This window comes from Geotrypetes seraphini, chromosome 18 (assembly GCF_902459505.1).
Source record: "Geotrypetes seraphini chromosome 18, aGeoSer1.1, whole genome shotgun sequence".
NCBI lineage: Eukaryota > Metazoa > Chordata > Amphibia > Gymnophiona > Dermophiidae > Geotrypetes > Geotrypetes seraphini.
The window spans coordinates 21,910,899-22,019,867 of NC_047101.1; the positions used below are offsets into that span (position 1 = coordinate 21,910,899).

Here is a 108,969-nt window from a genome sequence, read left to right on the forward strand (position 1 = left end):
TTTGAAGAACCAGCCACCATTTTCAGCTGTTAATAAAAATATAAATCGAGGATCGGAGTGGATTTTTAAAATGTTCTTTGGGTGACAAAAGGGGCTGTAGAGGTGTTATGGTCCCATGATCAACCTTTGCCAACTCTTTTAATGTTAGGTTGAGAGTCTGAGTACGTCACAATATTAATTTAATAATTGATAAAGTGTATGAACCTGTTATTTTTGGAAAAAGTTTATTGTGCTTAGTCAGTGGCTGCTTCCAAAGGATTAGCATGGCTACTGCAAAGGAAGAGCTGACACTGGTATGAGCAGCAGGTTGGGGTTGCTGCTTGCACCCTGAAAGTGAGAAAGGTATGGGGAAAGAGGGTAGGGGAGGGGGAGCACCTCTCAACCTCACTAAGCCACTGTGACTAATGCTGGCACATTTTACCTCGCCGGCCTGCAGTAGAAACCTTTACCGCAGCTTTGCAAAAGGAGCCCTAAGATATTAGCAACTATGGATTTTTTAGAGTTGATCATTTGCCTTTCCAAGTTCAAGCTCAGGGTGAATTGCACATGGATACAGTAGGTGTTTGCAGATGCATAGAAAGAGAGGTCATGAACTGAAACTGAGAGGAAGCAGGCCCAGGACAAATCTCAGGAAGTTCTGTTTCACACAGTGAGTGGTGGACACTTGGAATGCTCTCTCTGAAGAGGTTGTGACGGAGACCACCATTCTGGGATTCAAGGGCAAGTTGGATGCACACCTTATTGCAACTCACATTGAGGGATACGGGTTAACAAGGTCTCCATCAGGGAACACCTAGCTTAGCCTCCGTGTGTGCGGGTCGCCGGACTAGATGGACCTAGGGTCTGATCCGGTGAAGGCATTTCTTATGTTCTTATGAAATGTATAAGATTTGGGTTTATTGCATTTGGAATTTTGCATTGCTACTTGTCAATAGTGAACAGAAAATATTGCAACCGTCAAATCTAGTTTCCACCTGAGTATTATTTAAAGATGTAAATTTTGGCATTTGGAGGGCAGCTAGGGTGACCTCCCCATCTTATAAATAAACAGTAAATTTTGGATGACCTGGGAACCTTATATACAGCAATTATCAGTCAGAGCAGGCAGTTTTGTAGTGAACTCGTTACATTTGTAATCAGAAAGTGAAGCACTATTCATTAGTAATATTTGGAAATGGGAAGGGAGGAGGGAGTGTTGGGAGGTACTTTATTGTGTTTGTATTGTGATGATGATTGATTGTTGATTTCTTCAAATTTATATATCTACACTGTATTAACTGAGTTGAGATGATTCTTTGTAAGATTTTTGTTATGTATATTTCATTTCTAAAACTCAATAAAAATTATTGAACATTAAAGATGTAAATATTTAAATGTGTAAACTGAAATTTACATAGTCAACTGTTACAATGATAAGGGAAGGGGACCATATTGCCAGCAGGAAGGCACAGTGATGTCAGATGACTTCAGCTCAAGGCTTCAAATGAGTAAACAGGAAACCCGACTCGCTCCTAAACTGCCTCGAGCAGGTAGTGCGAGATTTTAGTAGTTCAATGGAAACTGAACTGTAAAACCTAAAGTTCTCTAATACTGCTCCACCCAGCCTGTCGTGTGTCTAATGTAACCTGTCTCTTGAACAAAGCAATGTTCAGTTAACAGAGAAGCAAGAATAATTTATTTATTTTAAAATTTTTTAGGCTGCCTATCAACTAAGCCGATTACGAGTTCGCATGCAGGTTGAAAAGGTGACGGCGTAAGCTAGAAGGATGCTAGGTTGCATAGGGAGAGGCTATGGCCAGTAGGAAAAAGGAGGTATTTATGCCCCTGTATAAGACTCTGGTGAGACCTCATTTAGAATATTGTGTACAATTCTGGAGATATAAAAAGGATGGAGTCGGTCCAGAGGAAGGCTACTAAAATGGTATGTGGTCTTCATCATAAGGCAAATGGGGACAGACTTAAAGATCTCAATCTGTATACTTTGGAGGAAAGGCGGGAGAGGGGAGATATGATAGAGACGTTGAAATCCGGTTCATAGACAATGGCGCGAAAGACAAAGGCGCGCCCGGACAATTGAGCGCAGCACGGAGGCGTGCGCCGCTCAAAATTACTGTTTTTACGGGCTCCGACGGGGGTTTTTGTTGGGGAACCCCCCCCCACTTTACTTAATAGACATCGTGCTGGCGTTATGGGGGGTTTGGGGGGTTGTAACCAATGTTCCCTCTAAGGATTGATGAGGTGTGTGCAAAAAAAAATATGCATGAGCGACAAGTTACATACTCCACAAATTTATGAGCAGGCGCGGAGGATGCATTTTTAAATAAATGTAGTTTATCCTTGTACTCCTTATGTATTTTTAATCATCCATGGATATGTTTGTATGTTTATTGTTCAAATGGTTTTATTTATTTCCCCAAATTTATTTTTGTTATACGCATTGAAAATATTTGATATTGCGTTTAAATCAAAATTTCAATAAACTTGAAACGAGTGCCCATGAGATTGTGGGAGGGTTAAATACTCAAAACTTAGAAGAATAACAATTTACTTAAAGTTTTTGCTTCACCAGCTTTCTGGTATCTTTACATACAGTGCCATACCTAGCATATGTAACACCCGGGCCCATCATTTTTTTGCACCCCCCCCCCCCCAATCTGTATGAAAAACATGATTTTTAGTAACAAGCCACACGTCATACATGAGTACCTAGGAAAAGGCAGCATCTTACATATTGCAGTGAGCAATACAATCAATACAGCGATTGGCTGGCCCGAACTTCCTCTCCGACTGCAGCCTTAGGGCGGTGCACAGCCGGGGCGGACCCCCCCCCACCCTTGGAGGACACTGAAGACGTGGCAGCGGCTCCTCTCACGAATCCCCACCCGTCGGGAAGTCCGATGCAGTCGGGGATCTTGAGAGGAGCCGCCGCTGCATCTTTTAACTTTAAACTACAGGCCGCCGCCGCTTCCTCTCACCTCTGCCCTCGAGTGAGCGACAGGGGAAAGCGTATGAGCGACGCCACTGAAAATAGTGAGCGATCGCTCATGCGCTCACCTTAGAGGGAACACTGGTTGTAACCCTCCACATTTTACTGTAAACTTAACTTTTTCCCTAAAAACAGGGAAAAAGTGAAGTTTTCAGTAAAATGTGGGGGGTTACAACCCCCCACACACCCCACAACCCCCTACAACGCGGCGCGGTGTCTATTAAGTAAAGTGGAGGGGTTCCCCCCACACACACACCCCCGTCAGAGCCCTAAAAACAGTAATTTTGAGCGGCGCGCGCCTCCGCGCTGCGCTCAATTGTCTGAGTGCGCCTTTGTCCCGGCGCGCTTTTGACCTGACACCTGAAATCCAAATGATTCCAAAAAAATGTCACTCACCAGCAGTGGGCTACTTCTCTAAGATCCAACATTGAAATTCAAAAACAGGTGGAGAAAAAGCCTCAAAAACGTTTTGAATATGTAGCCATCATTGATGATTCACAGCTGCCATTCTTTTCTTATCATAGGCAAAAAAAACTCACACCTGCAGCACAATGTAAAAAGATCTAAAAGGGAAAACCCCTCTACTGTGCACAGTATATATTTTTTAAAAAACTTTTTATGAATAAATATATGAAACATACAGTTCTAAATGCAACATTGCTGAACAAGGAAGCAAAATACTTAGCTCTGGCACCAGAGGACAGAACAGAAGGAACTCCACCAGTATGAATTGCTACTTCTTTTTTCAATGGCAGGCAAAAACGCCCACAGCACACAGTCGAGTCCGATCAAGCCCACAGCAGAGCCACGTTTAAAAACCTACATAATGTAAATGCGCATGAGTCGAGTCTCTTTCATTTGAAAGGAAAGTCTGCAATGAGAGGGCATAAGATGAAGCCAAGAGGTGCAGCTCGCGCACCTTAGTATCTTTCTGTACCCCTTTAAGTAGCAAAAAAATGTTTAGAAGGCAGCTGTAACCCACTGTCTCCCTCTCCATTCCAAATGCAAGCAGTGTCTCACTTCCGGCTCACCACACAATTGTTTCCCACGTACTCACCTTTATAGGACCCCCAGTGACCCCTGAAGAAGACTTTTTGTCGAAACGCGGACCATGTTGGGTCCTGTATCCCTAGCGGACTAGGTCCTTTAAGGCTTTTATGTGGATGGAATTATTTTATGTGGAACTTTGGAACTTTGACACTTTCAAATACAGTCCATTTAGGAACATCGTCACTCCACAGAGATTTTTTGGTTTTCTCTGAATTTTCTTCTTTGTGGATATTTTGGGGACCCCTAAAGAAGACTTTTTGTCGAAACGTGGACCATGTTGGGTGCTGTATCCCTAGCGGACTAGGTCCTTTAAGGCTCTTATGTGGATGATTTACTTTTATGTGGATGGAATTATTTTATGTGGATGATTTCAGTGTACCTTTGGAACTTTGACACTTTCAAATAAAGTCCATTTAGGAACATCGTCACTCCACAGAGATTTTTTGGTTTTCTTTGGATTTTCTTCTTTGTGGATATTTTGGGGTCAATTCCTTTTGTTTTTTGCTTGTTGCTTTTTATTAAAAGCCCTTTCTATTGCAAATGCAAGCAGTGTCTCACTTCCGGCTCACCACACAATTGTTTCCCACGTACTCACCTTTATAGGACCCCCAGGGACCCCTGAAGAAGACTTTTTGTCGAAACACGGACCGTGTTGGGTCCTGTATCCCTAGCGGACTAGGTCCTTTAAGGCTCTTATGTGGATGTTTTACTTTTATGTGGATGGAATTATTTTATGTGGATGATTTCAGTGTACCTTTGGAACTTTGACACTTTCAAATAAAGTCCATTTAGGAACATCGTCACTCCACAGAGATTTTTTGGTTTTCTTTGGATTTTCTTCTTTGTGGATATTTTGGGGTCAATTCCTTTTGCTTTTTGCTTGTTGCTTTTTATTAAAAGCCCTTTCTATTGCAAATGCAAGCAGTGTCTCACTTCCGGCTCACCACACAATTGTTTCCCACGTACTCACCTTTATAGGACCTCCAGGGACCCCTGAAGAAGACTTTATGTCGAAACGCGGACCGTGTTGGGTCCTGTATCCCTAGCGGACTAGGTCCTTTAAGGCTTTTATGTGGATGGAATTATTTTATGTGGATGATTTATTTTATGTGGAACTTTGGAACTTTGACACTTTCAAATAAAGTCCATTTAGGAACATCGTCACTCCACAGAGTTTGTTTTTTTGTTTTGTTTTGTTTTCTTTAGAAGGCAGCTGTAACTCACTGTCTCCCTCTCTGTGGAACGCCCTTCCATTAGATCTCCAATTAGAAAACTCTAGAAAAATTTAAAACTAAACTTAAGACTTTTCTTTTCAAAGACGCCCAGACTCTTTAATCCCAGCTTTCATATAGAATTCACTTATACTCCTTGAAGTACCTTGGAAAATCAAATGCTTCTCTTGAAGCGAGTCCTATCCTAATGTATTTCCCTTTACTTTTATTTTATCTCGCTGTATTTACAAACTTACCCTCCCCCACTGCCCTCTCGTCTCATGTACGTCAGTGTGAGTATGCCCCTGTACTTTTTAGCTTTGATACGATATGGCGACGTACAAATAAATTATTATTATTTAGCATTTTGGGCTCCTTTTACAAAGCCACGTTAACGGCTTTATCGCGTGTGACTTTTAATCACACGCTAACCCCTCGCACTAGCCGGAAAACTACTGCCTGCTCAAGAGGAGGCGGTAGCGGCTAACGCAGCTGGCAGTTTAGCACGCGCTATTATGCATGTTAAACCGTTAACACGCCTTCGTAAAAGGAGCCTTTTATTTTTAACCTGTTTGATAAAACGATATATCAAAAATAAAGGAAACGTCTCATTTGTCAACTTCTTTTGCTGCTCACCATTCTCGTTTTCTCTTCCCTCACAAACCGCAGGCGCTGCCAACAAAGGAGCCCCTCGCGTGGTTGCGGATGCCAACCAACTGGCCTGGATTCTTTTCCACTAACCCCTAGGAACCAGCTATCTACCCAACATTAGGGGCAAGATTCTGATCAAAACCTTTTCACCCATAACATTACATTACATTACATTAGTGACTTCTATTCCGCCTGTACCTTGCAGTTCTAAGCGGATTACAGTATAAGATAGCTGGACATTTCCAGGAAGTTACAATTTGGGGGACGCTTACACAGTAGATGCAGGGGAATTACAATTTGGGGGACGCTTACACAGTAGATGCAGGGGAATTGCAATTAGGAGGACGCTTACACAGTAGATGCAGGGGAATTACAATTTATGGGACGGTTACACAGTAGATGCAGGGGAATTACAATTTGGGGGACGCTTACACAGTAGATGCAGGGGAATTGCAATTAGGAGGACGCTTACACAGTAGATGCAGGGGAATTACAATTTATGGGACGGTTACACAGTAGATGCAGGGGAATTACAATTTGGGGGACGCTTACACAGTAGATGCAGGGGAATTACAATTTGGGGGACGCTTACACAGTAGATGCAGGGGAATTGCAATTAGGAGGACGCTTACACAGTAGATGCAGGGGAATTACAATTTATGGGACGGTTACACAGTAGATGCAGGGGAATTACAATTTGGGGGACGCTTACACAGTAGATGCAGGGGAATTGCAATTAGGAGGACGCTTACACAGTAGATGCAGGGGAATTACAATTTATGGGACGGTTACACAGTAGATGCAGGGGAATTACAATTTGGGGGACGCTTACACAGTAGATGCAGGGGAATTACAATTTGGGGGACGCTTACACAGTAGATGCAGGGGAATTATAATTTAGGGGACGCTTACACAGTAGATGCAGGGGAATTACAATTTGGGGGACGCTTACACAATAGATGCAGGGGAATTACAATTTTGGAGACGCTTACACAGTAGATGCAGGGGAATTACAATTTGGGGGACGCTTACACAGTAGATGCAGGGGAATTACAATTTGGGGGACGCTTACACAGTAGATGCAGGGGAATTGCAATTTGGGGGACGCTTACACAGTAGATGCAGGGGAATTACAATTTGGGGGACGCTTACACAGTAGATGCAGGGGAATTGCAATTTGGGGGACGCTTACACAGTAGATGCAGGGGAATTACAATTTGGGGGACGCTTACACAGTAGATGCAGGGGAATTGCAATTTGGGGGACGCTTACACAGTAGATGCAGGGGAATTACAATTTGGGGGACGCTTACACAGTAGATGCAGGGGAATTACAATTTGGGGGATGCTTACACAGTAGATGCAGGGGGATTACAATTTAGGGGACGCTTACACAGTAGATGCAGGGGATTACAATTTACGGGCCTTAAATAGAGGAGGCAGAGGGGAGAAATTGAGGAAGGGAGGAGAATTGAGGAATACTAGTAGGGAAGATGAAGTTTAGGGTTGGTTACTTGTTAGGGTCGTTGGGAAGGTCTGCTGGTAGTTTGCATGCATGGAGGGGGGAGGATGCGAGGGGGGGATAGAAGGCTGTATAGTTTTTTTGAATAGCAAGTCTTTAAATCCAAGGCGGGTTCTTCTCAATTCAGCAGAGCAGTTTACCCAGCAAGAAGAGGGAGGGAGTAAATAAGAGGAGGGCCAGCATTCCTCAGAAACTACTTTCTCATCATATGAATGTTTTCGCATTGGTTGTGGCCCGTCCCATCCCATTGGCTGCCCACCTACCACTGCCTTCTGCTACTCAGCACTTTCAGCGGAACAAGGAGAATGTGTGTGTAAATATTTTTCTCATAACTGTTTTCAAGCACGTGGCATCAATGGCACATTTTTGCAAGGGATTTTACACTAATATGGATTAGCAGTGGTTAGGGGCAGAGCTGGCCCGCGAATATTAAAAAAACACGAATAATATTTGGGCCGGTTCTGGCCCTAACCCCCGCTTCCCCCAGCTATTTTAAGCCCTGAAAGCCCTCCCTTACCTGGTGGTCTAGCGGGTTTTCGGGGCAGGAGCGATCTTACCATGCTCCTGCCCCGTGCAGATCGCTCACAGGAAATGGCTGCCTTGACCTCCCATAGACTCTCGAGCTATTTCCTGTGAGAGATCTGCACGGGGCAGGAGCGTGGGGAGATTGCTCCTTCCCCAGAAAACCTGCTAGACCACCAGGTAAGGCTTAAGGGGGGTGCTTACAGGGCTTAAAATAGCCCAAAAAAAGAAAAAGGAATTTTAGGTTTAAAATCGCGAATAAGTGAATCCGTAGATATGGAAACCGCAAATACAGAGGGGGAAGTATATTAACATTTGAAAACTGACCTCCCCCCTCCCAGTTACAGTAGAAGTCAGGGAACATTAATACTTTTCTTCCTTTTGATTTCAAGAAGTAACGACTTCATTGGTTGTCATTTGAAGCAAGAATTTTGTTTAAATTTGGCTGCATCTACTTTAAAGCTCCAGGATACCTATCCTCCCAATTTAAGTTATTTAAGTCAAATAGAAATACCCAAAATAATTGTTTGTGCATGTATCCATCTTTAAAAGCTTGTCGTTATAAGAGATTTTTAGATCAGACTTTTGCATTTCAGTTAGGAAAAATGAATTCCCGGTTAAGTATTCTGATTCCACAAGCACAATCATATTATGCTTTTAGAAAGTTATTAAAAATGTATCTGTTTGATAAGTTTGTAACTTGATTATTGTGGTATCTCTGTTTATAAGTATGTTTCACTGACTGTACGGTCTTTCTTTGTTGCAAACCGCCTGGAACATATGGTTGGGCAGTTTACAAGAATAAAGATTATTATTATTATTGTACCCTTATTAGCTCCTGAAAAAGTAGCTTGTGCCACAAAACGTGTATGTGTGTGGGGGGGGGTGAGGGGGGATTGCATTGTTTATTTATAAAAATTCTATTCCACTTAAAACCTAAGCGGATTACAATTTACATACAAAGAAAAAAACCCAATACCTTAACAAAGAGGTGAGCTTTCAGAGATTGTTTAAAGCTCTTCAGATCTTGACACAGCCCCCAATGACCCATTTAAATCATTCCATAATCGAGGACCAGCTACTGAGATTACTTCCATCCATGGTTATGCCCCATCCTTAACCTCCTAGCAGATTCTGACCTCAAAGAACGAGATGGCAGGTATTTTCTTAGAGCTTGCATCAGGTACCAGGTGCCTTTCCATATATTACTTTATGTAGAATCGTCAAGAGTGTGGCGCAGTGGTTAAAAGCTACAGCCTCAGCACCCTGAGGTTGGGGGTTCAAACCCATGCTTCTCCTTGTGACCCTGGGCAAGTCACTGAATCCCCCCATTGCCCCAGGTACATTAGATGGATTGTGAGCCCACCGGGACAGACAGGGAAAAAGGCTGAATAAATTAATGTAAAAGATGCTAAGATGCTGATCTCCCCTGGAAGAACAGTATAGAAAATTGAATAAATAAATAGTGTGAAAAGTTTCAGCCTCTGATAACCAGAGCTGGTATTGTGATGTCATAATGCTTCATTCCACCAATGCCTAAGAGCCAACCTCATCAGTGATGTCACAATGACTTGACTATCCTATTCTTGGCTCACTTTTGCTACATGTTGATTTCTAGAGAAGCGCAGTGGTTAAAGCTACACAAATAATACATAAAACAATCATTTTCTCCCATCCTCCTCCCAATTATTAATACAATAAGACATATGATGTGATTACAATATTATAATTAAGTAATTTAAATCCTCAAAATACATTTCCCTCCACCCACCCTGGATGTGTAAAGAGGAAATCTAAGAAAAGGAGAGATACATGCCCATTATTGTGAAGTAACAAATGTAGTCAAACGGCTCCACACTAGAGAGTTGCGCGGGGACAAAAATCCCATCTGTCCCCACCAGGATCCTCTCCATCCCCACCCGTTCACGCCAGGATCCTCTCCGTCCCCACTCGTCCCCGCCAGGATCCTCTCCGTCCCCACCCGATCCCGCCAGGATCCTCTCCGTCCCCACCTGATCCCGCCAGGATCCTCTCCATCCCCACCGTCCACGCCAGGATCCTCTCCGTCCCCACCCGTCCACGCCAGGATCCTCTCCGTCCCCACCCGTCCACGCCAGGATCCTCTCCGTCCCCACCCGATCCCGCCAGGATCCTCTCCGTCCCCACCCGATCCCGCCAGAATCCTCTCCGCCCCACCCGTCCCCGCCCGTCCCCGCCCGTCCCCGCCCGTCCCTGTCAGGATCCTCTCCGTCCCCACCCATCCCCGCAAGGAATTACCTCCATCCCCACCCGTCCCCATAAAAAGCAGCAATTACTTCTAACAGGATCATCAATTCCACAGTTTCTTTTGTGTTTGCGCTGCTGTTTTCCTTGTGGAATCTCTTTGGTGGAACCCTTTTTTTGTTTTCTGTTCAGGTAAATCACTTATAAACCCCCTCTTTTACTAAGGCTGACGTGTCCATTATATTATATGGACGAACCCTGCTTCCAAAGCCTTCCATCCCTGTGGGAGTCCCGTTAGGTAGAAGGGGGTCCCCGTGGGAGTCCTGTGGGCTAGAGGGGGGGTCCCTGTGGGAGTCCCGTGGGTTAGGGGGGATTCCCACGGGACCCCCGCAGGATTCCCGCAATCCCCGTTCCCGTGCAGACCTCTACTCCACACTTTATTAAATGAACTGCTGAACCCCAAACATTCCGCATTCATTCTCTTGGGTTTTGATCCGATAGGAAGGTTTTGAGTTGTGGTTTTTTTTTTTTTTTTTTTTAACTAGTCGAGGGATTCTTCCAGGCAGAGCATTCCAGGGGCTGTAGCAGAAAAGATGGTGTTGGGTGTATAGAAAAGTTCCTCGATTTGGGAGGGGGGGGGGGAGGGGAACAGAGAGCAAATTCTGGTGCTATGGAAATGAATGAGAATTTGGCTCAGGACAGAAGAGAGCGCTGGAGGACCAGCACTAGGGCTGCGGCATGTGACATCACTCCAGGGAAGAAGGGCAACAGCTGCAGCGCCCGGAGCTCTGCCTCTTTGTCCTCCTTGCAGCCGGGCGAGAAGGAGAAGCTCTTCGCCTCCGCACCCCTGCTCTATCGGCAAGCCCAGCTCGCTCGGGTAAGTACATCTGGAGCTCCTTTTTGACGAAAGCACAGCGCGGGCAAGACTCGTTAAGCTCCTTTTTGGATCTAAAACCGCACGTCCTTAAAAATCTGAGGTTCCTCCCCTCCCCCCCCCCCTTAGAATGTAGGGGCGGGAGGTGAACCCCCTTTCTCAATCAGTGGTGGGAAGGTTCAGGGTCCGGGTAAAATTCACTTCCGCAGTCGGACTAGTGGGGCTGCAGATGCGCGGCTTTTGGATGACTATTTTGAAAAACAAAATCTTGCGCGTCCTGGCGCAGATCTTAGAGCAAATGGGGGGCTAGATTTAACTCTTTCCCTTCAGAGAGCTTGGGTGTGTCTCTCCGGACAGTTATCAGTCTTGCAGCTGGCGGGGGCTTCTTTAACGTCACTGTCAGCATATAGGCAGGCCCCCCCCCCACCCACCCCATTTTGTAGCGGTTTGAAAAGGTAAACGGAAAGACCCTAATTCCTTCCATATTATCTTTCATACGAACCTCCAAGAGGTGATCATAGGCTCTTTTAAGGCGATCTTGCCTGCTCTCTTGCAGTGTGGATATAAGCTGTCTTTTTTTAAATCATTTGCCACCTTCTTTCTCGTCAAATATGTAACATACTCCATATTGGAGGGGAGGGAACCAGAGGCTGTGAGACTGCCAACATCACAGCCTCAGAAAACAGATGGCCGTTTCTCGGAGAAAGCATGGAGGGAACAGGAGGGGCTATTTTTAAACCCAGATCCCTGCCAGGGTTGATCAGCCTTGTGCCCAGTATTCCGTGCAAATGTCAAAGGCCCGATCCCATTAAAGAGACAAAACCCCACCAAAGAAACTGGCAGATATTCAGCGGAGAGGTCCGTGCTTTAGGAAGCATTTGGCATTCTGAAATAGAGACATAAAAACCATGCCTCCCGCATGGGTGGGCCAGTAGAGTGGGCAGACTTGATGGGCTATCGCTCTTTTCTGCCGTCATCTTTCTATGTTTCTAACCTAATCCTAAAAACCAATAGTTTAGTCCACTTGCTTTCATCATTTCCTTAATTTTCTGGACTGTTCTCCCCAGAGAGCTCAGAATGGTTTACATGAATTTATTCAGGGACTCAAGCATTTTTCCATGTCTGTCCCACAGTCTACCTAATGTGCCTGGGGCAACGGGGGGATTCAGTGACTTGTCCAAGGTCACAAGGAGCGGCCTGGGTTTGAACCCACAACCTCAGGGTGCTGAGGCTGTAGCTTTAACCACTGCGCCACTCTAGAAATCAAAACGTAGTAAAAGTGAGCTAAGTATAGGACAAGCAAGTCATTGTGACATCACTGATGAGGTTGGCTCTTAGGCATTGGTGGAATGAGGCATTATGGTGTCACAATACCAGCTCTCAGAGCCTGAAGCTTTTCACACTATTTATTTATTCAGTTTTCCAAACCATTCTCCCAGGGAAGCTCAGAATGGTTCAGGGGTCTCAAAGTCCCTCCTTGAGGGCCGCAATCCAGTCAGGTTTTCAGGATTTCCCCAATGAATGTGCATGAGATCTATGTGCATGCACTGCTTTCAATGCATATTCATTGGGAAATCCTGAAAACCCGACTGGATTGCGGCCCTCAAGGAGGGACTTTGAGATCCCTGGTTTACATGGATTTATTTTGGCAGTCAAGCATTTTTCTCTGTCCTGGTGGGCACACAGTCTATCTAATGTACCTGGGGTAATGGGAGGATTTAAGCGATTTGCCCAGGGCCAGAAGGGACAGCGTGGGCTTGAACCCACAATCTCAGGGTGTTGAGGCTGTAGCTTTAACCACTGCACCACGCCTCCTGGAACTGAAATAGGCATTCAAGTGAGAGATGCATCGAAATAGTTATGAGTAGTAGCACAGTCTGACCTGTTTGAGCTGCCTCGCTGAATGGGAAAGCTGAAAATACGTCTTAACTCCCGAAAACAAAATTGGCTGTCAGATTCCATCCCCCCCCCCTTTATAAGTTACGAGACTTTAACAGTGGTTATTTCATTTGAGTTCACACCCTTTTATTCGTGGTCCAAAAGTAAATTAATCAAAAAATAGGTCGCACAAGCAGGTTTTCGTTTACATCAGGGGTGTCCAACCTGTGGCCCGAGGGCCGCATGTGGCCCTGTGAAGTATTTTGTGCGGCCCCGGTCGAGGGCGATGCAGTGTTTTCCACTGCTGCCCCTGGGTGTTTACCGTCTTGCTGGCTCCCTCCTCTGTCTTGCTGCAGTGTTTGCGCGGCCGCAGAAACATTTTTTTGGGCCAATGCGGCCCAGGGAAGCCAAAAGGTTGGACACCCCTAGTTTACATGTAGCAAATTGCCTATGCAATTAAATAAATAAGAGAGAGGAATCCCTTAAAAATGAGGAGGGAAAAAAAATGTCTGTTCAGCCCTGCAGAGACCTGGCTGTGGCACTCAAGATGGTGCAGTCTGTCCTCGGGGATGGGTGTTGCAGTGGTGGTTCCTGGTGGTCCTCCAGGGGTGCGAGTTCGGGAGAGCTTTCTGCTTCTAGCCCTCAAGGACTGCAATCGAGAAGGCAGAACAATTGAGAGCAAATGGGGAAAGAAAACATCTGAATCCCCTCCCCCCAAAAAAAGAACAGATAAGGGCATCTACAAATAGGTTTTACATATCCTAGTACTGGGGGGCTCAAATTTGCATTTATTGAAAATAATGCAATTCTTTGAGCCAACAGAAGAAACTTAGGGATTCTTTGACAACGTTGCGGTAGCCACTGTGCTGATGTTTTAATCGCTCCAATGCTCATAGAGATTTAATGGGCTTTGAAAAAAAGGGGGGCTAGTGATTACCCCCCCGCCCCTCGCTCCCCCCCCATTTTTTTTTACAAAGCGGCTGCCTCATGGGCATATACTTCACCCGTCGTTAAATCCCTACATCCTTCGGATCAATTAATGTAGCAGAAGCCACTACCAGGCTTTGTAAAAAAGAGCCCTAAATGAATTTTTTCTATTTTTCTTGAGACTGTTTTTATTGCATGTGAAGCAGGTTTGAACATTAAATATTTAGATTGATTTTAAACGGCTCTTAAACCATGTATGGGGGGGGGGAGATTAAATGCCTGAATAGAACAGAAGAGGGAAAAAGAAACTGTTTCATGAATTTGGAGGCCAAAATGTTTCAGAAATGAAGCATTACAGTTTCTCAGACCATCCAAATCAGTGGTTCTTAACCTTGTTGGAGGTTCTGAACCCCACCAGTTTCATATGCGTGTTCACCGAACCCTTCTTTATTGGAAAAATAAAATATGATTTTTACAAATTCAAAACATAGGTATACAGTGAGAGAAAAAAATAATATCAATTTTGAAAACAAAAAAGTTCTCCTATATTTCGAATAATAATGCAGTTAGGACGCTGACTCCCATCACGTTCCGACCACTTTCGTATTTTGCTCGACATAGTTAGTAAGGGATTAAAATATTAAGATAGGTATCACACGAGGTACCATCACAACAGTTACAATTCGACTATTGTGCGCATCAAATCCCCTGCAGCACAGATAGGCCAAGCGATGTTGCGTGATCACCTGCAGCCAATTATGGACAAGCGGGGGCGTATCATCACGAATCATAAGCGCTTCGGTCACGTTCAATCATCTATCAGTTAAATCACAAATTTTGATCAGGAATTGATTGATGTATACAAGGCGTTAGTTACAGATTGATAGATTAAATCTTGATCAAAATCACTGAATAACTGATAGATGATTGAACGTGACCGAAGCGCTTTATGAGTCGGAGGTGACTGACTCACCGAACCCCTGGGGTTCGGTTGAACCCAGGTTAAGAACCACTGATCCAAACGGTGTGCAACATTCAAATAATAATATAGAGAAAAGAAAGCTAGAAATGGAAATACAATCAGTCCAGGAAACAGTCCTGCTGCCGCTGCGTCTGTGCTGCAAATCCTACGCGCTGAAGAGAGGATGCAAAGAGAAGGCACTGAAAAACCTCAAATTCTATAAAGGCTGCTCAAATATCCACCCCCAAATCCGGGCAAGATCCCCAGAAGTGCAATTAATGAGTCAATTAACATCAACAATTGGATGTATTCTAGAAGCCTGGGGGCCCAAATCCCATAGTATGCAACCCAGAAGGGGGCGGGGCCAGGGGCGGGGCATCGGCGGGTCAAGGGCATTTTCCCCCCCCCAAAATGCACACAGTGTTACAGAATTCCAGGAATCCGCGCTCACTTTGCACACCGGGATATACGCCAGGTTTCAGGGTTCAAGCTGCAGCAGTGGCGCAGCGAGGGGGGTGTAGACCGCCCTGGGCACTTTCCCCCTCCTCTCCGCCCACCCACCTGCTTCTTCGAATGATTGCCGGCTGCAAGCAGCTTCGGGAAGTGATGTCAGAGGGAGAGTTGAGGCATGAGCAGCAGGTTATAGGCGACGCTCGCTGCCTGCAATCATCTGAAGAGGTATGCTGGGGTGGGGGAGCGCACAGAGGTGAAGGGATGCAGGGGCTGGCTGTGGCAGGGAAGAGTGCAGGGGGGGGGATGCATGGCATGGTGATGCCAAGCACCAGCACCCCGGGCGCCTCCTGGAGCATCCTTTGTAGAAGAGCTGAATTTACTGAATCCAACCCAAAGAATGCAGACTATACACTATTCCCTTAATAAAACCACTTCCTTTCACTGAAGACCTGTATATCACAGCAATGTATGTTTAAATGATTTTTATTATTCCAGCAGTAAGAAGCAAATACAAACAGTAGTACCAGTCAGGAAATAACATTTTCAACAATATAATCAGTTCCCCTCCCATCCCCCCTCCCCTCTATCACAGCAATGTAAATACATTTTCCATTCCCTCTTTCCAGTTTGACCCACAGTCAGTGTTCCCGCTAAGCTGCGCTGGCGTGCGCTGGCGCACAAAATATTACATCGCAGCGCACAAGTTTCACGTCACAGCGCACACTCGAGCGGAGGTGAGAGGAAGCGGCGGCGGTCTGCCCTGATCGCCTAAGATGCAGCAGCGGCGGCTCCTTTCATGATCCCCGTAAATTACGGGGATGCCGCCGCTGCTGCATCTTAGGCGATCAGGGCAGACCGCCGCCGCTTCCTCTCACCTCCGCTCGAGTGTGCGCTGTGACGTGAAACTTGTGCGCTGCGATGTAATATTTTGTGCGCCAGCGCACGCCAGCGCAGCTTAGCGGGAACACTGCCCACAGTGCCTCTTCCATACCCTGCAGATCCTGCAATTGTGTGGCTTTAATATGATCTTTAGCATATAACGCCAACCCTCCCCCTCCTTTTCATCTTACCCTGTCTTTCCTGGTTCAATATCGCAGTCATGAACCACATCTCTGTGATTGCCACTAAATCCAACTCTGCCTCTTCCATCACAGCCTCTAGATCCAGAACCTTGCTTCCCATACTTCTAGCATTAGTAGACTGCTTTCCAGACATTGCCCCCTTTTCCCCATTTGTGTAGAGGAATTTAGTGATTCACTTACTTGGGGGCTTTGATCACCCTGACCCAATGCTTCTAGTTCAAAGTCTTCAGTAGATCAGCCAACCCTTCTGCCGAAGAGACTTCTTTCCCTTCTTTGATAGATGCACACCATCCCTGCTCAGCAGCCCTTGGAAAATCGTCCCATGGTCCAGGAAGCCGAAACACTCTCGACGACACCATCCACACAGCTACACATTCATCTCCAGGATGTGAGCTTCGCTGCCCTGGCCTTTACCCTCGACAGGGAGGATCGAAGAGAATACCACCTGCACATCTGACTGCATCACTTTCTCTCCTAGAGCCACAGTCACTTTTGATATGTTCGGAGGGGTACCTAGCAGTATCAGCGCCAACATGGAGGAGCAGCTTCCATGTTGGTTTGGTGAGTCTCGGCAACCTCTCTGTAACATCTTGGATTTTGGCATCAGGCAGACAGCGTACCTCCCATGTCTTATCGGCAGAAGGATGCCTCTGTACCCCTCAGAAGGGAATTACCAACCACCACCACCATCACCTTTCTCCTCCTAGTGGTCCAGCAACTCTGGAGATTTCGAGCTTTGGTCCTTCCTCTCCCTGGAATGCTCTCATCTCCTCCACTTCCAGGGCTGCATACCGGTTCTTCAGTTCAAGGGCAGGTGGAGTCACAGTATCATACACATTAAAACAATAAATTTATCATTGACAGACATCAGACATACTCGTAGTCATTAAACATACAAAAAACCCCAAACATTGTCCATCACCTCTATCTTGCTTCAGTCTTATCACTTTTAAATTCAAAAGTTACCCAAACTTGTGCTTTGAGATTCTGAAATAGCACATTTCCCCCATATAACTGGTGCAGTCAAAAATTTCTGACATACATTTAAAGATGTTACCCAGGTCCAGGCTAGCCACTCCTGGTTTTGAACTTATGACCTGAGTGAAATGGTGTGGTGGCTGTAATATATATAGAAATAAAATAAAGGAAATAAGTTAATACCTGTTTTATTGGATTAACAGTGCATTTATGATTAGCTTCTGAAGATAACCCCTTCTTCTTCAGATCAGAAATAAGCAAATGTTGAGAAATATCAGTATATATAAGAGAACTTATATCCCAAAGCACTGTGGGATTTGTAGTGCCTGATCCTGCACAGTGCTGTGAGTCCCATAATGCTCAATGATAGGGTGATCAGAAATCCAGGACTGTCCCAAAATCTCCAGTCTTAGACTGGGTACATTGTTATCGCCAAGGGTGGACCTGTGTTGAAACTACATGACTGTGGCCCTGGTTCTGTTGCTCCAGTTCCCTTGAAACTCTGCTAAGCAGATAAAGAGAGATATACTCTAGAGCAGTGGTTCCCAACCCTGTCCTGGAGGAACACCAGGCCAATCGGGTTTTCAGGCTAGCCCTAATGAATATGCATGAAGCAAATTTGCATGCCTATCACTTCCATCATATGCAAATCTCTCTCATGCATATTCATTAGGGCTAGCCTGAAAACCCGATTGGCCTGGTGTTCCTCCAGGACAGGGTTGGGAATCACTGCTCTAGAGCAGTGGTTCCCAACCCTGTCCTGGAGGACCACTAGGCCAGTCGGGTTTTTGGGATAGCCCTAATGAATATGCATGGAGCAGATTTGCATGCCTGTCACCTCCATTATATGCAAATCTCTCTCATGCATATTCATTAGGGCAATCCCAAAAACCCGACTGGCCTGGTGGTCCTCCAGGACAGGGTTGGAAACCTCTGCTCTAGAGTACAGTTGTCAAAGTCCCTCCTCGAGGGCCACAATCCAGTCAGGTTTTCAGGATTTCCCCAATGAATATGCATGAGATCTATTTGCATGAACTGCTTTCATTGTATGCTAATAGATCTCATGCATATTCATTGGAGAAATCCTAAAAGCCTGACTGGATTGCAGCCCTCGAGGAGGGACTTTAACACCCCTGCTCTAGAGACCATCCTGAGCTATGCAGCAGGGCAGTAGAATTATGGTAATGCACAGGAGACCTTTTTCGGCCAGTTCTGGATTGCTGCCAACCTCATCCTGGTGCATTATGGGACCTGTAGCACTGATTTGAATGGACAGAATCATGGACTACAAATACCACACTGCTTTGGGATATAAGTTTAAAACCAGGAGCGCCCAAAAAAGTCTCCCTCCTGGGATGGATGACGTGGCAGCTCTGTCTGTCAATGCTTCATTGAATAGCATTATATGTGATGTGAATTGGTCTTGAAAATATGTCATCTGAATTGTGTATCTGACTCTTCTTGAATAAGGAAAATAATAATTCAACTTCAGTCAACTATATAAACTCTTGATTAAAAGAGGGGTATGCCAGTGGTTCCCAACCCTGTCCTGGAGGACTACCAGGCCAATCGGGTTTTCAGGATAGCCCTAATGAATATGCATGGAGCAAATTTGCATGCCTTTCACTTCCATTCTATGCAAATCTCTCTCATGCATATTCATTAGGGCTAGCCTGAAAACCCGATTGGCCTGGTAGTCCTCCAGGACAGGGTTGGGAACCACTGGAGTATGCTATATGATCCAAAATGAAGGTATTTGAAGAGAAGCAAGCCAGTACCATGGGTATATTGATGAGAGTAGGATTTTGAATCCCTATCCTCAGGATAGATGGTAAGGGCATAGCAGGAATTAGTACATCTTTCCTCTAAGGTGGCCTTTGAACACAAAGCACCAATCTACTTCTTTCATGTCATTATTTCTCTTCTCCCTTCCCCCATCATGCCTTTTATCTTCGGCACAGACCTCTAAGAACTGTGCAGATCTGTGATAATGTGCAGAAGAGGCACGGGCTCTGGGCAAAATAAGGAACTTGCTTCTAGCAGCTGCCAGGACGGCCCAAAGAATGTCCTGCTAAGAGCAGAGGAAGAGAGAGAGAAGGCAGAGCAGGAAACTACTGCCACCATCTTGATGATTTTTTTTTGTGAGAAAATGGAGGGTCACTGCAACATGCCCCAGCCTCTGCTGACCTGCACTGCAGGAGCTGCATCTGCAAATTCAAGCTAAGACCTGGGCCTTGCTGTCAGGGCCGCCGAGAGAAAATCCGGGCCCCGGTACAAAGAAGGTGTGTGGGACCTTATACAAAACTCTACACACATGTACGTGTGTATATTATTATTTATTTCTAACAATCGTGATGTTTCTTGGGCTTCATTGGGCCCCCTTGAGCTTCATAGGCCCTGGAGCGATGTACCTCCTGCACCCCCCTCTCCTCGGGCCTGATTGCTGTAGTAGGACTGAAAAAAAACTAATGAACCTTGTTCAGCTTTTCTCTCCGTATGTGGATGGCTCAGTGATTTCACATTCCTGTCTTATCTTACAGCTGGCTCGCTACTCGGAGTTTAATGAGAGCTTTTGGGTTGATCTGTGCGCTTTGGGAGCTTTGCCACAGCTGAATTTTCCACCAACGTGTGAAATGAAAAATCAGACTCCATAAAAGGGAATTTTAGCTGAGGAAGAGGGGGTGGGGGATTGCTGGGAGTTAAGGTATAATGTAAACCAGAATGGATTCATTCATTTGAAACACTCTGACTAAACCATGTGGCTCATTTTTATGTTTCTGCTTCTTGTTCTCTATCCTCTTCTCTTTTTTCAGTTTCCCTCTTCTTTGTCTTGCTAGGCTATTTTTTTTTTTAATTTGGGCCAAAAGAACATCCTTCAAAGAATGGAAAAAGGATCGCAATGAAGAACATAAAATGCAACTTAAGCACTGACACGTTAGCAGCAAAGCATTGACAGCGAAGGCTAAAAGATAATATGAAGAGAAATTTGCCACATTGGCAAAAACTTACAGTAATAACTTTTTCAGGTACATCAGAAGCAGAAAGCCTGTGAAGGAATCTGTTGGACCGTTAGATCAGTGATTCCCAACCCTGTCCTGGAGGAACACCAGGCCAATCGGGTTTTCAGGCTAGCACTAATGAATATGCATGAGAGAGATTTGCATATGATGGACGTGATAGGCATGCAAATTTGCTTCATGCATATTCATTAGGGCTAGCCTGAAAACCCGATTGGCCTGGTGTTCCTCCAGGACAGGGTTGGGAACCACTGGTCTAAGCCAGTGATTCCCAACCCTGTCCTGGAGGAACACCAGGCCAATCGGGTTTTCAGGCTAGCCCTAATGAATATGCATGAGAGAGATTTGCATATGATGGAAGTGATAGGCATGCAAATTTGCTTCATGCATATTCATTAGGGCTAGCCTGAAAACCCAATTGGCCTGATGTTCCTCCAGGACAGGGTTGGGAACCACTGCGTTAGATCATGAAGAAGCAAAAGGGGCACTGAGGGAGAACATTGTCATAGTGGAGAGACTGAATTACCGTATTTTCGCGGATATAACGCGCACCCGTGTAAAACGCGCACACGGGTATAGCGCGCAGAAATCACGATGATATGCACAAAAACTTTTGTATACCGCGCTCAGGCATATAACGCGCGAGGGGTATGCGCGGTAGGTAAAAACGCGTATAACGCGCACGTTATATCCGCGAAAATACGGTAATTCTTTACTTTGGTCTTTACATAAGATGTAAGAGATCTACCTGAACCAGAAATGGTTTTCAAGGGTGATGATGTGGAGGAACTGAAAGAAATCTTGGTGAACATGAAAGACGTACTAAGCCAAACTGACAAGTTAAAAAGTGGTGAATCACCTGGTAGAGATGTTATACACTATGAGAGAATGACACGGGGACAAATTTTTTCCCATCCCCGCAAGGAACTCAATTTCTCCGTCCCATCCTTGTGAGTCCCTATCCCTGCCCCTGCCCCATTCCTGTAAGACAGGGAAGCCCAAGTCCGGTCCTCGAGATCTACTGGCAGGCCAGGTTTTCAGGATATCCACAATGAATATGCATGAGATAGAGATTTGCATACCAAGAAGGCAGTGCAGGCAAATCTCTCTCATGCATATTCATTGTGGATATCCTGAAAATCTGGCCTGCCAGTAAATCTCAAGGACCGGACTTTTGCCCTGCTGTAAGCTCTGCCTTAACCACACAAGCCTCGAACATTTATGATTTTAAAGTGTTTGAGGCTTGTGCAGATGAGGATGGAGCTTAGGCATTGATGGAATGAGGCATTATGACATCACAATCTGAGCTCTAGAATGTTGCTACTTATGATATGAAAGTGTTTGAGGCTTGTGCAGATGAGGACGGAGCTCAGGCATTGGTGGAATGAGGCATTATGACATCACAGTCTGAGCTCTAGAATGTTGCTGCTTATGATTTTAAAGTGTTTGAGGCTTGTGCAGATGAGGACGGAGCTCAGGCATTGGTGGAATGAGGCATTATGATATCACAGTCTGAGCTCTAGAATGTTGCTACTTATGATTTTAAAGTACTTGTGGCTTGTGCAGAAGAGGATAGAACTTACAGGAATGGGGCAGGGACAGGAAAAGAACTCGACGGGAAAATGAGTTCCTGCGGGGATGAGGAAAAATTTGTCCCCGTGTCTTTCTCTAGTATACAGTACACCCCAGGTTATTGAAAGAACTCAAACATAAAATTGCTTACCTTCTGTAAGTGATCTGTAGCCTGTTGTTAAAATCATCCATAGTACCTGAAAATTGGAGGGTAGTCAATGTAATGCCAATCTTTTAAAAGGGTTCTAGGGTGTCAGGTCAAAAGCGCGCCGGGACAAAGGCGCGCCCAGACAATTGAGCGCAGCGGAGGCGCGCACCGCTGAAAAGTACTGTTTTTACGGCTCTGATGGGGGGGCGGGGGGGAACCCCCCCACTTTACTTAATAGAGATCGCGCCGCGTTGTGGGGTGTGTGGGGGGTTGTAACCCCCCACATTTTACTGAAAACTTCACTTTTTCCCTGTTTTTAGGGAAAAAGTTAAGTTTACAGTAAAATGTGGAGGGTTACAACCCCCCAAAACCCCCACAACGCCGGCGCGATCTCTATTAAGTAAACTGGGGGGGCTCCCCAACAAAAACCCCCGTCGGAGCCCCTAAAAACTGTAATTTTCTTCGGCGCAGGCCTCCATCTTACGCTCAGTTGTTGGCGCGCACCTTTGTCTTTCGCGGGGTTGTCTATGAACCGGGTTCTAGAGGTAATCCGGGAAATTACTGATCAGTAAAACTGGCTTCAGTTCTGGGCAAGATAATATAAACTATTATAAAGAATAAAATTACGGAATACTTAGACAAACATGGCTTAATGGATCAGAGAATTAAGTGACTTGCCCAGGGTCACAGGGAGCAATGTAGGATTTGAACCCACAACTTCGGTGCTGAAGCTGTAACTAACCACTGCTCCACACTCTCCTGTATGCTGAGCTGTACACATGTTTGTATGCACATGTGTAAATGTCGGTGCCCAGGTTAATGAATTGTCCCTAACTACCCCACCACCTCACTAACAGCCCTACCTCAAAATCTAACCCTGAATGCCCCACTCCAAATACTATCACAACATAAATGTCCCCAACCAGAAAATACCACCTGCAGCTGCCCAAAATTAAGACCCCCCCCCCACAACTGCTCTACCACCCACAAACTGCCCCACCCACAAAAACTACCATCCTGCACATTTTCCCATCCCTAATAACTACCTCACCAACTGTTCCTCCACTCTACACATCCCAGAAAATACTCCCTTGATTACTTCCCCCTATTGCCAAAAATTACTCCCACAAAATTTCCATAGCTCTGCCACTGCCCTAGCTTCAAACTGCATCCTGAATAACTACCCCACAACTGCCTCACAATCTCGCAGACTTCCCCTCCCTCCACAAATAGCCTCGGCAACTGCCCCACCACCCTATAAACTGCCTCCACCCAAAAAAATACCCCTGCAAACTGTACCACCGCCCTCAGCTACCTATCACAGACCACAACGCATATAGTGCATGCAGAACACACAACAGAGAGATACACACATGTAGAAGGGTTGGAAAGAATATTATAAACAAAGCTCCACATGCTTTGCCCTCTTGTTTTCCTTATTCGACAGATATATCACCTAAACAGAATCTTCACCGAACAGTTGAATAAAGAACTTTTTTCTTTTTTTTTTTTTCTCGTTCCAAATATGCCCCCTCTAAATCCTAACCAAATCGTATTTTGTAATTCAGGACCTGTCTTCTAATATGTCCCCACTGAAAATCCTTAACGAACTATATACTGTAATTTTCACTGTATATTGTAATTTTCACTGTATATTTTGTATTTTTCACTGTATATTGTAATTACGCTGTAGATTGAAATTTTCGCTGTATTTTTCTGTAATTCGCGACCTTTTCCTAACAGGTCCTCTCGGAAATTTCCTAGCAAACTGTATATTTTATATATTAACTGTATAGCTTACATTTCTGCTTTCTTAAAGTTTCTCTACTCTATATTTCCTCTGACTATCTGCATATTGTAACTCGCTGAATGTCCAGCTCTCTTGAATGTAAACCGCCTAGAAGTCGCAAGATTGTGGCGGTATAGAAGAATAAAGTTATGATTATTATTATTATTTAAACACAAACAATTTTCCATCTCCTTGAACTCCAATTTTATCTGATTGCAAGTAGATTAAAGCCATGGCAAAAGTTAGAGGATACTTGAGGGAATATGGAAAGGAATCACAGAAAGATCCAGGGAAGCTGGATATTGGGGAGTCCCTGGACATCGTGTACCTGGACTTTAGCAAAGCATTCGATAGCGTACCACACCGCAGGTTACTGAGCAAGATGAGTTCTATAGGATTAGGTAACACATTGACGAAATGGGTTGGGAGCTGGCTTGGAGGTAGGCTCCAAAGGGTGGTGGTGAACGGCACCCCCTCCGAAATGACGGAGGTGATTAGTGGAGTACCACAGGGCTCAGTCTTGGGCCCAATCCTATTCAACATCTTTATAAGAGACTTGGCAGAAGGGCTTCGAGGTAAAATAACATTATTCGCCGATGACGCCAAACTGAGTAATGTAGTGGGCAAATGCACAACAGACGAAGATTCAATGCCCGACAACATGATGCACGACCTACTCCTACTGGAGCGATGGTCTAGGACATGGCAACTCAACTTCAATGCCAAAAAATGCAAAGTTATGCACCTGGGCAGCCAGAATCCATGCAAGTCTTATACCCTTAATGGCGAGATCCTAGCAAAAACGGTAGCAGAACGAGACTTGGGGGTAATCGTCAGTGAGGACATGAAGTCTGCCAATCAAGTGGAGCAGGCTTCGTCCAAGGCAAGACAAATCATGGGCTGCATACGAAGGGGTTTCGTCAGTCGTAAGGCGGAAGTCATTATGCCATTGTATAGATCCATGGTGAGGCCCCACCTGGAATACTGTGTGCAATTCTGGAGGCCGCATTATCGCAAGGATGTGCTGAGACTGGAGTCGGTGCAAAGAATGGCCACCCGGATGGTCTCGGGACTCAAGGATCTACCATACGAAAAACGGCTTGACAAATTACAGCTATACTCGCTCGAGGAGCGCAGAGAGAGGGGAGACATGATTGAGACGTTCAAGTATCTTACGGGCCGCATCGAGGCGGAGGAAGATATCTTCTTTTTCAAGGGTCCCACGACAACAAGAGGGCATCCGTTGAAAATCAGGGGCGGGAAACTACGAGGTGACACCAGGAAATTCTTTTTCACTGAAAGAGTGGTTGATCGTTGGAATAGTCTTCCACTACAGGTGATTGAGGCCAGCAGCGTGCCTGATTTTAAGGCCAAATGGGATCGGCACATGGGATCTATTCACAGGGCAAAGGTAGGGGAGGGACATTAAAGTGGGCAGACTAGATGGGCCGTGGGCCCTTATCTGCCGTCTATTTCTATGTTTCTATGTTTCAGTGCATCTGTATAAGTCTCTGGTGAGGACTCAGTTTGAATACCGTGTTCGGTTTCAGGTTTTTATCAATCCCCCTTTTACAAAGTCACAGTAGCGGCTGCAGCTGAGGTAATCGCTCCAGCGTCCATAGGGAATTAATGGACGTCAGCAGTGGCATAGGGTCGGGGCGGTCCACCCCAGACGTGGTCTTCCTAAGCGTGCGGCAGCCTCCTCCTCTCCACCCCCTTCATCTCCTTGCCACGTGTCCCTTGCCTTCCCCTGTCCCTTTTTTACTTCCCCATCACAAGATTGCCGCCCGCGTCGGCATCGGCGTTCCCTCTGATGTCACTTCCGGGACCTGCGTCTAGGAAGTGATATCAGAGGGCAAGCTGACATTGACATGGGCATACAGCCATGCCAGAAAAGTTAAAAAGGTACGGAGAAAGGGAAGGGGGTGCTTGCATGGGGGGGGGGGCAGGTGAGGAGCATCACTGCCCCTGGGTTCCGCTCATGCAAACCGCTCTGAATCGACTCCCCAGTCATTAGTAGCGGTATAGAAGCTCACAATAAACAATCATTAAAATAAAATCTCTTGAAAACTTACCCACCAACCCCAATTAAAAACCAAAAAAATAAAAAAAGTCATACTCTCCTTTTGCCTATCGCTGGGCAAAACAACGCTGAAACAAGGCCATTTTCAGCCCTTTTATGAACTGTAACAGTGTGGGAACATTGTGGGAAGCATGTGGGAAAGCGTAAATCCCTTTGCTGTCAAAAATGAAAACTAATGAATGCTTTCTTTTTTCTTTTGCAGCTGTCTTCTCTCTGCCTGTGGATCCAGATAAAGTAGCAGCATGGCGCCCAAGGTACTGGAACCAACTGAGATGATTATGGTAGAACAGATGGTCTAATGACAAGTCCTCAGAGCACACCCGGCCAGACTGGTTTTCAAGATATTCTTAGCGAATATGCATGACAGAAATTTGCATGCATTGCCTCCGTTGTATGCAAATCTATCTCATGGATATTCATTGTAAGTTTCCTGAATATCTGATTGCCTGGGTGTCCTGAGGGCTGGGTTGAGTACCCCTGCTGTAGAAACATGACAGGGAGAGGGGTGAGGAGTAGAGAATGACATGGTTGCAAAATTCATCACCGTTCCCGTCGGGAAACCATCTCCATGTCATTCTTTAAGGAGAGAGGGAAGAATCAGAGTATGAATGAGCCCAACCACTGACCCTCAAGCCTTGCATTGAAGAATGCTGGTGTAGAAGGATTGAAGTTGAGAAAGACACTAAAGAATGACTGTCTCTGGTATCCAGAGCAGATATTGTGATGTCATAATGCCTCATTCCACCAGTGCCTATGAGCCAATCACATCAGTGATGTCACAATGGCTTCATTAGCCTATACTTGGATCAAATAAGACTCAAAGTCTGAATGTGCACAGCAACTGACCCTCAAGCCTTGCATTGAAGAATGCTGGTGTAGAAGGACTTAGGTTGAGATAGACACGAAAAAATGACATGAGATTGTTTCCCGCGGTTATCCGTGGGGACGGGAATGGTGATTAATTTTGTCATTGTATCATTCTCTAGTGAGGAGGACTAAGCATGGACATGGAAAGGGCTTGACTTGTGTCAGGCAGTTTGATGTAATTGCTAGCACCCACTAACCTAATTTTTCATTGAGTGGTTTGCATCGGGGTATAAATCACTCTATTGATTGGGTAAGCCAAATAAACAAATCTCCAACCTGCCCTAAATCTCTCTAACTGCTGATACCGTTTGGGACAAGAGCTGGTCAAGCCAAACGCCTGGTGGCCTATCCTGTCTGCTGCTTGTGGTTTCCATTGGTCTGTATAATTATCCTAAAGTGCACCTAGATCAAAATTTGGCATGTCTGGGCTGCACCGTGTCCTTTTTATTGATCAGTTAATGAAATACATCAGGGACTATTTTTAATGCTTTCTAGTCTGCCATGGAAGAGACATGAAGACTTGTGTGTATAAAGCATTATTGCGTGTGATGATGTATGTGTCTAAGGAAAGGCTGGGTATAGATCTTATTTGTCAATGTTCTAACTTTTGGTTTTGTGGTCAGTAAACGTTGGCCATTTCATTTTACTTTTTTCAAGTAAAGAAAGAGGAACAGTAAAAAATAAAAAAAAAAAAGCAGTGTGAAAGACATAGAAACATAGAAATAGACGGCAGATAAGGGCCACGGCCCATCAAGTCTGCCCACTCCAGTGACCCTCCCTATCTATCTTTGTGGATAGATCCCACATGTCTATCCCATCTGGCCTTAAAATCTGGCACACTTCTGGCCTCAATAACCTGAAGACGAATCAAAAATAATTGAAAGGGAATGTTTGTTAATTAAAACGTGCTATACTGCCTGTACTGAAAGGACATATCTAGGTGGAATAAGAGGGTTAAGGGACTAGCCACAGATGATCAAAGAGAGTAAGGGTGAAGAAATAAGGGCACTGCAAGGAGAAAAGAGGTGAAAAATTAAAAAGAAAAGGAAGAATAGATATAGAATATTTCTTTCAATCAGCTGCCATCTGGCCATCTCTTTACATTTCTTAATAATGGTCAGGAATATACAAAAACGTAAACTGTCTTTTCCTTCCCTTAAAGGTATTGTTTCTAGTGGTAAACTAGGGAAATCCTATTCATTTAAACTAACAGAAATATGGAACAATATTCCCCTAAGCTTAAGAGAATTAGGTTCACTTCAATCCTTTCGCAAAAACTTAAAAACTTGGCTGTTTTCAAACTCGTAAGTTCTGTTTATTTCTTTAACTTTTTAATTTGCTGTAAACCGAGTTGAGCTTTATTATATGAAGATGACCCGGACTATAAATTCAAGTTTTAGTTTAGTTTAATTGTTCCAAAGATGAATCATTGGTAGCGTAAACCCAGGGTAGGTGAAAGATCCACCTCCTCTCACTCATTGAAAATCCGAGTCTCCAGACACCTGTTTGTGTTGCAACTGTGCAAACTACAAAGTCCTCTATGCAGGGCTGAGGGTACAAATAGACAGACTAAAGCAAATAGAGGGCATTTCTATAACATGGCTCCTATATTTTTCCTATATTTAGGCACATAGAAACATAGAAAAAAGCAGCAGAAAAGGGCTATAGCCCACCAAGTCTGCCCATTCCAAGTATCCCCTCCCCTGAATTTACTCCCTAGAGACCACCTGTCCAGTGTCTTTTATATAAAGGTGCCTGGTTTCCTTTATAGAATACTAGCATATCGGCTAAAAAAAGTACATATCATTTAGGTGTGATACCCTAAGCACAGCCCAACAATGGTGCCCCTTGGCCCTTCCTATATAATTTATTGTATGAAGCAAAACATCGTATATATTTATAATGATTAGAAAAATATTGAAATTTATTTTGGATTATGGGTATGTCAGATGGCAGTGAAAGGGGTAAGGGTATGATTGCTAGGGGAAAAAGCTCCAAGGTGCCCTAGGCATGTGCTATTTTGCTTAATGGTTAATCCAGAATGTTGCAATTGTGGACATTTGCACTACCTTAAAGGTAGGTGTAAATGTTCAGGTCCAGGTTATGTAAATATGCATAAAACAATGTATATTATGTTTGTGTTTATTAAAACATGATGTATTGTGCATACCACATATATGGATCTGTGTGATGTACAATTAAAAAAAAACCCCAAAATAGAAATAGAAATGAATTCCATTAAATGCACAGGACAGGTAAACATTCAGCCAAGAACATACTAGTACACCAGAGTAAAGTGTTCCAGAGCGTGTGCCCCGAGTCAACACCCTACAGAAAGAGACTAAAAAGCCAATTGAAAATAAAATGTTTTCAATAAATATTTAAATTTAGGAAAAGATGCTTCTCTATGAATATGAGCTGGAAGATAACTCCAAAGTTTAGGTGGCTTGTCATGTAGATTCATAGTGAGTCTGTCTGGGGCCTGGAAGAACTTACTGATTGGCATCGAGTGAATGGAGGATGCATGATGGTGTATAGGGAATGGTTAGAGCTGAAAGATGCAGACCATAAGGGGGTGCTCCTTCTGGTAGTGGCAGCGGCAGTCTCAACCTTTACAACTTTGCCTGCATCATGCCTACCTTTCTGCCGGGTCCTGCCTGCACAGAAGCAGGAAGTAGGTGGGACCTGACAGAAAGGAAGGCTTGATTCAGGCAAAGCAGTGAATTGTGAAGGCTGCTGACAATGAGAGAAGCAGAGTTATCCATTGGGTGGAGGGTAGAGAAATGCTGCACTGTGCACCCAATTGGAGGGAGGGGTAAGGAAGAAAGCCATCCAATTGGGAGAGTAAGGGAGAAGGAATGGAAGGATGGAAGGGAGAGGAGAGAATGATGTCAGACCATGGGGAAGGGAGGGAGGGACAGGAAAGAAAGGAAATGCCATAGTATGGAGATGGAGGGAGAGATGGATAGAAGGAGAGAAGAAAGATGCCAAGGCATGGGGGGAGGGAAGGGAGGGAGACAGATGCCAGATCATCGGGAAGGGAAGGAAGGAGTGAAAGGAAGGAGAGGAGATGCCAGAGCATGGAGTGATGGGAGATATGAAAGGGAAGGAGAGGAGAGAGATGCCAGGGCATGGTGGGAGGGGACTGGGAAGGAGACTGAGATGCCAGACCATTGGGAAGGAAGAAAGGGAGAGAAAGGAAGGTAAGGAAATGCCAGAGCATGGAGGAAGAGGGAGCGATGGAAGGAGGACAGAGATCCCAGGGCATGGGGAAAGGGAAGCAGATGCCATACCATGGTGTGAGTTTGGGTGGGAAGGAGGGAAGGAAAGGAGAAGAGAGAGATACCAGAACATGGGGGAAGGAGTGGAGACAGAAAGAGAAAAATGGAAGGGATAGAGAAAGAGGGCGGATGCTGGATGGAATGGAGAGTGAAGAGAAGATGAGGAAAGCAGAAACCAGAGATGACAAAAGGTAGAAAAATGATATTTTTTGTTGCTTTAGAATAAAGTAGTATTGTAGCTGTATTGCTAAACATTTAAAAATAGAAAATGGAAATAAGGTAATCTTATATTGGATAAATTTGAATGCATTTTTTTACAACTTTTGGAAACCAAAATCCCCTTCCTTAGGTAGTGGTGAATCCAAGGAGGGGGGGTTCCACCTTGGGTGCAGCTTCTAGGGGGTGCTCCTCAAATCCTTTTTTATATGGGGGGGTTAAAAAATAATTGGTCCTAGATGTCACATAGCCTAGGTACGCTACTGGTGACCCGTCCTTGCCCTCAGCATTAAATTCACAAAGGTTCCAGGTCATTAACCTAGCATGACCTGGCAGAAAGATGCCATGGGTAAAACTCCTGGTGTATAGCCAGAATGTTGAAGGTTTTCCACTGCTACAGGAAATACAGAACCTCAAAAAGATTCCTCTCAATTCAATGCAAAGAAAGTTGAAGTCCAATATAGTAGCATTCCATCCTGGGCCTTTCTTAATAATGGATAACTCAGCTATAATATAGCCCTCTAGTTTTAAACTCATGAATGGAAATATTTTATGCAGCATCCTCTTATAACCCGTTCAGTTACAAGTTATAATATAATCCAAATCGATGATCTTATGAAGAGGCAGCCCCAATCCATATATCAGATTTTTCATACTATGTATAGAAATTGCCCTACTACTGAAAGAAGACTGTGCCCTTATTGTTAAAATTGCCTTATCTTCATTTAAAGTCCTTACACCAGCCATCTTATAACTAACTCACAATAATAACATAATAACATAACATAATACCAAATTTCTAAACCGCATAACCAAAAAGTTCTATGCAGTTTACAAAATGTTATCAAAAAGATGCAATAAAAAATATTAGATCAGAAGTTTTAGCAAGAAGAAAATTTTCAGCTGCGTTCTGAATTATTCGTAAAAAATTCTGAAAAAAGAAAAATTTTCAGTTGTGTTCTAAATTGTTCATTGTTCATTATTAAATGCCGAAAATCTTTGTCATGATGTGCTGCCTGATAGGCCAGCGTTTGGGCAAGATATTTCTTACTTTTTGCATCCTTTAACTGGTGGAAAAACGAACAGAGCGTGTGACTTTCTACTATTCTTGTAAGGCGCTATAAGGAATATGCCAGCTAGGAGCCAGTGCAGCTCACAATAAAGTGTATTTCTTCAGACTATAAATTAGTTTGACCGCAGTATTCTGTATCGGTTTGAGTCTGGCCATATTTTTCTTGGTGCTTGACAAATACAATATGTATGGCATGTCTTATCCTTATCTGAAGTCCCTACTCCACTATGTTATTACAAACCTATATTATGTATATAGTATAACGTGTAACCAGTTCTGGGCTCTTTTGGGAAGACGGCCTAAAAAAATTGAATAAATAAATAAACCTCAGTGACTTGGTCCCTTTTATATGCTATACTCCTGGGGAATTATGTGCAACGCAGCGCAGAATTCCCCACCCACACAGGATGTGCAGAATTCTTCCAAACAGCCATCATCAGGTCTGTCCTAGACCTCTCTCTCCTCCCCTGCAAAGATTGCATGGCAGGAGGAGGAAGAAATGAACCGCTGCATGTTGAGCCACTTCCTTCCTCCTCTGCTGGCTTACACCTGACTGATTGTGTGAACTGCAAGGGGGCCTCCCTACAGCCATTTACGGTAGGTCGCCTAAACAGTCAGATCTAAGCTGGCAGAGGAGGAGGAAGTGATCTGATGTGCAGCAATTCACTTGCTTCTCTTTCTGCTATGCAATCTCTGAGGAAGGGGGGGAGAGCAATTGATGCTGAGTATGCCATGAGAAGAAAGGGAGGTGACAGACAGTGCAAGGTGAATATGCCATGGGGGGAGGGCAGAGAGAGTATGTGTGCAAGGCTATGGGACTAGAACAGGTGAGTGTGCTATGAAAGTTGGGGGGGGCAGAACAAATGAGTATGGAGGAAGACAACATTGTGGTAAGGGGGAGTGGGCAGAACCAGATGACAATGTGTCACGGGGATGATGGAAGAGGGGCAGAGCAAGTCGAGTGTGTTATGGGAGGCCGGAGCCTGAGGAGGGAAAAAGGCAGGAGGGAATTTCAGGCCTTGGGATGGTGACATTTCCTGAAGAATTTTTAAATATGTAGAATTTTCTAAAATATTTTGCTGAATTTTCAAATCGTTTTGCACAGAATTCTCCGAGGAGTAATAATATTACCATGGTAACACAAACAAATCGATGTGCCAATAAAGTTTCTTGAATCTGAATCATGGAAAGCGGCAGAAACAGAAAGAAAATGAGAGGGAGAAGATGAAAAGAGAACAATGAAATGAGGAGAGAGAAGCCATGGTTTGTTTCCTATATAAGATGTAGGGTAGCTGTAGTGAAGCATTTTGATTCATTCTGGTTCAGGAATGGAATAGGCAAAATAAGAAACCAGAGAAATGTGTAGCGCTAATCTCGAGGTTAGCAACACATGAAGAGGAGAAAAAAAAAGCTATGCAGAGAATTTATTGCCACTCAGTCTGGGTTATTTATATCTCCAGGGCTTAAGCTAAATCCTTAGAGACACAAGTATAAATCAGTGAGGGGGAGGGGAATGGAAGGTCTTCAGCTAATCAACTGATTACACCGACATTGCGATGAGAAAGGCCAACAGTGAAGATGTCAGCACGGGAAAGGTTTTTTAAACAAAATGAATAGATTCAAAACAAACCCTTTCCAGGACTGATTGCCAAGAAGAGAGCAACAACAGTATTCCTTTGTTCTGCTCAGCCAGCTTCAAAGCATAAAAGAGTTTGGAAGATCAGAATGCACCTATCTCTTGGTTTTTGTAGTTTACCTAAGTAATGCATGTGAAAGCCCATTTTAAATGGGTCATTTAAGGACTCTCTTACCTAGGGTTACCAGGTTTTACTATTGTAAAATCTGGACCCATGTTCCGTCCAAGTCACGCCCTGTTCCACCTCAGCCCTGCCCCTAACTTCTCATGCTTGGAGCCGCGTTTGGAGGTCATCTGCACTTGCGCAGATGTGACGTAATGATGTCGCATGCATGCATGGAAGCTTTTCAAAACCTGTTTAAGGTTGGTTTGTAGGATTTTATACCAACTATAAATGTAGGTTTATACACCAATTATAAATGCAAACACATTTTGTGTCACTTGCAGTAGGATTCTATAAAGAAGAGTGGGCCATGAGAGGACAGACTCGGAACTAAATAACCAGAGGCAATACTTTATGGAAAGGGTGGCGAATCTGTGGAATGGCCTCCTGGCGAAGGCGGTGGAGATAAAGAATGTATCTGAACTCAAAAAAGCTTGGGACAAGTACATAGGGTAAATCTACCTGAGTAAATCTCCTCATATGTACAGTGTTTTCCCCGCAAATTTGCGGTTCGTGGACTCAATCATTTGCAGTCTGCTCGACCGCTTCTTCCTGTAGTAAAGTTGGGCTACACCAATCAGGAGCTGCGTGTCAAAGCAGTTCTTGATTGGTGTAGCTCAACTTTACTACAGGAAGAGGCGGTCGGAGCAGACCGCGAGTGATTTTCTTTACCCGCCGGCATTCCAGTTGCCCTCTCCTGCCTCTCCAGCTGCCCTCTCCTGCTTCCCCTGCCTTTTGACAGGCAAAAAAACGTATTCGCGGGGGTTCCTGGAACAGAACCCCCGCGAATTTCAGGGGAGTACTGTATTGTTTATTAACAGAGCACTAGATTAGTACTGGAGCACCTTGAGAGCTGGATTTTGGTCAGATCATATGTGAAAATAGGTGGGAAGTGGCTAGGGACTATGGGAGCCCAATTCTAAGATTTGCTAAGAGACCCAGGAAAATCTGTGTCCACCTTTAGCACTGGCATCCGTTTAGCCTCTCTCTGTTGTTTGTTCAGGTCTCTGTCCCTCTGGTTCTTTCTCAGGCGAGAGAGAAAAAGTGAGTAAGGGAGGGGACACAGGGACCAAAGAGGCCAGGTTATAGACAGCGATGTGAAGAGAAACAGTACATTATTCTAAACTGTGCACTCCAGGAACATGAGATCCTTCAGAGCTTGGCCAGGCTGCTGTAGACAATAACCGGATGGAGGATGGAAAATGTGAGCTGTATAAACAAATTACAGCTCTTGCTTATGTGATGTGCAAAATAGTAAATCTGAGAGGGAAGCTGAGACACAGAGGCTGTAGTATTTGGTGTATCCAGAGCTTTACTAAGGGCTGTGTGAGTGGTGCAGCTGCACAGGGGAGGAGATGGAGGTGCCACAATTGCTCCCCATTCCTACTCTTGGCTGTGGCGCGGTGGACGGTATGGCAGCTTGATTCTAGCTCAGTACAGTTCCGACTGTGTCTGTCCTTCCTCTTACCCTCAGGGTTAGGTTAGAGTTAATGGGTGAATCCTCTTTTTTTTTTTTTTTTTTTACAGGAAGGACTCTTTATCTCCTCTAGAAATTACCAGATAGCTTCTTCTTGTAATACGTTTTCTGTAATTCTTTTGTAATCCGCCTTGAACCGCAAGGCAATGGCAGAATAGAATCTCTAATGTAATGTAAGAACCATTTCTACTACAAACTGAGGGTTTGAAAGTGAGATATTTATGTATATGTAGGGTCATGAAATGATTAACTGTTGTTTAAAATATTGCTCTGGCCTACATAGCTGAAAACAGTGTACAATCTACTGACCTCATCTGCCTAAAATGTATGTCCCTGCCTTACCACATTGTAAGCTAAATAGATAAGAGTTTGAGCCATGATGTACCCTGCCCTTCTGTACATGTAACATTTAGATCTGTAAGATTTAGATAAGCAGAGAAATGAGCTAGTTTCCTATAGGACTATAAGTTGTATCCCTGAACCTATCATAAGTGCTGGCTTAGGACCAATAATAATTGTAGAAAGTTATAGAAGTAACAAATGAAAATTGTAGTTTTTGCATATATTAAATTTGCATATGTTTAGTGAAAAGGGCATAAAAGTCCATGCATTTCCTGATTCTAACACTCTAGTAGGCAGGCTGTTAACTGCACTAGAGTCCGGCATGCTGTAATAAACCTCTTGTACTTTCTTCACGCCTCTGACTTTGTGTGTCCAAGTGACCTTTCATATATATTAATAACAGGAACTTTTATGGCCCAGTGGTCACAAGATGGCTTCCCTTGCATTCAAAATTTTTATTGTGAAAGTAAAATTAAACATATTTAAAAAATTATACACATTCTTTTCCTCAATGTAATGAACTCAGGCCCAGTTTTACAGATTATTTTCTTTTGATGCACCTTATCAAAATTTCTCCTTTGTACTGTAAGGACCAATGAAAAAGACCCACACAAAAAAAACCAGGCCTGTTCTTTTAGGGCCCTTTTCTTAGAAAACACTGGTGACAGATTGTAAACATGTTAACAGGAGTATTGAATGCTGATGACAGATTATTATCAGGAATACAGTATTTTTGTTTGCCTACTGTCCTTTCTGCTGTTACAGGGTGGAAGATACAGGGGGTCTGTGAAGGATTTCCCTGACTTTGACGCAAGCAAAGATGCAGAGGCACTCCACAAGGCAATGAAGGGCTTTGGTAGGTGAAATCATCCAATTTCATCCACAGAATCTACTAGAGATACGCATAAGCGTGTGCAAAATCGATTTTGCACATGTAAAGTCAGCTTCCACACTTCAAAAAAATTTCTAACGTGTTAAAAATAACTTTATTAAAACATATTTTCTGACAAATAATAAACATCCAGAAAATATGACTTGAATAATTTGTACCTGCACATTCTAGAATGTTCAGAAGTTTGGCACAACACATAAGCTGACAAGAGTATATGTAACTTCCTGAATTCTATAGGTTACAAGCGTAAGTGTGGGCCTGCCCAAGTGTATACCCCTTGCATTTTCATGCTATGCCTCTCACATATGCCCTTACAGAACAGTGGACGTTGAAGCTGTAGTAATAGGTTTCTCACAACCTAGATGACAGAGGGCTCAATGAAGTTACAGGGAAAGACTTTTAAAACCAGTAGGAGGAAATTTTTTTTCACTCAGAGAATAATTAAGCTCTGGAACATGTTGCCAAAGGTTGTGGTAAGAGCGGATAACGTAGCTGGTTTTAAGAAGGGTTTGGACAATTTCCTAGAAGAAAAGTCCATAGTCTGTTATTGAGAAAGAAATGGGGGATGTCACTGCTTGCCCTGGATCGGTAGCATGGAATGTTACTACGCTTTGTGGTTCTAGAATCTGCGATTCCAAAATCTTACTATTCTTTGAGATTCTGAATGGAATGTTGCTACTCCTTGGGTTTTGGCCAGGTACTAGGGACCTGGATTGGCCACCATGAGAATGGGCTACTGAGCTTGATGGACCATTGGTCTGACCCAGCATGGCTGTTTTTATGTTCTTATGGGCTCCTTTTACAAAGTTGCAGTAGTGACTGCTGCGGTAATTGCCCCAACACCCATAGGGATTTAATGGGTGTCGGAGCAGTTACCACGGCTTTGTAAAAGGGGGAGGGGGATGTGAGTTTCACACTTCCTTTTCCTTTTCTCTGTTTCTCTGATTCTTTTAACATCCTTCCCTCTTTCTCTCCCCTTCCCTGTAGGCAGTAACAAAGAAGCCATCCTTGATCTGATCACCTCCCGAAGCAACCGCCAGCGCCAGCAAATCAGCCAGTCGTTCATATCAATCTATGGAAAGGTAATTATGGAAAACTGAGTCTCACAATGAGGCTGAAGGAACAAGACCAGCTGTAGATTTTCTGGTTCAAAAGAGAGAGGGTGAAGGAGCAATGCGTTAAATATGGGATAGGAGAGGGTGAAAGGGAGGTAGGAAGGGTGAAGGTTAAACCAGCTGATGCTGTTGCTCTTCACATATGAATATCGTGGTTTATCACTGTACCTAGCTCTGTTTAGTGCTTATTCTTCCCCTCGATACAGGTACATCTGTTCGCTTTCAGGTGGGTTGACGATTTATCTTGCCACATTGTCAGCAGCAGCTACAGGTCTGCCAATTTACTCCATACCTGATTCTAGTAAGGACATTTTAGACCTGGCCCAGTTTTTATCTTCCTTTGCCGGTGCAGTGTGGTGTTTGTAGCCTCTGATTGTACACACTGAGATGAGGGCTTCTGATCTCATAATGCGTCAGGATAGCTTCGTCAGAAATCCAGGAGTGGCCCAAAATGTGCCATCTGGATCTGTGTAAATTGGCAGATTTGCAACTCCTGCTGAGGTGACCACTCTTCAGTTAGTGTGGTCGTAGACGCATTGGAAGATAAGAACATAAGCAGTGCCTCCGCCGGGTCAGACCATAGGTCCATCCTGCCCAGCAGTCCGCTCCCGCGGCGGCCCAAACAGTTCACGACCTGTCTAAATCACCAGAAGGGGCCCCCATGCCTCCTTGGTTTCCTAATTGAGTCCTATCTTCCTATCAAAGTCCTAGCCCTCCGATCTTGCACCTGCACGACCTGGTTGGGTTTCTACATTTATTTTCTGGTTAGCTTTCTCAGTATCCCACGATCCCTTTATCCCTCAGGAATCCATCCAGTCTCTGTTTGAATCCCTGTACCGTACTCTGCCTGATCACTTCCTCCGGTAGCGCATTCTGATATTTCTGTAATTTCTTGGAATATATGTTTTAATACATTACGATTTATTCTTTTGTGCTTTTTATCATTCTTCGTGGTCAATGTTTTGTGATCTTTCTTTTGCTTTCAGTCAGGGTAAGAGAACATATACCCTTTTTATTATAGCAAATTATGTTGCTTGCTTTTGATGTGTTATTGTAAATCTTCTAAGATTTGAATTTGATGACTCGTCTTACCATATCTATATTTAAGGCAAATTACAGTTCAGGAACAGTTGGTAAGTCCCTTCCCCAAAAGACCTCGATATAAGTTGGTACCTGAAGCAATTAAGAGTTAAGGGGTCGTTTCTATAACTGAGCATCTCCTTTTAAGCGACGAAATGTTCTGCTGTGAGATCCCAATCTGAAATGTCTAGATTCTGTTATCAAATATTAGCGTAACCCATATCAGTGCTCTTAACCAGTGTCTCTGAAACTATGTGCCAAGGTACGGTGATGTGCCCCGAAGAGATTCTGGGTGTGCCATGAGAGATTCCAGAATTTTACTTTATTTTTAAAATTTTCTTTCATAAGTATACACTGTCAATGTTCTTTGTGAGTAAGGATACAAACGCCCAGGCAAGCATCATTCTTTGACGCGATTGGTCTAATCTAATCTAATCTAAACCTTAGGTTTGTATACCGCATCATCTCTACATTCGTAAAGCTCGACACGGTTAACAAGAGTTAGGGTAGAAAGGAACTCCAGTGGAGGAAAGAGGCAAAATGAAGAGAAAATTTAGAGGACTAGAATAACCAGAGAGGGAGGAGGAGTTACATTTTTGAGAATAACCAGGTTTTCAGATGTTTACGGAAGAGTTGGAGGGAGCTCAGATTCCTAAGAGGGGAGGTAAGGTTGTTCCAGAGCTGAGTGATTCTGAAAGGAAGGGAAGAACCTAGTTTTCCTACAAGTGAAACACCTTTTAGAGAGGGAAAGGAAAGTTTCAATTTTGGGGTGGATCTGGCAGAATTGGGGTTAGAGGAGTTCCAAGAAAGAGGAATGAAGGGAGGGAGAATACTTGAAAACTAACGACAAGTACTTTTAGTTTTATTTTTTATGCAGTAGTTATTCTGCCTTGAGCAACAAAGCAATCAGGGCTTTGCTACCATTTGGATCTTTGCGAACTTGGATTTTCAGCTCTGACAGAAATTAAATAATAATAAAAAAAAGAGAACGACTGCAGATGGTGGATGATGAAATGCGTGTTTGCTTGTCAACTATTGAGCAATGTTTTGAGTTAATTTGCACTCAAAACCAAGCACATCCATCGCATGGATTAGCAATTCTTTTTATATCTACTTTAGTTTCACCATTGTTACAGTTACCCATACACAGCTTAAAGAACTTTAAATAAATAACTAAAATTTAATTTTTTTTGTTGGTTTTGCAATTTTATAATTTCAATTATAATGTGCTGTGAAAAACATTTGCTCCGTTTAGTGTATTAGAGCTAAAAAAAAGTTTAAGAGACACTGATCTTAACAATTATGCACCCGTAGTTGCAAAAGCCATAGACCTAGTGTAATTTTGAACACATAAAGCTGATAAGAGTACATGTAACTTCCTGAATTCTATAGGTTACAAGCGTAAGTGTGGGCCTGCCCAAGTGTATACCCCTTGCATTTTCATGCTATGCCTCTCACAGAACACTGCTTAGGCATAATGCTAGCACTTAAGTGCCTAACGGGGGAATTCTATAAATGGTGCTCAAAAATTATGCCAATTTAACAATTGAAAAGGAGCTGTGGCCATCTGAGGGGCATGGGCAGGTCTGGGGCATTCACTAAAGATGCACTAAGTATAGAATTCAGGGAATCCACGTCTAATTTAGGCACGGGGGTTTATGCCAGAGTTCAGTTGATGTAAATCCTCGTGCCTAAAAGTTGGGCACAGATCCCACGCTACTTCCTATTTTATAAATGGTGTACAACTCGAAGCATGATTTATATAGAATAGTGTTCAGCCTGAATTTTTTGCACCCAAATATGGGCAACATTTCCTGAATTTAGTGGTACAGAAGTTATGCATTGAATTGGTTCCCTTCTTTTGGTGCACTAAGGGGGTATGTTAGGGGCATTTGTTTTGTTTTGGAGCCACCGCACAAATGTCCTTGATGAAAATGGCTACGGTTTATTGATAACTTAATATACCACCTTTCAGTTGGGAAAATCAAAGTAGCTTATAATAAATCTCAAGGAAATGAAAAAGAAACTTCAATCAATGGACAGAAAAGCAGGAATTTAGGGGGGAGGAGTTATCAGCCTGCTGCTGGCTCTTTATCTGGACCCCCAACCAGGGAAGGAGTCTTTTAGAGCCATAGACAATTTCTGAGAGGAGAGTTCCTCTTGGAGGGAGGAAGGAAACCAAAGAGAGGCACCATATAATAAAAGGCCGAGTGTTGAGTAGACTCCAGGCGAGAAGGGAGAGAGAAATGGTGGGCGGTGGAATATCGCAGGGTTGGGGGGACGGACGTCTGGGAAATCAAAGAAGAGGGATAAGATGTAAACATTTTAAAAATATCTTCGTTTCTATTTCAATTTAAGCCAGTGTTATAAGCACGGAAAAGGGCATAAAGGGCAACAAATTTGGAGGGAAGGAGTAGCCTAATGTGAACTGGGTTTGGTTTCCGCTGTTGCTCCATATAAACTTGTGCTCCTAGATGTACACAGCGCTGTACAGAGCCACGAAGGAGACAGTCCCTGCTTGAAAGAGCTTCCAGTCTAGACAAACAAGATGCCAGGATGGGGGATACAGTTAGGGGGGGATGGTTAACCTGCTGTCTAGGGTGTTGAGCAGTGGATATTGGGAAGTAGGGTTATGGACTGAAGGCTATATCAAAAAGGCGGGTTTTCAGTCTGCTAAGTGTACACTTGCACATGAACGAGCTAATATTCAGTAAATTTATGTTCACAAGTGATGTGTAGGATAGGGTAACATATAAAGGAACAAAACCTACTTCAAACGTCTTTTATCATACAGTGGTGCTCAGATTCCAAGATGGAAGGTTAAAGAACTCAGAAAGGGCAACAGCCCTAAAGAGACTTAAATGGTATCAATCATTGCACCGGGTTGTAAAAGATGTTATGAAGTACTGAATAGGTGGTTTATAAAGTTCATACATCCAAAGATTGCAAAAGGTTTTTAGTCCAATTTTTAAGCAACTTTATATGGTTAAAGCTTCAATGAAGTAAATAACTTAGCTGAGAAATAGAGAATGCATAGGTGTAACTGGGTCCTGACGCGTTTCGCCGCTATGGCTTCTTCAGAGAACCCACTCGCAATCAATATATTCACTGCTTGTTATGCTTGGTTTCAATATAAGTTTGTTGATTCTGTAATCTTTCAGTTTCCTGTGACAGATGTGTTACAGAATTGCCCTTAAAGTGACTTGTCCAAGGTCACTGAGAAAAGCAGTTTGAACTCTGACCTCTCTGGTTTTCATCCCCCTGCTCTAAGCACTAGGTCACTTCTCCAAGGACAGATAACAGAGAAGAACATATCTAGAGAATATCTCTGACCCTCAGCCTTATTTCAACATCTCTTGTTCAATTTTATATAACTTGATGTTGGACATAGGAGGTCCATCTGTCACCATATCACTGAAAGAGCCTTTCTGTTTATCTTTCTTGCTTAGGACCTCATTGATAACCTAAAGTCGGAACTAACAGGGAAATTTGAAAGACTGATTGTTGGTCTCATGAGGCCACTGGCTTACTTTGATGCCAAAGAAATTAAAGACGCTATCCAGGTAAGGCATCCTCCAGGGGTTCAAGACAAGGTTAGACAAGTTCCTGTTGAACCAGGGCACTGGTCTTTGACCTAAGGGCCGCCGTGTGAGCGGATTTCTGGGCACGATTGGCCACTGGTCTGACCCAGCAGCGGCAATTCTTATGCTCTTATGACCTTCATTAACTCACATTCTTTGTGATGCATCTAAACACCCTTGGCATAAATGTACTGGTATAATTTTATTAGTATGAAAATGCCTTGTTTAAATTCTCCATAAAGAGATATGTATTAGCCCCTATTCTTTGGGGGGATACATTTGTTTAAATTTATGCCTGGATGGCAGTACAGCAAGAGAAGCAGTGATGCACGTTGGACTTTTTTCCCCCCAAATGGCTATAGCAGTGTCTCGCAAATTTTTTGACACCGTGGCACATTAAAGTTGGTGCTGCGGCCCAGAGCCTATTTCCACGCCAGATGGAGGAGAGGTACAGGGAGAGGAGGAGAGACGCTGGTGAGGAGGTGAGGTGCTGGCGCCGGCCGACAGCATGAGAGGCATGTCCTGTGAGCGTCTCACGGCCCATCTGGATTCTGCCGCAGCAGCACAGTTTGCAATACACTGGGCTATAAAACAGAAGACCTAAAAGAAGTTTCATTCATGCGATAATTTACGGAATGAGTGCATTTTCCAAGATTAGTGCAGAAGCAATTGTTTTGTTTCTAAACAGGGTGCTGGAACAGACGAGAAGAGTTTAATTGAGATCCTGGCATCGCGGACGAACCAAGAGATACATGCCCTCATTGCGGCATACAAGGATGGTGAGAGTTGGAGAAAGTCTAACCTAAACTCGCAGAGAGCAGGGAAAGTTCTGCCGTACTCATGGTGCTGTATAGATTGGGCTTGGAATAATAATAATAATAATAATAATTTATTTTGGATACCGCCATACCCAGGGAGTTCTAGGCGGTTCACAACAGTCAGATGAAAATACATACAGTGCGATTGGAATTGGAGAACATAGCAACGCAATCAAAGAGGCAAATTAGTCTTACGTTAACAATTTAGGTGAGGGAAGGGCTATATACAGTGCATGCAGTAAGAGAATACATTGAATAAGAGAAGGGAAAGAATGCATAAAAAGTTAAATGGAGGGAGCAACCATCTTAGAGGAGTGGGAAGGGAAGAGGGGAATACGTTACGGAAGAGGTGGGAACCGTCAAAGAGGTGGGGTGCGTTAAGGATTTGGTCTGTTGAAAAGTAGAGTTTTGATCTGTTTTCTAAGGGAGCAGGAGCATCACTAAGCTGGTATAAACTTCATACGCTTGTCTCTCTGTTTCTTTGTTTTATTTCCTAATGGCACGAAGCCTATGGCAAGGAGCTGGAGGGTGAAGTCACTGGAGACACATCAGGCCATTTCAAAAAAATGCTTGTTGTGTTACTTCAGGTAAGTTTTCCTTTTTGTCCTTATAGGACTCATCAGGTTGTCTTTTGCTAAGGTAAGAGTCCATGTCCAGTAAAAGATTATCACACTGGGGTTGTGTCTCCTCTTCTTTCAGGGTACGCGGGAGGAAGATGATGTTGTGAGTGAAGATCTGGTAGAACAGGATGCTAAGGTATAAAACATTAAAGGGCTCGTTTTTCAAAAAAAACGTAAACATCCAAAAAGGCATAAACTGGCACTTGGCTATCTTAATTGCCAAGTCATCCAAGTGCTGATTTTTGAAACCGACTTTCTGGACGTCTTGCTAGGTTTCCTATCTGCTGTGCATCCAAAATTCAAGAAAGGCTTGTTATGGGCGGGCTTTGGACATGCTTAGACTTTGATGTCTTGTGGCAACAATCGAACCTTTCCCTTTTGGAACTTAGATTCCCAGAGCTAGACCTGTTTTAAAAGCATCTAAGTGCCAAAAAACGAACCCAAACAGACCAGATGACCACTGGAGGGATTAGACAGTGACTCTCCACACACACTCCCAGTTGTCACTGACCCCCTCCTATCCCCCCCCCGATCTGAATAAAATAGTCCATACATGTCTCTAGAACAGCAACGCCTGGTATAGGAAATCCTAGTAGAGCATCTCACAGGTGTCTTAAGTAGCCTGGTGGAAGGTTAGGTATCATAAGATTGGACGTCCTGACAGCCAAGACGTCTAAGAAGGAGATTTTTGAAAAATATATGTGGATGGTTAGGATTTTGGAATTAGGATTTTGGATGTTCTTCTCAGGGCATCCAAAGTCAAATATGAACGCATTATCGAAAATGCCCCTCTGAGAATTGTAGCTACCCAGCCAAGACATTGCATACAAAAGTGACCATCACAAAGATGACCAAAACAAAGGAAGCAAATGCAAATACGAGACTCTGAGCCTATTCAATAGAAGACTGCAGAATCAAAACAGGTCTTAGAAAAACTGTTGCATAAAGGTAGAGAAACCTTCAGAAGTCAGGAGCTCACAGTGTCTGCCTATTAGCTGCAATGAAATGCTCTGTGTCCTCCATCACTCCAAAATGTGTCTATAAAGTAAAGCTCGTATCAAATTGCAATTACTTGGCAAAATATCCAAATACTGTGTTCAAAAAGTCAAATCATTCAAAAATATATACTGTAGAATAACTGCATTCACTTATCTTATGTGTATGGCGGTATACAAAAATAAAGTTATTATTATTATTATTATTAGATATACAGTAGTTGTATACAGTTTAATTGGATCCACAGAGCAAGGTGGTATTTCAACGTCTTTTGAATGATTTTAGTGTAAATGTTGGACCCGCCCATGTCCCCTCCCAGGCTCCTCCCCTGTGAATACCCCCTTGCATTTACACGCTAAGGTAGTTGTGTACTTCAGTTATAGAATACTGCTGAGCACACGACTAACACACCATATAACAATCAGGCTAGAGTTCTATAATTTATGTGCGTAGTTAGTCCCTAACTTTAGGCAACCTGTTAAAAAAATGAGGGGATTTATGGTTTGTTTGTTTTTTCATATAAGTTGAACAAGGATGACAAAAAAACATGGACTCCATGTCACTATTTCCTTTTAAGCTGAGCAGGAGTCCTCCAACTACAGTCCTGCCAGTGGTGGGTGCTGTTTTACTACTCCTTTTTCAATAGTGAGGAGCAGGCAAGTTCTGGAGAGTGAACCTTGCTTGACCCTAGCAATTGAAAATATTATATTGAAGCAGCGCCACCTACTGGCAGCAATACAGTTAGAGGACTTCTGCTCAGCTTAGATGTGCCATTGGGACTATGAAATCATTTTATAACCGTGAAGTACAGTTGAATTCAGCTTAATTTTTAGAAGTTCTTAGGCATTCTTATTGGATCATAGCTAATATGAGATGCATAAGCATAATCACCAATTGATTTAAAATATTTGAAAAATCAGATTTAAACAATTGAAAGCATATAAGTAGCATTATTATTATAGTCAATAGGAAGATATATTGCTATCATGAAAGATTTGGGAAACTGGCATTCGAACACGTTCAGGAACTACTGCTTTGAGTATGTAAGTTCACAATAGCAACTCTTGGTTTAATTAGGACTTGTGTGTTTCATGTAGAGAATGACACTGGGACAAATTTTCCCCCGTCCCTTTAGGAACTCATTTTCTCACCCTGTCCCCGTGAGTTCTTTTCCTGTCCCTGCTCCGTCCCTGCAAGCTCCGTCCTCATCTGCATAAGCCTCAAACACTTCAAAATCATATGTGTTTTGAGGCTTCTGCAGTTAAGGCAGAGCTGGCAGGAACGGGGCAGGGACGGTGGCAAAACATATGGGGATGGGGACATTGAGTTCCTGTGGGGATGGAGATAATTTGTCCCTCTTTGGTGAAGTCTGCTAGAACCAGTCACTCAATTTGGGCAATATAACTCAATTGCTTAGATCAGGGGTGTCAAACGCCCTCCTCGAGGGCCGCAATCCAGTCGGGTTTTCAGGATTTCCCCAATGAATATACATGAGATCTATTAACATACAATGAAAGCAGTGCATGCAAATAGATCTCATGCATAATTATTGAAAAAAATCCTGACTGGATTGCGGCCCTCAAGGAGGGATTTTGACACCCCTGGCTTAGATGGTAGTGGTAATTTTAATATCAAAATGGTGCTGCCCACAGTGTTGATTGTGTGCCTCTGAGTTGACCACCTACCCAGGGCTGTGATGTTTCAAGGCAGAGTATATTTGCCATTGCCTTCTCCCATGTAGTGTGTGGCTCCACTATGGTGCTGCTTCCCAACATGGGGCCCTTTTAGCCTATAGTGCAAGAGTGGGCCTACTCAGGGCAGCCAGGCCGTAGGCCACAGTATTGGTTAGGGTGATTAAAATCGTGTTTCTTATTGATGAGGGTTGCATACATTGACAATGTGGACAGTGCCAGTAGTACAGGTGACGATGTTAATGATGAGGTGACTATGTTGATGGTTGCTTTCATGATGTATTGCTGATGGGTCCTTCTTGCATCCTCTCCAGGACCTCTACGAGGCTGGAGAACAGAAATGGGGCACAGATGAGGCCCAGTTCATCTATATTCTTGGAAGCAGAAGCAAGCAGCATCTCAAACTAGGTTAGTATAATTCTTTTGTAGACATAGACTATCTTCAAAACGATTTAATCGGTCTGGAGGGGCTCGTGCCTGGTTCAATCATGCTGAGCGAGTCAAGAGGGAATATTCAGAGGCACTGGAAGAGGCAGTACCACTGAATATGTTTATCTTTATGGGGGGGGGGGGGTTTAAAACATTTTATATGCCGCTTAGCTAAAATTAAAAAGATCAAAGCTGTTTACACATAAAGTCTAAACAAGAAAAATGAAAATTGAAAAAGAACTCCATTAAAATAGGAAAGGTCCTCTCATGTTACACAAGAAGATAGAACCATTCACACATGTGTAGTAAGGGGGAGGTGGGTACTGTCTCGGTGGGGGGTGCCAGTACCTCTCCTCCTCTCCGCCTCCCCTGCTCCTTCCCACTTCTCCCCCCGCCATGCACCCGCCTTCATTTCACCCCCACCATGCCTCTAGCCCTTCACCGGCGTGAGCAGCAGGTCCAACCTGCTCCTCATGCCGGAACTCAGTGCTCCCCTCTGATGTCACTTCTGGGTCCCATAACTAGGAAGTGACGTCAGAAGGAGAGCCGACACTGGCGTGGGCAGCAAGTTAGAGATGCTGTTCATGCTGGGGAACCTAAACAGGTGTAGGAGAAGGGAAGGGGAGTGTGCGTGTTGGGGGGGGGGGGGTTGTGGAGAATAGGACGATGGGGGGGGGGGCCACTGCCTTGATATACTACAGTAAACATTGACTGCAGTCCACTGGTGCCTGCATAGCCAACCAAGCAAGTAGAACCACTTAAGTAGCATACCTGTCTTTGCCTGATTAGCCATGCTGATATGGCATTGCATATCCATCGAACCCAAATAATTTCTGGGTACTGCTGCTGACACCCAGATATGTAGTCCCAATGCCCCGATATGGCCCGACACTGAAAATCCAGGTGTAAGTTAGCCAGCGGTCATCACTACTACTACTATTCATTATTTCTAAAGCGCTGAAAGGTGTACACAGTGCTGTACATTTTAACATACAATCCCTGCTCAGAAGAGCTTACAATCTAATTTAGAAAGGACATTTCGGGGTAGAGGAAATGATACAGTGGGTCTAGGTATCTGACAGCAGTGAGTAGGAGTTAGGAGTTGAAAACAGATTCAACAAAGTGAGCTTATAGCTTGGATTTGAATGCTCCGGTAATCGGTAAACATCTGCCCTAAATCTAGGCTCCATGACCTGTTTACCTTCATGTGTCACCGTTTCCAGAAGACTGTATTTTCAAAAACGACATCTAAGAGTCAACTGGTAGATTGAGAGGACTTTTGAAATGCACCACCGTGAATAAATCTCTTCTTAAAGGTGGAAATAGAATCCATTTGTGTTCTGGTAGATAAGCGCCCAGAGACAGAGGTGATCCTGCACGGTTTCCTTGCTCTCATTCTTTTTTGACACAGGGGTTGTGGTTCTTGGCTTAGGTTGTTTGCTGGGGTCTGATTAGACAGAGCACTGATTAAAACTGCTAGGCAAAAGATCCAAAGAGGATTCCTAGCCCTGATTTGGGCTCCTCAGCCGAGTTTTGCATGGAACCTATGGAAAAAGTTGCATGAATCCAAGAGTTAAAATTCTGAGGAGGATCTTGTGGTATTAGAAGAATTAACCATGAGGCAAACCTGAGAAGTCTCCCACATAGAGCTTCTGGATGTTGCTTGCCCACTGGCAAACAGCAACCTTGTTTATCGTCTGGTTATTTTCAATATTTTTTGTAAGTGGTATTGTGAAAACACTATCAGGAAAGGTTTGCCTCTTTTGCAATAGTTTAGACATCCTGGAGGGTACAAATAACATCAGAAGGGGTGCCTTGAAATGCATTTTGTTGCAATGGCTTGAAGCCGATGCTCCGGACTATTCCCTTTGGCGTTGTAGGATGATTACTCTCCTGATGTGGGAAAGGAGGGATGTGACGGACCTTTCTTCTCTCTCAGGCCGCATCTTTCAGCGCACTTGGGAACCGTTTTGGACAACCATGACTCCACTGGCTCGCAGTCATTTGCTTAGTTGTTGAATCTTTGTTTCTATTCCATTTTGTTGCACTTGGCATTCCTGTCTAATTTTGTGTTTTTCCTTGGTAATATTATGCTTGGAAGGAGGACCCGGGGGAAAATGGGTTGTTTTTGTGGGGTTTTTTTGGAAGGTTGGTTTGGGGATGGGGGGGTTCTTGGGTTTTGTAATTTGAAAATGTTGAGCTTGTCTGCACTTTGATTGTTATCCTGTTGGTGTTTTTGTTAGCTCAATAAAATACATTTGACTATAACATCAGAAGGGGTTAGTATAGGATTGGTGGAATGGAGCAGTTCTTTTTGGCAGGGGTCTCTAATTAACCTTCTTTGCTATCTTATTTGTTGGTGACCCGTCAAAAGCGCGCAAGACATTGGCGTGCCGACAATCCCGCCCTGAAAGTTGCGTGCAGGACAAATGCGTGCTGTCCTATTTCTTTCCCTATTGCCTTCTGGTTTGCGCTCTGAGGGGGGGCTTGGGGGGAACCCCCAATACACTTCCGCTCTCTTTGAGGGGTGTGTGAAGAGGAACCCCCCCCCACTACAATTAGAACTCACGCTTTCCTCGTGCAAACTCTAAACTTTCCATTTTACACTCTGAGGAGGGGTGTGGGGAGGAGCCCCCCCCCCACTACAATAAGGGGGACACACACAATTGCTGCAAACACCCCCCCAATCTACTTACTATTTTGCCATGAACGGAAGGCAATATGGCGGCACACATTTGTCCTACGCTCAACTGTTGGGGCAGGATTGTCAGCGCACCAATGTCCTGCCCACAATTGAAGGCGTATCTATTTATTTGACTGGCCCACCCTCATAAGGGTTGGAAAGAAGGGATTGGAGGTCTGGGGGATGAGGTTTTGGTTGAGGGAGGGGGAGGGGGAGGGGGAGGTTCATATAAATTGAACTTGTTATGTCTTGGTTTGAATAGACTTTGTTCAGCTTCTGCTGTTCTGTTCTTTAATAAAAAGATTTGAACATAAGGAAGGCCAATCATAGAGAAAAAAAACTTTGCTTCTCTGTTCCTCAGTGTTTGATGAATACAAGAAGATTTCGGGGAAACAGATTGAAGAAAGCATCAAAGGAGAACTATCCGGAGATTTTGAGAAACTAATGTTAGCCGTAGGTATGTTTCTTATAGTTCTCACAACCTGAGCTAATCAGTCTCAGGCCCCTCCCCAAATGCATCGGGAAGGCTCTGATTGGCCCAGATACCCCAAAGGAGGAGCCTTATAACACAGAGTAACTTCCTGAACTGTAAATAACTCTTAATCTGTTGTAATTCAACTGAAAGCCCATTCCATAATCTTGCACCCTCTGTATAGACGATTCTTGTCCTCATCCAGTTTAATCTTGTCTCATCCAGTTTAATCTGTTTAAAAGAGGAGATATGTAGCAATATTTTATTAGCAGATCTTAATGGCCAAGGATGACAATATATTCTCAATGGAAAAGGTACTTCACCATTCACAGCTCTATATATCAAAATCAGTACCTTAAAGTGTATCCGTCACTTTACAGGAAGCCAATGTAATTTTTGCAATTTGGGGATGTGTTCAACCTTGAAAATACCTGATTTAATCCAAACAGCTGCATTTTGAGCCATGTTTTCCTGTTTCTCTTTTGCAGTGAAGTGCATTAGGAGTACCACAGAATATTTTGCAACCAGACTCTACAAGTCCATGAAGGTGAATAGATGTTCTCCTAGTCTTTAAACCTGAACTTCTCTATCCCTCTGATTCTGCAAGGAACATTTTAATGCAGCACCCACAAGATGACAACCATTGTATTCAGCTACCTACTGGCTCCATTGGGACTTTCTGGAGTAACTACAGCCAGTCATGTTTCACAGTTATATACAGGGTGTCCCAAAAGTCACTACATACTTTTAATAAATTCTTAAAAATTACACAAGAAACTGGGTTCATTCATATTCTTAGCATCAACAAAAGAGTCATTGCAGTTTTACTTGCTAGGCATGCCATCACGTTCCAACATCTCGAAGACTCCATTTTCGATAACTTTCAACCCCCTTCGGACGCAAGCCTCTCCGACATTTTGCAGCATCTGTTCCCTGACCTCGCTGCAGGCCATGCGTATTCTTTCTTCAAGCTGTGACAGGTTACAGGGCTTATTCTTTTGCTGATGGCCTCAAGTCTCTGCGAATGATACCTGGAACGAAATAGAAAAAAAAATGTGTACAGTAGTGACTTTTGGGACGCCTTGTATGTCCTGAACACTGAAAAAAAATTATAATAGATTAGCATTGATCCTACAGAGGCTTAATAAACCTGCCTATAAAGGACAATTACAGTGGGAGTTAATTTTCTAAAGCTTTTTCCGTATGTAAGCATGCTTTACATATGGAGAAGGGCTTTTATAAAATTGTGCATGGATATACATTAGCAAAATGTAAGAAACATAGAAAGATTGCTCCTACATAATCAAGCGACATTACAACAGTAAATAACTCATATCAACCTACAGTTATACATTGATATAAATCATACCTAAAATTCTATAACCTGTAATCAGTAGAAAGATTGTTTTTTTCAGCAAAACGCTTCCATAAGTAAAGTTGATTTTAAGATCTTCTTAAATTTCTGACTATCAGAAAGCAATCTAAGTGAACTAGTCAGTGTGTACTTGCAATATATGTGCACATTTTGTAAAATGCACAAGGACACACAAAGTACACATGTACTCGGTTAAACCCCGCTGAGTGAGCGGCGCTTAACTGGTTAGTACTGGACATCTCCTAACTGGACAGTTTGGGGGCAGGCTGGGGACGGAGTTAGGGCAGTGGATAGCAGTGATTTTTGGTCCGCTTTGATTAACTTGGTGAGCTGAATTAACTGAGCACCGATCTGAATATCGGCCACCTTGTCCAAATTTCCGGACTGGTGGTCATAACCTGATTTTCAATGTTGAGAGCGGTGCGTGCCCTGTCATTGAATATCTAGAGTTAATTCATCCCAGGCTGGATATCAATCCCTACATTAATTGTCATGGTTTATTTCAACTTCATCTCTTTGATGATTTTATAGGTTCTGGGTGCCCATGGTATAAAGCAGGAGTGTCAAAGTCCCTCCTCGAGGGCCGCAATCCAGTCGGGTTTTCAGGATTTCCCCAATGAATATGCATGAGATCTATTTGCATGCACTGCTTTCATTGTCTGCTAATAGATCTCATGCATATTCATTGAGGAAATCCTGAAAACCCGACTGGATTGCGGCCCTTGAAGATGGACTTTGACACCCCTGGTATAAAGCGAATCAGTTGTGGTATTGAACCCTGTCCATTACTGACCTTCTTGAACCTCTGTCCATTTCTCTTCAGTGGATGACATCATCAATATTTATCACACCTGCTCTTTTTACCAAGGAGAAGGTCCACCAAATGAATTTTTCATTCTTAACCCCTTTTATCAGCCAGTCTGTTGGAGAGAGGATCTCTGCTTTGAAACTGGAGTGGAATCTTCCACTCTATGGATCAGTCAGAGATGATGTCGAGGCAGAGCTCACAGCTCCTAGATTGGGGAAAGGAGAGGTGGTCATTTAACACCTAGTGGCTGAATTCAGGATCCATAGTTGGAAAGAGCTCTGATGAAGGACCAGCTTGCAAGACCAGACTAGGGGTGTTAAGAGAGAGGGATATAAAATAGGAGACGCATCCCTGAGTAGTTGTACCAGGATCTCAACTCTTTTTTTTGATTGAGCTGAAAATGAAAAGCAGTAAGAGAAATGAAAGACTCCAGATGCAAAATCCTCTTTAGCGTCTTCATAGTTACAACATTGCAGTATTTGTGGGAAATAATTTATATTAGGAGTCTCATATTTCAGTGTCTCTTATAGGGAATGGGGACAGCTGATAACACGCTGATTAGGATTATGGTCTCCCGCAGTGAAATTGATATGATGGATATCCGAGAGGCCTTTAGGACCAAGTATGAGAAGTCGCTGTACTCCATGATCAAGGTAAACATAACCCATAATACAATCCGTGTGCATGTTGTTTTTGAGATTGAGCATTGTGTGAGAAAACATGTTTTCTTTTTGTCTTAAGTGAGGATACCCTTAAAATATCTTTCTTTCAGAAAATGGCCTATATATTATCTACAACAAACTGCCACACTTGACAAGATGAATAGAATTGTTGCAGTTGTCCAGGTCTTGATGCGTCTAAGTAGGTAGAACCGACATTTCAACCACATGCTGTGGATTTCTTCAGAAAGCCACAGCATGATGGCTGAAACGTCAGCTCTACCTACTCAGATGCGGCGAGACCCAGACAACTGCAACAATCATGATGCCAACCATGGAAGCCTAAGAGAACAAGATGAATAGAAGCCCTGTTGAGAGCTACCAAGTCATAGGTCAGGTGGTGGGTGATTTAATAACAGATACAACAATAAGGCAGAAATAGTCAAAAAGGTTCACAAAGGGGGCGCTCAGGATCAAAACTGTGCACACCACGCAAACTGCGTGAAAACTAACGAGATAAACTCAGATTTTTTTAAGGGTGCTCTCTGTGAACAAGCAGCAACAGGAGACAAGCTCCGACACTTCGTAACTCAGGTAGAGGTAATATACCCCCACTACCCTCTACCTGAGTTACGAAGTGTCGGAGCTTGTCTCCTGTTGCTGCTTGTTCACACTGAGAGCACCCTTAAAAATTTGAGTTTATCTCGTTAGTTTTCACGCAGTTTGCGTGGTGTGCACAGTTTTGATCCTGAGCGCCCCCTTTGTGAACCTTTTTGACTATTTCTGCCCTATTGTTGTATCTAGTTTAGGTTGTGGCAGTAGTTTTGGGAGTGTGAGTTGTGTTGATTTAATAACAGGGCACATAAACCATAAACATAAACCACAATGCACACAGATATTTTGCCATCTGGTTAACTCTTGGGCCCAGATTCTCAAAACAGCGCCAGAATCAGCCAGCGCCTGAAAAAAATGGCACATCACTCAGACTACGGCGCCGTAGTTGAGAATCGTGGTCTGTGTCGAAGAGAGGCACCAGAAATGTAGGCCAGGGTCTTACAGGCCTACCTTTCTGGTGCCTGTTTCCGACGTAGGGTCACGCTTAGCGGTGCTGGTCAACCCTGTCCATAACCACACCTCTTTTGACATTCAGCGCCAATAAGCTCCTCTGTAGATGCGATTCAGGCATCTTATTTTTTTTTTTTGTAGGTGCCTTGCAGCGCTTAATTATTTTTTCCTAATTTATTTATTCCTAATTGCCAGTTAAAACACTTAACGTAGGCGCCATTTGGGTGCCTACCGGTGCCTTCCGAATGGCGCCATTTTAAAACCCCAGGCCTTAGTTCTTTTGAACTGAGAGAGAAACCTTGATAGTGAACTAATTTAATAAATTTCTTCCCTAACATTCCCTCCCAGTACTGTTATTGTTAGTTGAATGTCAATATATCTCCTTATGTTATTTTTTTGTTTTAATAATCCATTGCTGTTTCAAACTGTATCGCATATAATTAACACCAGCCTCAAAGGTGGAACAGAGATCTGTGTTCCAAAATTTCCGTACAGTCAGGTGTTATTAAACCCACTTGATGCAATTTCTAAAAAGATAATGTTACATTAATTACCGGTACTTATTTTTGTCTTCATAATATTATTTACAAAATTGCTCGCACAATATTTTAAGTGAGTGTACAGATTGGTGCTTAAAATCACAGTTAAGTCATTCAAAGAAAATTTGCAGAGACAATCGCCTCTCTTCCCATGTGGGGAAAAGGGGTGGCACCAGGCACGAGGTTAAAGCAGGCTGGGTGAAGTACATAAGTACATAAGTACATAAGTAGTCGCCTCCGCCGGGGCAGACCAGAGGTCCATCCAGCCCAGCGGTCCGCTCACGCGGCGGCCCATCAGGCATATTGCCTGGTCAGCGGTCCCTGACTAATTTTATTGCCTACCTCTACAGTTATCTCTAAACCTTCCACTGCTCTTATCTGTACCCCTCAATCCCTTTGTCTTCCAGGAACCTATCCAGGTCTTCCTTGAAACCCTGTACTGTGCTATTTCCTATCACGGCCTCCGGAAGGGTGTTCCATGTGTCCACCACCCTCTGTGTGAAAAAGTACTTCCTTGCGTTTGTTTTAAACCTGTCCCCCTTCAATTTCATCGAGTGACCCCTTGTTCTTGTGGTTTCTTTCAAATTGAAAAATCTGTCTTTGTCAACCTTTTCAATGCCCCTCAGGATCTTGAAGGTCTCTATCATATCTCCTCTGAGTCTCCGCTTTTCCAGGGAGAACAACCCCAGCTTCTTCAGTCTGTCAGTGTATGTAAGGTTTTCCATACCCTTAATCAGTTTAGTTGCTCTTCTCTGGACTCCCTCAAGCATTGCCATGTCCTTTTTGAGGTACGGTGACCAGTACTGTACACAGTATTCCAGATGCGGGCGCACCATAGCCCGGTACAGTGGCAGGATGACTTCCTTCGTTCTGGTCGAGATACCCTTCTTAATGATACCTAACATTTGGTTTGCTTTCCTCGAGGCTGTGGCGCATTGTGCCGACGCCTTCAATGTCGTGTCTACCATCACTCCCAAGTCTCTTTCCAGATTACTGACCCCTAGCATTGATCCCCCCATTTTGTAAGTGAACATCGGGTTCCTTCTCCCTATATGCATGACCTTGCATTTCCCAACATTGAAGCTCATTTGCCACTTTTTCGCCCATTCTTCCAATGTCGTAAGATCCCTTTGGAGATTCTCGCAGTCAACCGTGGTTTCAACCTTGCTGAATAGTTTGGTGTCATCTGCAAATTTGATGACCTCGCATTTTGTTCCCTCCTCCAGGTCGTCAATGAATATGTTAAACAGGAGCGGTCCCAGCACCGATCCTTGAGGAACCCCGCTCGTGACCCCTTGCCAGTCCGAGTAATGGCCCTTTACACCAACCCTCTGCTTCCTGTCTGCCAGCCAGTTTTTGATCCATCGGTGGACCTCCCCGTGCACCCCATGGTTCCATAGCTTCCTGAGCAACCGCTCATGTGGTACCTTATCGAAGGCTTTTTGGAAGTCTAGGTAAATTATGTCTATGGGTTCTCCTTTGTCCACCTGGTTGTTTACCCCCTCAAAGAAGTACAACAAGTTTGTGAGGCACGACCTACCCTTGCAGAACCCATGCTGGCTCGACCTTAGCTGTCCATTTTTTTCGATATGGTCACAGATGCTGTCCTTAATCAGTGCCTCCATCATCTTTCCCGGGACCGATGTGAGGCTTACCGGCCTATAGTTTCCCGGGTCGCCCCTCGAACCCTTCTTGAAGATGGGCGTGACATTAGCTATTTTCCAGTCCTCCGGGATCTCTCCAGTTTTTAGGGATAGGTTGCATATTTGCTGAAGTGTCTCTGCTATTTCATTTCTTAATTCCTTGAGCACCCTTGGGTGAATGCTATCCGGACCTGGCGACTTGTCGCTCTTTAGCTTGTCTATCTGCCTGAGGACATCCTCCTGGCTCACCTCTAATTTGACCAGCTTGTTATCTTGATCTCCATTTTCTATTTCCTCTGGTTCCGGAATGTTGGATGTGTCCTCCCTCGTGAAGACCGACGTAAAGAAGTCATTTAACTTGTCAGCTATTTCTTTTTCCTCCCTCACTACTCCCTTTCTATCCCCATCATCCAAGGGCCCCACTTCCTCCCTCGCTGGTTGCTTCCCCTTTACGTACCTGAAGAATGATTTGAAATTTTTTGCCTCTCCCGCTAGTCTCTCTTCATATTCCCTCTTTGCTCTCCTAACCACTCGGTGGCACTCCTTCTGGCTTTCCTTGTGTTCCTTTTGGTTGGCCTGCGTTTGATCCTGTTTCCATTTTTTGAACGATGCTTTCTTGTTACTGATCGCCTTTTTTACAGCTGCCGTTATCCATGCTGGGTTCTTTATTCGATTTTTCTTGCACTCTTTTCTGAACCTGGGGACGTACAGGTTCTGTGCTTCGTGCACCGTACGCTTGAGCAGGGTCCAGGCGCTTTCTACGGACTCTACCTTCCTTGTGCTGCCGTTGAGTTTCTTCCCCACCATTTTCCTCATTGCATCATAATTCCCTTTTCTGAAGTTGAGCGCTGTTGTTGTGGTTCTTTTCACCCTGGATGATCCCAGTTCTAGTCTGCACTGGATCATGTTGTGATCGCTGTTTCCCAGTGGGTCTAATACCGCTACTTCCTTTGCAGGTCCCCCCAGTCCACTGAAGATTAGATCAAGAGTAGCTTCTCCTCGTGTAGGTTCCATGACCAGCTGTTCCAGGAAGCAGTCCCTCGTGGCTTCCAGGAATTTGGTCTCTCTCTCGCAACTTGAGTGCCCGATACTCCAGTCTATCCCAGGGTAGTTGAAGTCTCCCATCACCACCACACTTCCATTTTTGCATACCTGCCGCAGTTCCGTCTCCAGGTCCCGGTCGATTTCTTCCGATTGGCCAGGCGGACGATAGTATAGACCCAATTTGATGTCTGCTCCAGATCCTCCTGGTAGCTTAACCCATATTGATTCCAAGCCTTCCGACCTTACTGCTGTTTCCATTTTGGTTGAGGGTATGGAGTCTTTTATGTATAGCGCTATTCCTCCACCCTTCTTGTGTGTCCTGTCTCTCCTGTAAAGTTTGTACCCTGGTATGACCACATCCCATTTATTATCCTCAGCCCACCACGTTTCTGTGATTCCAATTATGTCCAGGGCTTTTTGACTGGCTATAATTTCCAGCTCTCCCATTTTGGCCCTGAGGCTCCTCGCATTTGTGTAGAGGCAATATAGGTCCTGATTTGTCGCCCGCCCTGCTATTTTCTTTGCATGGCTCGGCGCTCCCACCTGGCTCGCCTTTACTCGGTCATCCACCTCCCGTGGCGTGTCCGTTTTGCCCCCTTCCAGTATCTCCTGTTTTGGATGGTCCTCTTGCTCCCATTGTTCTCTTTCAACCATGCCTGTTAGGCTCGTTTGTGCACTGGGCCCCTGCATTGCATCTGTGGGCCTTTTTTCTGAAGATTTCCACTCAGCCCTTTTGTTTAAAAGTTCCCTCCCAGTCCCTTTGTCCAAAAAGTCCCTCTCAGCCCCTTTGTCCAAGAGTTCCCACTCGGTCCCTTTGTCCAAAAGTGTCTCCTCAGTCCCTTTGTACAAAAAGTCCCTCTCAGCCCCTTTGTCCAAGAGTTCCCACTCGGTCCCTTTGCCCAAAAGCGTCCCCTCAGTCCCTTTATCCAAGAAGCCTCTCATAGTCCCTTTGCCCAAGAATTTTCTCTCAGTCCCTTTGTCCAAAAGATCCCACTCGGTCCCAAGCTCTCTTTTGCAATGTCCTTGTTCTGTATCATTTTTTGATACCAATGTCCGGTGTGTCGAGGCCAGATCGACTTCCGGCTTTCCCCTTCTCTTCAGTTTAAAGCTAGGTCTATGGCGTTTTGGATGTTTCTTGCCAGCTGCCTCGTCCCAGCTGTGCTCAGGTGCAGTCCATCTCTCCTGTAGAGCTTGTTCTTCCCCAAGAAGGTCGTCCAGTTTCGAACAAAGTGGAATCCCTCCTCCTCGCACCATCTCCTCAGCCATCCGTTCATTTCTTGTAGTTCGCTCTGTCTTCTTGCGTCTGCTCTCGGTACTGGTAGGATCTCCGAGAAGGCTATCCTATTTGATCTCAGCTTCAGTTTCCGCCCCAGGATCCTGAACTGCTCAGTCAGTGTAGTCCGGTTGAAATTTTTCCTGCTGACGTCGTTGGTTCCAATGTGGATTACAACTGCCGTCTCCTCTGTCTCGGCTCCCTCCAGGATTCTATCAATTCTGCTGATGACGTCCGTTGTTCTTGCCCCCGGGAGACATGTCACTAGTCGGTCCTCCCTTCCTCCGGCAATGTGACTGTCCACTTCTCGCAGGATTGAGTCTCCTACTACAACAGCAGATTTCCCCTTCCTCAGATGTCTCTCTGGTCTCAGGTCCGTGTCCTCCGGGCTCTGCTGGATCTCCGCTGGTCCTTCCGCCAGGTCCTGTTGGGTACCATCATCTGCATTTTCAGACCCTACGCTAGGTCCCACTCCCATGGTGTTTGTTGGTTCCTGACCTCCTACTGCCGGTTCCCGTCTGATACGCTGGTGGTCCTGTGCCTCTGCCATCTGCCAGGCCTCCTCTATGTACTTCTCGAGCTCTCTGACTTGTTCTGAGATGTGGCTCTCTCTGGTAGTCTCCTCCGTTTCCCCACACTGTTCCTCTATTGAGCAGAGTCCCTCCAGCTCCTGGACTCTAACCTGCAGCCTTCCGACCTCCCTCTTCAGGCTATCCAGTTCCTGGCATCGATTGCATATGTATGCCCGCCTCCCAAAGGGGAGGTAGTCATACATATGACATGCGATGCAGTATACTGGGTAGCCCTGCTGGATTCCTGCAGCCTCCATTTCTCTGTTTTCTTTCCTGTGTTCTGTAAGAGAAGAGAGGGAAAGAGAATGAGAATGAATCGCGAGTAAATTAGAGAAAATGTACCTCAGGAATTTCTCTACTGGGCTGCCTGTGCTCCTGGCTCCTTCTCAAGGCTCCTCCGCAAAGGCGCTCCCGCTAAGGCGAGCGCCTTTGCCGCTCGCCTTCGCCGCGCGCCGAACGGCTGCACGCCGTTGGCTCCCTGCCTTTTAAGGGGGAGCCCGCTGGCTGAAGCCGCTGACGCGATGCGGGTGGGCGGAGCTAACTCTCGCCCGCCCCTGGCTCACCGCGTCCCCCTCGCCTCTCTGCCTTCCTGCTCGCTGCCGCTGGAATCGGCAACGAGCCCTGCCTGCTCTCCTGTCCCAGCCGCGGCTCCCCGCCTTTTAAGGGGGAGCCCGCTGGCTGAAGCCGCTGACGCGATGCGGGTGGGCGGAGCTAACTCTCGCCCGCCCCTGGCTCACCGCGTCCCCCTCGCCTCTCTGCCTTCCTGCTCGCTGCCGCTGGAATCGGCAACGAGCCCTGCCTGCTCGTACACACACTTTTCATTTGGAAATCCCCGTGTTTACTTTTCCCACTAACTGAACCTACAGAATACGCAGGATAAAGAACCCCTGACAGGAAAAGCAGAAAAAAGAGTCCACCAAAATAGTTCCACAAGAACAAACCGCAAAGCAAAAACGGAAAAGGAAGTGGAACTTGTATCTTGTTCGTACAATTTATTTCCAAAAAATGGTGCACAGGTGACACAATAAAATATACTATGACACAAATATCACAGTATAATGGTGGCATAGACCGAACACAGTTTTTGTATTGCTCTTACATTTTTAAGTTTGTGGCTCATAGCAAGACCGGACCCCAGAAGAAGGTCGTTGTCACAACCGAAACACGACCCGTGTCAGGTCTATGCCACATTATACTGTGATATTCGTGTCATTGTATATTTTATTATGTTATCTGTGCACCATTTTTTTTTTTTTAAATAAATTTTACGAACAAGATACAAGTTCCATTTCCTTTTCCATTTTTGCTTTGCGGATAAAGAATCCCTTCCAGCGCTGGCTGCCGCTGGATTTTCAAAGGGAAATTATGGCATTTCCCTGAGATTGACCTGCCGGCCTGCAGGTACAAAACAGCCACCACAAACGAGCAGATGTTGAAACCAGTTTAAAAGCTGTCTGCTTTACAGAAAAGAAATTGGTTGGTTTTTTTGCACTTTTAATGACCTGTTTTGCCATGCGAATAGGCTTCTTGTAGGTTTATGTAGCATGTTTCACTCTGTTTTCAGCCCTAAGCTTCTAGTATAGAAACATATTTCTCTGCATTGCACTGCTTTGTAGAAGAAGAAAAAAGCACAACCCCACATATGGAAATACAGTGGTCCCCCGGTCATTCGCGGTATTCTCTGACCGGGACTTCCTGTGCTAAAGTCGGGCTTCACCAATCAGGAGCTGCATGTCAAAACAGCTCCTGATTGGTGAAGCCTGACTTTAGTGCAAGAAGAGGCGGTCAGAGCATACCGCGAGTGATTTCCTTCACTCGCCGGCACTCCAGCTGCCCTGTCCTGCCTCCCCAGGCGAAAAACCGTATTTGTGGTTTCTCGATATTCGCGGGGATTCCTGGAACGGAACCCCCGCGAATATCGGGGGAATACTGTACAATGCAAAAAAAGCGGGGAAGGGACGCCACAGTTTATTACAAGCATATAAACAATAAAACCATATGAAATGGGCCAAGCACAAAAAGAACTCTCTGCGAAGCTTGCCTTATGTTTTATTTTTAGCCATTTAATTGTATATGGTTTTATTGTTTATATGCTTGTAATAAATTAATTGTTTCTGCGGCTGACGTATGGCGTCCCTTCCCTGCTTTTTCTGCTTTGTTCTGCTTTCTAGAGGACCTACCCTTCCGAAGTATATTGCATAGAGAGTTCTCAGCTGACTTAAAATAATCAGCTTTGCGCATTACGCATGAAGGGAGTTGCAGACTAAGTATTCTTTAAAGACGTAACAGGGCTGTAAAGGAACTTTCTTGTCTGCTGGCTTTTTTTTTCCAGAATGACACATCAGGAGACTACAAGCACGCCCTTCTCAATCTCTGTGGAGGGGACGATGAGTAAGTTTCCATCTTTAATTCACCTTTTAAGGGTTTCTTCTGGTGATCCACAGTGGCATTGTGAGATGATCAGTCCAGGTAAACAGGCAGAGGGCGTGAGAAAGCCGCGATGTGGCCTGTGCTGCCGACGATGCGGTTTGTTATAAGGTACTGTATTTCCGTCTCGCAGTCGGGGTTCAGATGGGTGGGAGAGAAGGAGGGGTCGCAGGGGGAGCGCTGCTGCCGCCAGCGACTAGGGCTTATTTTCGGGGTAGGTCTTATTTTCGGGGAAACACGGTAATATAAGCTACTTGGAAAAACAACCCTATCTGTCCAGTAAGGCTCAGAATCTAACTAAAGCACCTGAATAAACAATTGCGTCCTTACTAATAAAATAAAAGAAGACCAAATAAATTCAATAAGTAAAAGATTACTAATAAAGAAAAACAAATGAAAGAAACAAAAGAATACTAAATAAAGCCTATAAAATAATACTAGGGGTTCCTTTTACGAAGGTGCGCTAGCAGTTTTAGCGTGCGCGCTACACGTTAATACCTCCATAGAGCTTGCGGTAGTATTTTCCGTGTAGCGCAGGGGTTAGCGTGCGCTAATCTTCAGCGCGCGCTAAAAACGCTAGCGCACCTTTGTAAAAGGAGCCCTAAGGCATCCTTAAAACAAAAAGAAAAATTCAAAACTAAACCTGTCCACGACGAGCTAGAATTCCAACGGCCTGATCCCCAAAAGATGTAGGATTCTATCACAAAATGCGGCTATTCTCACTTGCACTCTGAATGTACCGTACAGTAGCATGCAATTTTCAAAGTGTTCACACGTCAACAATATATCTAGACATTTGCACAGCTTGTTAGTGGAACGGAGGCACACATTTTAAAATGCAATCTACCTGTGGCATTTTCTTCCCCTAACCTCCCAGAAGAGCCACAGCTTCGTGCGGGTAAAAGCAGGCGCATTGGGGAGCAGCTTGTAACTGCATTGAGGGAGAACAGTTTGATTGCCAATCTATTTTATTTATCTATTTATTTGAATAAAAATGTTTTTCTCACAATCTCAAGTTCTAAGGAAATCACAAAACAATTTTTTTTTTTTTTAAATCTTTATTTAGTTTTCAAAAAGTGCAATACAATATACATAGAAATAATAATAATCAAATAAGCACTTATAATCAATCAGTATCAATAGAAAAATAAAACCCCTCTCCCGTCCAACATTTTGCAAACAAAAGATATATTCCCCACCCTCCCCTTACCTCCTCTTTTACTAAGGTGCTCTTACCGATTAGCGTGCACTAACGCGTCCATAGAATAACATACACGTGTTAGCGTTAGCACGCGCTAATCGGTTAACGCACCTTAGTAAAAGAGGGCCTCGATTGTTTTAAATTTTTTTTTTAAATTAGCTTCATTTGCATGGTCAATTACCATGCCAATTAAACCAATTTAGGTTGCATGCGGTTTTCAGTTAGGCCTCGCTAGGCATTCACGTTTAGGGCCCTTAGCGGCACCTAACCTAGGGCGCAATTTATAGAATCAGGCCCTAAGGACTTACATTCTAATTGTGTGCTAATCAATTATCATGCCCCCTTAATTTTGTAATTTTACTGATATGTTCATTGCTTAGAATTTTGAATAAGCGATCAATCAAATTTATAATAAATTTGAAACTTGAAATGTGGCTACACTAATTGATTAGCGCAGACACGCCCACTCTCCACCCACAGACACTCCCCCTTGGGAAAAAAAATCAACGTTTTAGCATGTGGGTAAGCATGTACACATGTGTACTTTACTGGGGGACACAGCCCACGCCACAGCCATTTTAAGCTGCAGTAAGCGTATGTTAGGACTCCCAGATGCCTTGGAAAAAACCTTGGTAAAAGGGCCCCTAAAGGTATGTTATTAATTGCTTTCTGCACAAGAAGAACAGTGGATAAAAGTGTGTAGTACCTGGATGAGCACAGAAAAGGCAAAAAAAAAAAAATCAAACAAAAGTAAAGGAAAAAAAACTCTAACAATAAAAATTTGAGGCACAAAAGCAATATTAACAAAGAGAACCCGTTACGGTCCGTGTTTCTGCACTATCCCCCTCCCCCACCCCACCCACTCCCGTTTTACTAACATGCGCTAAGTGTTTTAGCGGGCGTTTAGTGCATGCTAAATCTACGCGCACGCTAACCGCTAATGCGCCCATAGACTAACATGCACGCGTTAGCTTTTAGCGCGTGGTTAGCACGCGCTAAAAAGCATAGCCTTAGTAAAAGGAGCCCTATGCCTTCCACAGGAGTCCGTGTAACTCGGAAATTGTAAAAAGATGGAGGACAATTGTAACAGACCATGTCATCCAGGTATTACACACTTTAATCCACTGTTCTACTTGTGCTTTAATTTAGTGGATTGTTTTTCCTTTTTGTTGCTGGCCGATTTAAAATTGCTTTCTGAACATCATCAATGAGTCCATTTTCTTTAGTTCTAAAGGTAAGCTATTGTGCAAATTTGGACCAGCCACTTAGAAGACAGTAGAGTGAAGTTCTAGGAGACTAATTGTTCAGAAGGTTGGAAAATCTGAAGGGTTTGGAGGTTTTTTTCTAGACTTCTTAAAGATCACGCTAGTTTATAAACTTTGAAGGTAGAGGACAATTCTGAAGGAGCTGCTTTATTCAAAGCTTTCAAAATTAACTCCCATCCCCTTTTTTTATGAAGCCATATTAAGGGTTTTTTTTAAATTGCAGGCCGCAGTGGTAAAAGCTCCAACACTCATAGAATTCCTATGAGCATCAGAGCTTTTACCACGTGGCCTGTAATTTTAAAAAAAACTACCTCACTCGGCTTCATAAAAGAAAGGGGGTAGGGGTGTCATTGTTAGGACTGAATTCAATTCTAGATGAAACTGGAAGCCAATGAAGAAATGCTAGAACTGGTGTAAATGCTTTGTAAATTCCCCTGAGAAGATCCCATTCTTTAATTCTGCCTAGAGTCAATTCGGAAACTCATATCAGTATTTCCCGTGACCCCCTGACTGAAGAGTCATTAGGTTCAGCAGCTGTCCTTTGTCCGGTGAGGTTAGGTTTTCAACATTCAGGCTGAAAGGGGCTAAGATCGGGTGCAGGTCAAGCTTGGTGCAAGAACAAAGGCCGAGCGAGGATCTGATATTCTGAGTGAGAACAGAATTCTCAATAATTAATGATGCTTCAGAAGGGGCTGTTGACATCTACAGAGGTAAATGATTTGGTTTGAAGGTTGTGACCCTCGCAATATGGAAGGCGTGGAATGGGTAGATGTGAATCACTCGTTTACCATCTCCAAAACTACAAGGACAAACTACAAGGACAAACTGAAGGGACAAATTAGAATATACATTAAAACCCTGGATTGCAAGTAATAATAATAACTTTATTCTTCTATACCGCCACAATCTTGCGATTTCTAGGCGGTTTACAATCAAGAGAGCTGGACATTCAGCGAGTTACAATGTGCAGATAGTCAGAGGAAATACAGAGTGCAGAAACAACTAATTAAAAAACAACTTCGTTCACTGGAGCGAAAATGGAGGAAAGACAAAAACCAATTAAATCTTTCAAAATTTAAAGACCATGCAAATCATTATAGAAACAAAATAAATCAGGCTAAATCAAAATATTACTCTAAACAAATCATACAGGCTAAAAACACATCAGTTCTATATAATATTTTAAAATCAATTAATCATCAATCAAAAAATTTTCCACATGATATTAAATCTCAGCCAACCGCGCAAGAATTAGCAGATAGTTTCATGGATAAGATTAAAAAAATAAGAAATAGCTTTTCATCACAACAACAATCTATAATATCATTAGATCATGAACCTAATTTATCACTTACCTCCAAATGTTCCCAGTTCAAAGTTCCCAGTCTCAAGGAACTAGAATTAATCATCAAAACCATCAATCATAAAGGAACATTCAATGAATCAATTTCCCCCATCATTCTCAAGAAATACTTTTCAATATTTGGCCCCCATATACACACTTTAATCAAATGTAGTTTACAACAAAGCAAAGTGCCCTCAGAATGGAAAAAATCTACGATACGACCAGTTATTAAAGATCAAAAAATAGGATCAGAAATAAAAACTAATTACAGACCAATTGCTAATCTTCCATTCTTAGCTAAAACAATTGAAAAAATTATATTTAACCAATTAACAGAATACATCGAAAAAACCAATATACTGCATCCAAACCAAACAGGATTTAGACAAAATCATTCTACGGAACACTCACTAATTGGTATGACTACGTCTCTAATTTATCACTTAGATCACCATACTTCTGTAATTTTGATTTCCCTTGACTTATCATCTGCATTTGACACTATTGATCATTGTCTTTTAATAAATAGACTTAAGTCAATCGGTTTAACTGACCAAGTTTTGCTCTGGTTTCAATCTTATTTCAATAACCGTTCATCAACTGTCTTTTTCAATGATTCAACATCAGAAAGTTATTCACTTCCTTATGGAATCCCACAAGGATCAATATTATCGCCTATCCTATTTAATATTTTCTTAGCTCCTCTGATGACATTATGTCAGTCCATAGGATTTACAGTATTTGCGTATGCAGATGATATACAACTATTACATCCAATTCATACCAAAAATTTAAGTGAAATAGTAACAATTAACAACAAACTGGATCAAATCCAAAATTGGCTTGAAAGTAATAAACTATCCTTAAACATTCAGAAAACTAACACTTTGTTCTTTCCGTGGAAAGAAGACGAAACACTTTCTTTTCCTATTTCTATTAAGGGTATTTCTTTGCAAATGGCCAAAAACATTAGGATCTTAGGAGTAATATTTGACAACAAATTATCTTTTCATGATCATATAAGTCAAGTGGTCAAGTCAACCTTTTACAGACTCCGTCAGATTCGATCTATATCAAAATTTCTATGTACACAATCTCTGAATATCCTACTTCATTCTCTCGTAATCTCTAAACTTGACTATTGTAATTCCCTTTTCATTGGTTTGCCTCAAAAAGAGCTTAGACGATTACAGTTAATACAGAACGCCTCCATTAAAATTATATATAATGCCAAAAAGTTTGACCATGTGTCACCTCTACTCAGGAAGGCTCATTGGCTCCCGGTCGCACACCGTATCATTTACAAACAATGTTTACTTACACATAAAACTTTAGAATCTAAAACTCCAGCCTTTATCTATAGAGTATTAATACCATATACCTCTTCTAGATCTCTCAGATCACAGGATCAACATCTCTTAGCTATCCCCTCATTGAAAGTCATTAACACAAGACGTACCACAATATTCTCTATAACAGCCCCTCAGTCCTGGAATAACCTCCCACTTTACTTAAGACTAGAAAAAAATTTAGGGAAATTTAAAGCTCATCTTAAAAGTTTCTTATTTACAGATGCATTTAATGATTAGATATATTAATGACTAATTCTTTCTGCGTTATCAACTTAATTCTACCAATTTACTGTTTACCCCTCCTAATGTATTTCCCTTGAATTTTTTTTTTTTTTTTAACATAATAACTGTATGTAACTTTCGAATTAAATAACTTTCCTTATGTTTGAGTATTGTCAGTTAAATCCCACCTAAGGTTTAATTTTCTTTATTGTTTGTTTTTATTGTAAATGATATATTAATTAACTTTTTGAACATATTGTACATCGCCTAGAAATGTGAATAGGCGATAAATCAAGACATTTAATAAACTTGGAAACTTGGAAGAAGCAAAATTATAGATATACAGTTTGCTGAGCGAGAGTATAAGGTATACAGATTGGAAGAAATTTCCAAGTGGGCCTGTTAGGAGAAGGCCGTGCAATTTTGAAAGTACAGCGAAAATTACAATCTAATATAATAAAATGCTAGGCCGCGCATGCGCACTAAAAAAAACGTGTTCCCTGATCCGTCCCGAAAACACGAGTGCGCATGCGCACGTTTTACGTCATCACCTACTCTCCACCTCGCGCCACCTATCACTGTCATCACCTGCTCTCCACCGATCACTGTTCCTCCTGCACCATGCCACGCCAGGCATGTCCGCAGCCGGCCTCAAGCTCCTGGGGGCCGGCGGCGCTGTGCTGAGGTCCCGCCTCCCGCTTCCGCACTACATGGCGCCGCCAGACCCGGCCCTACAATGAGATCCGCGATCGGGTTGCCATGGAAACCCCGCCGCAGCCTCGCAGCTAGGTAGGGGGACAACAATCGCGCTTATGTTCAAGCCACCGCCACGACTCCCCTCTCGAACCGCACCAGGATCGAGAGAGGAGTTGCGGCGGGGGCTTGAGCATAAGCGCCATTGTTGTCCCCCTACCTAGCCGCGAGGCTGCGGCGGCCTTCCTCACCCGGCTCACATTGAATCCAAGTAAAAAACCGGGGCTGCCTAAAGAAACAAAGTTTCACGGTGCTTGGCCCGCAAAACAATTCCTGCCGTTGCCGAAATTTGGCCCACCGTTCCTTCCCTTCCTCCATCAGGTACAGTTCAGCTCCGCCTATGTTAAAAGGAGCTGCTTTGAAATTGGAGCCCTGCCGCCACCGTAACACGTTCCCTCTGCCGCGGTCCCATATGTCAGAGAAGGGGCGGGACCAAGGCAGAGGGGAACGTGCTACAGCAGTGGCAGGCCTCCGATTTCGACGCGGCTCCTTTTAACATTGGTGGATTCACTGCACCTGATGGAGGGAGGGAAGGAAAGGTGGTTGGGCGCTGTTGAGCCCCTCTTTGCCCTCAGACCCTGTCCTAACTGCTCCCTCCTGTCTCAGACCACTGGGGGGAGGTGCCTGTCTTCAGCTGCAGGGATGGAGGGAGGGAAGAAGAAAGAAGGGGCCCTGGCAAGCGAGTTATGAAAAGCCAACCATAGCCTGGGACCCCTACATGATATGAATAATGACCAGACAACAAAAGGTAAGAAAAATAATTTTATTTTCTGTTTTGTGATTACAATATGTCAGATTTGAAATGTGTCTTGAGGGAGGCTTACGCCGCGGCTTTGGACAGAGGGGTACCATTTTCGTGGGAGCCGGCCTTCGGAGAGGCTTGGGACGCGGGGACGGATGCGGGAGGGGCTGCCGCTGCGAAGGGCTTTGGTGGGGGAGCCAGCCAGACCACAAGTGTGGGGACGTTGTAAGCGCGGATTGGTCAAGGAGCCGCCGCTGCTGAAGCTTTGAAATTGCTCTCCCACCGTCACTCCCTCCCGCCACGGCTCTGCCTCTGCCCCTGCCCAGGTTCAAAAGCAGGAGACATCTAGCACCCGTTAATCTAACGGGCTTAAACACTAGTATGATAATAATAACAATTTGTATATATCACAGAATGCGGACTTAAGAGGGGAGAGAGGAAAAGGGTAAGAGGTCGGGAGGACTGATATTGAGGAGAGAGGGAAGAGTAGGTCAGTTGTTCAGGTATTTCAGGAACAGGTGTCTTACAATACAATGTCTTGCAATAAAAGTACATACAGTATACACACGTCACAGCATCACAACTGAGCCGATGGTTCTTCTCTCTCTGACACTTCAAGAGTGTAGTGACTGTTATAAACAAGCAAACACTTGAAAAATGAGTACATACAGTATACACACGTCACATCATCACAACTGAGCCGATGGTTCTTCTCTCTCTCTGATACTGCAGGAGTGTAGTGACTGTTCTAAATGAGCGAGGTCTTGCAATACAAGTACATATAGTATTATGTATTAAAGTTTTGGGGTTTTGGAATGAATCGTCTGAGTTTCCATTATTTCCTAGGGGGAAATTCACTTTGATATACAAGTGCTTTGGATTACAAGCATGCTTCTGGAACAAATTATGCTCGCAAACCAAGGTTTTACTGTATATATACTGTATATATATATATATATATATATATATATATATATATATATATATATATATATATATATATATATACATATATGCCTCTGCTTTCGTCTCCTTTTACCTGTGTTTTCTCAGTGGGGGAGCTCCAAAGACTTGGGAAGTGTAGGTACAGTCGATTAGTTTTTGTCAGCTGAAGCTTTACTCGGTTTTACACAGCATTTGCTGTGGCACCACGGTAGTGAACCGGGCATTAGCTGGTGCCACTTCCCCCAACCTTTACAGTAATTTCTTAAGGGGTCCTTTTGCTAAGGCACGCTAACTGTTAAGGCGGTTAGTGCGCCTTGGTAAAAGGACCCCTAAATCTCCAAGTACAGGATGTCCAGGCCCAGTCTGTGTGCTCGGTAAGTTTATTTTTTTTTTTGTCTTGGTTTTGGAGCACTGATTGTCCTTGTGTCCTCTTGACTACCCTTCCAGTGCTGCAGGCGAGTTCTTTCCTGAAGCTGCCCAGGCGGCCTATCAGATGTGGGAACGCAGTGCAGTGGCTCAATTGGAGGTTTGAACAGATTGCCTGCCCTGCCTTTTCTGCTACCTGCTTCCTTGCGTTTGACTTTTAGGACCACTTGATTTTTTTTGCTTCTTTCCCACGTGCCTTACAGCTCTGCAACTGACCCCCCCCCCCCCAAGCTTTTCTTTCAAGTTCTGCATGTGTAACTGACCCAGCTAATCTGATAACCACGATTTGGTACATTAAAGGGTATTCCACACCGTGGTCACAGTGCAGGAACAGCAACCAGTTGGAGGTTTGTGGATTTTGTGTCCGCCCCCAGTTTTGGTTACTGTTCCTTCTTTTCATCTGGAGTGGCTGCAAAACTGACAAATGAAACTTGTTCTCGGTGTCGGAAACGCTGGTATGGAATAGCCGTTAATGCGTGGGTTTTCATGTTTGAGCGAGCAGCATTGCTCTAACAGAGACTTGATGCGCTTACAGTTCTGTAGAAATACCCCCCCCCCCCCACCCACAATATTTTTACTAACTTGGTATTTGCTGATAAATTGCAACATGCCCAGTTTTAGAGATCCTGCTGTCTCTGACCCCTTATTAACCTGTAGATCAGTAGTTCTGCTGGTGATAGAGTTTACTGCAAAATTAGGGTACTGGTGAGTTACATCAGGTACAGTAATTAGTTTCCTGGCCTTAGAACAGGGTTTCTCTACCCAGTCCTTGGGGCACACCAAGTTCCATTGGGTTTTCAGGATATCTACAATGAATATGCATGAGGTAGATGCACGTCCTCTTTGGCGTGCAAATCTATCTCATGCATATTCATTGTAGACATCCAGAAAACCTGATGGGATTCGGAGTGCCCTGATGACTGAATTGAAAAGGTCTGCCTTAGAGGATATACAATCTAAATTTGCACCTGAGACAGTGGAGGATTAAACAATTTCTCCAAGATCACACGGATTGGCATTCTGGATTAAAAATTTTATGTCAGATGTCTTCAAGTAACGCCCCAGGGTTGAATTGTGCACTAAATCTGAAAAGAAAGTGGCATAAGTGCACTTGTGTTATCCGCAGTGCAATTAATGTGCAGGAAGGCCTGAATTCTCTATACGGTGCCGGCCAGCAATTACATATCAAACACTTGATGGCGCCCTAGAGAGAATCGCGCCTCTGGGACAGATAGGTGCCAGAAATGTGGGCCAAGGTTTTCTAAGCCTACGTTTCCCCCGCCTATCTATACCGTGAATCGTACTTATGTAGGCGCGATTGTGTAGGCAGACACTTTCATTGTACCATTTTTCACCATTTTAAATGGCATTTCTCAATTAACTACTAGCACCTAAGATTTGGCACCGTTTATAGAATATCCCCCCCCAAAGTGTTTTGTCTCAGTGTTATTAGTATAAGGCTAGCACAGAGCCTTTGCAGTTATCAGCACCTAATTTTTGCCATTAGTATTCAATACAGTAATTGCAAAATTGAATACACTTGAGTAAAAGGAGCCCTAGCTAGAGAGATGAGTGCTCTAAGACAGTGTTTCTCAGGCGGTCCTGGAATAGCCCCCTTGCCAGTCAGGGTTTCAGTATATCCACACCTCTCAATGGTTTAGATCCTAGAATCTCCAGGGTCCACTTTAAATGTGCCTGTCTAGCTTTCAAGATCCTACACGGTATCCTCCCTCCCTTTATCCCTCTTACTTGGAATTTTTCTAACCCTAATACCCACCACACCTCTCCACAAATTGATACTTTCCTTCCCCTCGCTAAAAGGCATCTCCCGTTCAGGAAGGCTAGGATCCTCCCTCCCCTTCAAAATCACTGAGCTCTGGAACAACCTTACCTCCCCTCTTCGGAGCTTGAGCTCTCTCCAAGTTTTCCGCAAACACCTGAAAACCTGGCTTTTCTCAAAAATGTAAGCCTCTCTCCAACTCTGGAGCCTCTCCCCTCTTCAGAGCTTGAGCTCTCTCCAAGTTTTCTGCAAACATCTGAAAACCTGGCTTTTCTCAAAAATTGTAAGCCTCTCTCCAACTTTGATAGTCCTCAAAATCTCTTCATATTTGGCTTCCCTAGTTCTCTAATTATTCTTCAGTCTTCAACCTCTAACCCTTTATTGTAGTTCCTTCCTATTACATCTCCTGTAAACCGTGCCGAGCTCTACGAACGTGGAGAAGATGCGGTATACAAACCTAAGGATTAGATTAGATTAGATATATTTTATGTGGATTATCAAATTGCACTTTTGTAAATAAAGCCTGCATCTTGAACATCACCATCTCCACAGAGTCTTCGTTTTCGCTGGATTTTGCATTTCCTGTGGGATTAAGGGTCAATCTTGTTTGTTTTCCTGTTATTTTATTCTTACAAAATTTTGCTATACTTAATTACGGCGTTCCCCCGGTTGTTCGCGGTCCCGATCCTGATTGGATAAGGCCCGGCTTCGTGCAGGAAGAGGCGGTCGGAACAAACCACGAGTGATTTCCTGCGCTCGCGTCGCTCCAGCTGCTCTCCTGCTGCCCTCTCCCGCTGCCCTCTTCAGGCTCCCCCATGAAAAACCATATTTGTGGTTTTTCGAGATTCGCAAGGGTTCCTGGAATGGAACCCCCGTGAATCTCGGGGGAGCACTGTATTATTCTGCTCTGATGGAACTTGCTTGGACTGAACTCTGCTTCAAGGAAGGCAGTATATAACAGTTGTGCCTATTTTATTTTTGGCACTGCCAGTGGCGTAGCGAGGGTGAGAGGTGCCTGGGATGGTGGCGCCCCTCCCCTGCTCCTTCCCCTCCCCTCCCCCCAAGCGTACCCCTTCCATATGCCATATCTCTTTTAACTTCCCTGGCGTGAGCAGCATCACCAGCTTGCTGCCCGCGTTGACGTTGGCGCTTCCTCTGACATCACTTCCTAGGCACGGGACCTGGAAGTGACATCAGAGGGAGAGCTGATGCTGGCATGAACAGCAGGTTGGAGTTGCTGCTTGCGCCGGTGAAGAGACAGAGGTATGGTGGGTGGGGGTGGGGGTGGGGGAAAGAAGTGGAAAGGAGTGGGAAGACGGAGAGGAGGAAGGATGCCAGTACACTCGCCAAGATGGCATCCGGGGCAGACCGCTCCCCCCCTTATTATGCCACTGCGCACTGCTTTGGGTGACTTGTCCAGTTCAAGGAAGGGGTTTGCAAAGTTTCATAAATAAGTTAGATTTGCATTTTAACAGAGAGATCTATTGCTCCACTTTTGCTAAAACTTCATTGGCTCCCAATTATTTTGGTGATGGGACAAAAGCGCGTGAGACTTCAGTGCACCGACATTGCAGCGCAGACAATTTGGCGCAAGACCCCAGCGCACCGCCGAAAAAGTTACTTTTAAAGAGCTCCGACACGGGATGTGAGTAGGGAATCCCCCCCCCAGTTTACTTCATACTCTTCGCGCTGCCGTTGGGGGGGGTGGGGGTGCAACCCCCCCCCCCCATTATAGAGAAAACTTCACTTTTTCCTAAAAAATCGGGCAAAAGTTAAGTTTACTCTATAATGGAGGATTCCAACCCCCAAACCCTCCCCCCCCCAACAGCAGCACGAAGAGTATGAAGTAAACTGGGGGGGGGATTCCCCACTCACACCCCGCGTCGGAGTTCTTTAAAAGTAACTTTTTAGGCAGCGCACTGGAGTCTTGCGCTGATTTGTCTGCACTGCAATGTCGGTGCGCCGAAGTCCCGCGTGCAAATGATTATGAACCATTATTTCTAGAGTCTATTTCAAATGTGCCTGCTTTACATTTAAGATCTTACGTGGCATCTTTCCTTCCTTCCTATATTTTGGAATTCTACAAGATCTGAGATTACCAAACCAACTCAAAAACTTAAATTATTTTTCCCTACGCTGAAAAGCGTCATCTATATTGGAAAGCTAAGGAAGTCTCTTCTTTTCTAAATGACTGAGCTCTGGAATAATTTTCCTGTCCAGTTGCGTGATCTGGGCTCTCTCTCCAATTATTCCGAAAACATCTGAAAACTTGGCTTTTTTCAAAATTGTGATCTTCGCCTCCCTCTATATCAGGGGTGTCCAACCTTTTGGCTTCCCTGAGCCGCATTGGCCGAAAAAAATGTTTCTGGGGCCACACAAATGTGCAAACGCTGCAGCAAGACAGAGAAGGGAGCCGGCAAGATGGTAAACACCAGGGGGCAGCAGAGGAAAACACTGCATCGCACTCAATCGGGGCCGCACAAAATACTTCACTGGGCCGCAGGTTGGACACCCCTGGTCTATATTATCCCTATCCCTATTGTATTCTTTTTCATTTTCTGTAAACCGTGCCAAGCTCTATCTTTATAGAGAAGATGCGGTATATTTTCCTAAGGTTTAGTTTAGTTTAGATCTGCCTGGAGGCAGTCTAGTCTTTTTTTTTTTTTTTTAATACAGTGGTAGTGTAGTTAGATCTCCCAGGTTTCCAAGCAGAGATAAGGAAGTGTTTATACCTCATCAGCTTGCTTTAATCCTACTAGCCACTTTCACCTTTGCTTGCAAGTTGAGAGCTGTGCTTTCCCTCCTCTTTCCTTAAAAAAAAAAAGGCAAAACTCTCTTACGATAATATAATATAGGATTCCAAATGTTTCTATAGCTCAAAGGGACTGTGCAACCGGCTGCCGGTTTCCATGCGGACAACGACGCCAAGACCTTGCGGAAGGCAATGAAGGGAATCGGTAAGTAGGATGCACGATGATACTACTGAGGAAGAAGGAGCATTGGGTTGGTCTTTGTACGTTTCTTGGGATACATTAGCCCCCTTTATGGAGAGATTCACCCAAGGCGGTGTACAGCTTAGCATAACACTATAACAACTGACATGATTAAACATAAGCACAGGATACAATTAATGAGGTAAACTCTTGAGTCAGGCAAATGGAATCCAAGAAATATGACTAGCATGAAAGAGTATAAAAAATGTACAGTTTCACAGCACAATACTGTAGACAATCGCAGGCTGCTCTTCAGGAGGATCAGCAGCGTAAGAGGAGCCGCCACCAGCACTTTTAAAACTAACCTTCGGCCGCAGCAGGCCAGCCCGCGGGAAGGGAAGGAGGAGGGGCCGAACGGAGCAGGCCAAATCGCATTAAGAGAAGGGAGGGGCCGAACGGAGCAGGACAGCTCACGTAAGAGAAGGGAATTGCTTCGCAGGGACCTGGAGGGGAAGGGAAATACCGCTGCTGCTTCTGCAAAGGAAAGTGGAGGGGGGGGAGGAGAGACAGAAAGAAATACAGGCAGACAAAGGAGGCCAGGGAGAGAGAGAGAGAGAAAAATAGCAGGAGGCAGAGAGACAGAAAGGAAGGAAGAAAAAGACAGGAACAGGGAGAGAGACATAAATAAAGAAAGACAGACAGGCATATATTCTAGCACCCGTTAATGTAACAGGCTTAAACACTAGTCATATAATAAAAATTTGATAAATGACAAGAGAGTACAAACTGTTAATCCTAACAGGCAGCCATAACAGACATAATATTCACAATGTCAGCATAATATAAATGAAAAACCTTGCTGTGCCGTATGCTTATACAGTACAATGGCTTTCATTAGAGAGGACAGTCGGATTAGGGCCTAGTACTGGGTGTCTACATTGAGGTGACACGGTGATAGAATTTGTCACTGTCTCCGTCCCTGCGGATAACCGCAGGAAACCATCCTGTGTCATTCTTTAGTGTCTTATCTCAACCTCAGTCCTTCTACACCAGCATTCTTCAATACAAGGCCTGAGGGTCAGTGGCTGAGCCCATTCATGCTCTGATTCTTATTTGAGCCAAGTATAGGCTAATGAAGCCATTGTGACATCACTGATGTGATTTGCTCTTGGGCATTGGTGGAATGAGGCATTATGACATCACAATATCTGCTCTGGATACCAGAGACTGTCATTCTTTAGTGTCTATTTCAACCTCAGTCCTTTTACACCAGCATACTTCAATGCAAGGCTTGAGGGTCAGTGGCTGTGCCCATTCTTCCTTCTCTCCTTAATGAATGACACAAGGATGGTTTCCTGCAGTGACGGAGACGGTGACAAATTCTGTCACCATGTTATTCTCTAGACACTGTGCCAAAGCTCAAATGAGAACAAATTTCATTGTATGCAATGGGAGGTGACGCTTATTAACTTGGCTGGTTCTGTTTCAGGTACTGATGAAGATACAATCATTAATGTCATTACCCAGCGCAGTAATGCTCAGCGACAAGAGATCAAAAAAGCATTTAAATCACACTTTGGCAGGGTAAGTATCATTAGTCTGTCTATGCATGCTTTCCACTCAGGGGCTGAGGCAATAACTACCACAACTACCACTTATCATTTCTATAGTGCTACATGTAGGTAGCACTATTCATTAAACACATAAGAGACAGTCTCTGCTCAACAGTTCATGCAATCTAATCGAAACAGACAAGCAGGACAACAAAGTGCATTAGGCATTGCGAGAGATTAATTCACTTTTTGCACCCAATTTTGTGGGTGCCTTACGCTAGAACAAGTTTGCATGTCAGCTGACTTGTGCTGACATTATAGCATAGTTCATTGGGCCCCTTTTACTAAAGCTTATTGTACGTTAACAGAATTAGCATGTGCTAAATGCTAAGAAGCTCATAGATATACAAAGGGCTTCTTAGCATTTGACATGTGCTAATTTTGTTATAGGATTTGTGGTCTGTTATGCAGCAGCTTATTTATGAAAAGTTAATTTGTGACACTGTAAACTGCTTAGATTTACCTTTGGTTTTATATTTGCGGAATATAATAAATAAATTGAACTTGAACTTGAACTTGGAGGGCCTCTGTGCCCTCGAGCCGCCCTTGGAGGGCCTCCGTGCCCTCAAGCTGCCCTTGGAGGGTTTCCGTGCCCTCGAGCCGCGGCTGCTAATTTAGTGTGCCGCGGCTCTCAAAGTTTACGAGACACTGAGACAGATAGAATACCTGTCTATTTGTTTGCCATCATTGCAATTTTTATTCCAGCAAAATGGCTTAATCCTGCAATTAGGCTTGAACTTTTTTCTCCTTTCTCCAGTCACACCAGTAGCTGCTGTCTTTTTTTTTTTTTTTTTAATTGGTTATATGGAGAGGCTACTCGTTTCCTCCTCTTCACTCTGCTTATTCACATGGTCTTTTTTTTTTTTTTTCCTTTCTTTCTTTCTTGGAAGGATCTGATGGCAGACTTGAAGTCAGAGCTCTCGGGCACCCTAGAGAAGGTGGCCCTTGGACTTATGATGACACCGGCCCAGTATGATGCTAAGCAATTAAAGAAAGCCATGGAGGTAAATCTCGGCGCCGCAACATTGATATAGCAGGTTCGGTGCATCCGAAATGGGGTGGGAGGGTGATGCCAACATTAATCACCGTCCTTTTCCCAGGATCTGCATTTGAATCTATGGCCCACTTTTCAAAAGGTAGATCCATGACTGATTGTGTCTATATTCTTGAGAAGGTCCCACGATATATACAAGTGCAGAAAATGCATGAGAGCCTGAAATGTGCTATGGAGTAGAGAGATGATTTCTAGTGAGCTGACAGGACTCTACGTCTATAGGACTGCAAGACAGTTTTGAAAGAGAAACTCCCAGTGGAGTGTCCCTTTAAAAATAGGTAATAGCTGGTCCTGCAAGGATTTGTTTTTGCTTTGTTTTTTTTTATTTTGCAAATACAAAAGAGTGCAGGTTAAACAACACACAGGGATTTCAACGAGAATCCCAAAAGGATCCTTAGCTGGTCTGCCTGGCTTTACATATGAAACCAGCAGTAGAAGCAACGGAGAGATTTTGTTCTTTTGTTTCTTCTGTTGGATTTACGTAAGGACATAAGAATGGCCATACTGGGACAGACAGAAGGTCCATCAATCCCAGCATCCTGTTTCCAACAATGGCCAAACCAGGTCACAAGTAACTGGCAAGATCCCAAAGAATAAAACAGATTTTATGCTGCTTATCCTAGGAACAAGCGGCGGATTCCCCCATCTTAATAATGGCTTATGGAGATTTTATTTTAGGGAATTATCCAAACCTTTTTTTAAACCCTGCTAAGCTAACTGATTTCACCACATTCTCTGGCAACAAATTCCAGAATTTAATTGCATGTTGAGTGAAGAAATATTTTCTCTGATTTGTTTTAAATCTACTACTTAGTAGCTTCATTGCATGTCCCCTAGACCTAGTATTTTGGAAAGAGTAAACAAGCGATTCGTATCTACCCATCCACTCCATATAGACCTCTATCATATCTCCTCTGAGCCATCTCTTCTCCAGGCTAAAGAGCCCTATCCACTTCAGCCTTTCCTTATAGGGAAGTTGTCCCATCCCTTTTATCATTTTGGCTGCCCTTCTCTGTACCTTTTCTAAGTTCGTATACCTTTTTTTTGATGCAGCAACCAGATTTGCATTCAAGGTGCGGCCACTCCATGGAGCGATACAAGGACGTTATAACATTCTTGGTTTTGTTTTCCATTTCTTTCCTGATAATTCCCACATTCCATTTGCCTTCGTAGCCTCCGATGCACCCTGAGCTGTGCGGTTTCAACGTATCCTCAACGATGACACCTAGATCCTTTTCCTGGGTGGTGTCGTGGGTCCCTGCATCACACAGCTATTGTTCGGGTTCCTCTTTCTCACATGCATCACTGCGCTTTCTCACATTAAATGTCATCTGCCATTTTGATGCTCAGATTTACTCTAACTCCACAGTACTGTATATCATTTTTTTTAATTATTTATTTTAAAATCTTTCAGCAAGTGTACAGGAATATGTCATTAATAACTACAATATAACACTATCATTTCAATGATTCTCAGAAAACACTGTGGTAATTCGCTGTACAAAATTGTTCCTATGGCAATTACATTACATTTCTAGACCACAAAACTTCTCGGATCAATGCGGTTCACAAAACGAAAAAATACTGGACCATCCCAGCGATCTACAGATTAGACATTAACCTTTTCTAATTCTCTAGAAATCTTGTGAATAATATCGATTTTAGTAATTTTCTGAAATGAATGTAAGAACAAGACCTTATGAATGAAGAATGTAGTTCCCTATCCCAGCTCGCTGCCTGGTAAGCAAATAAGCGCTGTTGGAACTTTTTATGAGTACAGCCTCGAACTGGAGGAAGAACAAATAGAGAGGTAATACGTAGTGGGCGATTTGCTTTGAACAAGGTGAATAGTTCTGATAGGTATTCAGGTGCCTGACCATATAAGACTTTATAACAAAGTGTCTCCAATTTCAACAGCACACGGGCTTCGAATGGAAGCCAATGACGCTCTCTATATAGTAGGCCCTCAGTATTCATGGGGGTTAGGTGCAGAGCCTGCCCGCGAATAAGTTTTTGGGCCGGTTCTGACCCAACCCACCTGCCTCCCTCCTGTGTCCCTGACTTTACCTGGTGGTCTAGCGGTGATGCGGGGCAGGAGCGATCTTCCTACACTCCTGCCCTGTGCAGAGCCATCATCAAAATGGCTGCCGTGAGTTCCTGTTGTAGCAATAGGAACTTACGGCAGCCATTTTGATGATGGCTCTGCATGGAGCAGGAGCGTAGGAAGATCGCTCCTGCCCCGCATCACCGCTAGACCACCAGATAAGGGTGGGGACACAGGAGGGAGGTAAGGTCTGGGGGCAAAAAAGTCCAGCACCCAAAAATTGCAAATAACCGAATTTGCGAGCGGGGAAACCGCGAATCAGGAGGGGGAGCTGTAGTAGGATGTAATATGATCTGATTTCTTCAAATCGAAGATCAAAACGTACTGCTACATTCTGTATTCGTCACAATCTGAGCATGTTTGTACGATGTCTGTCAAATTTGGCATAACGGGTATTTTCTATGGTTATCTGGGTGGCATTTCTACAGAGTGGTATTCTAATATAAATCTCCATTTATCACACTGTACTGTGGTTTTCTTCAGACAGACACCTGTGGGAAGAAACGTCTACCGACATATTTAAATCAAATATACAAACATTCTTATTTAAAGATGCCTACGATTTATAACTCTCCTATCAGCAAATAATAACATCAAAGGAATAGCAAATCCCTCCCACTGTACTTACCTTTCATTGGTTTTCTTTCTTATTACAAATTGTATTCCCTTCCCCTCTCCACACGTATCGATTAGTATTGTTATTGTTTCTGTCTTAAGTCACGTCACCTCATTGATTTTAAAATTTTATATTTTACCTGTTTTGTTCACCGCTTAGACAATTGTATTTTTTAAACGGTATATCAAGTTTTAAATAAACTTGAAAACGTGATTTCAAGTGCAGTACCCTTAAGGCAATAGCGTGGATTTAGCAGTGACAAAGTAATGAATCAGTTTGACTTTTTGTGTTCTTAGCTCGTGTCTTTATGGTTTTCAGGGAGCGGGCACTGATGAGAAAGCTCTTATTGAAATCTTGACTACTCGGACCAACCAAGAAATCCATGCAATTAACCAGGCCTATCAGGAAGGTAAGTCAATGATAGGTTTACCGGAAACCTTCATACAAAATTAGCACAACATGGAGGATTCCACCCATTGCCCAGTCAGTTGTGTTTCTTATCAGCTCTCTAGCAAAAATGGAACTTGCCCCCCCAAAAGTTGACCGCTGAGGTAAAAAAATATTATGAAGTTTGGTTCCGTTCTCTTAACTTATCTGGAATCACACACATCAACCAGGAATGAGTACACTGGAATAAATTTAAAATGTAGTAAAGTCTATTTTATTTATATAATAGGACCCGACACAGTCCGTGTTTTGGCCTAAAAGTCCTTTTATATAAATAAAATTGACTTTACTGCATTCAAGATTTATTCCAGTGGGTGTCAGGTCGCGCAGACAATTGAGCGCAGCGTGGAGGCGTGCGCCGCACAAAATTACTGTTTTTACGGCTCCGACGGGGGGGGGCGTGTCACTTTACTTAATAGAGATCGCGCCGCGTTGTGGGGGCGTTGTGGGGGGCGTGGGGGGTTGTAACCCCCCACATTTTACTGAAAACTTCACTTTTTTCCTGTTTTTAGGGAAAAAGTTAAGTTTACAGTAAAATGTGGAGGGTTACAACCCCCCAAACCCCCCACAACGCCGGCGCGATCTCTATTAAGTAAACTGGGGGGGGCTCCCCAACAAAACCCCCCCGTCGGAGCCCCTAAAAACTTTAATTTTCTTCGGCGCGCGCCTCCGTCTTGCGCTCAGTTGTCGGCGCGCGCCTTTGTCTTTCGCCGACTTGTCTATGAACCATTCCAGAGTACTCATTCCCTGTTGATGTGTGCAGTTCCATCCCCACTTTAGTTGTGTTTGTATGTTCTTCGTGAGGGTGAGGTTGTCTTCTTCGTTTTGGGGGGATTATCTGGAACAGTGAAAGCTAATGTCTGTCAGCTGGAGATGCTCAAAACATTCTACAATTCTAAAGAGACTGAATGTGAACATTGGTTCAAGGTTTGAGATAGGCTATAGTTCAGTGTCTCTCAAACTTTTTTAGCTCCGGCACACTAAACGGAGCAAATGTTTTTCATGGCACATTATAATTGAAATTATAAAATTGCAAAACCAACAGAAAAATTAAATTTGAGACTTATTTATTTAAAGTTCTTTAAGTTATATATGGGTAATTGCAACAGTGGCGAAACTAGTTAGAATAGAATTGCTAATCAATGCGGTGGATATGCTTGGTTTGGAGTGCAAGTTAACTCACAACATGACCCAGTAGTCGACAAGCAAACACACATTTCATCATCCACCATCTGCAGTCGTTCTCTTTTTTTAAAATTTAATTTCTGTCAGAGCTGAAAATCCAAGTTCGCAAAGATAAGAAGATCCAAATGGTAACATTTGTTGCTCGGGTTAGGATTAGAGGTCTGCATGGGAACGGGGATCGCGGGAATCCCGCGGGTCCAGCGGGGGTCCCGCGAGAATCCCCCCCTAACCCACGGGACTCCCACGGGGACCCCCTATGGCCCACGGGACTCCCACGGGGATGGAAGGCTTTGGAAGCAGGGTTCATCCATATAATATAATGGACACGTCAGCCTTAGTAAAAGAGGGGGTTTATAAGTGAATTACCTGAACAGAAAACAAAAAAAGGGTTTCACCAAAGAGATTCCACAAGGAAAACAGCAGCGCAAACACAAAAGAAACTGGAATTGATGATCCTGTCAGAAGTAATTGATGCTTTTTATGAGGACGGGCGGGGATGGAGGTAATTCCTTGCGGGGATGGGTGGGGACAGAGAGGATCCTGGCGGGGACGGAGAGGATCCTGGTGGGGACGGAGAGGATCCTGGTGGGGACGGAGAGGATCCTGACGGGGATGGGTGGGGACGGAGAGGATCCTGGCGGGGACGGGTGGGGCGGAGAGGATCCTGGCGGGAACGGGTGGGGACGGAGAGGATCCTGGCGGGATCGGGTGGGGACGGAGAGGATCCTGGCGGGATCGGGTGGGGACGGAGAGGATCCTGACGGGGACGGGTGGGGACGGAGAGGATCCTGGCGGGGACGGGTGGGGACGGAGAGGATCCTGGCGGGAACGGGTGGGGACGGAGAGGATCCTGGCGGGGACGGGTGGGGACGGAGAGGATCCTGGCGGGAACGGGTGGGGACGGAGAGGATCCTGGCGGGGACGAATGGGATTTCTGTCCCCGCGCAACTCTCTAGTTAGGATAACTACTGCATAAAAATTGAAAATAAAACTAAAATTACTTGCTATTATTTCAAAGACTAATCATGGTCAAAGAATGATGCTTGTCTGGGCGGTTGTATTCTTACACACAAAGAAGCTCGTAACATTGACAGACTTTTGCATACGCAATGTACATGTCATCTCCTATAGTGGAGTTTTTAAAAATAAAGTAAAATTCTGGAGTTTTTAAAAATTCTGGAGTTTTTAAAAATTCTGGAGTTTTTAAAAATAAAGTAAAATTCTGGAATCTCTCATAGCACACCCGGAATCTCTATAGGGCACACAGTTTGAGAGACACTGCTCTAGTGAAACTATTTTGAAGTGGGTCATAAGAATATAAGAATAGCTATACTGGGTCAGAGCAATGGTCCATCTAGTCCAGTATCCTGTTTCCACAGTGGTCAATCCAGATCTCAAGTTTCTGGTAAAACCCCATGCGACCGATCCCAGGGCAAGCAGTGGCTTTCCCCACGACTGTCTGATTAGCAGACAATAGACTTTTCCTCCAGGAACACGTCCAAACCTTTTTTAAACCCAGATATGTTAACCCCTGTTACCGCATCCTCTGGCAACAAGTTCCAGAGTTTCACTATTCTTTACCCCCAAGTTATGCCCTTGTGTGAACACATACATTTTGGCTTGTACGGTGACGTAAATTTACAAAATTGAAGTGTTAGCTATGGTAACATTTTTGGGGAAAAGCTCTTCTGTGACCAGGACACCTAGGCCCTCTTTTACAAAGGCGCGCTAAGCGGGTTTAGTGCGCGCTAAATCAACGTGTGTGCTAACCGCGAAAGCGTCCATAGGATAACATGCACGCGTTAGCGTCTAGCGCGCGCTAAAAAGCATAGCGCACCTTTGTAAAAGAGGGGGCTAGTTTCTTGACTATTGCCATATAGAAACAGTCTGGATGCCGCTTCCTTTCCTGGATTTCCATCCAGTTTCTTTCTGTTCACCCTTCAAGGACTCCAGTTTGTAGATTTTGTTAATTATGTGCCCCTTCAGCTTATCAGAAATCCCTGGAGGATGCTGTCAGCTCAGACACATCTGGATACTTCAGACGGATCCTCGTCTCGCTTTCTCAGGTGGGAGCCTTTCTGTTCATTCCTACAATCGCATTTTTTGGGTGCTTATGGAACGCCCCTTGTGAGTGTCCCTGGGTCTGGGTCTGATCTGCCTGGAGCCTCCCTCAGGCGTTCTTTTTAACGCTATGATTGCCCTGTGCTTTGTTAACATTACATTAAAATGCACTACATGAATTCCGATATACCGCAACTACCTCGCGGTTCTGTGCGGTCAACAACTAAGAGCAACTGACCATTCGTAGGATGATCACAATAAATTAGTCAAAACATTTTACCAAACAGTTGAGTTTTCAACGATTTTCTAAAGGCTAGATAAGAAATTGAGCTTGAGATATAAGTACTAACTTGTTTGTCCCACGTGGCTGTCAAATATGCCAAAGTTTTACTAAGGAATCGTTTGTAAACACATCTCTTTACAGATGGGAAGTCAAAAAATCGTATCTCACCCAAGTGTTACTGGGTGACATGGCCTGTCAACCTTCCATCCAGACTTCTTTTACTCTGCCCCGTGTAGCTGTATCAGGAGTATTAAGAGGAAAGATTTAAATAATTGACCATATTGTCTAGCCCAGGTTAACAGGTGCAGGCCTAGCGGTTAGAGCTACAACCTTAGCACCCTGAGGTTGTGGGTTCAAATCCCGCACTGCTCCTTGTGGTCCTGCCTAAGTCACTCATCACTCAGTCCTCCATTGCCTCAGGTAGGTTAGAAAGATTGTGAGCCCACGGGACACACAGGATTGTGATCAGGGAGTGGGTGGTGCAGTGGTTAGAGCTACAGCCTTGGCATCCTGAAGGTGTGGGTTCCAATCCTACACTGCTCCTTGTGACCCTGGACAAGTCACTTAATCCCCGTTGCCAAAGGGTTCATTAGCTAGAATGGGAGCCCGCCAGGTAGGATAAATTACACAGGTCGACAGATAGGGAAAATGCTTGAGTGCCTGATTGTATACCACCTAGTACATGAAGTTTCAGAGCAAGTTACATTTTATTTCAGTAGATTCTTTGCGCTGAATTTGACTTTTTTTTTTTTTTTCTTCTTCGTGGTTTCCTAATGTTGCTTTCCCTTGAATTCTTAAACACAGGGGAACCGCAATGAGGGAGGAGAGGACCAAGCAGCAGCTGTCGAGGATGCAAAGGTAAATGAAGAAAGAAGCAGGGGGAGCATTCATTACGATGGTCACTCGGCATTAATAAAACGTCCAGATGTGTCTTGGCTTCTTCTGGCTGAGGTCCAAGAGTAGAGGGTGAGCTGTGAGCTGAGCACGGTCCCCTCTTGGTCTTTTGACTGACACTGGAAACCTGTGCAATACCAGGGTTCGACAAGTCTGCCGCCCAATCCTAGGGGGGGGGGGGTCATGATAATATAACGATCGCTGCCACAGCAGAAGGATCAAACCGCTGCTACTACTGAATAAATAACGAGGCAGTTCTATGTGAAGGTACATTTTAAGGCGAGGCTTTGGCTTTTAAACTGTTGAAGGGTACTTTTTCTGATAATAGACGCAGGGGTGCCCAAGTCCGGTCCTCGAGATCTACTGGCAGGCCAGGTTTTCAGGATCTCCACAAGGAACATGCATGAGAGAGATTTGCCTGCACTGCCTTCTTGGTATGCAAATCTCTTTCACGCATCCTGAAAACCTGGCCTGCCAGTAGATCTCGAGGGCCGGACTTGGGCAGCCCCGTAATAGAGCATTCTTCTTAATTGCCCAATGTTTGGGTAACAATAAGAGTACAGAATAAAAGGGCCCCTAGGGTTATTGGAACAATCAGATAGAGAAGTGGCTATTTCAGCCACTCTCTTATTGACTGTAGCTTTAGCTCCAGGCAAAGATTGGATCCTTAAACGTTGCTTTAAAAATAGATCTAAAGACTTCCTGGGTTTCCATATTCAAATATGTCTCGAGAGAGACTTAGAAGAGAAGAAGGGAATTTCTAATATTGAAACCAGGTGTGACTTAGATAAGGGTTTTCTTTTTTCTTAGATACCGTTCCTTAAAATATGTGTTTTTAGAACCGACTCATTTGACTGCTTTCCTTGCTAGGAAGTTCTTCTTCACCCAAAGGGTGGTGGACACCTGGAATGCGCTTCCAGAGGGTGTGATAGGACAGAGTACGGTTTTGGGGTTCAAGAAGTAATTAGATAATTTCCTAAAGGAAAAGGGGATAGAAGGGTATAGATAGAGGATTACTATACAGGTCCTGGACCTGATGGGCCACCGCGTGAGCGGACTGCTGGGCGTGATGGACCTCTGGTCTGCTTATGTTCTCTGAAGCGCCATGAAAATGGAGAAACATATGCACCTAAGTAATAATTAGCTCTCTTTCAACAACAGATTATGTGATTTCGTTTGTGTTGTTATCTTTAATTTAATTACTCTTAAGTCTTGGATCCTAATTTTGAGGACTAGTGTGTGATTAAGTTAAGATGTATTTCTTTTTACAGTTTGGTTTATTTTCAGGACTGAAAGTAAACTTAAATATTATGTTTTCTTGATTACACTTTCTGTACAAGATGATGTGCTTGATAAATAATGTGAAACTTTATAAATAAATATTTAAAAAGGGCCCCTAGGGGAGGTATTTTTGGCCTTGTAGAGGGCTTTCTTGCACCCAGTCATCAGACAATCAAGTTTCAAATTTATTTCAAATTTAATTATATCGCTTTATCGAATTTCAAAGCGATGTACAATATAAAAAGGGAAGGACGAACAATATAGTTTAATAAACAATGATGTAGACAAGGACAACAGATAAGCTACTGACTGGAACATGAGTGAACCGGGAAGAACTACAATCATTATAGGAAAGGAAGAAACAGGAGGACAGGACATATTTAAAAACAAACCCTCATATGAATCCTTATGTTTCAAATGCATCTTTATACTGAAAACTTTTTAGTTTTCCTATGAATCGGTCTAATGTTTTTTTCTTCCCTCAACTGGGCCGGTAATGAGTTCCAGATATAAGGGGCTGTGACTGAGAAAATAGTATCCACACAAACCTTGAACACATGATTTTAAAATGTTTGAGGCTTGTGCAGATGAGGACGGAGCTTAGGCATTGGTGAAATGAGGCATTATGACATCACAATCTGAGCTCTCTTTGCTACTTAGGATTTTAAAGGGTTTGAGGCTTGTGGAGATGAGGACGGAGCTTAGGCATTGGTGGAATGAGGCATAATGACATCACAGTCTGAGCTCTAGAATGCTGCTACTTATGATTTTTAAGTGTTTGAGGCTTGTGTAGATGAGGACGGAGCTCAGGCATTGGTGGAATGAGGCATTATGACATCACAATCTGAACTCTAGAATGCTGCTACTTATGATTTTTAAGTGTTTGAGGCTTCTGCAGATGAGAACAGAGTTTGCACGAATGGGACAGGGATAGAGCTCACGGGGAGGTGATGGGGATTGAGAGATACTACAGGGATGGGGAAAATTTGTCCCCATATCATTCTCTATAAGCATTCTTATTTATTTAGTCACTCGTGCTGTGGTACTGCTAATTAGAGAATGACACGGTGGTTGTTACCCGCGGCTAGCCACGGCTAACCCGCCAAAATGGTGACCAAAAAAGAAGGTCACCGCGAAATCGGGGACAAGGCCATTCACCGCCCCGTGGAGCGGTGAATAGTTAGCATGCATGGTGATTGAGCGTGAACACGCGGTGAAGAGCGTTCGATCCAGCAGCCCCCTCTCTCCCGCCGGCCGGCCGGCCATGCATCTCCCTCCCTCCCTCCTTTTCCCTTACCTTCTCTTGTTGAAACTGGCGATTTCTATAAGGCTATGTGCTGTATTACAGCCGGAGCCTTGACGTTGCGTCGCGTTGCCTGCTGGAAAAGTCTCCTCTGACGCAACTTCCTGTTTCCGGTTGCATCGGAGGAGACTTTTCTAGAAGGCAACCCGACGCGACTTCAAGGCTCCGGCTGTAATACAGCGCATAGCCTTACAGAAATCGCCAGTTTCAACAAGTGAAGGTAAGGGAAAGGGAGGGAGGGAAATCCATGGCTGGCCGGCAGGAGGGAGCTGCTGGACCACGTGAAGGGTGCTGGGGGTGGGAGGATGGAGAGGAGAAGACGCTGAAGACGGGGACGGGGCGGTGAAAGGGACAGCGGGGACGGTGACGAGGCGGTGAAGGGGACGGCAGAGACGGGGACGGGGCGGTGAAGGGGACGGCGGGGACGGGGACAGAATTTTTCCCCCTGTCATTCTCTGCTGCTAATATCAAACTACTACTATTTATCAAATCTATAGTACTGAAAGTCGTACGTAGCGCTGTACATTTAACATGCAATAGACGGTCCCTGCTCAGAAGATTTGGACAGGCAGACAGGACATATAGGGGCTGGGGAGTTTCTTGCAGAGAGAATGATAGGATGAACATAAGTAATTTTACAGTGAGTGGGAGTTAGAAGTTGAAAGCAGTCTCAAAAAGTGAGCTTTTAGCTTGGATTTGAATACTTTACTCTAGAGGCGGAGCATGCCGTAAAGACTCAAGCAATCTGTCCATGCATATGGTGCAGCAAGATAGATGGAACAGAGTCTGGAGTTCGCAATGGAGGAGAAGAGTAGAGATAGGAAGGACTTGCCCGATGAATGGAGTTCAAGGGGGGGGGAGGTAAGTGTAGAGAGAGATTGAGGGGCTGCAGAGTGAGTGCACTTGTAGGTCAGTAAGAGGAGTTTGAACTATTCAGAAACGGATGGGGAGTCAATGAAGTGACTTGAGGAGAGGGGTAATGTGAGCATAGCAGTTCTCACGGAACATGAGCTGTGCAGCAGCATTTTGAACAGATTGAAGGGGAGAAAAATGGTTGAGCGGAAGACTTGAGAGAAGCAAGTTGCAGTTATCTAAGCGAGAGGTGATGAGAGTGTGGCTAAGAGTTGATGATAAGGAGTGTGAGGATAAGAGGGTGGATAGGGTTGAGATGGTTTCACCGATCCCACTGCTGACACCAAATGTGGTTGGTCCGCGATCGTCCTTGTCCCTTCTGGTAATTTTGTCCGGCTCGCTCTCTTTGCTTTCCATCGCCTACCTGAAAATGTAGGTCAAATTTCCATCCTTGTTCTTTGGTCCTTCCAAGCGGATTGGATTTTAGTAATATTATAGAGGAAGAAGCGACGGGCTTTATAAGTTTGTTGGATCTGAATAAGAACCTGAATATCGTTCCTTGGAATACGGAGCCCTTAACAAGAAACTGGTGAGTAGAATTCCTTCTTGATTTATTGACAGAAGAACCCGACTCCTTCGTCCTGCTCATTTTGGAATTTCCACTGTCCGTGGTTGTGCACTCTGTGCTTGCATTCTTCATGCATGAGGCTGGCAAGGGATGCGTCATCCCTGGTATGTTTGACTGTTATTAAATTCAGTACCACTAGATGGAGCGCTGTAGTTGTTAAAGACTTCCTCTCCTGGTCATTTTCTTTACAAGATGCAGACTGGAATAAGCCTCAGATTGGCAGTGACAGAGACAGTTGTATGTGTTGCTGTTTTTTAAAACCTGTTACAATCAGGACAGAAGAGGTTAAGCCATTTCTTTTTTATCTAAGAATGAAGATCAAAAAAGTCATAGGTTCATTCTGTCTCAGAACACCACTCCTATTAGTTAGCATCTGCCTAGCACACAATCCCACTGTAGCAAAAACATGTTCAAAGAAATAAGACCATAGGAATAGCCTTACTGGGTCAGACCAATGGTCCATCAAGCCCAGTAGCCCATTCTCACGGTGGCCAATCCAGGTCACTAGTACCTGGCCAAAACCCAAGGAGTAGCAACATTTCATTCAGAATCCTAAAGAATAGCAAGATTCCGGAATTCCAGAGAAAAACAAGATTCTAGAATCCCAAAGAGTAGCGACATTCCATGCTACCAATCCAGGGCAAGCAGTGGCTTCCCCCGTGTCTTTCTCAATAACAGACTATGGACTTTTCCTCCATGAACTTGTCCAAACCTTTCTTAAAAGCAGCTATGCTATTTGCTCTTACCACAACCTCTGGCAACGCATTCCAGAGCTTAACTATTCTCTGAGTGAAAAAAAATTTTCCTCCTATTGGTTTTAAAACTACAATATTTCCCTGTAACTTCATCGAGTGTCCCCTAGTCCTTGTAAGTTAACTATAAAAACTCTCACCCAGGTAGGTTGGTTCACCCTTGCTGTTTAGTCTGTAATTTCTAGGTTTATTAGTCATACTCTTTGTTTTGGTTGTGCTCATCTTGCGGAGATATCATCAGTACTGATATTGGATTATTTTTGGTTGTTAAAGCTAATGCTTCATTTAGAGAATCACCCAGCAATGATAGAGAATCACCCAGGGTGCTCATTTAAATATTAATGAGCCCATTTTACTACCATTTTAATAGTAATGACCTTGTTACATGGCAGAGTCGAAGGTTTAGCAATCATTGTTAAAGGCACAGTAAGCTTTGAGAATCCAGCCCTATGAGATGAGAAAGTATTCCCTGTTGAGGATGAAGTTAAGAGGCGATAGGCTCAGGAGTAATCTAAGATTAATACTTTTTTACAGACAGGGTGGTAGATGCATGGAACAGTCTCCCAGTAGAGGTGGTGGAGACAGAGAGTGTGTCTGAGTTCAAGAAAACCTGGGATAGGCACGTGGGATCTCTTAGAGAGAGGAAGAGATAATGGTTACAGCGGATGAGAAGACTGGATGGGCCATTTGGCCTTTATCTATCATCATGTTACAATGTTTCTATAGCCATAAAGTTCTATGACATCACAATAGAGGTGTAAAGAACCTTAGCCAATAGGGAGAGAAGGAGATAGTTGATGCTGTGGATAGGCAGACTGGATCGGCCATTTGGCCTTTATCTATCATCATGTTACAATGTTAGCCATAAAGTTCTATGACATCACAATAGAGGTGTAAAGAACCTTAGCCAATAGGGAGAGAAGGAGATAGTTGATGCTGTGGATAGGCAGACTGGATGGGCCATTTGGTCTTTATCTGCCATCATGTTTCTATCTCTCAATCTGTCCTCCTTTTCTGAAGCCATATGATAACCATACCCTTTCCTCTCCAAGGACTCAGTAGTGGAGCCTGGATAGAGCATACCAACCTATTATTGAGAAGGACTAGTACTCATTTTGTCCTAGTTGCAATGTTTTTGAAAATTTTGCATATATATATATATATATATATATACAGTATAAATAAAATTCACAACACTGACTTTTCAAGGATATAAAATTCACAGCAGCAATTGTAAAACTTTTATTAATTGCCAAATACATTATGCCTCCCCCAACCTCTGCTTCCCCATTAGCCTCTCCTGTTCCCTTTAATTGCTCTGCTTTCTGAGGTCAGTAATAGTTGGGGAATCACCAGGACCTTTCACTCACCTACCTTCCTCCCTCTCTCTCCTTGCTGTCAGATCGTTGCCGCTGTCTTGGTGAGTTTCAACACTTTTATACCCCTGCTGTGCGTTATACTGTAATTTTCCACCCCGTAGGTGAGTATTAATTTGTCTTTTCTTTCTTCTGTGTCTTCCCCTTTATCCTCTCCCTCATATTCTATCCTTTGTCTTATCTCTCTCCTTTCCCTTTCTTCCCTCTTCCCCTCACCCTTTTTCTTTTGCCTCTACCTTGTCCTCTGAATTCCCTCCCCTTCCCTTTTGCCCCCCTCTCTTTTTTTTGGGTTGTATGCAGCAAATCTCTGATACTGGAAGTGGTGACTCCGAATCCATGGAAACTCGTTTCATGTCTATTTTATGCACTCGAAGTTACTCCCATCTACGGAAAGGTAAGAAATGCAGTGTTATGGAAGTCTGACCGTCGTCTTACTGCATTCCTTTCATACAGAAAGACTTATAGAAAAGTGAAGGGCACACCCATAGCCTGTCCAAAGCCCTCCCAAGGCCCCTCCCCCCTTTTTAGATCCACACGGAAATGCACACTATTCTATAAATGGGCACGTAAATGTGTCTCACATCTTTCTGCCCCGTTTTGGCATCTTGCAGCCATTAGAATGATTTTTTTCACAACAAAAATTGGGCACCTAACATTCAGCACATTATCTACAATCCCCCCCCCCCCCGTAGCGTCTGTTTTCTAGTTCTGTCTTGATATATGTGGTGCAGTGGCTAATAACAAAAATTCTGCTGTTGGATAACGAGCAGAGGGAGGTCTTATGACTTGATTGGATAGGTTGGTTGGTTTGTCTTTATTTATTTATAACCCGCTTTTTACAGAGCAGCCGATATAACATTTTTGGAATACAGAATACAGTGCACAAAATACCAAACCATCAAACAGGCGGAGACAGTCAGAGCCTTGGTTTTTATACCCGGACTCATCTAAGCCCCACCCTATAGAACCCCACCCCCCACCCCCCGGCCCACCCTTAACCCACTGGCATCACAGGGACCACTGGCTTCCGCAGCCAGTTGAGTACTTGGCTTTTAATCAGAAGGGGTAAAATATTCAAATAAGATGCCCAAACGGGCACGAAGAGCTTACTACCATGACGACATAAACAGACAAGCAGCCAATGCTTATAGCGCTACAAACATCAATTCCCATATTTCATATTACAAAACAAGTGTCTCGTCAACAACTTCTTAAAAACACCAAAATGGCTCTGCTGTCGTATATACATAGGCACATGATTCCATTCCTGCAGGCCAATGCATGAAAATGTGCTTGTTCTTGTAATGTTCAATCCCAGAGAACCTAACTGGGGGAACCAGCAAGTCTGCGTGATGGATAGAACGCAGCTCTGGTAACGGAACATAGGACTGAATTGTGCTCATCAGGCTTACAGGTGCTTGGCCATGCATACCCAAATAAACCAACACGAGCAATCTATAACGTGTACGGTCCTCCAATTTTAACCAATATAACTTTACATGTCACGTGCTCAGTAGGTGAACGTCTCATCCTCTTTTCAGTGTTCCAGGAGTATGTTAAGCAGAGTAACCATGATGTGGAGCATACCATCAAGAAGGAGATGTCTGGAGACGTGAAGGATGCATTGGTGGCTATCGGTAAGTAACCTTCTCCGTTCAAGATTGATACTATGAGTTACAGATTTGCATATAATGAAGGTGACAGGCAAGCAAATCTGCCTCATGTATATTTATTACACAATCTACAATATACTGGGACAATTATACAATTTTAATAGCCTCAGTAATTTCAGTACTTCAGTAGAAACAAAGAAGCTAAAATATACTTTCATACAATTTCTTATAAATTTTTATTAAGCATTCTTATAAATTTAGCATACCACAATTCAGAATAGTGCAATGAAAACTCTCCCCTCCCCACATTTATAAAAGCTTTTGTAAATGACTACAGTTTGTCCGAGTCTTTTCAAGATGTGATGTTTAAACTTCAATCTACGATCGCATGAAAAGCAAATTCACGTATCCCTTCTTCTTCCATTTAAGCACTTTCACCAAACTTCAAAGTTTCAATAACCAGTAGTCCGGTAACTCCTTTCAAAAGTAATATCTGTCACGCCTGACACAAGACTGTGTTTCGCTCCAATAGCGTCATCAGGATCTGTGGCGAGAGGCGACTGCTTCTATAAAGCACAAATATGTTTCCATCGCTAAATACCAAACCCTTACCCAACAATCTAGGGGTCTGGTTGGATTCAACGCTCAGCATGAAGGATCAAATTTTGTCTGTAGTGAAATCTACTTTTTTTTCTAGCTGTGACTGTTAAGACGCTTAAAATCGATGATGTTGATATATGACTTCTGGATCGTGGACTATTGCAATGCCCTTTATTTAGGGATTCCAACAGTAATAATAATAATAACTTTATTCTTGTATACCGCATTACCATGGAAGTTCTATGCGGTTAACAAATGAAGAGACTGTACATTTACAGCGAAGTTACAATTTCAGTGATGTTACATTTACATTTTAGACAATACATTAACGGTGCAGTTGTTTTGTCAGCTAGGTTGACATATACTGAGTAGTTACATTTGCTGTAAGTTACATACAGCGGTGTTACAAATAGCAGTGTTACATACGGCGGTGAAGAGGCTGGGGTGAGTCGAGATCAGAGGACGAGGCAGGGAAGAGGGTGGATAGATCAGAGGAATTTGTCAAAAAGGGTAGGTTTTGATTAACTTCCTGAATGTTTGGTAGGGAGGGGGAATTGGAGATGAGAGTTGAGATGCATTTGTTCCATTTGCCCGCTTGGAATGCTAGGGATCTATCGAGGAATTTCCTATAGAGGCAACCCTTCAGGGAGGGAAAGGAAAACAGGTAGGTATTTCGAGTACGAGAGGGGCCAGCAATTTCAAGGTGCTCAGATAAGTAAATTGGTGAAGAGCCTGCTAAGGTTTTGAAGCAGAGGCAAGCGAATTTAAAGATGATTCTTGCCTCCACCGGCAGCCAGTGGAGTTTAGTGTAATAGGGGCTAACGTGGTCATATTTTTTGAGGCCGAAGATGAGGCGGACTGCAGCATTTTGTACTGGTTTTATGTTTAATGGTGTTTTTATAGGCTCCCAGGTTTATTATATTACAATAGTCCAGTATGCTTAAGATTAATGATTGGACCAGTAGACGGAAGGAGAGGTGGTCGAAGTGGCGTTTGATGGTGCGAAGTTTCCAGAGGGAGCAGAAGCACAGTACAGTGTAAAGTTTCAAGTTTATTTAAAAATTTGATTTGATCGCAAAATCATAATCCAATGCGATTTACAAATAAGGATAAAATCGGGGTAAAAAAGAAAAACACATTGATTAAACCAGACAGTTAAAACAACTTTTGACCAACAAAACACAACAGGGAAAAAAAAAAAAGGATTAAATACAATTTATAAACAAAAGCATTACAAATGATCCAAAACACTGCTGCAGGGTTAATTTGTAGGGTTTGAAAATTTGACCACATAACACCTTGGCTGAAGAAACTGCGCTGGTTACCTGTGCGATTACATATTATTTTCAAGACATTAACGCTGGTGTTCAAAGTCATTTACCATGGGGTTCCTTAGTATCTATCGCAAATTATGGCAGTCTACCGACCTTTCAGAACTTTGCAGTCTGAAGGTGCAAAATGATTGTCCTTGACGGAGTTCTCCAAAATACATTACGAGACTATGGGCTCCTTTCACGAAGCCGCAGTAGTGGCTTTAACGCGCATGACTTTTCGTCATGTGCTCACCCCCCCCACGCTAGCCGGAAAACTACCGCCTGCTCAAGAGGAGACGGTAGCGGCTAGCACGGCCGGCAGTTTAGCGCGCGCTATTACACGCGTTAAATCGCTAACGCGCCTTCGTAAAAGGAGCCCTCTGAGAACTTCTGCTATTTCCATCGTAGAACAAATTAACTGGACCGCAAAGAGCCCTATCTGATATTCAGAAGTTAAAAAAAAATGCTCAATACTACACTCTTTATAGAAGCATGCCAAAAAAAGATGCTTTTGCCTAATGCTTGGTTTTAGGATGAATTGTACTATGAGCTAAACTAAACTAAACTAAACCTTAGGTTTGTATACCGCACCATCTCCGCGTGCGCAGAGCTCGGCACGGTTTACAGAGGTTGAAAGGAAAGGAACTACAAAGAAAGGATATAGGAGAGGGACTGAGGAGATAGAGGGGGACAGGATACTAGAGCACGGGAGGTGATTAGATTTTTGAAAAGAGCCAAGTTTTCAAGTGTTTGCGGAAGGATTGGAAGGAGCTAGAATTTCTGAGCGGGGATGAAAGGTTGTTCCAGAGTTCTGTGGTTCTAAAGGGGAGGGATGTTCCAAGTTTTCCTGCGCGGGATATACCTTTTGTAGAAGGGAAAGATAGTTTCAGTTTTTGGGAGGATCTAGTCGAGAGCGGGTTTGAGGAATTCCAGAAGAGTGGGATAACGGGAGGGAGGACGCCATGTAGAATCTTGAAGGCTATGCAGGCACATTTATAGAGGACTCTGGAGTATACTGGGAGCCAGTGAAGCTTGGAGAGGAGTGGGGAAACGTGGTCGGACTTGCCTTTTGCGAAAATAAGCTTGGCCGCGGCGTTCTGAATTAGCTGAAGTCTATGGAGGTTTTTCTTAGTTAGGCTTATATAGATGGAGTTGCAGTAGTCCAGTCTAGAGAGGATGGTGGATTGGACGAGGATGGCGAAATGAGAATGATGAAAGCAGGATCTTACTTTCCTCAACATATGGAGGCTAAAGAAGCATTTTTTTACCAGGGAGTTGAGGTGATCGTTGAAGGAGAGAGAGGAATCTAAGATGATGCCTAGGACTTTGCTGGAAAACTCAAGCTATGAACCATGGCTTTTTAAGATGTAATTGCCCATCTGTAATTTAAGATGTTTCTACAAGTCATTCTTGTTCCATTTCGTGTATGTTACTTTTGTAAGGCCGCCTAGGAATAGGCGGTTGACAAATTTTTTTAATAAAATAAATACCGGCATTCACATTTTGATTCAAATTTTCCTTATTTTGTTACCTTAATACTCATTTACACTTCTCCCTCCATATTTGCGGTTTCGGCATTCGCAGTTTTGATTATTCACGGTTTTTAGCTTGCTGGCTCCTCTCCCACCCCCCCCAAATTACATCATCTTGCATAGAGAAATCGCTGATTCCAAGCTTTTACAGAGAAAATCGCTGATTTGCAGCACTTTCTTCACCGTGTTTTGCCTCTCCTTCAGGAACAGGCCAGGTCCCCCACCATGTTATTCGCGGTTTCACCATATTCACGATGGCTTTTAATAGAAAACAGCAAATAACATATAAAAAAAAGTTAGTTGCGGTTTTTCAGTATTTGTGGTTCTGTTAATCCCCTATCAGAGCAAATACGGAGGGAGAAGTGTATAGCAGCAATTCAGAAAAGGATATCCAAAGCAGGTACTCAAAGCAGGAGCGACCAAACAGAACGCTCACCACCAAATTCATTCACTGCGTACCTTCACTATTTCGAATTGTGGCATGACGACTTGAGCTATTTATGAGTGCTAAATTTATAAGAATGTTTAATTAAAAAAAAAAAAATTGAATGCATATTTATTAGGGATGTCCTGAAAACCTGACTGGGTGGTGGTCCTCCAGAGCAGGTTTGAGAACCACTGATTTATGCCATAATTAATCCGACATGTGACGAGATTTATTAAACGGCCTTATGGTGTTACCGTGCACTAACACAGTGGTTCCCAACCCTGTCCTGGTGGACCACCAGGCCAATCGGGTTTTCAGGATCACCCTAATGAATATGCATGGAGCAGATTTGCATGCCTCTCACTTCCATTATATGCAAATCTCTCTCATGCATATTCATTAGGGCTAGCCTGAAAACCCGACTGGCCTGGTGGTCCTCCAGGACAGGGTTGGGAACCACTGCACTAACACATTAAAATGCCTTATGCATATCTATTTACTAGTACAGTGTGTTAATGGTTTTTGCAAGCATTAACACGATAGGATTTCTAAAGCGCAGTAGCTCATGGTGAGAAACAGGACCATGCATTCTTTAAGAGCGTGCTTATTCATCTAAGCAGACATGAGCAACACAGGAATCTACAGGCACACCTTATGAACATGCAATGATTTTGCGAACTCCGATGAACTTGTTGCTGTGTTCAGTCAGTCAGTATTGCTCAATGGACATCATCGTTTCCAAAGTCTTGCTTTTAGAAGAGCACTTGACCTACTCTGGAAGAGCAGCCAGAAGCTCTGGATCGCAAGCTGTCAGTACAGGGACTATTTTCAGGTCTCGTGTTGAAGGAGTGTTGAGGCTAGAGTATGGTTCTCATGTTCTGGTTTTTGTGTGATGTGGGCCTATGGCAATGGAGTACCTAGGGTCTTTGACACCTGGGACAGCTCACTGTTTAACGTTCCCCTCCTCCATGGCTCTGCCGGGGGGGGGCAGGTCAAAAGCGCGCCGGAACAAAGGCGCGAGCAGACAACTGAGCGCAGCGCGGAGGCGTGCGCCAAAGAAAAAGACTGTTTTTAGGGGCTACGATGGGGGGTGTGGGGGGGAACTCCCCCACTTTACTTTATACAGATCGCGCCGCGTTGTGGGGGGCGTTGGGGGGGGTTTGGGGGGTTGTAACCCCCCACATTTTACTGAAAACTTAACTTTTCCCCTGTTTTTAGGGAAAAAGTTACGTTTTCACTAAAATGTGGGGGGTTACAACCCCCCACAATGCCGCCGCGATCTGTATTAAGTAAAGTGGGGGGGGCTCCCCAACAAAACTCCCCGTCGCAGCCCCTAAAAACAGTCTTTTTCTTCGGCGCGCGCCTCCGTCTTGCACTCAGTTGTCAGCGCGCGGCTTTTGTCTTCCGCGTTACTGTCTGTGAACCCTCTGCCGGTCCTCTGCCCGGAACAGGAAGTTGATGTCAAAGGGAGTAGGAGACTGGAAGTGCTGACAGCATGCACATGGAGACTATGGCCATGCAATCGCTTGATGCATTCCCCTTTTTACTTCCACCTGGGGTGGACCACTCCCACTGCCCTATCCTTGGTTCACCACTTGCATACGGTCAGGGCCGGATTTAGATGAAAAGAGGCCCCAGGCTATTCCACTTATGAGGCCCTTTCACCTCCCATTTTTAAGTTTGTAAATTACATGAGAGATAATAAAATACATCATTACTGTGATATATATCAATATGTTAAATAAAACATGTTGTTATTGGTACTAACCTTTATAAAAAATGTGACACGGATAATAAATAAAAAAAAGTCGAGAACACTTATTTGGACATTTATTCTCAGCACCATATATAGTACTTGTAACAATAACTAATCAAACATAACACACAACATTGCCCCTTCCTATGTCCATAGTGCCCCCAGTGCGTCCTTCCTCACCTCATCCCCCCCCTCCGATGCCCGCCTGCCTCCCATCCCCCTTCCATTGAACACCCCCCATGCCATCCTGTCTGCCTGCCTTCCATTAAACCCCCCACCCCCCTCCGATGCCAGCCTGCCTGCCTCCCATCCCCCTTCCACTGAAACCCCCCACCTCACCCCCCCTCCCCGATGCCAATCTGGGCCGCCCTGTCCTGACGGATCCACGTTTTGGCTCTCTCCCTGTGGGGCTGGGCTTTGCCCAGCTGTTTCCGGACTGACGTCTTTCCCTCCCCGATCCTCCTCCCAGGGCGAGAAAAAGAAAAGGAGAAGCCGAGTCGGCGCCCCGTTGCGGCCAGAGCCAGTTCCGATCCCGAAGTGTAGAATTTCTCCTTATTTTCGGTTCAGTGTTTTAGTGTTCACTGTTTTTAGAATAGTGTAATTTTAATTTTGCTAACAATTTAAATGTAGGCCCCTCTTGATCTTGAGGCCCTAGGCTGAAGCCTAGTTAGCCTATAGAAAAATCCAGCCCTGCATATGGTAAAATACTTATGTTTTAATCTGATATACCTCTTATCCTTTGGGCATTGTATGCTGTGCATACTTCAAGTGAGGTGTGACATAGAGGCTTGGCCTGGCAAAATATGATTAGGGTTACCAGATTTTCCAAACGAAAAACCCGGACCCCTAGTTCCAACCATCCCCACCCCATTATGGCCCAGTCCTGCCCCCAATCCTGAGGAAGGTATATGTTACCGAAACGCAGACCATATTGGGCCCCTAGTATATGTATGCGTTCTATCTGGATTTTGCTGACTCATTCTTTGTAATAAAGTGGCTTGATTTTGGACTCTTCCACTTTTTGTATTTTGGGTTTCCAATTAGTTCTTTGACAGAAATTTATGGAAAAAGCCATGTTTTCAAGTTTTTCCAAAGCTGAATGTAATTATGAATAGTATGAATTTCTAATTGAAATGAGTTCCAGAATTTGCAGTTTGATAATTGAATGATTTGTATTATTCCTTTCAGGAAAAGATAAGTCATATTATCAGAGTTTCTATTTGTTATGGATCTGCCTGGTAGTTCAGTGAATCTGGAGAAACTATCTGGAGCATTTTCATATAGGGACTTAAATGTTAAACAGCATATTCTGAATTTGGTTTGTTTTTCTCCTGGTAGCCAATGTAACTCCATTAGCAGTAGAGTTACATGGTCAGATCTTGACTTGGAGAATATTAGTCTCGCTGCTGTGTTCTGTATCAACTGCAGAAGTGCACATGCACCAGCTTCTAAAAATTGGCTCTTACACATCTGTGGGATTATACAGTACATGTGTCAATTAGAGAATGATACGGGGAAAAATTCTGTCCCCGTCCCCGGACCACCATCCTCTTTACCGCCCCGTCCCCGCCGTCCCCTTCACCGCCCCGTCCCCGTCTCTGCCGTCCCCTTCACTGCCCCATCACTGTCCCCGCTCTCCCTTTCACCACTCCGTCCCCGTCTTCAGTGTCTTCTCCTCTCCATCCCCCCACCCCCAGCACCCTTCACGCGGTCCAGCAGCTCCCTCCCGCCGGCCAGCCGTGCATTTCTCTCCCTCCCTCCCTCTTACCTTCTCTTGTGGCGAAACTGGCAATTTGTACAAGGCTATGCGCTGTATTACAGCCGAAGCCTTGAAGTCGCGTTGGGTTGCCTGCTAGAAAAGTCTCCTCCGATGCAACCGGAAATAGGAAGTTGCGTCAGAGGAGATTTTTCCAGCAGGCAACGCGACGCAACTTCAAGGCTCCGGCTGTAATACAGCTCATAGCCTTATAGAAATCGCCAATTTCAACAAGAAAAAGTAAGGGAAAAGGAGGGAGGGAGGGAGATGCATGGCCGGCGGGAAAGAGGGAGCTGCCGGATCGAACGCTTGTTCACCACGCGTGCTAACCATTCACCACTCCACGGGGCGGTGAACGGCCTTGTCCCCGATCTTGCGGTGACCTTTTTTTTTTGGTCACCTTTTTGGCGGGTTACCCGCAGCTAGCCGCGGGTAACAACCACCGCATCATTCTCTAGTGTCAATCCCAAACTTTGCAAATAGGGCTTCTAAACCAAGGGCTTTAATAGTTCAACTTTGTTTCTTCTCTCTTATTCTTAGTTCGGAGTATTAAGAACAAGCCTGCATTCCTTGCTGAAAGACTTTACAAATCCATGAAGGTAAAATTTCTTTGGAGTTCTACTTTTCCAGAAAACAAGCTGGGGGAAAAAAAAATTTCATGAATGTGTTCATGTCTGTGACTTTATGTATACAGTACATGTTTGTTTGTGTGAGACTTCAAGGCCCTTCATTTACATTGTTTGGTCTTGTTTTCCACTTGTAATTACCGCAAAGTAATGGCGGAATAAAAATCATTAATGTAATGTAATGTAATTTATTTTATTTTATATCCTGTCCTCCCCAGAACAGAATACAATTTAACATTCATACAATATAATATTGCATAGGGTTACAATTTAACGTTGCATGGGGTTACAACTTTACAATCATGGTATGCAGTTTGAGAAACCTATCTAAATGCATATGTTCTATAGAGATTATTCTAGCCTAGCATAGATATGACTGATAGTTTGGCCACCATGTTATACAGTGTATAGTGTCATTTATACATAAATGACCTATAACTATGCAAGTGTACAGCTATACAAGTATCAAATACTATAGCCATGGGCTATAGAGGATGCTGCAGGGGTAAATATGGAGGGAAAGGGTAAAAGACAGCTTGAGGTTGAGTAGATATGGCTAGGTAAGGAGGTAGGTTTTTATAGCTTTCCTGAAGTTGAGAAGTCCCTCAAGTGATCTGATGTGTGGAGTTACATTATTCCAAAGATTTGGTAAGAAATGGGAGTAGGATCATTTTCTATCAGTTTGCAGCTGGAGGGTGTGTCCTGGGGGGTATTTGTAGACATATTTCACCTTGGGAGCATAGCGGTCTCTTTGGAGTGTAGAGAGGAAGTTTGGGTACCATGTTATGGAAGGATATGTATGTTAGCACTAGGCCTTTGAAGATAAATCGTTTGGTTTTGGGTGACCAGTAGGCCGAGGTTAGTGCCGGGGTGACAGGGTCGTGGGCTTGTAGGATTGTTGCATTTTGAACTCGCTGGAGTCGTTGAACGTTTATCACTGTTGGTCTGTCCCCGGCAAGATGGTTGAAGCACTGATCAAGGATAGCATGGTCCGGCACTTGGACGCACACGACTTGATGAAACCCAGTCAACACGGATTCAGGAAAGGGAAATCATGTTTGACGAATTTACTCCAATTTTTTGAGACCGTGAACGAGCAAATTGATAGTGGGAAGCCGGTGGACATAATATACTTGGACTTCCAGAAAGCGTTCGACAAAGTTCCACACGAAAGACTTCTCAGGAAACTACAAAGCCATGGCATAGAGGGGGATATACAAAGATGGATAGGCAAATGGCTGGAAAACCGAAAGCAGAGAGTGGGCATAAATGGGAAGTTCTCCGACTGGGAGAAAGTGACTAGTGGTGTACCCCAGGGCTCGGTACTTGGGCCGATCCTTTTTAATATTTATATCAATGATCTGGAGGAAGGAACATCCAGTGAGATCATCAAGTTTGCAGACGATACAAAACTATGCCGGGCGATCAGATCGCATGAGGATAGAGAGAAACTCCAGAGCGACTTGTGTCGGTTAGAAACATGGGCGGAGAAATGGCAGATGAAGTTCAATGTGGAGAAATGCAAGGTAATGCATTTAGGCAATAAGAATAAGGAATACGAGTACACAATGTCAGGTGCAACTCTGGGGAAGAGTGAACAAGAAAAGGACCTGGGTGTACTGATAGATAGGACCCTGAAGCCGTCGGCACAATGCGCGGCAGCGGCAAAGAAGGCAAATAGAATGTTGGGCATGATAAAGAAAGGAATCTCGAGTAGATCGGAGAAAGTTATAATGCCGCTTTATAGGGCAATGGTCAGACCACACTTGGAATACTGCGTCCAACATTGGTCTCCCTACCTAAAGAAGGATATAAAACTGCTGGAGAGGGTGCAGAGACGAGCAACAAAACTGGTGAAGGGTATGGAAAAACTGGAATACGAGGACAGACTTATAACACTAGGATTATTCTCCCTTGAGAAAAGGAGACTGCGTGGGGATATGATCGAGACCTTCAAAATACTGAAAGGAATCGACAAAATAGAGCAGAGAAGATTATTTACATTGTCCAATTTGACACGGACTAGAGGACATGTAATGAAGCTAAGGGGGGACAGGTTCAGGACTAATGTCAGGAAGTTCTGCTTCACTCAGAGAGTGGTTGACACCTGGAATGCCCTCCCAGATGAGATTATTGCGGAATCGACCGTCCTAGGCTTCAAGAGCAAACTAGATGCATATCTCCTTAAGAGAGGCATGTAAGGATATGGTGGACTATAAATTACGACAGGTGTACACCTGGCAGGGCCTCCGCGTGTGCGGATCGCCGGACTTGATGGACCGAAGGTCTGATCCGGAGATGGCATTTCTTATGTTCTTATGTTCTTATGGTCCATTGAATAATGTGTTTCAGTAATCCAAGAGAGTGAGGGCGAAGGCGTTTATTACAGCAATAGAGCTTCCAAGTTACCGAGTTCCAGGAGGTAGATTTGAAGGCCGTTCCTGGATTTTTGACAACCTCATTCTGGTGCATTATGGGATTTTGCGCCGATTTAAATGGGTAGAATCAGGGAGTAGAAAGCCCACACTGCTTTGGGATATAAGCTTGAAACTTGAACCGCACAAAAAGTCCCCTTCCTGGATCTGGGTATTCCAAAAACCTGAAATCTGAGGTGATTCAAGCACACATTAGAAACATAGATTATGACGGCAGAAAAGGGCCATAGCCCATCAAGTCTGCCCACTCTAATGACCCACCCCCCCTGACTTTACTCCCTTAGAGATCCCATGTGAATGTCCCATTTTCTCTTAAAATCTGACACGCTGCTGGCCTCAATCACCTGCAGAGGTAGACTGTTCCAATGATCGACCACCCTCTCTGTGAAGAAGTATTTCCTGGAATCACCACGAAATTTGCGTTCACACTGCTATTTGGGATTGTTGATTTCAAATATCTTCTCACTGTATCATATTCATTCAAGAGGACTGAATGAAATCGTTTGTGGATCATTTTGCCCATGTTAATATACAGATAAGTGTAATTTTGGGGGCTGTATTGAACCATGATGCACATAAAGTTGAACTGAAAGAATTAAAAACTATAGAATCATTGAAGTGCAAAATGTGCACCAATAAAAGAGGATGTGCCTACATTCTGTTGAATATTTTGGCACTCATTTTGATTTCTGAGCACAAAAATTATTTTTTTATAAGATATACTCGTATTATTATTTAAAGGCTATCCCCTCAGATTCTGTATATGTTCCCCAACATTGCATGCCCATGTATGGGCCTGTTTCCCTGTTGCATGTGCAAATAAATTGGACAATGAAGTCTGAGCCATCAGTAATTGGATGCTAAAAAACAGTTATTGCGCTTACGTCTGGATTCATGCTATTCTGTAAAGCATGGCGCCCAATTCCCACGGCATGTACCTGAAAGAGATTGAGGAAATTACAGAATACAGTACTCCTCTGAAATTCATGGGGGTTCCGTTCCAGGAACCCCCGCAAATTTCAAAAAAACCGCAAATGCGGTTTTTCGCCTGTCAAAAGGCAGGAGAGGGCAGCTGGATCTGGAGCGGATGAAAATCACTCGCGGTCTGCTCCGACCGCCTCTTCCTGTAGTAAAGTCGGGCTACACCAATCAGGAGCTGCTTTGACACGCAACTCCTGATTGGTGTAGCCCAACTTTACTACAGGAAGAGGCGGTCGGAGCAGACCGTGAATGAGTGAGACCGTGATCCGCAAATTCAAGGGGGAATGCTGTACTACCTAATTGCACCTAACGACACCAGCATTTACATCAGATTCCAGCAGCTGTAGGTTCAGTACCCAAAATCTAGGCATGGGTCTATACTATACACTATTCTATATAAGGCAGCAGTGGCTTAGTGAGGGTGGGAGGTGCCTGGGGTGGTGGCACCCCTCACCCTCTTCTCTGCCCCCCACCCTTGGTCGCAGGACCAAGAAGTGAAGTCAGAGGGAGAGCGAGGCCGGCGCAAGCAGCAAGTTGGAGATGCTGGTTGCGCCGGAGCAAAGCTAGAGGTACAGGGGTGGGGGGAAAGTGATTGTAGGCATGTTGTGGGGGAGGGGTGGGAAGACGTTGGGAGGCGAGGAGGAGCGGTGCCTGTGCTCTTACCAAGATGGCGCCTGGGGCGGTCTGCACCTCCTACCCACCCCCACTCCTTACTGCACTACTGTAAGGCAGTGTTCTTTATAAAATAGTGCTTAGCGCTGAATTTTTTTCCAAATGCAAGCAGTGTCTCACTTCCGGCTCACCACACAATTGTTTCCCACATACTCACCTTTATAGGACCCCCAGGGACCCCTGAAGAAGACTTTTTATCGAAACGCGGACCGTGTTGGGTCCTGTATCCCTAGCGGACTTTAAGACTTTTATGCGGATGATTTATTTTTATGTAGATGGAATTATTTTATGTGGATGATTTCAGTGTACCTTTGGAACTTTGACACTTTCAAATAAAGTCCATTTAGGAACATCGTCACTCCACAGAGTTTTTTTTTGGTTTTCTCTGAATTTTTTTCAGCACCATTTCTAGAATTCCCCCTCTGTATTTGTATTGCAGTGTTGAAAAATTTGCAAAAATATATTTATGGTCTTAGACCTTGAGATTACTATAGTCAATATGTTGTCCACAATGTCCACCCTGCCTATAGCTCATTCGTGCTCTTCCCCTCTGAATGTCCCCTTACAGTTATATCCTAGACCACTAAGCATGTAATTACGTGGACCTGTGTACACTTAACTGTATGGACTCCAGTATTCTATAACTGTGGCCTGTTATGGAATGAGGGGGATATAGCCTCATGTATATTAAGCTTTATAGAATGAATGCAGTACTTTATTATATACAGTCATATGGGGACAACTAATTTTCATAGAGAAACTCCCTGGGTAGTTGTGGTTCAATAATTGCCAGCAAGATCTGTGAGTATAGAATTACCTGTGGACATTGTACCTGCTCTTTCTACAGGTCAGCTGTGGGCATGAAAATATGTGCATAGATTTGCATAGATTTTCCCTTGGGGAAATCCACTGCTTATTCCTAGGATAAACAGCATAAAATCTGTTTTACTACTTGGGTTTCTGCCAGGTACTTGGGACTTGGGTTGGCCACTGTTGGATACAGGATACTTGGCTTGATGGATCTTCGTTCTGTCCGGTATGGCAATTCTTATGTTCTTATGTGAGCCAAGTATAGGACAATCAAGGCATTGTGACATCACTGGTGAGGTTGGCTCTTAGGCATTGGTGGAATGAGGCTTTATGACATCGCAGTCTGAGCTCTGGAATGTTTCTATTATTTGGGTTTCTGCCAGGTTCTTGGGAGCTGGGTTGGCCACTGTTGGAAACAGGATACTGGGCTTGATGGACCTTCAGTCTGTCCCAGTATGGCAGTTCTTATGTCCATTTCTGTTCCACCTTTTCCCTTCCATTTCTGTCCACAGGAAAATCCTCAGCACCAGAGGTTTGCCTAGCTGTCTTCTGAAGTGAGCTGCTTAAACCCTTTGAAATGTTACTCTGGAATGTTTATGGAAGCAATAAAATGAGCCATTTGTCTGTTCTTGCTTTTTTCTGGGAAGGGAGCTGGCACAGATGAGAAGACTTTGACCAGGATCATGGTGTCCAGAAGTGAGATTGATCTGCTGAACATCAGATATGCATTTAAGGAGATGTTTGAAAAATCGCTCCACCACTGTATTCAGGTGAGAGGGAAGGGTGGGAGTAGAAAGATCAAGGCTCTCTTGAAAAGGTGACAGATATTTGCATGTACTAAGACCTAGCATATGCAAATTTCACATGTATGTTCCTTGTGCATATGCTGAAAACTCAGATAGGTACTAGGTTTGGGAGCCTGAAAGGGAGAAAGCAAGGGGGATAGAGGGTAGCAGCAGAGGAGAAAGACCACACTGAGAAAGTGAAAATTGTTTAGAGCAGGCTTGTCCAAGCTCAGTCCTTGAGGGCTGCAAGCACGATGGGCCTGATTCTATAAAGGGGTTTTAGGCACCTGGGCAAATCAGAGCCTTAGGCCCCTCCCTGGTGCATCCAAGGAAGCACTGGGAAGAGGAAGGCCTGCCATTTTGAGGAAGTGGGCCTGCCGGCGGGAGAGAGGGAGCATCCCTCGTGCCAGTCTTGTAAAAAAAAAAAAAAAAAAAAGGTGTGAGGGAGTCAGGAGGGGGGATGGCCTACTAGATCATCAAGCTTGTGTGGTGGGAGGCTGTCAAGGGGGAAGCTTGCTGCCTGGGGGTACTGGGGGGATGGTCCACCAGACCACCAAGCTTAAAGTTTTTGGGGGGATCTGGTTGTCAGGGGGTCCCCGAGCCTGCAGCAGGAGGGAGTGGGCATCCATCCTGACGATCTGCCATATGGGCTGGGGGTCATCAGCAGGGGACGGCAATGGCGAGGTGGAGCACTAGACCGCCAGTCCTTTTATGACTACATTTATGAGAAATCGGGGCTGGTGGCGGGTCTGAGAGCTGCTTTATTTTTCTATCAGTGCCCGAGCCAATCAGCACTGAGGCACTTGCAGGAAAGTAAGTCTATGACATCACAGACCCTGCCGGTAAATATCAGCTCGGATTCCTCATAAACGGAAGAGCATTCATTTTTGAGAATTGCCTAGAGAGGTCATTTTAATATTAATGACCTTGTTATACTACTGTTTTAATATTAATGACCTCATAGTACTACATTTACATAGTACAGTCGAAGAAAGCACGGAAAAGACTACAGTGAGCTGTTTTAATAATTGAGTGGTAAAATACGTGCATTAACGAGAATCTGGCTCTGACTTTCCTGAACAAGAGTATGGGTGATTAGGGTTGACTTGCTTTGTGGGGGAGGTCTGGCTGGGGAGAGTGGCTAGCTAGTGGGGGAGCTGGAGACAGAGTTGATAGTGGATGGCTAGGGATGGATAGGGTGCAACTATCAGGGATGATTGGCTGACAACATGTTTGGTGGGGGGAAAGCTAGTTGCATGCTATTTGCAGTGGCACATCAAGGACCTGACCCCATTCAATCAGGAAATCAAAAAGGAGTAGCAGCAGAACTGAGAGGGGAATCCTCCCCCCCCTCCTTTTCCATTGTACAGCAGTGGGGTAGGGTTTGGGAGAAATCTCAACCAATGATGCCTAGATTCAAGGACAGTGTATCAAGGCGTGCCCTAGATTTGTTGTAAGATTTCAATATCACACCATTCAATCTGGGCTATGAAAGGTAGCTGAAATTGTGTAGAGTTGATATGTTACTGTCTTCTTTTTTCATTTGCTTCCTTTCAGAATGACACCTCTGGGAATTACCGTAAAGTTCTGCTGAGTATTTGCGGGGGAGATGACTAATCTGGGATTACCATGACATGGCGTTTGAGTTGCTCATAAGCTATAGCCTATGCTTACCATGCCTGTAAGAAACTCTGGGATTTGAGTGCCTCTTGGGAATGGAAAATAAGAGATTTCTAATGCAATACAAAAAAATAAATATCCATAAAACAACCATCTGATTAGGAGGGAGAAGAACCACCTGTTGGGACAATTTGAAGACGAAGAAAGTCAACCATCTGTTGCAGCCTTGGCCATTTCTGTGACGCCCACTGCTTTCCAAAACAATGAAGTCTTGTGTAAACACATTTTGCTGTCGCCAGAAGTACTAATGGTCTCCTCGTCATATTTCTTGTTGATAATCCTAGTTTGGCAAGTCTTTTTACACACAAGGGCAGCATTACACGACTAACGTCAAGAATGTCCACTGTTAACACGTTAATAAGCAAATATTCTTCAGTACAAGGCCTCTCTTTCCGCTGCGTCTTCCAGTCTATTGTCACCGTGTCAGGCTTTCTCTTTCATGATGCTTTTGCTAAAGATATTTTGTGAAAACAAGATGGAAAGAGTGAGGAGAGGGATTGTTTGAATGTTAGCATCTCACTTTGCAGGGCTGAGTTGTCATGAGAAATAATATGGGCAACTGGCAGTGGCGGGATAACTTCACCAATCGGAAATTCCAAAGCATCTTCTGCCCTGAGGGGATAGGGATGCACACATAATTAGTTAATACCCGGAGATAAGGTATTATCTCCCTCCCCAGGTTACCTACATACACAAACACCAGAGTATAATCCCAGTGTGAGCATATTCAGATGGTTTTCTGACTCATGGATTTAGTTAGTTGGGTGCAGTAAGAATTAGAGAATGACAGGGGGACAAATTTTTCCTTGTCTCTACAGGAACTCAATTTCCCCATCCCTGCAAGTTTTGTCCCTGTTCCATTCCTGTAAGCTCTGTCTTAACTGCACAACCCTCGAACACTTATGATTTTAAAGTGGTCGAGGCTTGTGCAGATGAAGACAGAGCTTGCAGGAATGGGGCAGAGGCAGGAAAAGAACTCGCCGGGATGGGAAAATGAGTTCCTACAGGGACACGGAAAAATTTGTCCCCGTGTCATTCTCTAGTAAGAATGTACATGCCGAATTTCCATTCACATCACTTCTGCAAATTTGTAACCACTACCCTATTGTTTTATATAAAATACAGTAAAACATGGGGTTGGGTGGATTTTTACATTACATGCTGGTGGCAAATTGTACTGTATTTAGAGAGAAATAAAAGAAAAAAAATTAAGAAAGTAGCATTGGTCCTTTCTTGGTGCATAGGATTCTGGGCTTGGTTTGAAAGAACTCAGGAGGACTCTATTAGATATGAGTCAATTCCTTACTATAAAGTAAACATAAAATATAGGAATGTGATATGGATTTCTTTGCATGCATTTTGTTTCATTAGGGTACTTTTTTTTTTAAATTTCTTTATTCTTTTTCAAACTTACATCAAGTGCACAAAAAGAACAACATGAAATACTATCGTATAACACTTGAACATCATACATTATATTCTTAATATGTAAATTAATTAAAAACCCTCCCCCCTCCCATCTTTCTATACAATCATTAAAACTATCATATTCCTTCAAAATTTCAATTTTGCTACATCTTATCTTTCAATTTCCCCACCCCCCTATGTATATTATCAAAGAAAAATGATGCCTATTCACTACAAAAATCAACCATCGGTCTCCATATCTTTAAAAAATTTTTATAACATTAGGGTACTTTTAAAAATTGACTCTGTGCACAATTGATTTAAAAGCACCTTAACGTATGAATAAATGTGTGAAATTGGTTTGCATGCTTTTAAAACTTCCTAATGCACATTACAAAATT

General features: G+C 44.0%; 1 protein-coding gene across 2 annotated transcripts; it reads left to right on the forward strand.

The window, feature by feature from the left end:
• The first annotated feature begins 10,919 nt into the window (after window positions 1–10,919).
• On the forward strand, window positions 10,920–107,877 carry ANXA6 (annexin A6). Of its 2 annotated transcripts, XM_033927135.1 has the most exons (26): window positions 10,920–11,041; window positions 26,129–26,180; window positions 35,746–35,836; window positions 36,860–36,954; window positions 41,517–41,630; window positions 42,337–42,427; window positions 42,974–43,053; window positions 43,166–43,222; window positions 46,088–46,181; window positions 49,247–49,342; window positions 49,846–49,904; window positions 52,071–52,193; window positions 60,668–60,726; window positions 69,035–69,113; window positions 73,669–73,750; window positions 75,216–75,310; window positions 76,230–76,343; window positions 79,432–79,522; window positions 82,732–82,811; window positions 83,894–83,947; window positions 90,202–90,219; window positions 90,476–90,569; window positions 91,717–91,812; window positions 99,713–99,771; window positions 105,344–105,466; window positions 107,039–107,877. In XM_033927135.1, exons 2-26 carry the CDS (start codon window positions 26,169–26,171, stop codon window positions 107,096–107,098), a joined length of 2,016 nt encoding a protein of 671 aa, XP_033783026.1. In that variant the 5' UTR covers window positions 10,920–11,041; window positions 26,129–26,168; the 3' UTR covers window positions 107,099–107,877. The 2 variants fall into 2 exon arrangements, with proteins under 2 accessions (XP_033783026.1, XP_033783027.1); XM_033927136.1 differs by lacking the exon at window positions 90,202–90,219.
• The last annotated feature ends 1,092 nt before the right edge of the window (window positions 107,878–108,969 follow it).

Excerpts from the sequence above, each read along its gene's own strand:
- ANXA6 (XM_033927135.1), top strand. Across the intron at positions 49,343-49,845 it reads GAAACTAATGTTAGCCGTAG|TGAAGTGCATTAGGAGTACC; the intron begins GTATGTTTCTTA and ends TCTCTTTTGCAG. Across the intron at positions 79,523-82,731 it reads TAACCAGGCCTATCAGGAAG|CTTATCAGAAATCCCTGGAG; the intron begins GTAAGTCAATGA and ends GTGCCCCTTCAG.